This window comes from Dipodomys spectabilis, unplaced genomic scaffold (genome assembly GCF_019054845.1).
Source record: "Dipodomys spectabilis isolate Male_0828 unplaced genomic scaffold, ASM1905484v1 ptg000043l, whole genome shotgun sequence".
In the NCBI taxonomy this organism is placed as follows: Eukaryota; Metazoa; Chordata; class Mammalia; order Rodentia; family Heteromyidae; genus Dipodomys; species Dipodomys spectabilis.
This window is the reverse complement of record NW_024870720.1, coordinates 28,341,694-28,485,872: the sequence shown is the minus strand read 5'-3', so window position 1 is coordinate 28,485,872 and position 144,179 is coordinate 28,341,694. Positions and strand designations below refer to the sequence as shown.

Genomic DNA, 144,179 nt, shown 5'->3' with positions numbered 1-144,179 from the left:
TCCACAACACTTGCTGTTTTACACAGACGTCATCCATTTATTTTTATACGTTAAGTTTCATGTATGAACCTAGGACATGTAATATTTGTCTTTCTCAGCTTGGCTTGTCACACTTAGCTTGACGATCTCTAGTTCTGTCCATTTTCCTGAAAACGATATACGTCAATTCTTGCTTATGGCTGAATAATCCTCTACTATAAGGATATATACCATGATTTCTTTACCCACTCGGTTAATAAGCACCTGAGCTGATTGGGTGAATGCAAGTAGTGCTGCTGTAATCATGGGTGTGCAAGTGTCTTGACTGTATGCTGACTTACATTCCTTTTCTTTTTGAAACACCTGTAAAAGTATGGTTACACAAAAGCACTACAATATTCTGCAGCAATATAACTTTCTCACATAAGGAAATGATTAAATAAATATTGATCTAGACATATTGTAGTATATAGTACAACTAATAAAATCACATTACAGAAAAAAAAACTTAGCATGGTAAATTCTTCATAACATCTTATATGGGATATAAGTAGATTATAAAGCAACAAAATGATATCTTACCCCCTAAACAATAATTTAAAAAGAAAAGAAAAGGTAAATACATTTTGAAATAAGTGGATGTAGCAGCATTGTGGTAGATTTCCATGGAGGAAATAGTCAAAAGAAATTCACTAAATTGTTAATAATAATTACATTTGACTACTAATAGTGTGATTTGTAGTTTTTTGCACAGGTGGAATTATATACTTTTATATAATTATATACTTGTATATGTTAAAATAAAATTTCATGTTGACAAAAGGAGAATGTATTCAAAAAAGTCACTTATCTTCTAAAGGGTACCAGTTGGAGGATGATAATTAAACCCAGTAAAATGATTTCAGATAAAATGCAGTAACTGGTACTGTGATACTGATAATACACAAATGAGTCCTTCAGAGTTCAGACCCCGGGGAGTGGAGCATGGATGTGAGGAAGATTTCCTTGGGCCAAAGAGCTGTAAACAGAGTAGGTCCTGTTACTCATCATCCAAAGGTCAGTCTCAGCCAGATGCCACTCACAGAGGCTTGCCGGCCCAGTGCAGCCAAGAAGTACAAGCATTACCATAGTCTCGCCTGTGCCTAAGCAACATACAGGTGCTGATGGGGATTTAGTAAACTCTCATGTCCAAAGACAGATAAATCTCAGAGCTCCTGTTTTCAGATACCACAGGTTCCACAGACAAGTTATCTCAGCTTTTCCACATATGTAAGTCTCCTTAAAATACCCTATCTATCCAACACACAATGGGTTACTGGAGAGTCGCAGGGAGTCACTGTTAATCTGGCATTTGCACTAGCAATCAACTCTGCCTGCTTTACAGGAGTTGCAGTGTATCATGAGGAATCCCTTTGAAGTGCTCAAAAGCTTATTACTTGAAATAAGTCTTAAGAAAAAAAAAAACTTTAAGGGAACCCTACTGCATTGATGGTGGGAGTGTGAACTTGGTCAACCACTTTGGAAAGCAGTATGGAGGTTCCTCAAAAGAATCCACATAGAGCTCCCCTAAAACCCAGCAATCCCACTTTGGGGCATTTACCCAAATGAGCACAAACAAGGCTATACTAAAGCTACTACACAACTATGTTTATTGCAGCATTGGTTACCATAGCTATGATATGGAACCAACCCAGATGCTCCTCAGTAGATGAATGGATCAAGAAAATGTGATACACACACACACACACACACACACACACACACACACACAATGAAATTCTATGCCTCCATTAGAAAGAATGACATCACCCCAGTCCCATTTGTTAGGAAATGGAAAGACTTGGAAAAAATTATATTAAGTGAAGTAAGCCAAGCTCAAAGAAACATAGGTCTCATGGTTTCCCTTTTTTTAAAAAAAATTTATTTTATTTTATTTTTTTGTGAACATACTGTACAGAGGGGTTACAATTACATGGGCAGGATAATGTGTACATTTCTTATCAAGCATTGCAGCCTCCTCCTTTGTTTACCCTTCACATCCCTTCCCAGCCTCCCCTCCCAACCTTCCCCCTCCTTCCCCCCACCAACGTTGTAAAGCTCGTTTTCGACATGACAACTTGTACTTCTCATTGTTGCAACAGGTCCACCTGTATCCTTAAACGACTTTTTTTCCCCATCTCCTCCACAAGTTATACTGACATCAAATATAGTGAAAGCAGGGGTTATACTGTGGGGGAGGGACATACAAAGCAACAAAGAGATAATCTTATAAATGCGTTAGAAACAAATGCATGAAAGAAAAAAACATTAAAATACATATCTAAAGGTTCATTTTCCTAACATCTCATTATCTGACCTTTTCCGCTTGACCCATACGTATACTAGATATTGCAAATAAGGGAAACCTCCCATGGTTTCCCTTATTTGAAATAACTAGTATAAGTCGTGGACAAGCAGAAAAGGTCAAAAGCTATGTACATATGACCATATAAGATGATGTTAAGTGAAATGAACCCCAAGACAGGGACACAATTTGTGTTTTCCTTCTTGCTATTGTTTTAAATGTATCTATTGTTTTTAATGTATCTAAAATGTACTATGTGATTTTTTTTGTTTCTCTTGTATGTTCTTCCCCAGGTGTAACCCCTATTTTCACTGTAGTTGATGTAGGTGCCCTCCATCTTGTATATACATTTCTCTAATTTGGGGTGGGGAAGGGAAATAACAAGGATACAGGTTGACCCATTGTAACAATGAGATGTACAAGATACCATGTTGAAAACGAACTTTACAACTTGGGAGGGGGAGAAATGAGGAGGGAAGGGATGGTAGAGGATAAACAAAGGAGGAGGTGACAATGCTTGATAGGAAATGTACTCATTACCTTACTCATATAACTGTAACCCCTCTGTACATTATTTTTACAATAAAAAACATTTTTTTAAAGCTTTAAGTAGTGTCTTGACCTAGGAAACAGAAACTACCAATGATACTTAAAAACTCAGAGCTAAATTAAAAAGAAGCAAATAAAAAATAAATAAAAATCTTAGGTTTGCTGTACACCTGTCATCCAGTCATCTCTTTGGGTGCGCTTTTGAGAGTTGAGATACAGAAACAAGAAGAGTTCCCACATCCAACTTAATCCATTACAAAGACTTACTCATTTCTTCTACAGTCCTTTAGTACTATGATTTCCAACTGTTGGTCTCTACTAAACTATTCTGTAAAGCATACAGAAAGTATAGATGGAAATGAACTTTACAACTTGAGGGGAGACGGGAGTAGGGAGGAAGGGAGAAAATGAGGGAGGGGGGTACCACTGTTCAAAAAGAAATGTACTCGTTACTTATGTAACTGTACCCTCTCTGTATATCACCTTTACGATACAATCAAGGTACAGATGGTCAAAGAACTTAAATCCAAGTCCAACTAAACCCACCTCCCTCCCCGCAGTTAGTGAGGCCCGCCCAGGGGGGTGTGGCGCGGGCTCTGCGGGCTGCCCGCTGACTCTGGGACCCCTGGGGTTAGAACTGGCAGCTCTGTGTGTAGAAGGGAGTGGCAGGGAAATGGGGTGCCCAAAGATCAAAGAAGAGACCATGAAAACCCCAAAGTTGTGAGTTGCCAAGTTTACTCCTGGTGTTGCCCCAGAGCCTTGGAGGGCCTGGGGAGCGGGTTCAGTTCCGGGCTGAGGCCTTCCCAGGGATGTGAACTCACTCTTGGAGAAGTGTGTCAGGGAGCAGGGAGTGCACGCAATCAGAAAGAGTAACCACTCCCGACGTGCACCGAGGCGCTGGGCGGGGCTCAGGTGCCTGGCTCCGTGCGCCTGGGGTAACAAATAACAGCTTTCCTGGGGTGGCCAGCCCGGTGCGGGGGGCGCGGCCCGCAGGCGCCCGGCCCGGTGCGGGGGGGACCGCGCGCACCGGGCTCCGCCCACACTGCCCTCCGCGCGCCCCGCCCCGCGCAGGTGAGAAACTCCTGCAGTCCCCGGACAGCCGCTGGCCCAGAGCTAGCTAGCTGCCCGGCCACCACCAGCCGTCCGAACCAACCTTCCTGCAGCGAGCTCAGCCCGACCACAAGCTCCCCCGGCTCAAAGTGAAGAACAGGTGAACGCTGGGGGCTGCGGGATGGGGGCGGGGTGGGGAGGGGACCCCGTTAGGCCACCCCCAGGGCTGAGGTTGAGGGTGAGATTGGAAAGCAAAGGTCAGTGCGTGCATGAGCAGCCTGAATCCCAGACAGTGTATTTTTTTCCTTTTGAATTTCGCAGAATACCATTTCCTGGTCTAGGTAAATTGTTGAGGCCCAGGGGGGTGGGGTGGAGGGAGAGGGGGGAGAGGGAGATAGGGCGGGGAAGAGAAGGAGAAGGGCCTGGAGTAAATGTGAGTACCCACCCCTCCCCCTTCCTCAAGGGAAATGGCTCATGAGCTCTGCAGGTGCCTAGATCTAACCTTGGCCAAGACAACTGGACTCCTGGGCAATATTCCTTTTGCTCTGTGGATTCTTATGGTTAGGACTTTGGGTTGAATCATCAGATCAGAAGGGTCTCTGGAACGTGAGGGCTCCACTAAGTTTCTGTGTGTTTCCACAAATCAATAGGGAAAAAAAAAAATCACCCCTAGAGAACACTTGAAAAGAAGTTGGGATATAATGTAAGATCGCACCAAACAATGAAAGGATACTCGTAAATAATTAAATGAGGGGGAAGGACACAAACTCTGAGTCATGGGTTCTCTCCTATTTGCCAGTTCATTCAATCACAACACTGAACCCATCACAAGCAGCAGAATACTCTCTGCAATATAGGGTTGTCCTGGGAATGAAACACCAGGAAGATGTTTCATAAATGGTACCTCCTATCACCATGAAGTCACCGCAGCCCTCAAGGAGGTAGAGAACCCTGAACTGATCTCAGCTGAGCAGGCAGCTTAGGGGTACTGGCATCGAACTGGCTTCCAGATGTAGAGTGTGAGACCTAGATCAAGTGGCAGGTGCTCAAGCATCATGGCTCTGAGTAACTAGGGACCCACCTGGCCCCTGGCCACTTTTCCCCATTGTTCTATGGGGACAAATTTACCTGCTAACTCAATCATAGATTTAAACTAAATATATATATTTATATATATCCATATATAATTTTATTGTTATTACTAAGGTGTTGTACAGAGTCAATCATGTTCAACTTGGAAAATTCATGCTCATCCTTATCTATTATTTCCATAAACAAAACAAAAATTTTCAGTTAGAGGAGTATACACTCTCACATTGTGGAACCCCTGCCATCATCATGTCATAAAAGAGACTGTATTGAGTGACTTTGATAAAATGAGCCCATACAATCCATGCCTTGTATTGGTAATCAAATTGAATTGCCTGTAGTAAAATAATGCTGACTTTTCTTTGTGTTTATAAATAAGAACCAAAAGAGAAGAGTGACAATGGTTTGTCCATTTTTGCTCATAAGCTTTAAAGGCAGAAAAGTGGATTGATTTACTTTATGAAGTTTCTTCAAAAGAGTCCTTTTATGAATGTTGCTTCCTCTGGAAAGGAGGCAGTAGCTATGATCAGCATTTAGTAACAATATCTTAACAATAATATATAATATATGATAATATATTAAAATAATATATCATTTATATTTAATTAATATAAAATACTCAAATGTTTGTAATGGATCCTAAGTTAGCATTGTCATTGTTTCAACAGGCTCTTTTTTAAAATTTGAGATTGTAAGTTATAAATTCTCCATTGTACTTATATTAGGTATTGACTGGAAAAAAATGTAGATAGAATTCTAAAGGAAAACTCTTGGACTCTGCTATGTTATTGTCTTCTGGGGGTCTTACAGTAGATAGTAGTTTAGCTTACAAATTAATAGTATCAATTTAGAATAAATTAAAATATTTACTAAGCATTTTTTACCTTTATGCACACTCTATACTATTGAACTCAAATCATTTGATTTTATATTTCTTATGTTTCATAGTAGGCATCTATGTAAAGAAGAACAGACTCAGCTGTGAGGCATCTATTTACCCATATTTAATGTTAAAGCTAATTTAGCCACATCACTGGGTGTAAGTCTTCCTAGTAAAACTTGGTTTTAGTGTGTGTGTGTGTGTGTGTGTGTGTGTGTATGTACTATTATATGTACATATATATAGTAGTACATAGATATGTACTAATATTTCTAATGTATCATTTAATGACAAACTACTATATGTTTTGAATCAACATAGAAAAATAATCAGCAATGAATAAGAAAACATTCATTTCTTCAGTTATATTCAAAATAGTGTAACACTATATGACATATATATACAACATATTATTAAAACTTTTATACTTAATTTTGAATTTCTTAAAATGATGATTCCCAGCACCACAAAAATCTCCCTAAAATAAGAAGCCTTCTGTAATTTAAACTGAAATAGTTAGCTAGTGCTAATAGTACATTTACTTGTTGAGGTTCATTGATGCAAATGTATATGTTTAATTCAAGGCTTCGTATAATTTTTTTACAACATTCAAGTCTCTGAGAAAAGACTTTTTTTTTTTCATCTGTCATGGAGCTTGAACCCAGAACCTGTGCATTGTCCTTGAACTCTGTTGCTCAAGGCTAGTGCTCTACCACTTTGAGCCAGGGCACCACTTCAGTTTTCTGGTGGTTAGTTGGAGGTAAGAGTCTCATAGACTTTCCTGTCTGGGCTAATTTTGAACAGTGATCCTCAGATCTCAGCCTCCTGAATAGTAGGATTATAGGCATGAACCACCAGTGCCAGCTAACTTTTCACTTCTTATATTCCATCAACACCTTAGTTTTCTTGACCTCTCAAAGTAATATCTTCTTTCTACACATTTCCTTCTATAATTTCTTTTCCTCTCTGTCCAGTCTCTACATTCATTCTCCTCATTTTCCACCCAATGTATTTATACCTTGCCTTATACCTTTTATTTCTGCCTTTCTCAAGTTCATTTCAGTCTTTTCTCACCTTAACTCTTCAGTTACACTTATTCTTTGGTGATTAATTGGAGAGTAGTTGTATGATCAATTGGATGGTTAATTGGAGATGAGTCTCACAGACTTTCCTGCCCCAACTGGCTTTGAATATCTACCCTCAGATCTCAGCCTCCTGAGTAGCTAGGATTACAGGTGTGAGCCACCAGCGCCCTGCTAAAAAAGACTTCTGAATCTTCTCTCCTTGCACTAGGACAATTGCTAGAACAATTCTGGGAAGTAAGCAAGGTGGGTTTGTTTTGTTTTATTTTCATTTATTTATTTATTGTTAATTTGTAAAATTCTCACCACTGTGACACTTTTTGTCCAGAGGTCCTCAAGAACAAAGGGCAAAAGATTCAGATACGGTCTACACTTTCTCCCTAGCACAGTATAAAGGGGTTCAAGAAATACTTGTTGGGTACAACAAAGGAGCGAACCAAAACTTTCACTTTAAATAAGTAACTGTTTAATTCATCCATGGTTGGGCACAAGAAAGTACTTGAAGTGACTGGTACATTTGAGTTTATTTGGGCTGGCATTCACCTCCTCCCATCCTTCCACCTCATTCAAGTCTCAAAGTAACTAGGGAATCCAGACCAACCAGCATTTAAACAAGATTACAGAGCTGGTGGAAGTCAACTATTGGTATTCCATTTTTCCCCAGGTCCCAGCGTTGTCCACATTTGGGTGAGGTCTTGCTGTCTGTAAAGGCTGCAGATCCTATCTGCCTGCTCAGCGCGATCCTACCTTGCTGGGTCTCTCCTTTCCTCCCTTACTTTAGATCTGCCAGTATTTCCAGCTCTGTTTATTTCTTCAGGGCTTAATTACTGACCTGTTAAATTCCCTGCTCTTAAGCTCCATTGCATCTGGGTAAAATGGAAAAATAAATACCCCAACTTATTAAATAACTGATCTTATTTTATACATAATCTAAGTCAATAAACTCCTGCCCGGACCTCGTAGTGATCTTATGAGTCACCCGCCAAGCAGAGAAAGTGTTTGTAGCAACCATCTTCCTCCTCCAACCAGGTTCATCCATTCCACCAAAAGAGCTGAGCAACCAAAACTTCTAGACCTGTATTTTTATCCTTTCCCCCAAAGCTCTCTTCATCTCTGCCGTTCATGACCTATCAATTTAATCTTCCACTTAAGATTTTGAGAACACTAATTCAGACCATTAGACCTATCATGTCTTTATAACTTAGATAATCTTCACATACATAAAATATAACTCCTACTAAACTTAGTTTGCTATGGATCTTGGTGAATGTGAATAGGAAAAAAATTGGGAAAAGAAACAGTTTTAATCCACACATTGATGCTTCACTTTGGCAGTTAGCAACAATGTATCTTATACCAAATTATATTCACATCTTTTCGGTGTTTAAACTGTCTGAATATTTTTCCTTATTGTTCTTTGTTTCATTTTTTTCTTGTCTGAATATTTTTGTAGCCAATTTTTAAATTAGGTATGGGCAATATTATTTTCTAACCAATTATTATGTGTTGCCTGTGAACAAAGTTTTCTTTCTCTGTTCATTTTCTTCCATTAAACTCCATTCATCTGTATTCCTCCCTAAGGTCAGAGAACAAAGAAAGCTGTTTGTCATATCTGCTGCAGTCTTTTGATTGACTTTAGGGTAGGTCCCAGTTTGTGTAAAAATTATTGCTCTACCCCAGCATTGGTAGTTCACACCAGTAATCCTACTACTCAGAAGGCTCAGATCTAGCTACTCAGGAGTCTGAGATTGAGGTTCAAATCCAGCCTGGGCTTATCTCCAATTAACCACCAGAAAACTAGAAGAGGAGCTGTGGCTCAAAATGGTAGAGGGCTATCCTTGAGCAAAAGAGCTCAGGGACAGCACTCAGGTCCTTAGTTCAAGCCCCACAACCACAGAAAATGATGATGATGATGATGATGATGATGATGATGTCTTTGATTCTTATGAAACACTGCCAATTTTACTTCATAATCAGAAGAAGTTTCTATTGATGGTTTTTCAGTTCCAGATGCCTTTGGCTTTTGCTGACAACTTCCTGCTTGCTTCACAGATGGCACCTTTTAGTTGTTTCTCCCATGTTGGGAGGGGCAAGGTGACTCTCTAGGTCTTGAATTCAGTTATATATTAAAAGTGCCAGCAGTATGATTTATGTTTGGATTCAACTCTGCTTATGATGGAGGAGAAAAAAGAATCAAGATCAAGTCTTAGTTTGGGTGCCTACTTGGGTAGACAGGAAAGAGTCATAGAATTATGACAAAAATCTTAAGAAACTTAAGTTTTTAAAGCCTTTTTTAAAAACTAAGTTTTTAAGGGCCGTGTAACCACACATTCAGAACAAATGTTATGGAAGCATCACTAGAATGTGTTAGACTCCTGGAACCTTCTGCATCTGTCTCTGGCCAGTTCAACCTGCCCACATGACCACTTGTTCCCTTCTGGAACAAATCTTTCATGTTTTCTTCATGAGGCAGACCCCTACCAACAATGCAGTATCACACAGTATGACACTCCTGGGTAAAAAGAAGAGCAGGATTCTTTAAACATGCAATAGGGCAGAAAAGGAAATAAGGCTTAAATCAATAATGGCAGTAGCAGAAAGTCAAATATTTAAAGAATTTTCCCTGAGATGCAGTGGGGATGGGCGGGAAACACAGATCTGGGCCTGCAGTACTAAGAGCCTTTGGGTCAGGGTGATATGATGGTCAGAATGATAAAGGCATAAAAGCAGAGTCCACTCAAGCATCCAGTTAGAAGATGCTTGGTGAGATTATCCAAGTGCTCTTAGGAATAACAGAGGCATCAGGGATATTATGAGAATATCAAAATAGCCTTTCTGCCGTCCCCCCCTTCTGTTGTCTTATAGAATTAGAGTATGTAGTGTCTTTCACTTATCTTACCCAATTAAAAACCTTGATTTGAATGTAACTGAGCCAGGCGCCGGTGGCTCACGCCTGTAATCCTAGCTTCCCAGGAGTCTGAGATCTTAGGATCACGGTTCAAAGCCAGCCTGGGCAGGAAAGTCCATGAGACTCTTTATCTCCAATAAACCACTTGAAAACCGAAAATGGTGCTGTGGCTCAAGCAGTAGAGTGCTTGCCTTGAGCTGAAGAGCACAGGGACAGTGCCCAAGCCCAGAGTTCAAGCCCCACAACTGACCAAAGAAAGAAAGTAACCATTCTCCAACCCTTTTGATGTTGTTGTTGTTGTGGGGCGCTGTCCCTCAGCTCTTCAGCTCAAGGCTAGCACTCTACCACTTGAGCCACAACACCATTTTTAGCTTTTTCTTCTTATGTAGTGCTGAGGAATTGAACCCAGAGCCTCATGCATGCAAGGCAAGTACTCTACCACTGAGATACTTTCCCAGCCCTCTCCAACCCTTTTATCCAAGAAAATTGAACTTTTCTTTCCAGCCCACTTTTTAAAATTCTAGTTGTATTACCTACAGTTCTATAGCCTTAGAGCAATAGTAGTTAAATATTTTATTTCTGCAAAATAGAACAATGAAAAGAATTGTTACACCTAATATTTCTCATCACATCCTGATGCTACTTCTCGGAATTCATAAAGGAGGATATTATTCAGATCTGACCAAAATTTCCAGGTCCTGAAGGAGAGAGACTTGAAGAAGTTGCATCATCCTTAACAGCTTGAATTAAGCCACCTGGAATTGCAAAATTGGGTTCATGTGACTGGGACAAGGTTACATGGCTCAAGGTTGAGCTGCTGCAATAGAAGGACTGTGATTTCTTGCACAGATTCATGCAGGAGAGAATCTTTTCTAGACATGTCTCAGAAACCGATTTACCAAATTGCTTGGTCCTTCCTTACTTTGAGCTACTATACCTGTAATTTATTTTTTTACTTTACCAAATATTTTTCTTCCTTTGCTCCCAAATAAAATGTTACCTTCATGTTTCCCAGAATATTCTTATACACTGTAGACACCACAAAATATTCAATGTATGTGAATAAATCCTATGAGCAAATCATTAATATTATTCTAATGTTTTAGGGGAACCTCAGACCATCTTGTAAAGCGGTGAATGATGACTATGATGACTCACCAGTACCCTTCTTGGATCTTCATCAATGAGAGGACTTTCATAACCAGGTAACTATATACCTACACTGTCTGCTACCCTGCTAACCAATCACCTACAGAAGATACCATGCAAAGGTTTCTAAGCATGGTATATGATAAACAAGATCAAAGATATTACTACCAGAGGACACACTGGATAAGATACTGCAAAAGTATATTCTCTTTTTTTTTTTTTGGTCGGTCGTGGGGCTTGAACTCTGGGCCTGGGCGCTGTCCCTCAGCTCTTCAGCTCAAGGCGAGCGCTCTACCACTTGAGCTACAGCGCCACTTCCGGTTTTCTGGTGGTTTATTGGAGATAGGAGTCTCACGGTCTCTCCTGCCCAGGCTGGCTTTGAACTGCGATCCTCAGATCTCAGCCTCCTGAGTAGCTAGAATTACAGGCGTGAGCCACCAGCACCCGGCTCAAAAGTATATTCTTAAAGACTGCTAAACCGTACCCTATCATAGAAAATCGCTCCTAATTCATAAACAGTGGTTCAGTTTCATTAAAAGCTACACTTCTGTTTGAATAGTTGAAACAATTATGAAGAACAAGATTATGTGAAGGATCTAAGGTTCCTCATACATGACACATCCAAAGAATTAGCTCATGGGCCATTGTATGTTCTGTCTTGGCCTCTCCCTTTCTTGTTCTTCATTACACACATCATTTTCACTAGTTTCCTCTTTAACACTAGGTTATATAACGTAAAATAAACATCTATACTGTCTTATATACAAAAAATGAATCTTCTATTACTTTGAAATAATAGTATAAGGGTTTATCAATTGTAAGGAAGAGAAAGGCTAAGTGCTATGGGACATACCTTGGGATGTAGAGATGGACAGGATGGCAGTTGAACCAAACCTAGGCAAAACATTAGCAAGATTCCTTCCTTGATAAAAGAGATGCAGTACAATGCTTGTGATCTCAACTAAGCAAGAGGCATAGTTAGAAGGTTCACAGTCCAAGCCTGGTCTCAGACACAAAAGTAGAGACTGTGTCTGAAATATAGCTAAAGTAAAACATAGCTTGAGCATGGCTCAAGTGAGAGAGCATCTGCCTACCAAGTATAAGGTCCTAAGTTCAAACCCTAATACTCAAAAAAATGAAATTAATAGGTAAGAATTGAACCTGGTTACACTAGAATATTGACAGAGGAAGGGACAGATTGAATACTAAAGAATGTAATGGCACTAAAACATGACCTGAGTCTTATGGATTGAGACTGGAAATAAAGCCAACTGATAAAAAGAAACCAGGTTAGACATTAGGAACACATAGGGCAACAAACATAGTCAAACGTGAATTAAAGCCACAAGTGGAGGATCAGGATGAAATACAAGGATAGAAAGATGACACCAAAATGGGCCTTAAAGACGAATAGAAAGGTGAGTATGAACAAAGTAATTTATATATGTGTATGGAAACTCCATAATAAAATCCCCCAGTTAATACAATTAATTTTAATATGCTCTAATAAAAGTAATGATAAATGGGCTTAAAATAGAAGATTCTTTATTCCTTTTTCATACACTTCCTGTCTGTTGCTGTGCGTAGGTACTGCCTTAAAGCTTGAGCATTCAATCATGAACCCAAGAAAACTCTTCATTTCTTGGGATTACACCCCATAGCAGGGGGAAGACACATCCATATGAAAGATAAATGCTGAAAGATAAAATAGGAAGAGTAAAGATAAAAGAGGAAAGAGAGTAAATAATAGTGTAGGTAGAGAAGGAAAGGTTCCATCCAAGTTTAACATAAGATGTGTAGGGAAGGTGTTGGTGAAGAGAGCGTCATACAGGAGAACCCTGCAGTCCTGTGGCTATGAGCATTGACAGCAAGTCAACAGCCTGAGGTAGGTGCACATCTGTCTGTGTTGAGCAAGCCAGTGGAAAGGAGGAACTGAAGTGGAAAGATAAGAGGAAGAACGTGAGGTTAAGAGAAAATGGCACCAAAATATGTAGGGTTTCATCAGTCATTTTGAGACTCAGCTTTTCCTATTATATAAGATAGGGCAAAGTCATGGAAAGATATTGGACATATGAATGACAACATTAGTTGGCCACTCTCTTAGAAACATATCAAAAAGGGGACAAGAATAGAGGCATACAGTTACAATGGAACTGATGGCTTCAGTAGAAAGGATGGAGGCAGTGAGATAGAAAAAAAACAATGTATGTCCTAAATTTAGTTAATCCTCATTTCCAAGTTTACTTGATTCACGTGCTCCGCATCTGTATATTAGAAACAGGTCGAATACTAATCATATTCAGATCTTTTCCTTGATGCCATTCGCTAAGTGTTATAACTATTTTCACAATATTTACATCATATTCTGCATTATAGGTAATCTAGAGACAACACAATGTTTACTTAGCTACATGCAAATACTGTGTCACTTTTTTGGAAAGACTTGAGTGTCTGCAGACTTTGCTATCTGTATGAGTTCTGAGCCCACAGATACCAAAGAGCAGGTTATATTTAAAGGAAGAGACAATGGGATTTCTTGAAGGATTTGATGTGAGGTGGGAAAGACAAAACTAATCAAGGAAAATTCTAATGATATTGATCTAAATGAATGGAGTAAATATTTTTTTCTATTATGAAGAGTATATGAAGGATATGTTTGGGGTTTAGGAGATTGAGAATTCAGTCCTGGACATGCGATGTCTGAGAATGAACAAACTCATCAAAGAATAAGTGTAATTGAAGCGTTAAGGTGACAAAAGACAGAAATGAAATAGGGAAAGGCAGACACAAGAGGTACAAAGCAAGGTATAAATATATTGGGTGGAAAGTGAGGAGAATGGATGTGGAAACTGGACAGGAGGAAAAGAAATTATAGAAGGAAATGTGCAGATACAAAATACCACTTTGAAAGATCAAGAAAACTGAGGTGTTAATGGAATATAAGAAGTGAAAAGTTGGCTGGCACTGGTGGCTTACTTACTCAGGAGGCTACTCAGGAGGCTGAGATCTAAGGATTGCAGTTCAAAGCCAGCCCAAGCAGGAAAGCCCATAAAACTTATCTCCAACTAACTGCTAGGAAACCAGAAGTGGTTCTGTGGCTCAAAGTGGAAGATCAAAAAAGCTCAGAGACAGTGCCTAGGCTCTGAGTTCAATCCCCCTGACCAACTAAAAGAAGAAAGAGGAGGAAGAGTGGAGAAAGAAGAAGAAGAAGAAAAAGAAGAAGAAGAGGAGGAGGAAGAGGAGGAGGAGGAGGAAAGATGAGACTATGGGAAGTCAAAATGAAATACTGAGAATTTAAAAATACATTATACACAGATGAGTGATGTTGAAGGCTGGTGAAAGTAACATCCATACAAAATTAAAAGAGAGGGGCAGAAAGGAGCTGGGAAAGGTAAGAGGTGTTTTTTTTGTTTTGTTTTGTTTTGTTTTTTTTTACTACATTTGCCTCTTCTTAAAGAAGTGTCTTGAAAGATAACAGTCTACTCCGGTGTTCTCTGTCGTGTGTTCCTTTGGTACCATTAAAGTGTAACCAACCAGCAAAACACATTTAATACTCTGGGTTTGGCAAAGAGACAGTACAGCACATTACAGGGAAATGTACTGAATTGTGTGCTTACTTTTCTGTTTCTCAGCTCTGCTTGATTCATTCAGTTCAGCTCACAGATATGATTCTTGTTTTATCCATCAAGGACATTACTACACTTCATCTGGGATTGTTCGTCACAGCCCTTTCTCCTAGTCTATTTCAGCTAGGTCACAGCATTTTGTCTTCTGATTCCCAAGGAAGCCAAGGATTTCATTACTCAGTTCTTTAGACCTTTGATTGGAATCCACTCTATTCATGCACCACATATCCCCGGTGGTGATCTCTAACTACCTAGTGGGACTCAATGACATTTCCATGCAGGTTCCTCTCTCCCCTGAAAACACCGAAGACAGATGGGATGGGCAGCCTATTTGCTGTTCTTCATCCTTCTGAACTTGGGAATCTTGTTCATCTCCCTCATCCAAGTATGGATGTTCTTTACTATGTTCTAGTCACCAAAAACAAAAAGTACTCTTAGGAAAAATAATACATTGTTTAATTTTTCACATATTCCTTACCTTGCAAAGACTTCATTTTACAAAGCTGTGATCACACTGTGGCTTATGTTTACAGATATTTGTAATTACTCAAATATAATATGTTATATGTAATACATTAGAAATGTTTCTCCATCCCACTAAACAATTTTTTCTGAAATGATTTGAAGGATGCACTATCATTCTAAGCTATAGAAATGTCACTCTGTAGACATTCTTTTAACTCTAGCCTACAAGATGGTGCCAATGATTAAATACACAAGACTGGTTCACAAAAGTGGCCCTGAGTCAAAGTGCCTAGATGAATGTAATTTTATTGCTACAAATTAGTTTTCTGGAAAAGTTCAAAGACCTCCTAGCCTTTCTCCATTATTTCATACATGGATGCTCTATAATCTTGGTAGGCTCTATACCCTTTAAGGGTAATACTTAAGTCACTTTTGCATTCTGCTTCCCAAATTGGGACAATAAAATGATTTTGGTATACGTGATGATTTCACTTTTTTAAGTGACATATTGGTGATTATGTTTTTATTTGAACATTTGTGAAAAGTATTAAGAAAATAAAACTAGCACACGCAATCTTTGATATCATAAGTATTATTGCTTAGAATAAATAAAATATATTTAAATTATGTCAGCTGAAAAATTGGCAACAGATAATTCTTGTAACTGACCTAAATTATGAAAAAGGTCTGTGAATAATTACTTGAGCAACAGGGCAATGATCTTCAGTCAGAATGCATTCCTTTTCTTTAAAATTAACACCTATAATCCAGAACCTCTTTTAGACCCTGGTATCTAAGTGTTACTTAGAGCTCTAAATGATGAAGTAAAATATTATAACAGCATAATTCCACAAGCACCAGACTACAAGATAGAATTTCTCGATATGTCATTGATGGACCATCTGCTTTCCTGATCCTGAATCATAATTTTGTTAGCAGTACAGACTCTGGGCTCTAATCAGATGATTTTGAAACATATTAACTTCTGAGAACTGCCTAGAGGAAGAAAGAATTAAAGTTGTGAGAACTTGAGACTTCTTAGTAGAAACAAAATTCCTGGAACCAGGGCCAATCTTTACAAAACTGTTACCAGACATTATAACAATACCACTGGCCAAGATAATATCCAACAGACCACAAATGTGGAAAATATATCCCACTTGTTCACTTAAGTAGACTTTCAGACCCCTGCCTTCAGTAGCAGCAAAACAAACAAGACAAATAATCAATTATGAAGAGATTTTAATTTCCCTATACATAAAGTCATAAAAACAATAGAGATTCACATGAAGAGAATCTATGTAATTGATCATTTGGTTTCAGCACAGTTCATAAGAATTCATATGATCAGTACAAGAGGTGCTGATCCTAATGGCACCAGAGGATGGGAATTCTCAGAGATTAGAAACTTCCTGGCCAAAAGGTGTGGGCAAAGATTATGCTCAGATGAGTAAGGATCTAGTTTCTGGTTTATTGCCTGGAGGCATGGCTGCTCTGCTGCTTTGCATGGTAAGAATTAGTTCTGTGTGGTTGCCTTCAAAGTGCTTTCATTTTATCCTGCAGGATGAAATCAGGACACTTTAGAGGTGAGTAAGTGCCAGCCCTGTATTTAAAAAAACAAAACGCATAAAGAAGTTCAAGTTCCGTTTCAATTGCAGTTCAGATTTCACTCTCCAGAACCTATTACAAGTTTTCTGCTACTTAGGCACCTGATACAAACCTTTGCAGGCTGTGACTCCTCTAATAGCAGTCCAAAGACACATGTATATTCTTGTCTTTGGTAAATACATTTAATTGGTATGACATAATACATTTTAGCAAAAAGTGTTTATATTCCAGATAATTCCTTCCTCTGAAGTGTATTGGCCAGCACCTTCATTGAAACAAAAGAACCAGCCACTTGCACCACTAAACACAAATTAAACACAAAGAGCCAGTGTTTCAGAGTGGCCTACTACCTGATCAATAGAGCCAGGGGGCAGCGTTTATCCAGGCTCTGAGTCCAGGGTCTTCCCCTGATCAAAGGAACAAGAGCAAACACTGAGTCCTCAATTAGTCCTGAAGGTAGGTTCACACCAAGACACCATGGCTCTCCTGTAGGCAGTACAATTTGTCTTAACAAAGGATAGATAAATCTTCTCTGACATATATTCTTATGCATCAATAACTATGTGCATATGATCATAGGATATTCATCTAAATGAACTCCAAGAAATGGACGTGAGGTTTGTTTTCTCCTTTGTTGCTGTTTTAGTTTTCTGTACCTTTTGCTTGCACATTTATTTGTTTGGGGGAGGCTTAGTGGGGCACAGGAATGGCGGGACAGAGGGTGAAAATATGCAGCAGTGATATCACTTGATACTGTGTTTGGTGGCAGGAGGGTAAAACTGGTTGAAAGTGAGTGAAGGGGTGACACTGTTCAAAAAGAAATGTACTATTTACCTGACTTACGTAACTGTAATCCTTTTGTAAATCCCTTTTATAATAACTTTTTTAAAAAGAGCTTAAAGGAAGCCAGAGGGGAAGAGTTTGAAACACCTGCTTAGAACCACTTCTTTTAAGTGTTAGAACTTTTTCCTATGTTAGAGATTATTTTTCAGAAATCACATTATTTATGACTGATAGTCCAGTAAAACTAAGAGAAATTATTATAAAAAGCTGCATGACACACGTTACTATGTTACAAAAAAGTCAATGATATCACCCTCAGATATTTGAAAAAAAGGATATTTATTGGAAAATAGCCTATATTTTTCCCACAAGTATATATTATCATAATCATTTAACATATTGATATTAAAATAATCTGTTATTTCTGAAAAAATTTATTGTACAGTTTGTTACTTAAGTCAGCTTAAAAACAATAAGGCCTTTCCCCAACCTACTGAAGATATTTCCTTAGAAAGTCTAATGAATTCAAAATTCAAAGACTCCAGAAGTATACCACATGTATAGATTATTCTTGGATTTCTGGATATGTTAGCTACACTAGTGAAAGAAATATCTCTTCTACCCCTAACCCAAGAATAGATCATGATTCTACTTCCTGTATTTTAATTCCCAAATTAAGAACATGCTATGAGCCAGAAGCTATAATAGAAAAGATCTCAAATATTCAATGTTAAGCCAAATCAGGCAAGGATCCTACTCTTAGCAGAGTTTGAGTTTAAAACTCCCAATCTTAACTTTAATCCTCTAGCAGAATCACCTGGACGGTTTGTGTTTAAAGTGAAGAGCACTGGGCACATTTCTAGAGTTTCTGTGTCAGAAGGTCTGAGGAGGGGTAGGTCCTTTGCCTGTCCGTTTCCAGGTGGTGTACATGCTGCTGGCCTGTGGGTCCCACTTTTGAGAACCATGGATGCAAAGGCCTAAGACAAACTGAGGTAAATGTTCCAAAGGAAAGGAACCTACTTCCAAGAAAAGTATAGACCTAGCCTTAAAATCAGAGTCCAGGAAGGTTTCTCTAGAAATGAGATGTGAATGGGGACAAGGTTCATAGGCCAGGGTGAGAAAGCACAGTGCTGCGGGAAGATGAGGTACAGGGAAGCGTCTATTGAGAGGAAACGAAAGAGGAAGACAGGCCAGGGACCACACCAACGTTACATGCCATGATAAGGATTTGGAAGCTTTATTCCAAAGCAATGGAAAGACATTTAAAGGTGTCAAGCAAAGCAGATGATATGATTAGACATGTTCAATATTCTTTTTGTATAGTGTGGGCCACAGATGATGGGAACTGAGAATAGAACAAAGCTGCTTAATAATGTGAACATTTTTTTGTCAAAAGTAAGGCAAATCAGGGGTCACAGGCATGGTAGCATCTCAAGCAGGCTTTCAAAGCAAGAAGGACGTGAGAGACTGTGTATTGGGAAAGCTGGTCTTTAGCTCCAGCTCACACAGATGGCACTGAAACTCACTGGCCACCTGCTGTGTTTCACACCCTCCAATAATGGCATTAGTGAAAAGGTTTTTGTTTTGTTCCGGCCTCTATCAGTGAGCTGGAAGGCTATTAGTAAATAAATGAAGGAATTCATCAAGTGGAGCTTCCCCTAAGGGAACTCAAGGCATCAGCTGTGAAGGCAAGGTAGTCTTGGCCCACACGTGCAATTTCTGCTGTTCACACACAGGAATGCTGTATTGTACAGCAAATTTGTATCTGCTCCAATGACACCTGGTGATATGGGGCATACCTAAGTTTATTTTTCAACAGGTCTTTAAAAAAAATCTATACTGTTTGTCTTAGAAAAACATGATGTGTTTGAGTAAACCAGGGGTGAACAGGAAGCAAGCCTCAAGGAAGAGCTAGATAATAGCCTGATCACTGCATTCTCTCATTTCTATGTCCAACCTCACAGCACATAATCAAATCACTTCCAAACCTAGCCTGTGTGTATGTGTGTGTGTTGTGTGTTGTGTGTGTGTGTGTGTGTGTGTGTGTGTGTGTATGTGCACGCAACCACCCTCAGTACATAGGGACTTGAACTCAGAGCCTTAGCTTTTGCACTTAAAAGGCTGGTCCTCTACCACTTGAGCCACAGCTTCACTTTTGGCTTTTTTGTGTGGTTAATTGGAAATAAGTCTCACAGAATTTCCTTCCCAGGCTGACTTCAAACCATGATCCTCAGATCTCAACCTCCTGAGTAGCTAAGATGACAAGTTTGAGCTGCCGTCGCCCAGCTCCACACCTAACCACTTTTAAACATCCAGTCAGAGCTGCTGTTTTCCCCTGCCTGAACAACTATAACAACCTCCTACCAAGGCTCTGTGCTTCTGTCCCCTGCCCGTACCGTCCATTCCCCCTGAGCAGCCAGAATGGCTCTCTTGAACACAATTCCTGTCATCTAAACCCTTTGAAAGTTTTCTGTGGCACTCAGAATAAGATGCAGACACCATCCCATAATATCTAGGGTGTAAATGACTTTATAACTCATTTGGAACCACTTTTTCTTTTTCTCTCTCTCTCCTTCAAACATTCCATGCCGAGACTTGCATACATTGGATGATGTTTGCATCATCTGCCTGGAAACTCTCTTTGACTCTCTATGATTGGCACCTTCCTGTTTTTGAGGTGTCAGTTTAACATTCCAGACTCCCTGCCTACCCTCTTCCTCTTAAGTACTGTATTGCACAATCTTGTTTTATTATGTTCATAAAACTTATTCATCCATATACATTTTCTTCTTTCTTTTTTTAAAACCGTTTGTTTTGCTTCCTTACCCTATCCTGGAAAATAAGTCTCATCATGACAGAGTCTTGATGTTCCCTCTTTATCAATTATGTCCTCGGTTTGATGATAATGGCTTGATAAGGGAAGGAACAGGAATGAGTATGCCAATGACCAACCTGGAAGAACTCAGTGGAGACATTAATATGACTTCATCTATGCCATCCTGAGATACTACCTTCAAAGCAGAGGCAGGGTACTTATCTAACGGGATGGGAAAGGGCCCATGGGCTATGGCTCTTCTATGGAAGGCCCACAGAATCATTTAGTCTGATCCTGCCAAGGGCAAACACAGGCAGGACTGGAAATTCTAGGAGCTTTTTTCATGCCAACATAAACATCATACCAGCTAACATCACCAAAGAGAAGCAGTTCTAGTTAATTAAATGTATGACTAAATATGGAAGGCTGGGCTGGGAAGGTGGCTCAGTGGTAGAGCACTTGCCTTGCATGCTCGAGCCCCTGGGTTCGATTCCTCAGCACCACGTAAGCAAAAAGAAAAAAAAACCAGAAGTGGCGCTGTGGCTCAAGTGGTAGAGCGCTAGCCATGAGCTGAAGAGCTGAGGGACAGCGCCCAGGCCCAGAGTTCAGGCCCCATGACCGGACCCAAAAAAAAAAATATATATATATATATGGAAGGCTAAGTTTTAAGTTGGTAATTTTATATGGCTCTCAAATGATGTTATAAATATCCAAATGGCCCTTGGCAGAGAAAAGATCCTTAACCTTTATTGACTAAGTACTTCTCTACATTTTAATGTAACATCAAATTTTTTAGACTGAGTAATCATTGTAATTCTAATTTGAATTGGCCACATATTTCATCTCTTCTACAATACAGTAACAAAAGGCTTCTGCTCTCTTAAAAGAAAAACATCCCTTCCACTCCCAAGCCCCTTAAAATGTCACAGAGTGAATCTCAAAGCCTGGTGGGACCTAGGAAGTTGTAAATTCTCAGGACCCACCACAGACCTACTCAATAAGAAACTTAAAGGATACTACTCAACAGTGTGTGTTTCAATCATCTGTTTGGATGTTTCTGATGTTCAAGTTTGAGAACCGCTTTTCTCCACATGCATGGACAATATGCAACACATGTTTCTGGAGTTTTTCAGCAGACTTTTCTTAACTATTAAATGTTTCTCAATTTATTCCCCCTCCCCCAAAAAAATCAGTTACAATGAGAAGTCAACTTCCATTTGTTAAGAAGTTTCAAATCTCAACATTGGATTAGAATCAACACTTGAAACTGGGTGCTGGCTTGTGAACAGTGTCAAAGTTGAGAAACAGACCTGTTTCTGTGAGTCCCAGGCCAGGAGAGGAAAGGAAAGAGCTCAGTCCTTTCTTGCTTTCTTTCCTGTCTGCCAACTGCATGTGCTGCCCAGGAAGTCAGCTGCTTGCAGTGACAGAGAATGACGCCTCATATGGCAACCACTCATTATAGCTGCCAATGGAAACAACACGCTGTTTGGTTAATTTTCTTCTTTAACTTAAAAGCGAAACAGCAGGAAAAGCAATAGGTAGTACCTCCCACTTTTAAAGTTGAAGAACATGCTAGAGTCTAAAATATCAATATATTCTTATAAAGGGATCCCCAAGATGGTTAGGATCAAGTGTGGTGGCACACACTCGTAATCTTTGTAGGTAAGCAGAGCCGAGAATTGTGAGTTTGAGGCCCTTCTGGGCTATAGAGAGAGTCCCTGCTTCCAACAAACAGTAAGGCCATCTATTAGAAATGAAGCACGCTTCTGCTTTAGAAGTATTAGCACTACCCTTAATAAATAATACTCAAAAAGCTGCTAGAAAGGTTCAACGTTTTTCCTCTTTAAAAAAGGTGTCCTTTGGGGTGAGGGCCCCTCCCAAGGACTTTGAAGTCTGGACAGTTAGGCTAATTGTAGGGTTCCTTGATAATAGAAGACTAGCATTTTCACAACAGTCCAGAGAGTCCCCTGTCGCCCTCACAGATTCTCAGCTTTCAGACCTGGAAACCCAGTCCCCTCATCTGCAATGGAAATGTGAATAACCTACTTTACTAAGCTGAGGGAAGCCTCTGTGCCCAGGTTGAAAGGCATTCTTTCTTCACCATTGGAGCCAGGAGATGAGACCCAGGGCAAGAAGACTTGGCACTGTGGCAGTTTATAGAAGAGAGGCCCACTGACCTTTACAATTCTAATTCCAGGATTCAAGTGGACAATAAGTGAAGGATAAAGTGGGTTAAGAGAACTCTGCCAGTACTTGTCAGCATCAGTATTGGGGAAGGGGGTGAGGGGGAGGTCATCTTGACAAATAGAGTAACATTAAGTCTTTTTTCCCTCTTCATTATTATTATTATTATAATCTTCAAATAGTTACACAAGGGGGGTTCAATTTAACATGTTCATTTGTGCATACAAAGCATCTTGATCAGAGTCATCCCTTCCATCAGCCTCTCATCGTGTATTCTTTTCTGTCATCCTCACCGTCCCCAATTCCTCCTTTTCAAAAATCAGACAGTAATTTGTGCTGTGTTTTATGGATGCTATGGGGAAAAATATGAGCATAATCCAAATATTCTTGTACTTTGAAAAGTGCACAATCTATCCAATGAAAATAAAAACTTAATCTCAGCAAATAATTCAGCTTGTTACCTTTACAGGTTTAATGAGGTTATTTTTTTTAATACATGTATAGAAAGTTTTCAACTTTTTGAACCTAACGCATGAAGCTCTCTCACTAAAATGTAGCACAATGAACAAAATCAGTGAGGGAAAGGAAACTAAATGTGCAAGAAAACTGGTGCTTTTATTTCTCCTCTCACCTAGAGACTCTTCTCTTAAATGTCTTAGGTCCTCACTCCTCAATATGCTATAGAGCTGTCACTAATGCTGCTGTGAAGCTGTAGGCCAATGGCTGCCTGACTTGAACCATACACCTTTCCAACAAATTTCCAGGAGGCAGCAGAAACACAAGTTCAGGAAATGTGGCCACTTGTGTTACCAAGGGCCCAAGGTGCCCTTGGAGGCTGTTGGGTTTTATTCCCTTGAAGCATAGTGGTGTCACGCAGCAGTCTATGCAGTTAGTGTTCGAGTACAGCATGTGACAGTATCTGTGGTTTGCCCACATTGGGTCCAAGTTGTAAGATTAAGAATGGGACAGACTTCTTTGTTTTCCAGGGAAGGAGTTGGATTCATTTAATGATGCTAACAATTATAAAACAAAAGGGAACACTCATAACAAATATTTGACATCCATGTAGCTATAAGGCATAATTCACTTCCACCCATATCCTGTACCATGCCTATGTTCATTATGGTATTATAAAATCCAATAAAAGTGTTTTCTTTCTGGCCAGCTAAACAGCCTGATAAGGTAGAGGAACTGATTTCTTGCTAAATTCATTATCCATGGTAAAGGTCAGAATGTGAGTAATTCCCATCTGCTGAGCAGTTGCAACTCAGGCCACAAAGTACAAAGTACACCTAAGCATTTTCCTATTAACTCTGCATCTTCTATTAGTCATTAAGGCCAAGATGCGGCCTCAAACAAAAGGCACACTGGAATCTCCTCTGTATCCTCCCCAACCACAAATGCCACTGCCACCACCTCTGTTATCCAAGAGTCTTGTCCTGGTTAGCTTTCTTCAGGAGACTATGATGGAGAATTCTGAGTTTCCATCAGAAACTACCAGGACCTTCTTCATGCACTGCCAGTGTTCAGATGTCACCTTCACAGTGTATATTCAATGTTTCCTTTCCAGACGAGGAAGTATTTTACTAGGACTTTCCATCTCCTATTTCCATATTTTTCCATACTGTAAATACCTGTAGATTTTGAGACCCTTCCACATATATGTGACATGCAATCTTCTTTCTGTCAGACACTAGTCTCTGCACCTCTACCCAAGAATATTTCAATGATCTCACCCCCTGGTGCTGAAATCCATCTTTGGTTCTTTACCTACTGGGTCTTAAGAGCACCTGGTCCATAACCTGCCCATAACCTACAGAGTGAACTCAAAATTTCTCAAGCTAGTTCATGGTGCTCCTTACTCCCCTTTCCCCATTTTACATATTATAGTCCTAGAATCACAAGTCTCTTGATTTTTTTTTTCTCACAGAGCACAGAAATAGCAGCATTACCTTGGTAATGTGGTTTTTCTTCCCTGGTAAGCAGTTCACGCTTTCTTTGTTTAGTTATTAAATGCTAAGGTTTGCCATAGGTAGCATCTGTTTCTTAAAGCTCTTACCCTCCTTTCATGTATCGGTGAGGACTCATGCACACTCTGGTGTGCATGAATAAATGACCTTCCAAGCAGGCCTTTTGTAAGCAGAAATAATTTGAATTAGTCAGCAGACCCAGATGGCCAGTTGGACAATATTCCTTTAGCATCTTGTGCCTCTAATTGTCAAGCTGTCAAGTCAGGATGTTATAGGTTACCATTTTATTACCACTACTATATTAGATTGATTTTTTTCTCATTGGGTACATAAATTAATTATCTTCAAAAGATCCTGAAAGACACTTGCAGAATGCATTCACCAATGCTGTAGTTATTCACACAACTTCTAGATTTTCTGATTCTTCACTTTCTCTTACACCATTAACATTAATTTTATTTCTCTGCTTCAGTTTACTGGGCTGTACTCTTTCGTATATCAAACTCCATCAAGGTGACATAATACTCAGTCGAAAAGATCCTGTTCCTGAGAACAGAATGGAAGAGTAAAGGGGTTTCCACTTACCCTGGATGATGGAGTACAGATTGGTAGCCTTTCTCTGTTATGTGCCAGTTTTTAATATTTTAGTCTTTCTGTACCATATAGCTCTACAGTTATAGCAGGAAGACAGCCACAGATAGCAAGTAAACAACTTAATATTAGTAGATTTCAATAAAACTTTATTTACAAAAACAGGTATTCCAGGACCATAATTTACCTAACTCCCTGGATCACTTGATAACTTGTTTACAGTGAAAAAAAATTTTTTTGTTGTTCGAGTACAGAAACATTTTCCAACTAAGAGTTGTTCTGGACTAAATATGTTGAAAGTTACTTGTGCTCTATTGTGTAGTGTGATTTTATCAGAAGCTGAGGGAATAAGATTATATAAAGCTTCATTTGCTTTCAACAATTGTCACAGCCCAGCATATCAAGAGTTGTATCTCAAGTGAAACTGAAATTTCCATGTGGAGTGTTTGGCACTAAATAACAAGAGCTATACAAACGAGACCTTTTGGCATGTTGCCAGAAGTATAATTTTGATAAAGGTTTCCCACAAATAATGACGGCAAGGGAATAAGATCAGTATGCTGAATACTTTGTAGAATGTAACTATGCATTAATAATTAACCCATGTAGGAAATGGACCAGTAAAATGGAAAACTTCTATAGAATATTTTGTATGTCATTTGTATAGTAATTGGTCATTGGAAATGTACATGTTAAAAATTGCAGGTAAATGATTTAAAACATGGAAAAAAATCAAGCTAAGTGCGCCAGTGGCTCATGCTTATAATCCTAGCTACTCCAGAGGCTGGGATCTGAAGGTCACAACTCAAAACAAGACCTGGCAGAAAACTTCCTGAGACTCTTACTTCCAACAATACCAGCAAACCAGAAGTAATGCTGTGGCTTAAAGTGGTAGAGTGCTAGCCCTGAGCAAAAGTTGCTTAGAGATAGCACCCAGGCCCAGAATTCAAGGCCCAGGACTGGTACAAAAAAAAAAAAAAAAGAGGAAACAAATCACGATATATCATCTTTGCCTTTCAATATTCAGTCTTGTTTACAAGAGCATTCTATGAGCTAGTTTATGCTCTTTGCACTGAGAACCTGACTTCCTGCTCTATCCTCAGAGAGCCAATATTCTTGTGAAAAGGACACAGATAGTCGAGGGTCCGGGAAACTTTGCTATGGAAATACTTGGAACTTTCATGTCATTTATATAATGCTTATATAAAATAGTTCCAGTGGCTCACGCCTATAATCCTAACTTCTCAAGTGGTTGAGATCTGAGGATTTCAGTTCAAAGCCAGCAAGGGCAGGAAAGTCTGTAAGACCCTTATCTCTGATTAATCATCAAAAAGCTGTAAATGGAACTGTAGCTCAAAGTGATAGAGAAAAAAGCTTAGGGACAGAGCCCAGGCCCTGATTTCAAGAACCTATACCAACATACATACATACATACACACACACACACACACACACACACACACACTAATTCTTTTCCATTTTTTTTCTTTTGGTTTGTGTGGTTTGAGGGAAGAGTTTATTGGGATAATTTCATTTAGAAAATTGTTGGTCCTTATTATGTGTCAAAAACTCTACCAGACACAACCTACCAACACTCTCCCCTTAAATGAGATGGCATGAGATTTAGATTAGGAAATCATATCGAAGGTTAGACGATGTTGTAGGGGTAGGGCAAGAAAACAGGATCTGAAATATTGGGAGCATGCACTTTTAGATTCAGTGCTCAAGAAAAATTTCTTGAAACTAGGCCCACCTGGTAGCACACCCCCATAGTACCAACACACACTTTGGAGGCTGAGGCTAGAGGATTATTTGAGACCAACCTGCACTACATAGCAAGTTTCAGGCCACCTTGAGTGACATAAGAAGGCTCTAAACAAGTCAACAAAACAAACCGCGACAGCCATAATAAAAACTAAAGAAAGTCTCTGAGAAGGTGGTTTCAGTGAAATAAATGCACTGAGTCACCTAGCAGGTGATGTTGAGGGAGTGGTCAGGAAGTTCAAGGGTGAGTGTGTTCTAGGAATGTTCAAGGCATGTCATGGAGGCCAAAGGCTGAAGGTACTAAGGGAAGGACAGACATAGAGAAGGAGATGAAAGATGTGATAGAAGACCAGACCAGCCTTTGAAGTCATTGTAAGAACGTTGGATTTTATTCCAAATAATGGGAAGACATTCAAAAGTTTTGACAAACAGGAAAGTGATTTTTAAGGTTTACATTAAAAGAGTTTCTATGCTGGGCATTGGTGGCTCATGCCTGTAATCCTATCTACTCAGGAGGCTGAGATCTGAGGATCGCAGTTCAAAGCCAGCTGGGCAGGAAAGTCTGTGAGACTCTTATCTCCAATTAACCACCAGAAAACCAGAAATGGTGCTGTGGTTCAAGTGGTAGAGCATTCGCCTTAAGCTGAAGAGCTCAGGGACAGTGCCCAAGCCCAGACCTCAAGCCCCACAACTGACCAAAGAAAACAAGTTTCTAGTGTAAAGAATATACCACATATTCTTAGGACGTCTTTGTAATAATCCAGATGGGTAAAAATAACATCTTCACATGTCTGGACACAGAAGAAAAGATAGAGGTGTGGCAGGAACCAGTGCTCCTCTGCCAGAACCCACAAAGGGAAACATAGTTCAGGAGCAGCGCCATTCCCTACCGCCATTCCCTAACTGCTGGAACCCCAGTAGGAAGCACTGTTAATACAAAATAGGTGCTCCTGTCCTTTCCAAGGCTGGCACTATACCACTTGAGCCACAGCTTAACTTCTGGCTTTTTGCTGGTTAATTGGACCTATGAATCTTGGGGATTTTTCTGCTGGGGCTAGAATCACAAATCTTCGAATTACCATCTTCAGATGTCAGCCTCCCTATGTAGCTATGATTACAGGTCTGAGCCACCAGTGCCTGGAGACAAAGGCTTCATTTAGATTGGTGAAATGTGCTAAAACAAGAAAACCCAGGAACCCAAATTTGCTTAATGGCTGCCTCTTAAGACTACACTCTTACCCTGAGTTATCTTACCTTCTCTGGTTATAATTGGCGTCTTCAATATTTGTCAATGTCCTAAAAATACTTCAATTTTTAACACCCTATCATACTTTTATGAAATGAAAGCATTTTTGCCTTTTACTGTTAAAATGGCTCAGAGTGATTATAACTGGATGTGATTCTTTGCTTCTTGTTTTGGTTTTGTTTTAGGGAACAACTCAATACTTTATTGAAGACCTACAACATTTTCTATGAGAACCAGAAAAATCTGCATATTTTATATGGACAGGTAAGCTCCTGCAACAGTTTGATTCTTAGGAAAAAATTCTATAAAAATAGGAAAGAGTGAGGGCGAGTTAAAGTGTACAATTTAGTAACACATGCTTAATCTTTAACTTAATTCTGTTTTTTTTTTAATCATTAGGCAATATCAGTCCTAGAATCTTCTGTGACTTCCTAAGCACTTTTGGGATAGAAAAGCATTTTTAAATAACTTTAATGTTTCTTTCTATTTTAAAGATACAACTTTTATCTATTAATGAAAAAAATGTCTTGAACAGTAATTTCACCAGAAATCTATCATAGTACTTTCTCACGAATACTCCCTAATGTGTATAAGAACATTTTTTTGTAATGGAGAAAATGTGAACTTGATGTTAAATCTCTACCAATGAAGGATTAGTCAAACAAATTTTGTCACACCAAATTTCATTTGCTTGAAAATGAAACAAGTTAGATTCCAGTAATTGTTTTCTGTATCACAATGATAGCACATTTCAAAATGTTAAAGAACTAGTTCAGGAAAGTCCTGAAGTTGGAAAAATATTTTTAAGGGTGCAGTTGGCAATCTCCTGTCAAATTAAACTTAGATTTCCTTTCCTGATCTTGTCCTTTTCTCTGATTTTAATTGAACGTTTTTTTGCAACCTGCCCCTCCACGTAGTCTCATATTCTAATGGGCCTCACTTTACATATTTACAATAACTTTCTGGCCCCAGGAAACTTTAGGCTTTTGTCCTCTTGATTTAAATCTTCAAGTTTGAAGGCACATATGGCATTTGACCACCATGATTTAGCTTAAATCTACAATTTGGAAAGAAAAGTTACATAGCATTTTAGCCTTTACTCCAAAGCTTACTTTAGAGGTTTAGTTGAATGACTTCAGAAACTTCATAACATGCTATAGGAGCTAATTAATCTCTAGATAAAGAAATGTGCCTAATTTTAAAAACACTTAAAGCTTATCAGCCAAAGACATAATGAACAATAATGTTTCCTGAACACTTATTGGATGTCAGGTCATATGAACTAAGAATTATTGCAATGTAAGCTTATAAGAAGAGGAAGCCCAGGCTGAAAGGTGGTCAGCAACCTTCCCAAGACCACTCAGCTAGGAAGTGGAACAGCCAGATATTCAACACAAAGCAGTCTTATTCTAGAGTTTGCAGTTTTCATGTGTATTTTCAAAGAAGCAAAGGGTCAGTGTTGTCAAAGTCAGATTAATAATGGGTTTTGTGTCATTGGATGATGGTTTGTGGCTTTGCTTTGTTTTATACATATATATGTATATATATGTATGAAATCATATATAGTTATATTTAACAAAATAGTTATAGATAACAAAAGTACACTAATTTAACAATAAGTTATTTACATATATAAAAGAAAACAAGCCGGGTGCCGGTGGATCACACCTGTAATCCTAGCTACTCAGGAGGCTGAGATCTGAGGATCACAGTTCAAAGCCAGCCCAGGCAAGAAAGTCTGTGAAACTCTTATGTCCAATAAACCACCAGAAAACCGGAAGTGGTGTTGTAGCTCAGGTTGTAGAGCACTAGCCTTAAGCTGAAGAGCTGAGGGACAGTGCCCAAGCCCAGAGTTCAAGCCCCACGACTGACAAAAAAAGAAAAAAGAAAAGAAAAGAAAACCTAGATTGGAAAATAACTTCTATGGGAATATATTTATCAATATATATTTAGATACCATATTTCATTTCATTTTTTGTTGTATGATACAGTAGTTTCCTTTTTGTTATACTATTTCTAACTTAAAATGAATTCTTCAAATGCTATTGATTTTCACAAGTATCATTTATATGTTGTGCACTTTATAGTATTTCCACATGCACTCTTTCCCTTCCTTAGCATAACTTTGTGAGTTTAGAGATGAGTGAGCAGATGCTAGAGATGAGTGACCAGAGGGCAAGCAATTCAAATGTCTAATTCAGTACAATGTTTAAATCTGCTTTAATTCTGAATTAAACAGAATCAAAACATTCAAATCCCACTTAATCCCCAACCATTTTAGAAAGTAGTTTAACATATTACACTCTCTGATGGATATGCTGTTGCTATTCTGACTTACTTTGCTGTATATAGCAATCATATTTTAAAATAGAACCGTAAAAAATTGAAAATCCACACAATCCTCTCTGAAAATGTTGTGAACCCCGTTAAGATTTCTTGTGTCCTAACTTGCTCATCTTCAGTGAAAGCATTTGCCTTCTATAAATAATACAAAACAATTGTGGGAATTATTGGTTTCTTCCTTAGACTGAAGACGGGGATGTCATTGTTGAAGGAATGCTAGACATTTCTTGGGGCATCAAACGGCCCATACAGCTGAAAATACAGGATGACAAGCAAATCTCTTGTTTTACCATGTCAAAGCCACCAGATGCCTTTTCCAGCAATGGGTAAGCTATCCTTCATGATTTTAAGTTCACACGTGGTCTGTCTATCACTTTTGAGAGCTTAGGCCTCCACATAAAGCTCAGCCTCCTATGATGCTACAGTAACTCCATGAATTCAGAGTTTAGAAACCAGGGCTCTGTGAGGTAAGTTTAGGTCTGGATGTAGGATCCTTAGCTACCATGAGCGAAAACCAAACTGGACCTTCATACCATGGGCTCTGGAGTCTGTGCTTTTCAGACCTTCTGCTGTTTAGCTTTCTCCTTGAAACGTACTTTACTTCTTTAAAAAGGCAAAATGTAAAGGCGGAAGATTTGGTTAGCCCTGACCTGATTTTCAAAATGCTGGGGATAAAATTTTAACTTTTACTCTCCTTGGAACAAAGGACTCTCTCTGCTTTCTTTATGTATTTAGTCAGTACTAGGGCTTGAACTCAGGGCCAGGGTGCTCTCAGATTTTTTTGCTTAAGGTTCTACCACTTGATCATCTAAGGAGTAGCACTTAAAGGAGTGATTAAACTCAACTTAAAAAAAATACAACTGCCTAAGAATTCACAAAATTAGCTCTCATACTTCATATTACCTAAGAATTCAGGGCCAATTTCCTTTGAGAAGCCAGCTCCTTCTATTTTAGCTTTTGATTCATGGAACCTTAGTGAAGTATGGAGTCTTTCGGATATCAAGGAGATGTCAAACCATCATTATTTATCTTTTTCTGGTACTGGGACTTGATTCTTGGGACCTCTTCCTTTCATTCACTTTTTTTTCCTTTCTTTCTTTTTGCCCATGGCTGGTGCTCTGACACTTAAGACACACTTCCAGTTGATTTGTCTGCCCAAGCTGTAAGGCTGCCTTTGAACTTTGATCCTCAGGTAGCCGCCTCCTGAATAACTAGGATTATAGGTATGAACCACCAGTGCCCAATTCTCATTACTTTAATGGCTACCCCAAGATCTATTTTGATTTCTTAAATTCAAAAAATTGCCTCCAGCAATCCTGAAAATTTGTATGAGTTTCAAGACAAGATAATTTTGATGTCCCCTCATGTAGTGCAGCGGATTATAAAATAATAGCCTAATGGCACACATGGTATAGAAATGGTTTACATTTTTCATGTTTATCAAAACATTGCCAAGAAGTAAGCAATTGGAAATTAAGTAGAAAAATGACATCTGCTTCCTCCTTGTCACAGTGACAAAACTTACTAGGTTGCAAGAAGGACACTCTTGCAGTGTCTCAAGCTTTTATATGGGGAGTTAAGAATTCACAGGAAAATACCCCACTCTTCACACACTCCCACACAAGAGCAAGGTAGCATTTGGTTCTTGGTAAGAGCTAAGTGAGTATCAGGCAGGAAAGGGCACTATAATCTGGAATGGCTTTTCCTTGGCTTCTGGTTCTCTAATGGAGTACACTGCCAAACTTAGGTACTATTCTGTGTCACTCTCATTCTGCTCATCTCCCTTCAAGTGACTCAACGAAATTGTGTCAAGGGATTGACTACAGTCTAAAATCTTTCCTCAGTCTAAAATCTGTCGTATGTTTCTTTTCCTACATTGACAGCTGTGGACAGGAATTATCATCTCTGCTCTTGGGCAAGCACAGAATGTAATATCTCCAGTGGGTGAACATTCAGTGACAGATGGAGATGTTGCATACTTGTCATGCTAGTTTGTTTTAATTATGTGAGAAACTAGTCATATAGAGGAAGTAGCCGCTGAATGAGAATGATAGACACTTCAAAGTAAATCACTTCGTTTGAGTTTTGACCCCTTGTGATTTATAAAATTATTTTGCAGGTGGTAGGTACTTTGATCTCTATATTTGGCTAAGTGTTCTTGGAAATTTTTTATTAAAAAAATAATAGCTTCGTTGAGGTTATTTTTGCTTGCATTATTTCATGGTAATATCTACCAAAAATCAACATTTGCATATTTGGGGTAAGCCGAGGCAAAATGAGGTAAAGAGTTGAAACTGGACAGGTATGCATTTGAATAACATCAACCATGTTTTATTTGGCTTTGTTTTTCCTTATAGTTTGACTATGGAAATGACTGTATTCTATTTGTTTATCAAATGTCTATGTCCATTATATTTTACATCCCATTTAGAGATTAAATTTGCAAACGATCTACATCCTGAAGTTTGGTCAGAGCAACACACACAGTCCCGTGTTTGGGCAAATTAAACTTCACTGTACTAGATAGTACGGTTCCTCTCTTGAAAACTCTACATAACTGCCCTTAGACTTAGTCATTTGTATGGCTGTACAGAGTCACCCTCAACTACACAACCCAGAGTTATAATTTTCTTTAGCTGTAGATGGTAGGGAGATAAAAAGGCCAAATACTGAATTATTCAGCCATGGCTGAGCCTCAGGTTTGTGTGTTAGTACTAAACTGTAAGGTAGTGCGAGAGACAGCTGTCAAGCTTGTCACTCATCAAGATTTTATGCTGTCTATCAGTCATCTGGCATTTGTGGTAATTCTCATATTTCACCCATATGAAACATTATCAAGCCGTTTTGTCTGATTAGTTTCTGTTTTTCATTGGCCTTGTCTTTTTCTATTTCAAACCCTCTTTCTGCTAATTAAATCTGGCCTAATCTGATTACTAGTCTGCTATACATTGCAAGAAATACATCATTTTATACAAAATAAGAATTATTAGATTATTAGTTGGGATCTGAGGCATTCTGCTTTGATTTGTTATTAAATTATTTATGTTATTAAATCATTCTTTGTTTAAGTTACTACATATGTTATTGAACTATGAAATTTATTTGGCTTGCAATTCTGAATAGTAGAACTTGTTGGAAATTTTTTTAAGAAATATGTTAGATCATGTGATTTGCTTCCTTCAACTGTTGTCATTATCAAACAATAGACTAGCTATAGAAAACCTCAAAAGAATTCAAAGATTGAGAGAAAGATTGTTTACTTTCATCTTTACTTACCACTAATATTAATGCTTTTTTTCTACCAGTAATATCTGATAGGGTTAATATCAGAATTTCCCTAGAAGTAAATATTTTAGGACACAATACAATAGATTTTATGGAAGAGACACTGGGACTAAGACTATTCCCCAAAAATAATGGTGACCCTTTATCAAAGAGGTCCAAGAATGCCTTGGATCACCTGACTAATTATAAAACAAATACAGTTGAATATTGGCAATGATGATGATGATGATGAAGTTGTCAGTGACCATGATTATGATGATATTTTTGGATATATGTCAAGTACTATTTAGGGCACTGTTTCAAAAATTTATTCAAATACATTCATTTAATCCTTTCAATAATATTATTCTACCTCATATTACTGTGATTCTCCTGTTGTTGATGAGGGCAGAAAAGGTTAAGTAACTGTTTACAGACAGATTATATAAAATAAAAATGTTAGCCTGCTAAAACAATGTTTTATTCAACCTGGGAATTACAATGCTTTGAACATTAATTTATTAAAACATAAAGTCATAACTTTCTAGTAAAATGGTTTGTGCATTTTCTTCTTTTGTAAATTTTTGTCTCATAGTAGTCAAGACCTTAAAGATAGTTTTATATTTTATTACTTTAGAGCAACTTTACATAATAATACTTTACTACAGTAGATTTTCAGTATATATTGGTGGAATAAATGCTTTCTACACTCTCAGCAACTTCGTGAGATTTCTTAATAACAATGAATTATATTAATCTCTACCAATTCTATTTGCATATACTTTCACTGTGTCTGTATAACGTAGGTTGCAGAACATAACTGAATTATTTTACTAATATGCCAAATATGCTTCAATAAAAAGTATGGATGTATTTACAACACAGGGTGACCACTCTGGCAGGACTAATTTTGGTAATATCTCAAAATTTTATAAGTTTAGCTTTTTTATCTACCTATAGTGATCCACAACTTCTCAATTGCTATTGTGAATCTGAAAATGATCATAGGCCTCAGTGCAAATTGACCTCACTTGAAAGGTTCATTACTTTTTAGGAGAATGACACGCTGGGGAGAATTTGATGACCTATATCACATTAGTGAGCTGGACAAGACTCAGATTCCTGTGTCTGGAACGAAGAATTCCCTTGAAGGTCAGTATCAAACTCTTGTTAATATGGAGACTTATTTTTTTAATCAATGTGAAATATGACTACTAAATGTTTGCCTCCTATATGCAGTGATTCAAGAAACTCCTGTTGTATTTGCATACTTCCTAAAATCTTTCCAAGGAGCAGAGGAACTTAAGTCTTTACAGTGCTCGTGTAATCATTAACTATTTTACTTTGCTACTTAAAAGTATGTTGGTTTTAAGCTAGTCACTTTGCTTCATCCCATTAGATAGAGCTAATTATTTGAATAAAGTTTGGCTCATAAAATTGTCCAATATTTACCCCAGTGATCAGGAATCATGTAAGATTATCATTAGTTTCATTTGTTAAATCAAACCCTCAGACTTAATCCCACATCTTTATAGAAATTGATCATATTAGTTAATAATAACTTTTTAAAATGTAAACCTCATATGCAGAGCTCTGAGGCAAACTGCGATCTTGACATCTTGTTTTATATATAGATCTTTCCAATTATTCCTTGAGAATATCCATTTGATGCAAAGGAATTTAAATAGCTTAGCACCAAAGATAACATAAAACCCTATTTCTATGTAAATACCAGGGCAGAAAATAAAAATGAACTAGTTCCTGCCTGATGGTATTCTAATTACAGTAAGAAATCATTTTAAATTCCCAAGTGAAAACTCAGGTAGCCCCATTTATGTAAGAACAGGCTTAGTTGAGGAATTAGAGAAGATGCAAGTGGAAGTTCTGAATATTCTTCATTGTGGTAGGAATGCATGTAGCTACATCTTTTTCCATGTGGACATTCTGTGCACACAAAAGATGCCAGGACAGTCCAGCACTTTAGGATGATCGTGTAATCACACCTGACACTCTGAAAAGAACATAAAGTAGACCATCTCTAAGATACATTCCTGGTAGGCACTAGTCCAAAGCATATTACTACTTTTGCTTTTATAAAAGCTAGAAACAAGCCAGGTGCTATTGGCTCACACCTGTAATCCTGTTGACTCAGGGGACTGGGGATCATGATTCAGAGCCGGCCACGGCTAGAAAGTCCATGAGACTCTTATCTCCAAGTTACCACCAGAAAACTGGAAGTGGTGCCAAGGTTTAAAGTGATAGAGTGCTAGCCTTAAGTAAAAGAGTTCAGGGACAGCACTCAGACTCTGAGTTCAAGGCCCATGACCCCCCCAAAAGAAGTTAGAAACAAAAAATGTTAAGGCTCTATACCATGAAATGCCTTCTGAAGAGTCCTTTTATAGTTCTGTAAAGAAACAAAGGCCCAATGTTCACCTTAGGAAAGATCCAGTAAACCTGGAACCAAATGAAACAAGGATCCAGACCTGATTCTCTCACATAAGCACAACGTTAAAATCAGTTTATTACTCAGTACTTTCCCCATACCTGTATGAGATCACGTTGCTAAAATACCAAGTTACTTCCAGCTCCAACATTCTGAAACTTTATGTAACTTACTCCCCCTAGCAAATTAAAATCAAAAGAATGGTCCAATCCCTGATATGCAACCACTGTGGTCATGTCCTTTGAGACAAAATTCACTGGCAGAATTGACTGTCTGAGCAACCCCAGACAACATTTAGTAAGTAAATGTAGAGACACACCGTAGACTATAAGGTTTTAAAACCATCAGGACATAGCAATATTCATAAACTGTAGGACAACATACCAGTCTACTTAGAATGCAAGAAGAGAGGCAGCTGAATCACATGAGTTTATCATCTTTATTCTTCCTAGACTATTTATCTTGTCACAGCAGCACTTTGAAGCCATATACAGAAGAGGAACCGAGATCCCCTTTGCTATATAGAACCATGAGTGAAGCAGCCCTAGTGGGAAGAAGGGCCAGGCTTCCAATGATGGACAGAAAAGACAGACAGAACCAGAGAGCCTCCATTAACGGACACTTCTATAACCATGAAGTGAGTTACCATTCCATTCTGTGGCTTAGAGGAATGTCATCTGCTGTACTAATGATACCACTCAATTCAGCTTACAATTAAAAACAGTAATAACAACAACAACAACAACAATAATGTTACTAACAAGCCTGACATTTATCAGTGACTCCCGATACGCTCGGTAGTAAGCCATGTTTAAAATAGGTTTGTTAAATTTTTTTTCTTCTGAAAGGGATTCTTATTGTATAGTCCATACTAGCTTGAAACTTGCTATCCAGCCTAGGCTGGCTTTGAACCCATAGCCCTTCAACTCTCAGCCCCGCATGCCTTACTTTCAATGGGATTATTGGTTGCAGTACTACAGTTTGAACTCAGGATGTTATGCTTGCTGAGCAAGTACGCTATCACGGGAGCCATGACCTCAGCCCTCTCATTTACTTTTCAGACAGGGTCTTACATTTTTTGCCCAGATCACCCTCAAACTAATGATCCTCCTGCCGCTGCCTCCCATGTAACTTGGATTACGTCATGCCTAGCCCCTAGAATTTTAGTGAATGATTCCACGAATCACTACAAACTATCTATGAGTTGATTACTCATTATTTTTCTCTTTTTTAATATCTGATTTGAGGTTCATAGAAGTTTAGCAATTTTTCTCAGATCACAATGTTTTTCAGCAGTAATCCTGCACTTGAACCCAGATTTGTCTGATGCCAGAACCCAAATGATTAACAAGTGTGATGAATAAGCTCCACCCATCACTGAGCCCAGGAGTCAACTTATGCACATGAGTACCATGATTTTGGAGCCCAGCAGGAATAAATTTCCCTTCACAATTCTTTTTCCAAACTAGATTGTTTTTTTTCTAGTTGAAGAATCTCCTCTTGGATCCTGGAGGATAATATGCAGTACCATTGACAGTCCTCCTAGATATTCAGCCATCAATGAGCCTGGCTGCTGCTTGTCTTCAGAAATGATGCTCTATATCATCATTTGTGGGCTGGTTCGTTTTCAAGAAGGAAAGCACACACTGCTCCAAATGAGTGGCTCCTGAATGGATCATTGGTTCTGAGAAAGAAATTAGCCACCCAGCACTCCTGACCACCTGATTCACATTCTTGCTGAGCACAATCACAAAGTCACTCCACCTCCTACTTGACAAGGCTGTACCTGGGCTTAGAAGAAATGAGCTGAGCGAAGCACTGAACACTGATCCCAGCACATAGGCAAAAACGTCAGTTTACTTTAGCTGTCAGGTGTCAATTCAAAGCAATCAAGTGAGATTTCAGATATTCCACATTAATGTCTCCCACTGTTTTGGGGGTTTTTTTTGGTTTGTTTGTTTGTTTTGTCAGTCATGGAGCTTGTACTCTGGGCCTGGACGCTGTCCCTCAGCTCTTCAGCTCAAGGCTAGTGCTCTACCACGTGAGCCACAGCGCCACTTCCGTTTTTCTGAGTGGTTTGTTGGAGAGAAGAGTCTCATGGACTTTCTTGCCTGGGCTGGCTTTGAACCACAATCCTCAGATCTCAGCCTCCTGAGTAGCTAGGATTACAGTGATGAGCTACCGACACTTGGCTTCCCACTGTAATTTTACAGCTACAAAAACAAAACAAAAAGCAAAAATGAACACATTCTATCAGTGAGTAGTGGACATCTAAGAATTTCAGTTTATAGGTTTCTAAAGTTGATGAGCTTTATAAAATGCATTTTAATCATGAAGTACAAATATTAGCAAAATATGGATACTACCCATATTAAAGGCTCAGATTGTGATTTCTTGGGCTAAGTTTTGATCAGTGTAACTCCACCTGGGAGATATTTCTATCCACGCAGCAACTGTGATTTCATAATCATATCTGTTGTGAGTTGTGGCCAGCACAATGAATAGAACCATGTAATTTTAAATTATAATTCTGAAAACATGGTTTCAAATCCATTGCATATTGGCATTTTAGAAGTTTTCTTGACAACTCCTGGCTCTTCTCTGTTATCTAATAAATGAAGTCCAGGAAGGCTGAAGCTGCTGAGTTGATAGAGCTGTAGTCAGTTCACATTAGAATCCAGATCTTCTGAACTCTAATCTAGCGCTGCTCTTATTCTCCATGACATGTCTTTATATAAACAGCATCAAACACATGTTCAGCATACCTCACCACCTCTCAGTGCAGGATTACATAAGACTTCTCAGGGCTGCAGAAACTCATTTGGATCAGAGTAATGCATCCATGTCTAAAAGGTCAACAAATACTGTATTTTCTCACACTGACAGCTTTGTCCCAGACTCCTCTGTATGTCTTCCCAAGATACATGTTCACATATCCAGAGTTTATACCCTCACAAATGCTATGTGCATATATATCTTTATGTATGTATAGAAAGAGAGGAATTATACATATTTATAAGTGCATACATACATACCTGTGTATGTGTGCATATACATACATATAAGTATGCAATATATATGTGTGAATATGTGTAAATTGCATACATATGGGATATATAAAGAGAGAGAGAGAGAGAGAGAGAGAGAGAGAGAGATGAGCAATGCTTGTTTACTGATCTTCCTGTTCAGGATTCATCTAACATTCCAGTGAGCCACCCCAAAGCTACCCATCTCCACATCTGCACCTTTCACATTTCCATCGAGTATTGGAGCACTTGGAGATTTCATATATGAATGAAACCCAAGGAAGCAAGTCTTTCATATCCTTAAATATCCATCTTCTGGCATTCTTACTTTCTGCTACTTAAGTAATCTTTGGCCTCTTTTTTTTGCTCAGGCACATATACCATTGTTTTTTCTCCAAAATGAGTGTCATATGATATACCACTAATTAGCACCCTCTGAGTCTCCACCGGATATTGTCTCATTTTTAAAAAAATTTAAATGCATATCATTTATTTCATACGATTTAGCATTCATTTTGCTTACTTAGTATGAGAATTAAGCTAGATAATATTTATAAAGAATCTCCAGTTTTGTTTTATATATATACATATATATTAATGATTTACATTTAATGAGGATTCTTTGATTTTTTGGAATAATACATTCACTTTCAGGAATTATAAATCCTGCTGTCGTCATGTTGAAGATATTGATTATCATTCATTGAATGTAACTTTACACGCCCTTTTCTTTCTCTAGACGTCAATTTTCACCCCAGCCTTTGGATCAGAAACAAAGGTCAGGATCAACAGTAGCATGAGAACTGAAGAAGTAATAAAGCAGCTCCTACAAAAATTTAAGGTAATCTTCATCACTAAAGTGAACTATAAGTATCTTTAACGATATTTAACAGTAGCCACATGAATAAGCCCTTCTGAAAAAAGAACTAGGAGCTGATAAATCCAGCTATGCCTGAGACACCACATGGTTCCTGGGGGGGGGTGGGGGGACAAAGAAAATTTCTGTTTCTGCAAGTCAAAGGGGGAAGTGAAGACAGAGGTACGTGATTCGGGCCTGACCAGCATAGAAAACATCATCTGCAAACTAGCAATCATGTTGTTCGTTCTTTCCATTGACAGATTGAGAACAGTCCTCAAGATTTTGCTCTTTACATTATTTTTGCAACAGGAGGTAAGAAAGCTTGATCACTCTGTGTCCCTAAATCCAGTGTGTTCATTTCTGCCCACGAAGAAGACAGAAGATCCATTTACTTCATTCTGTCAAAAAAAAATGTAATTTTTTTTGTTTCTTTGTATGTTTCTCCCCCTCGGGTTAAGATCTGTTTTCACTGTATTTGATACTAGTGCCCTGCATCTTGTATATACACTTCTCTAATTCAGGGAGGGGAAGGGAAAAAACAAAATGCTTAAATGGGGATACAGGCTGACCCACTGTAACAATGAGATGTACAACACACTATGTTGAAAACAAACTTTACAACTTTGGTGGGGGTAGGAGGTTAGGGGTGTAGCTGTAGAGGTGGGAAAGGAGGGATGATGGGGGAAAACAAAGAAAGAGGCAACAATGCTCAATAGGAAATGTACTTATTACCATGTGCAGCATTTTTGCAATAAAAAACGTACAAAACATTTTAAAAAGTAGGAAGGTTAGGAGAAAGGGAAAGTTGGTTTTTGTGGGTTTTTTTAGGGGGAGTTGGGGAGAAGGCTGCTGGGTATCAAAGCCAGAATCTTCCTTCTTATTTCTCTAGGATGCAATTTCTTACGTTGTTGGTTTTCATTTATTTGTAGAGCAGAGACGGCTAAAGAAGACAGATATTCCACTCTTGCAGAGACTCCTACAAGGGCCTTCCAAAAACAATGCTCGTCTTTTCCTCATGGACAAAGATGCAGAAGAAATCAGCAGCGATGTACGGCCAGCTTCACCCTCCATCTGTCTTTGCGTTTCCCCTCATGGCTCAGCCCTTCTCACATCAATGCTCTGCTTTTCTGTTTGTTTTCTCTTCCTCAGGTGGCTCAGTACATTAACTTCCATTTTTCTCTCTTGGAATCCATTCTTCAAAGACTAAAGGAAGAAGAGAAAAGAGAGATTCAAAGGACAATTATGAAGTAAGTCGAGAGTATCTCCTTGCATAAGCAGACCTTTAATAAGTTCAATGTACAAAGCATGTCCAATGTTTAATATTTTTCCCCCTCTTATTTTCAGATTCAATACTGAAAAAGCCATTATACTGAGATGTCTACAAAGTAAACAGATAGTAAAAACAGAGACAACGGTTTAGTAGAGCAAGTCTCTAGGGCTAAAATACTTCAACAGATGCATTTGATGAACTTATCAAGTCTGTACTTGCATTGGAATATGCACTAGCCTTGAATCTAATCTGTAGGAACTGAGTGCTAGAAAAGCTGTGTCTCTCTGAAGTAAGGCGACTACCTAGCGTTCACAGCTGGACTAAAATGAGATTGGTGGACTTTCAGTAACTGAAGTAAGTAAGCTTGGATACTGTGTATTCCAAATGTCTCTTACAGTAAAATATGGGTAGCAAATCTGGTATGTAGCAATCTTGAATTCTGGTCTCATTCAGTTTTAAATTTCCTCTAAAAAGAATTTAAGATAACCAAATATCAACAGACTCATAAATGACTAGAAGGAAAACTTCTAGCTCTGAAATAAATGGGAAGCACATTCTTAAACCATCAAGCATCTTATACAGATGGTGTCTCACACCTCTTTAGACCTATTGGCATTTCCAACATAAAAATTAGAAATATGTTTAAATAGATATATGACTTTTGACTTTTGGTAATGTCTGAGCTACCTGCCCTTAAGGAGGGAAAACATTTTGGACTCTTAAGAAATCCAAATTCTAAAGTTACTGGAGCACACCAGTAACCGTAGATACTTGGGAGGTCAATCTAGACAGTACAGTTCAAAAGACCCCTTCTCCACTGAGAGCTGGGTGTGATAGGATACGTCTATTATTCTAGCTACATGAGGAAGCCTAAAATAGGGAGATCATGGCCAGGCACACAACTAGGTAGAAAGCACTATCCTATCTCAAAAATAACGCAACACCGCCGGGCGCTGGTGGCTCACGCCTTAATCCTAGCTACACAGGAGGCTGAGATCTGAGGATCGCGGTTCAAAGCCAGCCCGGGCAGGAGAGACCGTGAGACTCCTATCTCCAATAAACCACTAGAAAACCGGAAGTGGCGCTGTAGCTCAAGTGGTAGAGCGCTCGCCTTGAGCTGAAGAGCTGAGAGACAGCGCCCAGGCCCAGAGTTCAAGCCCCACGACCGACAAAAAAAAAAAAAATAACGCAACACCAGCACTAGTGACATATGCCTGTAATCCTAGCTGCTCAGGAGGCTGACATCTGAGGATCACGGTTCAAAGCCAGCCCAGGCAGCAAAGTCCCTTAGTCTCTTATCTCCAATTAACCACCAGAAAACTGGAAGTAGTACAATGGCTCAACCTGATAGAGCATTAGCCTTGAGCAAAAAGAACTCAGGGAGAGTGCCTAGGCCCTGAGTTCAATCCCAGGACTGAGAAACAACAACAACAACACACACACACACACAAATGGGCAGAGCCTGGCTCAGTGATAGAGCTGTTGCCTGGCAAGCACCAGACTCTGAATTCAAATTGAGGTACTGCAAAAAAAAACAAAAAAGGAAGAAAGAAAGGTTAGTGGAATTCATTTTCTCTATTTTTGCAAACAAATACAATGCAGAGATTCAATGCACTGCACTGGTTAAAAGCAGACTTGGTCATGGATACTTGTTTGTTGCAGAAGGATTATGGTGGATAGAACAAAGTTATTGTCACCGTGCCAAGCAGGATGTGCGGCCCTGGGTCCTCTCTGCACCCTTGTTGTTCTGCAAGGTATTCCCAAGTCTGTTAAATCCATTTGGACAAAACACTGTGCAATTGTATTTATGAACTCTATACTAAAACGGAGTTTGGTGTAACTTTCTTCCATTCCCTGTGCTGCTTCTATTTGCGTTTTTCTTCAGTTTGTATGAAGTTGTTGGATCACATGACCTGAAAGAAGGAAGGAATAACTGCAGATGTAATAAACCCAGCTAAAAGATTAGCTATCAATATTAAAAACGTGAAACATTTTTAAGATAAAAATCTTACTTCTCCATATCATGAAAAGGTGAACTTTGACCTTTGTAGTCCTCAGAGATCTCTCACTGAGTAAAACACAGACTTGCATCTTTATCCTCCTCCTACTGATGAATAAGAAAATCAGTTCATCTTATTAAAATAAGGCAAGTGTGATCATTAAAGTTCAGAGTACTTATAAAAAATTATAAGGGAGTATCAAATGTCTTCCATAAACATAACAATAGATGAATCTTACTTTGTAAGTGTGTAAGGAATGTACCAAGGCTTCACTGTGAAAAAAAGGAGAGCTGGTGTGCAAAAAATACACATTAGAGAAAATGCACATAATTTCTACGTATATGAAAGAATTGTCTCAGTAGTGGTTAATACCTTGTAACTGGCTTTATTAATTTGTGTTCCATGAGTAATCAGAAACAGTGGAGTAATTTAACGTGAGAAAGCAGTATGTGTTATATTATTAAGTTTTATTAGGACAGCAACAGTGAGATGGAAGTAGAAGCCTCCTAAAGCTAAAGGAGACCCTTAAACGCAAGAAACAAGAAATGAGGGTTTCCGAACTGCAGGGGAAGGTGAATCTGCAGCCCAATGGGTGGCAGTTCTCGGGCTACCCAGGCCACTGTGGTTCCCCATTTGTCAAACATACTCTGGAAAGTGCAAGAGGGAGGCAGGCTTTTCTACAGACGGGCACAAAGCAGAGAGGGATATAACCTTATCTTCATTCAGAGGCTGTTGGACTTGGTGCTGAAGAGGCTTCTTCTGTAAGAGTCTGTGTTTCACGTGGTCTGGGGCACATTCAGAGCTGCACAGGATTAAGGACACGGCACAGGCTTCCCTAGAAGGCCAGCATTCTGTGTGAGTGTGCAGTGAGACGAGAAAGACACGGATAGCAGCGATTTGAGCTAAAGACTGGCAGGTTCTGGGCTCTAAAACCACTGCCCAACTCGAAAGCTGAAGAGGCAAGTGGGAGAGCGAATGCTGGAAAAAGCTGCACCTGGCAGGAGCCTAGCACAGGAGAAACCAATATAGGCAAAGTAGTGGAGGAAAAACAATCCCATCCACCAGGAGCCTGCCTGGCCAACCCATAGGTAGCAGAAGGGAGACATTGACTGCATGGATGGATCTCCAGCACCCTCTACTGGCACCAAATAGCATTGTGCAGACTGCTAAAGAAACAGCAGGCAACAAACACAGTTTAGAGTTGAGACAATAAAAATTGTGTCATGTCAACACAACCAAACGTATATTAGAAATGATTAAAGCAACAAATTACAAGAAGGTACCCTAACAACTGGTAAACACAAATGGATATAATGTTTCTGCAAGATGTTAGTACTAACCTTATTTTATATGATCTTATGAAAACATATTCTGCAGCTATTTATTATACCATTATTTATTGTCACAAAAGAAAGTAAACAGCCTAAAATATTCATATAGAAGTGATTTAAAAATCTACTCACAGAATGATATATTGTTTTTAAAATTATATATGTAAGTTAATTGCAGAACTAAATTATCCTTATATATCTAAATAAAGAATATACGCATATATACTAGAACATAATTTATTGTACATTAGACATATCTGTATTATGTACTTATACATTAACACACACTCACAAACCAAAAAGGAACTTTTCTATCTTCCCTAGAAATACGGAAGGTTCAGACTTTTTAAATATCTCTATATTTAGTAAATGTTATGTAATAATATATGTTGTTTTTAAATCAGGAAATAAAAAGTTGTGATTCAAAATTACCAACAAAAAGTAGCAAGTACATGCAAGAGCAGAATTCTAGATGCAAGGGAAAACAACAACGTCATGGTTCAAATGTTCATTCACATCGCTTCTGTGAGATGTTGAATATATGTCCATAAAAATTTGGTACTTTTCCTTTCAAAATATGGCACTTAATCTCCCTCACCTTTAGATGAGCTAGACTTGAGATTCCTTTTCATTATATTAATTGAAAAGAAAGGATTACATGTTTAGGGGGTTCAGTGTGATCGATGTATACATTGTGGAACAAACAAATCAAGCTAACTAATATGTACCACCTCTCACCCTTATCATTTCTTTATGATGCACATTTAAGTCTATTCCTTTAGCAATTAGTCACCTCTACTAAATAGAAAAGGCAAAAGGGAGAGCAAGTGGATTTGGAGATCAGATCACACAAGTGCCCATGGCTTCCTCCTTGCTGTCTGCTTGGGATCACTTCATTCAGGGGAAGCTAGCCATCAAGGCCTGAGCAGTGCTGAGGAGAGGACTCAACCATGAGGTATTGAGATCTTTTGCAAAAGCTAGCCGGGAACTGCAGCCTCCTGAAAACTGCTACATGAGTGGCCATCTTGGAAGTGAATCATTTAGCCTTGGTCAAGTCTTTCATGGCCCTAATAGCTTGACTGCAGCTTTCAGAAAGATTCTGAACTTCTCCTAAACCTCAGAAAGAGAAGAAACGCTGGCTTTGCTATACTGTGCTATACTGTGTAACTTGTCCCACAGCAGTGGAGAACTAAGAACAATTTCTGAGGGGAAAAAAATGTGTTGACTTTAAAGTTCTTTTTGCATAATACAAGATCACAAACTTTCATCAGAAAAATGTCATCCTTGATTTAAATGGTTTGGATATTTCATTACACTTACACATTGCTTAAAATTAAATTCTAAATAATATGGTTAGTAATGGTAGAAAACCATCACATTCATTTATATATGTCTTGTACTTCATATTATGTCATGTGCATCTGATGTGCTCAATAAAATTAATTGGATTAAGGAATTAATGAGTTAATAAGTGTATAAGAGAATGAGTGAATAGTATACACTTAAAAACAGCACTTATTAAGTGTTAGGCTGAAGTACATACACAAAGAATATGATACAATGTAGGGAGCCCGTATCCATTTGAACCCTCAATCATGTGCAATAAAATGTCAACATTTGATCAACAATGAGCATTATAATCCCCCAAAGAAAATATTTTTTTACAGATGTGAAGATAAGCCATCACAAGGTTAGGAGACTTGCAAAGGTCCTAAATAGAAGAAACAGGTAGGATTTGAACATAGGGCTCCAATATCCATGCTCTTAACACCCCTAGCATGGATTATAGGAAATTGCTTCCAGGACCTTGTCAGACATCAAGACATCCTCTACATGCTGTGTATGCGCATGTGTGGTTGCAGCTTAAACTCAGGGCCTGGGCACTGTCCCTTAGCCTTTTTTGCCCAAGGCTGGCTAGCACTCTACCCCATGAGCGATAGCTATGCTTCTGGATTGTTGTGATTAATTGGAAACAAGAGTCACATAGACTTTCCTGCCCAGGCTAGCTTCTAACTGCAGATCGCTAGATGTCAGCCTCCTGAGTAGCTAGGATTATAGGCATGAGCTACTACTTGTTTTGTTGTACAAAAGAAACTAAAATTTTTAAATCAGTCTAAATTATACGCTCTTTGTTATTTATGGCAGATGTTTTTCTTCCTTCCCTTTTTGCTTTCTTTCCTCCTCCCTCTCTTCCTTCCCTTCATTCTTTTTCCTTCCTTCCTTCCTTCCTTCCTTCCTTCCTTCCTTCCCTCCTTCTTCTTCCTTCCTTCTTTCCTTCCTTCCTTCCTTCCTTTTTTTGTTCTATGGTTACTTGAACTCAGTGCCTATCTCTTCCGTAGCTCTTTCACTCAAGGCTGGTACTTTGCCACTTGAGTCACACTTCTCAGATTTATCAGATTTGTCTTCCCAGACTGTCTTCAAACCATGATACATGATCCTTAGATCCCAGTCTCCTGAGTAGCTAGGATTACAGGTGTGAGCCACTGGCACTTGGCATTGTGGCAGAATTTTCAAAGAAATGACCAAGCATCATTCAATGTTCAAATTAATATGAATATATTAGGCTTCTTTAGTGCCATTGTCAATATGAAAGAGTAAAGTCTGATTACATCGTCACTTTATTATTAAGCATATGCCATTAAGTTCATCAATTACCATTTCAGTAATGGTAAAGAATTCCATGTTCCTGAGTTCTTTTCCACTGTGGAAGTCCAAATGCCAGTCCAGTGAGTTGAGGTGGCCTGTTACAGGATCTGAGGCCAGGAAAGCCCTGTGGATTCATGAAGGCAAGAGCCATGAGAGTGAATTTTCTGAGCATCACACGTAGTTGGCAGAGCAGGGAAGGAGACTTGGTATAGAGGCCTGTGTTTAAATATCATAGTGAGCAGTTGAAAAATTATTTTGTTGCCCATCATTTTCAATATTAAAAATGTGTTTCATTAGTCACGACAAATAAAATGCTGATCTCAGCACATATCCTTTGCTGACATTTTCTGGGATCATTTCACCTTCCAAGAAAGACTAACACTTTTCCATCATTTTTGACCCCTAAGGAAAACAAGAAATGGCAAAAAAAATCTAAACACTGTGAGTTTTTATGTCTGAGATGTCTTTTCTTAAGCTCTTAGACTTTCCTACATGCCTGTCCCTTGGCATGAAGACTCAGTGAAGTTCAACTTCTCCCCCATCTTTAGGATCCAGCATTTGCTTTCTTCTCACAAAAATGGTGGCATTAAATGGCAGGATTAAAAAGTCAGCATCAATTTCTCATTGAATTTTTAAACTCACCTCCATGGATCCCATTACAACTGGTCAGTAATTCAAAAAACCAAACCACAAGCCCTCTATCCCCCCTCACCAAAGAACTGGCAAGGGCCTCTTCTATCAAGTCAAGCAGCATCTCCCAGTGTTCACGTCTACAAGCTTTTACTAAGTAAAAACCACGTGCGGAAGCCTAGACACATAAATAGATGTACATTCTTCTTTTACTGATACGAGAATGGATTCCTAGAACACTACTACTAAAGCAGGCACACACATGTGTGCACGCGCATGCCCAATACACAATGAGGGCACAGTGTACAAAGGCACACTGAGTGATGGCTGATTGGCCTTCCAAAGAGCCCCTGGGATTCCATGGACATTGGTTAGAAGTCTATTGATTTGGTGTTTCCTCACACCTTTGGCAGTACCACAATAAATCATTCAGGCAAATTAAAGTCTCTATTGTGTGTGTGTGTGTGTGTGTGTGTGTGTGTGTGTGTGTGTGTGTGTGTGTGAAGAAATCCTTCTGGAGTTTAAGATAAATTTACTTCGTTGGCAACCTATGACTGTGAAAATCAATTTTCATGGGAAATTGCCCCCTAAGCGTAGCATAAAACACACACATATTTAATTGCGTCCACATTCTCTGAACAAAGCAGCGATGAAAGTCCCCCATAACAATCTTTCCTGATCTCATTTAGTCATAGTTCTTTGGTAAGTTCCTAGTTTTTGTAGTAAAAATCCTGTAAAAAATGTTTCTGCAAAGAAAATATTTCTGGCTAAAGCATAGTAGGAGAAAGAGTACTAAAGAAAAAAAACAATTGAGTAAGGAAAGAAGTGAAATTGTCCAAAAAGAAATGTACTCTTTACATGACTTATGTAACTATTGACTCTGTACATCACCTTTATAATAACAATAAAAAATAAATGTTTTTAAATGTTCTTCTTTGTGGTTCTTGGGATTGAACTATGCCCTGTGCATGATTAGCAAGCTCTTTATTACCCAGTTACACTCTTAATAAAATCTTTTATATAAATGAGCATGGCCCTGAATGAATCAAGAAGAGATATAACTGCCCAGCAGGAGCTAAGTCCATGCAAAACTTCCTTATAAAAAAACATGATTCACATAGAAGGCAGAAGAGAAAGAAGAAATATCTTCCTCACCTCCCCTTTGATTTCCTAGGGTGGTTGAGGAAATGGTAATAAGCCACCCATTCTAAAATTTGGAGAAAATATTACCAGTCCACCCTCCATAGCCTTTGTGACATCATTTTAACCCTTTCTCCATTCTGTATGCTCTCTAAGCATGACAAGTTGATGATATCTTTTTAAATGTTACTTTATTGTTTTTATAAAGGTGGTGTACAGAGGGATTATAATTACGTAAGTCAGATGAACACATTTTCTTTTGTACACTCTTCCCATCCCTCACTCACTCCCAGTCCCTCTTCCCATCTCCAATCATAAATTGCATAGTTCCTTTTCATCAGTGTTCAATGAGCTCCACTGCTGTACTTTTTCACTCTTTTACCCTCAAGTTCTGTGCCCTCCCTCCAGCCCTCCCAAAGATATAGACGCAAATAAACCATACATAATAAAAGAAGACAGAATCATCTCTTGTTTTCATATCTTGGGGTGAGTTTTGATATATATATATATTATTTTATGTAAATATATAGAAGCACATAGGCATTGCAACTTTGTGTTTCTCCCCTAAGAATATCCTTTTTTGGTCTTACTGTGTGTGAGTATCTAGAATCCTGTATAATTTATCATATCCCAGTGTATTTTAGGTCTAATTTCTGCATATCAGAAAAAAACATGTATTGTTTGTCTGAGCTTGGTTTACTCACTTAACATGATTTTCTAGTTCCATTCATTTCCCTGCAAATGACATAATTTTATTTCTTCTAATGGCTATGTAAAATTTCATTGTGTATAGGTACCACATCTTTTGGATCCACTCATCTATTGTAGGACATCTGAGCTGTTTCCATGTCTTGGATATTCTATAGTGTGGATGTGCAAATGTCTTTATGGTTTCCTGATTGTGGTACTCTAGGTAGATGTCCAGGAGTGGTAGAGTTGGGTCATATCCATGTTAGTTGTTTGAGGACCCTCCAGACTGCTGTCCAAAGTGGTTGCACTAGTTTACAATCACACTAACAGTGCGATAGGGTTCCCTTTTCCCCACATCCCCATGAACATTTGTTGTTCAAATTCACAAAGTTGGTCAATCTAACTGGGTTGAGATGGAATCTCAGGGTTGTTTTGATTTGCATTTCTTTTACAGCCAGGGATGATGAGCATTTCCTCATGTGCTCTTCTGACTCAAAAGAAGAGGTAAGAATGGCAAAGAAAACACATGATGATATCCTTTTTTTTTTTTTCAAATTCTTTATTGTGATTAAGTGGTTACATACTTTCCCAAATTTCACAGTATTGTGGGATAGTGATGCTTAGTTAGAGTCACAAACACATTCTAACTTTCATGGAGCAAATTGTCTATCACGGTCTATAACATTTATGAGTTCTATGAGCTTTGCAATACAGTTATTTCTTCCACATTGGGTGATATGTACATTTCTTTTGTTTTGCATAGCATCGGCTGTTCCCTCTTTCCCACTTGTTCCCTCCCTCCCATCGCTGCCATTGAGTTGCTTAGTTCGTTTTGATCAATGTCCAGTGCAGCTGATGGGTGACACTGTTGTATGTTTTTCCCTGATTCCCTCTAGTTCTGTGTCATCCTCCTGGTTTTCCTCCGGTGTGCACATGTATACCATATCTGTGATCAGCAGCATGGGGTTATTTAGTAGTGATTCAACCAGATGAGTGGAAGTCCTTTGTTTCTTAAGCCTTATTAACTTTGTCCTATCACCTTACATTTTGGGTTTAACATCCACTTATCAGGGAGACCATGTGCTGTTTATCTTTTTGCTCTTGGCTTACCTCACTTAACATGATTTCTTCTAGCTCCTTCCATTTCCCTGCAAATGCCATTATTTTGTTCTCTCTAATGGCTGCATAATATTCCATTGTGTATAGATACCACAATTTTTGGATCCATTCATCTGTGGTGGGACATCTGGGTTGTTTCCATATCCTGGCTATTGTGAACAGCGCTGCAATAAACATGGAAGTGCATGTGTCCTTGTATACTGGTTCCTGTTGTTCAGGATAGATGCCTAGAAGTGGTATGACTGGGTCATAGGGGATATCAATATTTAGCTTTCTGAGGACCCTCCAAACTGCTTTCCAAAGTGGTTGTATAAGTGTACATTCCCACCAGCAGTGTAATAGGGTTCCTCTTTCTCCGCATCCCCTCCAGCATTTGTCGTTGGCTGACTTGAGGATGTGGGCCATTCTGACTGGGGTAAGGTGGTATCTCAGGTTGTCTTTATTTGCATTTCCTTTACAACTAGGGATGATGAATATTTCCTCATGTGTTTCTTTGCCATTTTTATTTTTTCATCTGAGAAGTCTCTCTTTAGTTCCCTTGCCCATTTACTAATTGGTTTGTTAGGTTTGGGAGGGATTCGTTTCTTGAGTTCCCTGTATACACTGGATATTAACTCCTTGTCTGATATATTGCTGGTAAATATCTTTTCCCAGTTAGTTGGTTGTCTTTCTAGCTTGGTTGCTATAAGTTTAGCTGTGCAGAAACTTTTTATTTTAAGGTAGTCCCATTTGTCGAGTTTCTCTCCAATTTGTTGTGCCCTGGGACTCTGTTCAGGAAGTTCCTTCCTGTGCCTATAAGTTCAAGTGTCTCTCCTACTCTGACCTGCAGTAGTTTCAGAGATTCAGGTTTGATGTTAAGGTCTTTAATCCATTTTGAGTTGTTGTAAGTGCATGGTGACAGGCTGAAGTCCACTTTTAGTTTTCTGCATGTGGCCGCCCAGTTTTCCCAGCACTAGTAGTTGAAGAGGCTGTGTTTCTTCCACTGTATGTCTTTGGCTCCTTTGTCAAATATCAGCTGACTGTAGGCCTGTGGTTTTATTTCTGGATCTTCTATTCTATTCCATTGGTCTTTGAGTCTGTTTTTGTGTCAGTACCATGCTGTCTTTATTATTATGGCTCTGTAGTATAGTTTGAAGTCTGGCATCGAGATCCCTCCCATGTTGTCTTTTTTTCCTAGAATTGTTTTGGCTATTCTAGGTCTTTTGTTGTTCCATATGAATTTTTGGACTGTTTTCTGTATTTCAGAAATGTACATCATTGGGATTTTAATAGGAATTGCTGATGATATCCTTTTAAAACATGTTTCTCCTCTCTTCTGAAATCACAAGATAACCTTAAACCAATACAAAAAATACAATCTTATCAATAGTTTATATATATGCAAATATATATAAACATCATCAGTATAAAAGCTGTTGGTAAATTTCTTGTGAAAAATAAGAGAACAACTGGGAATACACTAACTAATATTTCAAAATGGGGACAGGAACTCTGAATAGCACTATAAAAGATGTATTAGCCATAAAAGACCAAGAGGTCATTGATTTCTGAACTGCTTTTGTTTTATGCTGGTACTAAGCCAGGATCTTCCAACTTGCCATAGACACATGAAGCCATCACTATCATTTCAATGATTTTTCACTTAATTAAGGGAGAATTTAATTGTGTTATTGGTAATTAAAAAATCTTTCTGACATACCAGGAAAAGCACTACACAAATTTATGGACTAAATACCCCTTAAAAATGCAAAGCCCCCAAAAAAGTGTTTCTCCAAGGAAGAAATATGCACATACATTTATGTACACAGGCATAAATTGAAAATATAACCTGTTAATTTTTTTGTAATTTTAAGAGGGGACACAACATGAAATATAGTCATCCCTCACCATATCACAGTTTGCTTACTGTGCCTTCACTGTATTGCAGGGTTTTTAAAAAATAAATATGTAAATTGTGAGCCTTCACCTATCCGGGAGCTATGTTCCAGATCTCACCTGTGATAGGTGAAAACCCACAAAGTTGCAATAAGCGAACCATGATAAACCAAGGGACCACTATATAATGCTGCCGTTGGCTCTTAGAAAGACTACTTACTGGGTTAGAGTTTTCAACAATCTAAACACGATATACTACAAAGCAGGATGCATAAATCTAGACAATATGTAAGTAATGTAAATTTTGAAATGTACATTAGGAAGGGTTGCACAGAAATCAGAGGATGTGTAAACAACTTAATTAAATTTTGGAGACTCTAGGTGCTGAGTGAAGTTTTAAGGGCCAAGAAATAAAATACAACTAATAAAAGAACTAGCAATGCTTCTTTTTAAAAAATGAAGAAGAGTCTACAGGTAGACTATATTGTTCAAGAAATGACAATATTTTCAAGAGTGATATCATATTTCTTTTTTAATATTTCTTTTATTAAAGAAATGATCATCTCAGAAGAATGAAGAGTGAAATTTGAAATTTATATGAATCATGCTTGAACATGGTTCAAAGCAAGAGAACATCTCTTGGAGTTGGAAAATGTACTCTTACTTTGAACCATGTTCAAGCATGACTCATATAAATTTCAAAATTGTGTAATTTATCAAAAGAAACCACAATGATCTGACCAATACAAACTAAGGTTATGTGATTATAATGTGATTACAATTATAATCACTAATGTGATTATAATGTCCTTCAGAAATGCAGCCCATGATTTCAATTGCTTTGATAAGTGCCCCTTGAGGCTGGAGATTCATTTCAAGTACTGAGACTGTTAAAGCCAATTGTTCATTCACATGAACATATGTGAAGTCACAGTTAACAGCAATCCGATATCTGCTTTGTCATTAAATTTTCTGTTTTTTCCAACCATCATCTCAACCTGTCCCCTGTTCCTTGATGTTCATATTATTCTATCTTCATATTCTGTGGGTTGGTAGATAAATAGTTCGGGTTGTCATGATCATTCCTCTTGGAGGAATTTCTGGAAGGTGACTAGAGAATTGCCCTGTCTAAAATTTTCTTCCTGAAAGTGCAGTGCCCACTGATTGCAATTCACATTATTTCTTGTCACATGAAGTGCCTATTCTTTAGACCAACCAAATTCACCCTAGTGTCTTGATGAATAAGCTCTATACAATCTCTGAACGACCTATTCCTCTTCCTGTTTTCTCCTTACTCTTACCAACGTTCCAACATTGCCTTTGGCTCTCCTTTTTTTCCACTCCGCTGTGAGCTTAATTCTTATCTCCTATCTTGTCTAAAAAAAAAAAAAAAAAAAAAAAAAAACTTTCCATTCCCAATGTAAGGTGGGTTTCAAGCCTGCCTACTTTCTTATGTAACAGGTAGCAAGTTCACCTAAGGTTTAATTGTCTCAGAAAGGAAAGCAGAGGAAACGTCTTGAAGGTGTCCAGAGCAGTTAGTATTTCTTCGGGCTTGGAGCACCCAGGGTGCTGGCTGGCTGAGCTTTCTCCTGCTGACATGTTGGTTCCATGGAGATTTGTGGGGGCTCTGAAATATTTATTCTCACAAGCACACACACCACAGCCACATGTTCCTAATGATGACATTATTCTATTCCTTCTTTGTGAAGCCTTCTCATATACTATAAGGTGTTACGGTTCGTCAAAAGGGAAACCCACTACATGATTCATGATTGGGGGGAGAGCTAACTGCCGGGTACACAAGATGGACGCGCGTGGAGACAGAGGGGGGATGGAGAGGAAAAAGAGAAAAAGAAACTGGGACTCCAGTTGAGCTGGATTATATAGGGAAAGGTGGGAGGCGGGACCACAACGGATGCAGGATGATCTCAGAGCCTGTCCGAGGGAGGAGTGGCCAGGGTGGTTCAGGAAATAACCTCAGCGGATAGGGAGTGACCGCTGAGTCTGGGATCCTCTGCTCACAGTGAGGGGATTAACAAGTCAGTGCTTACTGGTTCCAGGCAGGTGAACAGGAAGGGGGAAGGGGCTGTTCTCCTGGGCAGACCTAACGTAAGGATAGCTTTAAGTATTCCAGTCTTGTTGCACTCACATTTAACATTCTCAGATTCTTTCATTATTTTGCTCCTTTTCAATTCTTTCGTTATTTCTGTTATCATCCTTTGCTCCAACTTCTCACCAAGAGTCAGACCTAAGGAAATAATAGGAGGAGAAGTAAGGAACAATAAATGATTGGCATCAGCTCCTAAAAGTGTGGTCTCCAAATCAGCAGCAGAAACATCACCTGGGAACTTGTTAGAAAAATTGTCAGTCACCATCCCAGACTCTCTGAACCAGAAACTCCAACACTTTCATTTCAGGTTAACAAATGTTGGGGGTGATTCTGCTACACTTTAAAATTTAAGCATCAGTGCCTGAGAATAATCACACCAAGGCAAATTTGATCAAACTTTAGAGTTGATGCATAATTATACATGTTACATCTTTTGATCTGAAAATTCTAGCTCATTTGTAATTTAGCCTAATCTTGAGATTGCTATTTTTTTCCTTTAATTTAGGAAAACATCCTAAAAGAAATGAAGGAAGGATAGGAACACTAGTTGAGCTTTAAACTATTAAGCTGAAAATTGCTGCTATTAAGAAGGTATAAGACTAAGCACACAGGAATACTGTTGATGGCATAGCTTAAGAACACAGAATTCAAACTGAGGAGCGTGCTCACTCAAGAAAATAAATGCCCTTGAAGAATCTGTAGGTCTAGTGCTTTCAGCAGAAGTGTTTATCTGAGTGGGTTGTTTACTCAGGTTGGGGACATGTGTTCTAAATGTGTTACAAAAAAAATTAAATGCTAACCCAGGTGACAACAAACACTTTCTGTAAAGAGCCAGACAGTAAATATTTGGGGCGTGGCAGTTCAAACATTCTCTGTCCCAACTCCTCACACCTGCCATTCTTCCCAGAAGCAGTCATAGACACTTCGTAATTAAGTGGGCATGTTTATGTTTTAGTTTTCTTCTGATGTCAGAACAAAATCCCTGTGGCTGGGGACTGTATGAAGGAAAAAAAAATGTTTAGTTGACTCAAAGCTATGGAGGCTAGAAGTCCAAGATCAAGCAGTGTCATGTTTGCCTTCAGCAAGGGGCTTATGGCAGGGAGCATGATACTAATAAGTGTATGAAAGACAGCAGGGTAAGACAGGACATTAGAGAGAGCCCAGCACCAGTATTACCCTTTTCCTATCAACCAAGCAGGTCCCATGAAAGTATGGTAGGTAGCATCAATGCCTACTAGGCCTGTGTTATGCCTTGGCCTCAAAACTGCCGCACAATGGGCCCAGCTTACAATGCCTAGATCTCTAGGGGACATACTCAAGCCATACTCAAAGCACAGCACTCTAGATGCACTAACACCTTAGTTACATAACTAGGAAAGAGGCTGGTTTACCCTGAAGTCTGCAGGTTGCCTTTCATTGACTAGCCTATGTAGACAGTCACCACCTTGTGATCATCTAGCTTAGGATTGTTTTTTACTTTATGATGCTAAAAAAAAAAGTTGAGCAGATTTAGTAGAAACCACCTTGATTTCTGAATTCTAGTCTTTTTCCTAGGCTAGGGAAATGCAGCCCCATATTCTCAAGATACTGAGCAGTGGCCATGAGCTACCCCAACACAGCCACACAATCATGATGGTAAATCCTGTGCTCTACACTGCACTGTGTTACTGAGCTATGATGCTTGATATGTTAGGTGTATTACATGCATTTTGACTTAGGACATTTTCAATTTATGATGGGTTCACCAGGACATAACTCTATTGTAATCAGAGGAGCACCTGTATTTAAATGATTTGCAATGTAAGTATATGTGAACTTTAGCTCAATAGGTAGAAAAGTAAGTAAGGCAATAAAAATGATTACCTTTAAAAACATTTCTCAGAGCCATTGATAAACTTAACCTCAGTCCTAACCAGCCTCTGCTGATGTTGCCAAAGCCTAGGTGAGTTTTTTTTTAGACTATACCCCATTCTCTTCTTACCCTCTATCCACTTACTATATTGCTGCTCCTGAGTCATATTGCTGGTAGAGCAGTCCATTCAGGTGCTCTTTTCTTGATTCCCCTTGGTGATTTCACATGAATTGGCTGTGCCATCTCCTACCACAATATTCTCAGTAATTTAGGTTGTGTACCATCTTATAAAAAAAATCACTTGTCAGCTACATACCATTAGACTAATTACAGAAAATAATGGTGGCGCCTTTGGTGTTCATGCATACATAAGCAATCCTCAGGTCTATGGTTCTTCCCTCTCTTTATTCTTTAACGCCTATTTTCAGGAACTTCTGCCTACTCAGAAAATGAAATCTTTTTTCACCTGGTCCCCTGCTTAAGCTCATGACCATAGCTGGTGACTTTTCCTGATTGTGGCTCTGAAATTTTAGAACAAAACTCCAGTCTTCCCCAATTGATTGTGAGTGAATTTTTTAAACTATTCTATATTTTCCCAGGATACTATCTATTTACAATTCTCTACAAAAGATCATCCATTCATCTTTCTTCTGTCCATCTCCAGCCCATCTGATGTCATAAAGCTATTACTCATCTCTCTTTATGTCGAACTCTCCTAGTTTCTCCAAATATGCATAAACATCAAAATAGCCTAAGCTAAATCCCATTACTTAAATCCACTTAGACTGTGATTTTCTTCTAATCTACTCTGTAATGGGGAAGGAGTTTTTCTTGCAGTAACCTTTCTCTATCATTTTTTTAACTTTACTAAATTCAGAGTACTAAGAGAACAAGGAAACAGGGATACTTCCGCTTGAAGACACATTTCACTTTTCTCTGCCTGGCATCTTGGCCTCCACCAGCTGCATAAAATCCACATCAAAGCACTGAAGCTGCTGCTCTGTTGTGCACGATCTCTGCTTTGCAAGCTTGCAACAGAACTTAAACTGGACATAAATAATACAATTACAAGCCCTACCCAAGCTCCACAACGCCAGCTTGCCACCTGCTGTACTAGGTCTGAGCCACACATTACCCATGCCCATTCCTGCCCTGCTCTGCAGATTAAAGACTCTGAAAATGCCCTGATAGCCTCACAGTGCTCACTATTTTCGTATTTACTAACCACATCTTTACTGCAAGCAGACCTCAATGTCATCGTTACATTAACCTTAATTGTCATTCTGTAGCTATGACTGGAATGAACTTTTTTTTCCTACTAATTGGCTGCCTATGAATGAAATAAGTCTGTCAGTAGAAGCAGGAATTATTTCTGAATCATATAGGGATTTGGGCAACTAACCCTGCAAAAGCAGTACTGAGAGCATCTTTTCATTAAAGCCCAGGTGCTGTGACTCTCTGTTCTCCCCATTTTACCACCCTACAGGAGAGTGCTTGCTTTCCTTCTGCTAGGTCGGCTACTTTTCTGCATGCAATTCCAAAGATCTACCAGTAGAGGGAGAACAAGGACGGTGACTGAGTTTCAGAAGTTCTGCCAGCATCCCTTTTTCCCAAACAAGGAAAAACACACGGCCCATTCATTATTAGAAGGTTAAGCAGAAAAAAAGTCTCCTTTACTGGAAGGTAGAGTGTCTGGGTATGAGAGTCAGGACACGAGAAGCAGGGATTCATTTTACTTCTCTTGTCAGGCCAGATATAAAGACTCCTGGTTCTCCAGTGGGGCACTCTGTGTCACAAAGGGGCTAGACCAAATCCCACACCCCTCCAGGCCCTTGTCACACGGGTCCCTCAGCTTGTTTTAGCTCCCGTGTTCCCTATCCCTGCCCCATCCAACGTCTGTCTACCAGCCTGTATTTCCTATATGGTGAGTTTGTAGGGATATATTGGTTTCTTTTATCTGGAAAAGTTATCACCAAATTGGTACAAGGAAATACATTATGAGAATAGAAAGAGAAAAGAAAAGATTCAAGGGGTTAAACTTACAGGTATTGCATTATTACTGTCTGGGCCCCTCTACTAATTACGCACAAAAAAGGCACTCCTAGAAGTGTGGTGGGCAAGAGTGGCTCATTCCTATAATCCTAGCTACTCAGGAGGCTGAGATATAAGGATCAAAGCCAGCCAGGCAGGAAAGTCCATGAGACTCTTATCTCCAGTTAAAAAACCTAGAAGTGGAGCTGTGGCTTGGAGCACTAACCTTCAGTAAAAACAAAGAATGACTCAGGAACAGTGTCCAGACCCTGAGTTCAAGCCCCAGGGCCAGCACACACACACACACACACACACACACACACACACACAAATAAGACACTCCTAGAAGTGGTAGTAGACACTATTATATACTACGAGATGATATGCATCATTGAATGAAACATTGCAAAACACCTTCCCTGAATTATATAGGTCCTGCTAAAGCTCAGGGACTCACATGATCTTTGTTAGAACATAGTAAATAGAACACTTTAATACAGGATTCTGTAGTTTCCATTTTAATAGAATGGATAATTTTCCCAGAAGAAAAAGGAAACAAACTATTCCCAAACTTATTTGACCATATACTCCTTTTGTACATAAAACATATTTAAGACCTATAGTCTAAAATTCTTTAGGAAAAAGTTATTCATGTATTTCTGTCAATATTTTCTGATCAATTTTCTTTTATTTCATTAACTCATCAAACCAAAGTAGCAGCCATTAAAGTCATTTTTGCAAAGTGCATAGTATTTTTTAAATTTTATTTTATTTCCAGCATTTTGGTGCTGTAGGTTCATTATATAGTAGTTGTATCTGCACTTAAGTGATGAAATATCTTTATACTGGTTCCCTTTTAGTGTCAAAGAACAAAATAAAGAAACATCGCATTTTTGCTTTGTCATTGGGAATTCCTCCTTTTGAGATTTATACAAATGCTCCTGAAAGCTGATGACTTGGTGACAGGATGAAGATGGAGAAATTTCAGTCCCTTCAGCTTGCAGATCATCAAAGCATGATTCCCTGAAGGCAAGAGGAGGCATGTCAGCACGGGTGGGCGTGGCCTCATCTCGTTTGCACACAGTTCCATGAATCAGCTTTGCCTTCCCTAGAAGAACATTAAAGCAAGATCCACAAGATTTACAGCTATTACTGTTTTTTACAAGCTTTTAGTTTAGGCATTCTTACATTCTAGTTTGTGCTAGTCCCACCAGGATATCACTTCTTAAGAAATGAAGGAATATCGCTATATAAAGATGATGATTAGGGTTCTTAAGACACTAAAATACAATTTCATCCTGCCTTTTAAAAAACTGAGCATCTGTAACAAACCCCAGAATTTGACACATCATGTTGTATGAATACTTGTTGAGTGACCAATGAAAGAAATCCTCAGGTTCTATGTCATTATCACCTACCTTCATTTCTTGTACACTTTAGACCTGTCACCTTGTCTTACTCCCAGCTTGGGGTCTAGGACACAAGGCTTATCTTGATGCTGCCATAATTCTGCCTGTGTATCCCTTTAATTATACTGACCACCCAAATTCCCTGTCTCTAATATAGGTGATGAGGAATTCAATCACCATCAGCAATTAATATATGAGTTTATTCATTCTAGAGGTAACCAAAGAGAATGTCACAAAGCAAGGCTTTGGGAATATATAAGTCTAAAAAAAGTTCCTAAAAGTAGCCATGGTTTGATAATAAAAATTTTCAAAATTAAAAAGGAAAGTAGAGTCCAACCTACAATGATACACCTGTATTTTATCAGAAGAAAGAGCAGGTTAGCATAGAGAATATCATCTGCCATGAACACAGAGCAGAAGAATTCAGTAGAAATGAAAACAATACTGTTTGAGAGAGACCAAGCTTCTAGATCTCAGGGACTAGAACATCTTGCTCCCTAGAAGCGCATTTGAGAGGGTCTGTTGTGAGGAACAAATGATATCCTTCACAATAGCATGGAAGAAATAGCCCTCAAGATGATGCTTGCCTTTGCTGTGACTGTCCTGTGAATACTCATATAATATAATAATCCAACCTCTCAAGTACTTGCTTCAGATAAAAAGAGTATGTGTGTTTTAACACCCAATTATTCTCGCCATCGGAAAGACATGTTTTCTTGCAAATGAACACATTTATATTGTACCTCACGAATTTAACACTTGTGATTTTTGACTAGGATTCGTCTAAAACCAGCACTGTCTTTGAAGTTGCAGGAGCGGAAAAAAAATCATGTTCTTCAATTTAAAACTCCAAACAATAGACACTGGCATATGATCCAGGGAAAAGCCTGTGAATCTAACACACCCCCAAATAGGGAGGTTCCAATCTTACCCTGCTGCTACTTAAAAACAATCAGCATGACCCAGCCTGAAAGAATTCCTCCAGACAATATATTTATTAGACTCCATTGACACTGTCCACAGAAGTGAGCCTCTTTTTAAAAGTCTCATCTTGTCTTTACAGCTGAAGCCCTCTCTACACTCATTACACTGAATATTAACTGTTTACCTCACTCACTAGGGTGAAAATTGGTACTGTATCCTCACGGGGAATTATGCTTTTATCCCTATGCATAATAGGAATAAAGATCTATAGTAGCTCATTGTCCATATATTCATCTTGAAAAATATTTAGTCTACATCTGAATTTGTAGCCACCTGCCTGGCTATCTAACCAGATTCCTGGTTAGTAGCTGAAACATGGGTGAGGGTAAAACACTGGGTGAGTTGGGACGAAATCCCAGATACATTGACTTAGCCATAAGCCATTGGAACAAGGACTAGAAGGACATTATTGAATCTACTTGAATATCTGTCATCCTTCAGTCATTGATAAAAATTAAGTATTGAAGAAAACTCTGTCGAATTGATGTCTAGGAATGTACCTATTGCCAAGAGCAATAGGTACATTGTTCTTTTACGCTCATTATCTTTTATACTAAGGAAGCTCCACAACTCTTTCCTCAAGAGCTGGTTGTGCTTGCAAAAAGTGGTGACAGTGGCTGCCACACAGTGCTGCCCACTGAGTGATAAGCGAGAGTTGGACCCCACCAGCACATCTGTCACATGATGTTTGCCTCTTCTAGAAAATTCTAATGTCCAGTTCCTAGCAGATGGCTTCATGCATGCTAGGCAAGCACTCTACTACTAAGCCACATTCCCAGCCCCCCTTTCAGGTAATTTTGATAAACTCTGGAGTCAATAGCCACAGATCTGATCTTTGCACCGTCCATTCTCAATTGAACCTCACATAAACGTGACGAGCCAAAATCCTACGTCATTGAGCCAGAATACTCTCTATAATTCATTACTTTGGACATTTACTTTAAGCTCAATAATATGAGCTATATCAAAGTGAACTCTGCTTTAATACTCTATTACCAGATAGATTATTGCAGTAAGATCATAAGAGTCCTAAAAAATAATCAGCTTCTGGTTTTGGACAGCAAATCCTTGAAATACAATAGGATTCTTCTGTGGACAAGGAGAGTTGTGTTCCTTCTGGCAAAAAAAGTAAGTTGCCCATTGATCTCTGCTTGTGCTGATGAAAGTACTAAATTTGTGTGATGAACTTGACTTGAAACTAAGAAGGGGACCTGGATTAGATTGCTGTGAGAGACTTGATCAATGTTGTGGGCAAAGCTCCAAAGTCAGATGTGAGGAAAAGGGTCCTCCTGAAAACTCAAGAGGGCAGACGGGACCTGCTCTTCTCCCTAATCTGTGTGCATTAACTGGCATCTGGAGAAATGGCCTGGAAAGCAGTTTGGAACCCCTGTCCCTCAACATCACATAGACACCTGCATTATCAAAACAAAGGATTGGTTAATTCTCAAGTGACTGTTTTCCTCTACCTATGAGATGGTGAAGGTTGGATGAAATTTTCAGAAACTCTCAGCATCAGGAATTAGCTAATGGTCAGGGACAAACACAAATCCCAACATTAGGGGCATACATGTTCTGGAAGACTATCTCCTAGTTTCTCCTGTAAACCACAGTGACATTTTACATACTCGTGGCTTACACGTACCACTCTTTGGAACATCTCCACCTGCAAAACAGAGATAATTAGTTTATTATCTGCAGTTGCAGTGATATAGTTCAAGGTCAGTTTTGAAAAGCATCTTTTCTAATAGTTGGATAGAAATATTTTTCTAAACACAAAGTTTTATTCATTTAGTGAGCTTGCAATTTATGAAACTCTTTTTTATTTTTTGTCAGTCGTGGGACGTGAACTCTGGACCTGGGCGCTGTCCCTCAGCTCTTCAGCTCAAGGCTAGCACTCTACCACTTGAGCCACAGTGCCACTTCCAGTTTTCTGGTAGTTTATTGGAGATAAGAGTTTCACGGAGAATTCTATGCCTCCATCAGAAAGAATGACATTTCCCCATTTGTTAGGAAATGGAAAGGCTTGGAAAAAATTATATTAAGTGAAGTAAGCCAGGCCCAAAGAAACATAGGTCCCATGGTTTCCCTTATTTGCAATATCTAGTATAGGTATGAGTCAAGCGGAAAAAGTCAGATAATGTGATGTTAGGAAAATGAACCCTCAAATATGTATTTTAATGTTTTTGTTTCTTTCATGCATGTGTTTCTAACGCATTTATAAGATTATTTCTTTGTTGCTTTGTATGTCCCTCCCCCACAGTGTAACCCCCGCTTTCACTATATTTGATGTCAGTATAACATGTGGAGGAGATGGGGACAAACAAGTCGTTTAAGGATTCAGGTGGACCTGTTGCAACAATGAGAAGTACAAAATGTCATGTCAAAACCAGCTTTACAATGTCGGTGTGGGGGGGGGGGAGGGGGGGTATGATTGGGTGGGGGGGAGGGGGGAGGCTGGGAAGGGAGGTGAAGGGTAAACAAAGGAGGAGGTTGCAATGCTTGGTAAGAAATATATGCATTATCCTGCCCATGTAATTGTAACCCCTCTGTATAGTATGTTCTCAAATAAAATAAAATAAAATTAAAAAAAAAAAAAAGGCAAAAAAAAAAAAAAGAGTTTCACGGACTTTTTTTTCCTGCCCAAGCTGGCTTTGAACCCTGATCCCAAATCACAGCCTCCTGAGTAGCTAGGATTAAAGGCATGAGCCACTGTGCACAGCATTTTTTTTGTGCCACTTCTGGGGCTGGCACTCAGGACCTGGGCATTGTCCCAGAAGTTCTTTTGCTTAAGGCTAAGCATTCTACCATTTGAGCCACAGTGCCACTTCCAACTTTTTCTGTTTATGTGGTACTGGGGAAGTGAACTTCATGCATGCTAGGCAAGCACTCTACCACTAAGATATATCCCCAGCCTGCAATTTATGAAACTCTTGTTTTTCTGAAAGAGACATAACCATGTACTCCACAGCAAAAATAAAGAGCAAGATTGATATTTGGCTTCCGGTGATATGAACTCATTTATGGAATTAAGTAGTATGCTTTTTAAGCATACTGCAAATCACCAATCCATGAAATGTAGAGGTAGTTACAGATCCAAGTTTGGTTGGCCAGCATGTATGCATGTATGTGTATGCATATTGCTTATTTTAATTCTTTGCATTTTTACATTATCAGTATAGGTACATAAATAGAAGATTGATGATAGAGAGATAGACAGACAGACAAATAAATAGACAGACAGATAGACAAGATAGACAAATGTAGTTATAGGTACAAATATAAATAGCTATATACAAATTAGATGCGTGTTAAGAGATGGTGGTTTATAAGAACTAGTACACCTGTTGCCAGGAGCGTGCTCAAGTGGATGGGTATATAAATGGAGAGAGGAAGGGTAGACAGAGGCAATAATAATATTCAATGTACATATTTAAGGACTAAACTAAGTAAATTGAGGGGATGTGTGGAATTGGGAGAGTTGGAGGAGAACAATGGAAGACGTGGCCATTGATCAAGATGCATTGTACTCACAAACTGACATGTTGAATTGAAACCTATTTTTTACAACTACTTAAGGATTATAAAAAAAATCAGGATAGATGGTGATCAGCCTTTTAAAAAAAGATAAATGCAAAAGTGGCTACCATGGGGGCTGGGAAGGTGGCTCAGTGGTAGAGCGCTTGCCTTGCATGCTCGAGGCCCTGGGTTCGATTCCTCAGCACCACATAAGCAAAAAGAAAAAAGCCGGAAGTGGTGCTGTGGCTCAAGTGGTAGAGCGCTAGCCTTGAGCTGAAGAGCTGAGTGACAGCGCCCAGGCCCAGAGTTCAGGCCCCACGACCGGACCCAAAAAAAAAAAAAAAGTGGCTACCATGTTGAAAATGAACTCTACAACTTGTGGGTGGGGATGGGAAGGAAAAACGGGGAGAAAGTGAGGGAAGGGGTGATATTGTCCAGAAAGAAATACACTCATTACCTGACTTGTGTGACTGTAACTCCTCTGAGCATCACCAGCATAATAACAATAAAAAAATTGTGTAAACTTGTCCTAACATACACACACAAACACATGCCTTATGTGATGCTATCTGAAGTTGAGCAAAATGTGAATATTAATGCAGTTTGAAATCCCCACTGCTGAAGACTGCGTGTAGCCAGCCTATGCAGCGTGGCAGGAACAATCTCGCTGCCCTCCTGTAGCTGTTGCAATGACCTTAAGTGGTGTCAAATGCTCTGGGACACCAACCATCCCTGGGGATATGGTCTGTCTGCTTAGCCCAGTACAAAGGGATCTCTCCAGGTTCTGTATTTTTATCAGATATGATGGGTAAGAATTTGCATGCTATCAGTAAGGCTTCTAAAAAGAAAAGAAATGTTGGTTTAATAAGACATGTGTTGGCTTTATAAGCACAGGAAAATGTGCCACCAATGAGCACTGGTGTGAATCAAATAGGATTTTCAGAGCTAAATGCAAATTCAAGGAGTTCTTGAACCATGAAAATAGATTCCAGTGAGAAAGTAATAGGGAACTTGCAGGCTTCATGCTTTGGGAGGAGCATAAATTATCATCTTAACTGGGCAGACCTAGCCTACCTTAGTGCGGTGCTTGCATCTGATTTGCGTACAGCACAGGCCTGGATTTTATTCTTAGCCCTGTCTTTACTGCTTCTGCGACATCCAGCAAACCCCTGAACCTTGTGAAATGCAGTGCTCTCTCTCATGGATAGCACGTACTTAGTGGCTCTGGCATTACCTATCTTGCTAGGCTATCACCAGGACCAAACGGGGCACTATTCCAAAGCTGCTTAGTGAACCCCAGCCATCCAAAGCTGTGCAGGTGCTATTGTTGTAGATTATTGGGAAAGTCAGGAAAGGATGCTCACCCCAAACCACCCTTACTTATTCTTCTCTCTGAAGATAGAAAGACTTAGGTGTGTCTGCATGAGCTCCATGCACTCCATCCCCAACCCTGGCTCTCTGTAAGTACAGAAACCATTGATTACAGAAACAAGAGTCATCTAGTGAAAAGGTTGTCAGGGCACAAGACTTTTCATATCCAGTGGACAACAAAAAGCTGCTATCTTTTGGCCACATCCCCTCCAGCATCTGTTGTTATTAGATTTCTTGATTTTAGCCATTCTCACTGGGGTGAGGTGGAATCTCAGTGTTGTTTTTATTTGCATGTCTTTCATGCCTACAGAAGTTGAGCGTTTCTTCATGTATCTATTGGCCATTCTTATTTCCTCTTCAGATAAGTTTCTCTTTAAGTCTTTAGTCCACTTATTAATCAGGCAGTTGTTTCTTTGAGGATTTGTTGTTTGGGGATTTAATTTTTTGAGTTCTAAGTATATTTTAGATATGAGACCCTTGTCCATAGTATGGCTAGTGAAGATCTCCCAATCCGTGGGCTTTCTATTGATCTTGCTAGCCATGTCCTTTGCCATGCAGAAGCTCTGCAATTTCATGCAATCCCATTTGTCCAACCTTTCTTTGATTTGTTGTGTTTCTGGTCTCTATTGAGAAAATTTCGGCCGGTGCCAAGAAGCCCTAGAGTTTCTCCTATTCCTTCCTGTAATGTTTTCAGTGTGTCTGCTTTGGCTTTGAGGTCTTTGATCCATTTGGAGTTGATTCTGGTTCAGGGTGATACATAAGAATCTAATTTAATTTTCTACAAGTGTTTAACCAATTCTGCCAGCACCATTGGAAGAGGCTGTCTTTCTTCCATTCTGTTGTTGGTGGGAGTGTAAACTTGTTCAACCACTTTGGAAAGCACTATGAAGTTTCCTCAAAAGACTCCACATAGAGCTCCCCTATGACCCAGCCCACTTCTGGGCATTTACCCAAATGATCATAAACAAGGCTATAATAAAGCTACCAGCACAACTTTATTTATCGCAGCATTATTTACCATAGCTAAGATATGGAACCAACCAAGATGCCCCTCAGTAGATGAACGGATCAAGAAAATATGGTGTCTGTGTGTGTGTGTGTGTGTGTGTGTGTGTGTGTATGTGTGTGTGTGTGTGTGTGTGTGTGTGTGTATAATGGAATTCTATGCCTCCATCAGAAAGAATGACATTGCCCCATTTGTTAGGAAATGGAAAGACTTGGAAAAAATTATATTAAGTGAAGTAAGCCAGGCCCAAAAAAACATAGGTCTCATGGTTTCCCTTATTTGCAATAACTAGTATATGTCTGAGACAAGCAGAAAAGGTCAGATAAGTTGATGTTAGGTGAAATGAACCCCAAGATAAGGACTCAAATGGTTTTTCTTGCTATTGTTTCTAACATATTTATAAGATATTTCTTTGTTGCTTTGTATGTCCCTCACCCACGGTATAACCCCTGCTTTCACTGTATTTGATGTTGGTATAATTTGTGAAGGGGAAGAGAAAAAACAAATCGTTTAAATAGGGATACAGGTGGACCCATTGCAACAATGAGATGTATAAGTTGTTATGTCGAAAACGAACTTTACAACTTTGTGGGGAGGAGGAATGGTGGGGGTGAGGTGGGGAGATGGGAAGGGATGGGCAGGGGAAACAAAGGAGGAGGCAACAATGCTTGATAAGAAATGTACTCATTATCTTGCCCATGAAATTGTAACCCCTCTGTACGGTATTTTCACAATAAAAAAAAAAAAGTTGCTATCTGAAAACAAAGAGATTTCTAGCCTGAAAAGGGAAATAGTAGACTTCCCACACTTTAATATCCTATGCTGTAAGCTACTGAGCAGGCAGACACCACACTCACGTTAAAAAGAACATTCCAGAAATTTCAGGAAACACTGAATTCATACAGCAGTGTCCCACTCATCACAATGGTAGGATGTGTTGGCCTTGTTTTAGAAAGTGTCATATGAAGTGTTTGCAAGTACTAAGAACATGCATAATCGCTTTACAGAAGTACCACACAGCTCACAGCATTGGAATGTTTTCTGTTTGTAATCCTTTGTGAGAAACCCATTTTTTTTAATAAAAGGAATTTAGCCCATAACAGTAGCATTCTAAAGAGTTTTCTATTGCAGCACTTCCCTAACAACACATCTTTATATATATTATCCACTCAAAATCATTGGAACTTCCAGGCCTATGTGTTTTCTTGAATATTCTCAAGGAGACCTGTGTCATATAGAATATATTAGAAAGTAAACATAAAACTCAGAGGCCATGAGTTTTCTTTCAAGGCCAGTTTTAACCATGATATTAAACTGAAGTAAATGCATTTAGCTATCTTGGGAAGCTGGCAGAGAGATTTTGTGCCTTGTTTTGAGAAATCAACAAAGTTACATGATTTTAACAAAATGACACAGTCTCACAAGAGTGAATGTGAAATGCAATTAGAATGCAAAACCTCCTGATTAATTAGCAGTTTCTTGCCATTAATTTCAATTGTCTGAGTATTAATACAAGGCTCATTTGTTTTCAAAGAAAAAAGTACTTTGAAAAAATGCATTTTTTGTTTTTTTGTTGTTGTTGTTGTTGTTTGTTTTGTTTTTAAATTTAATTTAATTTTATTTGTGAACATACTGTACAGAGGAGTTACAGTTACATGGGCAGGATAATGCGTACATTTCTTACCAAGCATTGCAGCCTCCTCCTTTGTTTACCCTTCACATCCGCATTTTTTGTTTTTTAATGACTAGGTTTGAACTCAAGATTTTCTACTTGCTAGGAACTTGCCTCCTGACTTGTTTTGTTTTCATTATTTTTCAGTTAAGGTCTCATGACTTTTGCTCAAGGCTGGCTTTGTACCAGGATCCTCTCAATCTCTTTCCCAAGTAGCTAGGATTACAGGGGTGTGTCACTATGCCTACTCTTGAGAAAGTGTTTTTGAAATCGTGTTAAGTGAAGTAAGCCAGACTCAAAGAAATATAGGCTCCACGGTTTCCCTCAGTTGTAACAATTACTGTATGCCTAGGATAGTCCTAGTAGAGAATCATGATATCTCAATAGCTAAGTACATATGATCATATAAAATGATGCTAATCGAAATGAACTCCAAGACATGGAAACAAGAGGTTTTGTTGTTGCTGTTTTTAATGTACTGTGTGAAGTTCTTTTGGCTTTTCCCCTGTTGTCATTGTTTTTTATTTTGGTACCCTATGTCTTGTATATACATTTATCTGATTTGGGGAGGGGAAGGAGAATAACAAAATGTAACAGCAATACTCACAAGACACTAGGTTGGAAATTAACTTTACAATTTGGGAAAGGGGAAGTGGGGGGGTGGGAGGGAAAGTAGGAGAAAAACAAGGGAAGGGGAAACAATATTAGAAAAAAAATGTGCTCATTACCTTACTTATGTAACTTTAACCCCTCTTTAACCCATCACCTTTACAACAAAATAAAAATTAAATTTTAAAAAAAGAAAGTGTTTTTGAGATATTGAACTAATATTTTAGCCCCCTTTTCTAAATAACCCTTCAAATGTGAGTAGTTCACACATAATCTACATGTTTATCTAGGTCATAAGAAGAAAAACAATTGGATTCTAGAATACCTTCAAAGCAATTGTAAGTTATCTTGTGCAATTGCCTGAGTTTATAGTTGGACACAAGCCTGGGAAAAACAAGCAACTTCACCTGTGTTTCATATCTTGCCCAGGGCAAAGTGCAGTTATTCTAACTCAGCAAGGACACTATGCTTGCTGACTTTTCAGTACCAAGTGCAAGTTTAGGAATTAGGTTCTGATCATGGCATTGGCTTTCATTATCTAGACTCAAATGCAATTTTTTAAACATAAGTCGAGGTCATTTTACAACTAACTTAGAGGAAACCTCAAAATCTTGTGGCTTTGGAAATATTTCAATCATGTAGTAATATTGTCTTGATATTAGATATTGAAATCAACCTGCCCTAGGCCAAATTACCATTAACTTTGAATGGGACACTAATAATGTTAATACTTTAATTCTCTAATCTTTAAATTGTGTGCCATGTGTTTGATAGTGGGCCTTAAACTAGTAAGAGCTGGCCTGGTACACCAATCTGAAACTCTTGCTTATCTCTACAAGCTTTGGAGTAAAGCTCGGAAACACTTGACTATTTTTATAATTTTTTTTTTGGGCGGGGGGGGGGGGGGGGGGGGGGAGGAGGGTCTGGTCGTGGGGCCTGAACTCTGGGCCTGGGCGCTGTCCCTTAGCTCTTCAGCTCAAGGCTAGCGCTCTACCACTTGAGCCACAGGGCCACTTCCAGCTTTTTTTTTCTGCTTATGTGGTGCTGAGGACTCGAACCCAGGGCCTCATGCATGCAAGGCAAGCACTCTACCACTGAGCCACCTTCCCAGCCCTTTTCTATGCGTTTTTAAACTCCTATAGTAGAAGTCAACATTTGAAAAATCAAAAATTTCAGGCTTCTCTCAAAATGCAGTAAACCCTATTGCCCCAAACTCACATTGCCTCATGTCAATATATCTCAGCTCAAAAGCTACTGCCAACTTTGGATTCCACACAATGCCTCCTCTTGGCCACAGTTTCCACACAGGAACCCATTTCTATCTCTGTCTGGACCCTTTTGTCATTCAAATCTGTAGCATTTCCCAAAGAATTCATAAATGAATACTCCATCGCTAAGGTTTACAAAGAGCTATATGACCTTCTCCTCTAGAAAGCTGCCTTACTTGCTAGAGAGTTGCTGGCATACCGAGGCATCTTCTGTAAACTTCTAAGAGGCAGCCATGAAAGGTCTGTTGTGCACTCCTCTGGGAAGTGCTCTGGCTGCTCACAGCACTGAGAGAACCTGATGGATGGTTAACCTGTTTATCTGATATATATGTGTGTGTGTGTGTGTGTGTGTGTGTGTGTGTGTGTGTGTGTGTGTGTGTGTGTGTGTGTGTATGTATATATACATACACACATATATATAGTATATATACATACACACACACATATATATATATGTATATATATATTTCCTCTAAGCAGTAGGGATATAGATTAAGGGCTCAGAAAAGACTAGAATGAAGGTCTAATTCTGAGAGTAACGAGTTAAAGATAAATTATAAAGAATTAAATCCATTCCTCTTTCAAAAGAATTACTAAGGAGTCTGGAGCATGGCTCAAGTGGTAGACCACTTGCCTCACAAGCATAAAGCTCTAAGTTCAAACCCTAGTGCTTTGCATACACACATACCAAAGTTTTAAGAAAAAGTGTATTGGGAGGGAAGGCATTTCTCCTCTAAGCAGTAGCTCCAGGGAGCAGGATGAAAGAAGTTGAGGTATCTTCCAACTGTGATTTCCAATATTACCCTTCATATTAGAATCCAGACAGGCATTGTAGGCAGGTGAGACCCAGAGACGACACAACTACAAATGAGTAGAACTCAGGCAAGCAACCCTACCAATCTTTAAGAAAGGCAGAAAATCGCTGGGTACTAGTGGCTTGTGCCTGTAATCCTAGCTACTCCAGAGTCTATGATCTGATGATCAGAGTTTGAAGCCAGCCTGGGCATTAAACTCTGTGATACTCTTATCTCCAATTTACTACCAAAAGCTGGAAGTGGAGCTGTGGCTTAAGTGGTAGAGCACTACTCTTGAGCAAAAGAATTCAGGGACTGAGCCTAGGCCCTGAGTTCAAACCCCAGGGATGGCACAGAGGGAGAGACAGAGAGAGAGAGAGAGAGAGAGAGAGAGAGAGAGAGAGAGAGAGAGAGAGAGAGAGGCCTGCTCTATTTACTAAACAAATAGACATCCCTGGAAGGATGTACATGGAGAAAGGAAGAAGAGGAGGAGGAAGAGGAGAAGGAGGAGGAGGAGGAGGAGGAGAAGGAGGAGGAGGAGGAGGGGAGAGAGGGAGGGAAAAGAAGGAGGGGTGGGGGAGAAGGAACCTGGAAGGGGGAGAAGGAAGGGGGGAAGGAGGAGGAAACCTAGAACACATCTATACATTTGATATTTAAAAGGTAGTAAATGAAGAAGAAAAAATAGAAGAAACTGCATGACTTTAGATCATGAATGATGAAAAAGTTTTCCCATCAGCCATTACTGAAAAATTCAGTAAAGTCCCTGCAGCTTAATGCCTAACATCTTTTGTGATCTGAAACTTCTGGAAACTTTTAGTGATTGACATGGGGTAGCCCCGTGTTTAAAGGCATCAAACATTTACTACAAAGCCACTGTGAGGTTTGGTAGATATTCCCTAAGCACCCATGAAATGACTAAGGATGATGGGAAAAGAAAATCAGTAATTAAAACCTTCCACGTTTAGAGAGAGAGAGGGTGGGAAGTGGAGAGTTCACAAGCTTAAGTGGAATTATAAATGCAGGATTGTACAGCTAGTCCCAATGAGTGTAATTTAGAAGTATTGGTGGGTGGAGAGAAGTCTCTCAAGATTATCCAGAAGTTGTTTCTAGACTAAGAAAGTGAATGCCATTGTCCTCCAAGATGCGTCTGCCTTTCAACAGTTGGGTTGGTTATTAGTCCTCAGACTAATCTCCTCAGACTAATTCTCAAAATTCATTGAAAACGTACTTATGCAATGTATGCATATATGCTCAGCAAAAGCCAATGCTGCAGTAAAGCTGACGGGATGGCTAGACAAATATATTTCCTTCTCTTGTATGCACAGGAAAACTACCTTTCCAGCCTCCCTTGCACTTAAGTTAGGAGCATGCAATTGAATTCTGACAAATAAGACATGAATGGACATGTGATGCACATCTAGTCTTGTGTTTGCACAATTCTTCTCCTTCTTTCTGTTAGAAACACGGGCCCCAGTTGGTATAGCCCAAAGGTAAAAACGTCTTAGATTCCTGAGTTACCTGTTGGGGGAAAATTGTCAGGATTTAAGCTGAGCTGTCAGACATCAAAGCAGCCAAGGAAAGGCAGGAAGCCAAGGTTCAACTTACAGTTGCATCTCTAATTATTTATCAGGGTAATAAAAGCAAGAGCCTAATGGAAGAAAGTGCCAACTCACCCACTCCAATGTTTCCCCTTGAACCAGGGGAAGGTTCAAGAGAATCAGCGCAGAAATGGGGTCTACTTACACCTGAAAGACCCCACAAAAAGCTCCTACAGTTTTATGGACCCTGAGGCAAAGAAGAAAAGGAAAAAGGCTAGGGGTGGAAAAGGCCTGCATTCTACATGAGGCTGGAGAAGAGTCTCTTCAATTCTCCCTTCATTACCTCACTCAAGTGGTTTTAACAGTGATAGCTAGGGAAGGCCCTACTGACCATCCTATATAAACTGGCCTCTTAAGGAGGCTCCTGAATGAGTAATGTTTCCATGCTTGGGATCATGGTGGTCTAAAGCTTGAGTCCTTAACTGTAGCTTCCCTGGAGACTGCAGTAAGGTGGGAAGGGATGCTTTGGGCTTACCTGTCATCTGTCATTGGGCTGTGGTTAATGGCTGCATATATAGCACTATCATAAATAAGTGGCTATGCTCATTATTTTGGTTCTCAATTATTCTCCATTAATGGCATGCATGTTGGGACCTGCCTGATACCTGGTCTATTAGTTCTTTCTCCTTAAGTACATGGGGCTATTTAATGCTCTCTTAAAGGTGTAGTTATCTCTGTTTGCAGTTTTGTCCCTGTATTGGGTAAATTCAAGGAGTTTAAGCTATGTGGTATCAAATTGCCTCTCTACTCATTCATCCCTGATGTAGGTCTGCATGTCTGCATCTGAAATTCCATCACCCCCCAATCTTGCAAATGTATCTGTTTCTTTTCCTTCATGTCCAGGCCTGACTTGAGGGGATAGCCAGAATTGCTTTCCTTGAAAGGAAGTCTGTATTTTTCTTGTCCTTTCTTGGCTCTAACCCTGACTACTTGCCAGGACCAAACTCTCAACAGACATAAGAATTATGCCAGTAGCACTCCAAATAGTAGCTTAGTAATGTATTGTTACAGTGCTTTTTTTTTCTTTTTTTTGGGGGGGGGGGTCCAGTCGTGGGGCCTGAACTCTGGGCCTGGGTGCTGTCCCTCAGCTCTTCAGTTTAAGGCTAGCACTTTACCATTTGAGCCACAGTGCCACTTCCAGCTTTTTTCTTTTTGCTTATGTGGTGCTGAGGAATCGAACCCAGGGCATAGCTAGCAAGATGAATAAAAGTCCACGGACTGGGAGAAGATTTTCACTAACCATACAACAGACAGGGGTCTCATATCTAAAATATATTTAGAACTCAAAATACTAAATCCCCCAACAACAGAACAATGGATTTTAAGGAAGTTATGTCACTGGACTTATTTTTTCAAGATTACAACCCTTGTAATCAACAAACATTTTTTGTCAATACTAATCTAAATATCTTGTTTCATAGAAATGCTTGTTGACATAGACAAAGTTCTAAAATAGCAAAAGAGAAAGTAAATATGCATTACCCCAGGTTAGATGAATGGCCAGGGAGCATGTGTCAATGCTGGGCTCATGTTCAAGTCCCTGGAGAGTTGGGCTAAGAGCACATTGGTCATTGACAGCAAGCTCAACTGAATGGGACCTGACTTATTGAGAGCTTACTGTGGATCTGGAAGGTAACTTTCAGCTGCCTGGCAATGTTATTTTTGAATGTGAAATTGAGACTTGGATTCTTATGATTTGCTCATGGATTCACAGATCGAGAGTCAGATCTATCTGACTTCAGAGCCTTTACCACCCAAAAGCTAGCTAATAAAAACTTTATTTATTGTTTTCTCTGCCTGTCACCTAGTTCTTCAGCCTTAGGCAATAAAACAGTACTTGTTGACTAAATAGCAAGTGTAGGATATATGTAACATCCATAATTTTGGGAAAAGATCAATTTAACCATTCCTAGCTTCAGTATTCTCAAGTCCAATACTTGATTCTGCTACCTACATAATCTCATTTCTGGTTGGCCAAACAACAAGCCATACACACACACACACACACACACACACACACACACACACACACACACACATGCACATAGATAAAAACATATGTATATGCCACAAATGAGAAAGGCATATTTGCCAATGTCATCAAAGGAAAAGTACCTTTGGCCAGTTTCCACGGTCTTTTTTTTTTTTTTTTTTTGAGAAGCACTAAATTGTAGTAGCTCTCAGCATCTTTTTCTTTGTTGTTTTTACTTTTATTCTTGTTTTTTGTTTTTGTTTTGTTTTGTTTTGTTTGCAATAGCCTCTCATGATGTAGCTCAGGCTAGCTTAGAACATGGGATCTTTCTGACTCAGAATTCTTTCAAACTGTGTTATAGCCATATGCTACCATATCAGGCTTAACATCTCTTAAGTCATGTATCCTCAGAGTTGTTCCCTTAAAATCTTACTCTTAGCTTCCTAAATTTATCAGAAATGAACCTGCTAATCTCATTCCTTTAGATGAATAGGCCATACTGTCACCCACCGCAAACATTATTCGCTGATCACTACACTCTGTCTCTGAGCCAAGTTTTGTTTCAGAATTATTCACACCACAAGTTTGAGGGTGGCCTCTATCAATGGACTGGAGTTGACATTGAAGAACAGTAAACCTGTTGTATATGTGCTAATCTAGTTTTTCCTTTCAAAGATGGTCACAATTAACTCTTCAGTGGAATGGTTTTCAGAGTTGTGATTACTAAAACAAGATTCTTAAAAACTAAAAAGATGTTACATCCTCCAAAAGTGACTAATTGTAAAATTTGAGATAATACGAAAGACAAGTCAGAGTGATATTTTTAAGCAAAGGCAAAATAATGTTTGGGATACCACCCAGTGGATTTCACAAATTTTGCTCTTTAAAAGAGATAATGGCAGAGATGTGGCCAAAAGGGACCCCTATTACACTATTGGTGGGAATGTAAACTCGTTCAACCACTCTGGAAAGCAATATAGAGGTTCCTCAGATAGAGGAACATGGAGCTTCCCTATCACTCAGCAGCCCTACTTTGGGCATTTATCTAATGGACCACAAACCAGGCCACACTAAAGCTACGAGTGCAACCATTCATTGCAGCATTGTTCACCATAGCCAAGATATAGAATCAGCCCAGATGCCCCTCAGTGGACGAATGGATCAAGAAAATGTGGTATATATGCCCAATAGAATTCTACCCCTCCATCAGAAAGAATGACATTGCACCATTCATAAGGAAATGGAAATACTTGGGAAGAAATCATATTAAGTGAAGTAAGCCAGATTCAGAGAAACATAGATTGCACAGTTTTCCTTATTTGTGATAACTATAACATGCCTATAAATCTACAACTAAACACACTGAATGGTAAAAGAAACAAAGTACATGATAAAGGGCACAGGTCTCTAGGCATCATATACAATGAGACCAAAATAGGATATTCTTAGGAGAGGAACACAAAAATGCAGTACCTATGTGTATAGATCACATAAAATAACATTTATCAAAATAAACTGCAGGAAATAGAAAGGAGGTTTTCCCCTTTGTTCCTGTTTTAGTTTTCTTTTCTTTTTGCCTTGGTTGTTCATTTATCTGTCTTTGAGAGGGTAAGGGGGCACAGAAATGAAGGAACAAAAAGGTGAACAAATAGAGTAATGGTACTCACTAGATACTATGTTGAAAATGAACTATACAACTCGTAGGTGGAAATGGGAGGGAAACACTGGGAGATAGCAAGGGGAGCGGTGACATTGTTCAAAAAGAAATGTATTTTTACCTGACTTATGTAACTGTAGTCCCTCTGTACATCATCTTTATAATAACAGTTTAAAAACCTCTTCAGGCTGGCCTTTAAGATAAGAAATAAGAAAGTCCCTAAGTATGAGAGAGAATGATGATTTTTAATAAATACAATTCACACAGAAAACCTAATTCTTGCCTGTCATAGAAACTGAGTTCAATAGAACCTTAGAAAAGACCTGAACTGGACCTCTGGGTCCTATTAGAAATGTGGGCATTGACTGCTCACATGGTTACAGTCTTAGCATTCACTATTACACCAGCAGGCTTACCACCTTCACAAGCTTCTGTTGTGTTATAGAATTCTTCTTGCTCAACTCCCAATATGTTCTTTGGTTTGAAGTCTTTGTAATACAATATAAATTTGACTTGTCCTCACTCCAAATCTTCTCTTATCTAGGCAAAATACAACTTTTGAAGTGAGCATTCTTCTCCCTCCCCTCCTCACGAGGTTCTGGTTAACTGGTTGGTTTGGTGTTTCTCCTGGCATGGTGGAGGAGAGAGTGGATGACCACTTTCTCCCTGGTACGAAAGTCTACATGTTGTCAGTAGCTTCCCAGATCTCAACTTTCACATCTCAATGTTAGCATCAGGAGCAGAAAACTGAATGTGAAGCAGAATCCAGTCCATAAGAGTGAAATTGCATTAGTTAATCGTGCTATTTCACTTCTATTTATTAAATCTATTGTGTGTTATTTAAATAAAGCTATTTTATTTGTTCTCATTGATAAATGAGGGTGTTCAGAGAAAATGGACAAGACACAATAGCTTCACGATTTTAACATTACTATCTTTGGGCCGATGTGAAAGCACCCATCCCAGAAGACCATGCGGACACAGTCACATAGAGCAGAGGGAGTTTATTGCCTTGGCTGACAGGCCAGTGTCTCACAGGAGAGGGAGAAACAGAGCCTGTCCTTTATTCAGGGTGTTTTTAGACAGTCAGGGACAAGAGGAAGGTGAATTTTATTAAGGGCAGGGAGTATTCTGTGTGTGCAGCTGAATGCTAAAGATGGCACATAGCCGGGGTGGGGTTTTCTGATTCCAACAGTTCCCGTTAGGCAGCATTCTGCTGATGCATCTGGAGGCTAGAGATGTGCGTACTTCCAGGAATGGGGTGGAGCTGAAGGCCTACGATGGAGATTGTCAAGACCAAAATGGAGGAGTTAGTGTGTTCTACTAACATTATGTAACTATTTACTTCGCTTCTCTGATGTCTTTGTGATGCGATTATTATTATCCCATCTTACACAAAGAAATGCAGGTCCTTGATTCTAAAGGAACCTGCCTGAGGCCCTATGGCAAGTTAGCAGCAATAGGGATTTGAAGCCCACATCTGAACCCCGTCTTCAGCTTAGAGCAAGTGTCTGAGCAGTGCACATTATAGTGCACATCATTTCTGCAACATAGTTAACACAGCATAGGTAACCACTTGCTGCTGTCTTCCTCCTCACGCAGCAGGACACAGAAAACCATGTCTATCTGGTTTGTATTCATGATGTATATCACACATAGCAATGCCCATGTAATTGTAACCCCTCTGTACAGTATTTTCACAATAAAAAACCACATAACAAGATTCTAAGAAATACCTGTTGAATAAGTGAATAAGAATCCAAGAAACCATATTCTAAATGCTATGTCAAAAGAACTCTGTGGATATGTGTCCTATTAAAGTATCATCATCTTCAACTGTAAGTATCGAAACACACACACACACACACACACACACACACACACACCACACCTTGTAGTTACAGGTAATAGGCCGGACAACAAGGCCATGAGCTCAGAGCAATCTTTATTCCCTGGGTCCTCCTTTCTGCTGAAGTCACGATGAGGTATTTACAGCTCACACATTAGGAGGACTTCAGTCTGGGATGGATGGAGATCCATGGTTCCTGCTGGCTTGAACACTCCTCTCTCTGTCTACATATCAGATTTTATACAGTGTACCACATGGCCATATTTGCAAGGTAGCGAGGAATATTGTTCTTAAATTATGGCATGCAAACTCAAACCTTAGCTCGCTACTTGAAAAATAAGAATGAAAAATTATAGCTGCTCACAGAATGGTTAGGACTAAATGAGATGATGTATATAATGTACCTAGAACAATGTTTGTACTGAAAATGCTCAATAAGGGCCATCATGATTGGCAGCAGTAGCTGTGGTAGCTTGCAAGCATGCCACTACTCCAGTCATAATGAGAGCAAGATCTAGGAGTACAAGTCCACACAGAGGCTGTTGAACATTCAGACTCCCACAGAACAGGACAGGTGCAGCCAGTTTGCAAAAGATGTTGGCAGAATAAATGTATCAGGATTGCTTGTGTGTGTGTGTGTGTGTGTGTGTATACACTGACACAAAGCATGCATAGTCTTGGGGCCTGGGCTCTGTCCCTGAGCTTTTATGCTCAAGGCTAGTGCTCTACCACTTGAGCAACAGCTCCATTCCAGCTTTTTTGGTGCTTAATTGGAAATAAAAGTCTCTCAGACTTTCCTTCCCCAGCCTGGCTTTGAACCACCATCCTCAGATCTCAGCTTCCTCAGTAGCTAGGATTACAGGCATGAGCCACTGTTGCCCAGCCAAGATTGCTTAATCTTATCATCAGATTAATAGATGACATCAGTCTGAGAAATAGCAATAACTTTGTTTTATTACTTGATGCCATCACAAGATTTCAAGTAAAGATTACACACGAATTCTTTTTACATCATTCTTCTTAGGAAAATGAAATCAGTAGAAAGCCCATATGTCTGTCTTTGCTGTAAAGAAAAAAAAGTATTTTATATTTCAAAAGAATATAATGCCAGGTGCTTGTAGTTCACAGCTGAAATCCTAGCTACTCAGGAGGCTGAGATCTGAGGATCCTGGCTAGAAGCCAGTTTGAGCAGACAAATTCTAGAAACTCTCATCTCCAATTAGCCAGTAAAAAGCCAGAAGTAAAACTGTAGCTCAAGTAGAAGAGTGCCAGACTGGAACCAAAAAAAAAAAAGAAAAGAAAAGAAGAGGAAAAAAAAAAAAAGAAAAGAAAAGCCAAGCCAGAGTGCTAGGCCCTGATTCCAAGCCCCAGTATTGGCACCAAAAAAAAGACCAAAATACTGTAATTTGAACACTAATTGTATATTTAATGGTCAGTGGTAGTTATGCATTGCCTCTGTTATTGTAAACATACTCTCTGTTAGAGTTCAAGTCTCTGTTTCCTGACACTGTACATTATAATCTAGGCAACATTTGTTCCTAAACTTTGTGTTGAGTAGTAACTTCAGGAGAAAAGGGCAATCTTTCTAAATCTCTTGAAAATACAAACATTTTTTTTTGGGGGGGGTCCGGTTGTGGGGCCTGAACTCTGGGCCTGGGCGCTGTCCCTCAGCTCTTCAGCTCAAGGCGAGCACTCTACCACTTGAGCCACAGCGCCACTTTCGGCTTTTTTCTTTTTGCTTATGTGATACTGAGGAATCGAACTCAGGGCCTCAGGCATGCAAGGCAAGCACTCTACCACTAAGCCACCATCCCAGACCCATATTTTTCTTTTTTTTATGCAAATACTTGGCAAGACTTTTGATTTACAGGTCAATTATGTCTTGGTAAAATGATTTTACTGAGACTCACAAAAGACTCTTGGAAGAGTGTTATAGAGACCTGTCTTTCTAGTTCAACCTGAGGGTTTAAACTCTCTTTGTGTCAACAATGGAAAATTCAATTACCATTTTTTCATATCTGGAGAACTGAATGAATAGCAGGTCAGAGGAGCAGGTACCATTTGGCTACTCAGAAAACTGCCTTGAAAGTACTGGGCCATATACAGTATTGCCACCCTATCAAGAGCACTGACCTCCAGATGAATAGAACAGGACCAGTATGAGAGACTTTACAATCCCAAAGCCCATGGGATGGACTCAGAACAGACATGGAAGCAACAGAAGGAAAAATCCAGGGAGACCAAGTTAACTGCAAGTAACTGAAAACATGATTAAGATAGAATGGAGAAGGCTGAGGGGAGGGACATTGATCGTGATGCATGGTATTCATAAGCTTCTTTGTTAAATAGCAACTCTTTATACAACTACCTAAAGATAATTAAGATATATATAATATATATATTAAAAAGAAGGAATTACCTCTGGTGCATCTTACTTTGTTTCTCAAGCAGCTTGGATTTAATTGGATCCTGAGAGAGGGAAAGAGAAATTAAAGTACATACAGAAAACTTTGAGATATTAATATTTACAGTTAGAAAAGAACATTTCCCCGAAAGTAGTGAAAATACAAATTACTTCCATAGAGAGAGACATGGAACATTCTTCCTTAAGGTAAATTTGAAAACAGACATTTTATGAACTGCAAATCAATTCATCCCTCTTGTTACTATTCCTATTACATATGCCTGGGTGATTTTTATTAGAGGGTATTAATTCATATTGTTCAATAAAATTAAAAATAATCTTGAAACTAGTCAATTTTTCCAAAAAGGTATCCCCAGACTAAGTAATCATTCAGAAAAGCGGAGGACTCTCAGCCAGAATAAAAGGTGTGTGTGATGGGTGCATGTGAGTGTGCACTGAAACGTCTGAGTGGAAGTACATGAATGTGCATAAAGTGTGTGACTGAAGACGTGTGCATGGGATAGATGAGCGTGCATGAAGCACATGAGTTTGCACGAGTGGTGAGTGAGTTTTAGAGTGGAACGTGCGTTGCTCGGAAAGAGACAATGAGAAAGGAAATTGCAAAACAGTTTCTGCTCCTCCCTCAGGGCCCTGTGTTGGGGCTGATATATACAGGCCGTAGGTTTACCGCACAGGAAGTTGCTATAGCCCCCACAGCCATTGGGGGGCAGGGGGGAGCAAGCAGAAGACATATTCTCCCTCTTCTCTTCTTTACCTTCTACTTCCTCCTGGATCCTCAATGGAGGGAAGCTGGGAAGGCCTAGGAAAGTAGGACGCCACCTCTGAAGGACTTCCTTTCCTAACACCCTTGCACTTTCCCTTGGAGCTGGCTTTGAGAGTCACTTTGACTCTGTTTCATTAGGACCATAAGTCATTAAAAACACAAGGATAAGGACCAATAGTATGATTCAACGTGACTCATCCATCCTTATTTCCAGATGATTCAGTTTAAGTTACATGGCAAGGCTGCAGGGATGAGAACCTAGTGTTTCCATACAGCCCTGTTACCATGGTGGAGATGGTACCCAATTCATCACTGGTATGTCTGCCTCTCACTTGTGTAGCCATTGTGCTCTCAAACACAGGAGGCAGGCAGGTTCCCAAGGGGGTACTTTTGACTAGGAGCACCAGTTGAATTTCAGTGGACATATCATCCCTCTTTACTGAAACAGGCTTTGGGATCTTGTGTCTCCACTGTGTTAATGAAGGTCATAAACAAAGACCTCAGCTTCTCCTGGGTGAGTGCAGGCTTCCGCTTCACTAAGTCAATAAGAAACCTAAGGCTCGGAGATACCAAATATAGTTAGTGAATGGTTTCTTTGTGAAAGTGCTCTTCTCCAAAATGCTTGTTATAGAAACATTTCTTAAGGTCTAGTGGAGGCACATACATTTTATCAGCTTTTAAACCCTCAAAACAGTGCCTTCGAAAGGCAAAGTAGTCCATTTATTCCCCAACCCCCTTTTAGAGTAGCTGAATGCTGCTTCTACTGCACTTGTTATAGCCATATCTAAACCCAAAAATGAAAGTCTCCTTTCTTGACATTAAAGTATTCCTTGAAAAAAAAAAACCTAAAATTTCCATCCTTATACACCTTTCCATTTCTGAAATAATGGGATACTCGGGACAAACATCCATTCTATTCTCTCAAGAAAATCCATTGTGGGGCTGGGAAGGTAGCTCAGTGGTAGAGAGCTTGCCTTCCATGCAAGAGGGCCTGGGTTCGATTCCTCAGCACCACATAAGCAAAAAGAAAAAGAAAGCCGGAAGTGGCATTGTGGCTCAAGTGGTAGAGCACTAGCCTTGAGCTGAAGAGCTGAGGGACAGCACCCAGGCCCAGAGGTCAGGCCCCATGACAAGACCCAAAAAGAAAAAAAAAAAAAAAAAGAAAGAAAAAGAAAATCGAATGTGTTTTGACTCTGTCCAGGAGCCTTTTTGTTTGATGGCCTAACTCACCTTTTTAAATCAGTCTGACTGGGCACTACAAGTAGACTTGCCTTTAGCCTGGCAAAGACAAGGTGTGCTTTTTTTTATGAACAACAATATATATGCAATTATGATTTTGTGAATAGGGCAGCAGACAATTTGATGGAAGGAACAGGATCAGGACAACAAAACACCAATCTGCAATAACAGGCCTTCCTTCTCTTGATGCATTTTATGCCTTCAGGTTGAAGAAAGGAAGGAGAGGAAGAAACTATTCATACCTGTTTTTCATGCTCTGAAGTTCCTCATTCTGAGTCATACACCACTCATCATGGAAAGCAAATGAATCTTCAGAGACTAGTGGAGGCACATACATTTTATCAGCTTTTAAACCCTCAAAACAGTGCCTTCGAAAGGCAAAGTTTGCTTTACAACAGTGGTCCAGAGCTGGATTGATGGTTTGGTTTTCATTTATCCCACATAGTTCTCCAAGGACTGAGTCTGCCTATACCAATGAGAAACAGAACTCAGATGAATTGTTTTTTACTTAGGTTTTTGAAAAGTATTAGATGGATAGTTAGATTGTCCTAAGATGTACTCACAGTACTGCACAATGTACAAAGAAATAAAAGGGCAAGGTCCTAAAACGGAAGTACAACATAATTTAACCTACAGAAATTTGAAGGGCTAGAGAATTATTTCTGGGTATCCAGTACACAAAATTATAATTGTGAGCAGAGAGCTGCAAATATCCAACTCAAGTAGCCAACAAACACCTTGGTCTTAAGGTACATTTCTCTCCTAGGACTCTCTACCAACTTCTCCCCTCCTTAAAAAAAAAACACTACACTGGGAATCACAATTCTCTTACTGAGTTTCCACTCTTAGGGAAAGAAGGAAATTTTATAACACTTTAACATACTTAAGAGTATGGTGCCACTTATAATGCACAAAAATTACCACAAAATACACAGAAAGGTTTCCATTCTCATTCTGAAAAATGACCATGATTTCTAAGTCATTTCCATAACAAATCAATTCTAACGTAGAGAAGACATAAAAAAAGATAACTTAGAGAATCCTTAAAAATATTTAGGACATTCTCTTTTGCTTCTTAGTATTTTTATACCACAAGCCAAAAGGCAAACCACACTCCTGGTTTGACAATACTGAAAGCAATGATGAGAGAAAGGCAGATAATCACTGTAAGTCTATGAGTTGTCAGGTCTGTGATCCATACTCACCCAATTAGCAACATAGGCAAATGCTTAGTGTGCAGCAGGTAGTCTACCTTGCAAGGTAGACCAGTTGCTCACTTGGGAGCTGGGGAGCTATCTTTGTGAGTCTGATAATGGGGCTGGAAAAACAAAAAGGCTTCTGTTTGCTTCTAACAAAAGTAGACACTCATTTTCCCCTGAAACCAGAACCTTTCAAGGCTAGGGAGTGTTGACTTAAGTACAGATGTGAACCTTGGCTCTCATAAAACAGTAGAGAAATGCCTCTTTATTTTCCTGTATCCTATCTCTTATAGCTGTATAGTTTCATTTTGTTTTAATGCATAGTGACTCTCATAAGCTCTTAGGTTTGCCTGTCTTGTCTTATCATGAGTATAGAAACTCCTCAGCAACACACATCTTGACGACGCAAGTAAAATTCTACTTGGCTGATATCTTTTATGTAGATGGTACATAATTTAAAGAGACAACTTAATAGATGTATGTTGCAAATGAGGTGAAATGACAAGATCATAAATGGATTAAAATGAGGTTGAATTCTCAGCTAACCATAGGTTGCAGAAATAGTGAAATGTGTTTTTAAACTGTGTATTATTTTGATTTTAAAAATATTTAATTCAACAAATATTACTGCAGGATGACAATTAAGAAAATCTAAATTAATTGCATCTTATTAATGATGCTCATAAGAACTCTAAAATAATAAATAGTACAGGTAAGCAAATTCCAAGTTATTTCTATTAAATCAGCTAATATGGACCAAAATCCAGGTAGAACATCTCTTTCCTTGGAAACAATAACAACTTGTTACAATACTTCCAAAAGAGAGCAGAACCCAGAAGTCTTGGCTTAGCAGAAAGCCACATTCAAAAGAAAACTAACACTTTACAGAATTGATTTGTCCATTACTTGGTATTTCTTTCATTTCTAGCTTTATTTCTGTTGAAGGATTCATGTAACATCTGAATAGTCATGAATCTTGACTTTTGGGTCTTTATTCCTTTGCAGAGCTAATGAATTATCTGCAACTAAAAGAATTTTTAAATCTTTGAGCAATTATGTTATACTGGTCACAAATGTTAACTAGATTGTGCATTCAACCTACTGGCATTTCAAGCCTTCCTCCCCCAAATTCCAGAAAAGTTCACATTCTTCATGTACCATCTTGAGGCTTTTTTTTCAGTTTCCTTATGGAATTTGTCTTTCTGAAAATTAACAACAACCATTGTTACAAATTATTTACCTAAAATTTAGTCACAAGCTTTATATCAAATTGTCAAACAACTTTTTTTGCCAGTCCTGGGGCTTGAACTCAGGGCCTGGGCACTGTCCCAGTGCTTCTTTTGCTCAAGGCTAGCACTCTACCACTTGAGCCACGGCACCACTTTCAGCTTTTTCTGTTTATGTGGTGCTGAGGAATCGAACCCAGGGCCTCAGGCATGGTAAGCAAGCACTCTACCAGTAAGCCACATTCCCGGCCCTCAAACAACTTTTTTTTTATAGAGTGTTTCAAATTCTTGTTATAATATATATTACTCACTATATTGAGAGCACTATTATATATGTATCAAGGTTTGGAGTTCTCCATTAACAAATACCTTGTACACTTTTTTAGAACCTTAAGAATTACAAGATATAATTCAAGTTTTATGTTGATATTGACTCAATTGGTCAAAGTGGTTGTTAGCTCCATTTTTAAGTAAAAATTGGACCTTGTGAAATTAATTGATTTTTCTAGAATGATCCAACTAATAAGTATTAATACAGAACATTTTAAATCATGTTTTCTTAGTTTTATATATTTTAGATTTGGAACTGAAAATTCTCCAGTAGTTATTTTCAAGTATTTGATGGATTTTCCACCATGGAATAATGTTAACCATCTCCTGAATTATCACCACAGAATTTTAAACCAATAAATAGATGCCGTGAGACAAATTGTGTCTCCTTATAAAAAGAGCATTTTCTAGAACAAGGTTAGTTAAATATGAGAAACAGACAGTTTTCTAAGGGAGAATGACAGAGAAAGTATGAAAAACCCATCTAATTTCATTGCTTGAATTTGAAAGAGTACAAACTGGCTTTTATAGCAAGTTGAAGAAAGATTAAAAATAAATAAAAACTAGCACATAACAAGGGCATGAGAAATAAATTTAAAATACTTGTCTATAAATATGAGTACGTGAGTTGGGATAAAAAACAATTTCAACAGGAAAATAAGTAACAAACATGAACACATTTCTCATAGGAAGTTTACATTTATAACATTTTTTTACAAATTTATAAATCATATGAGAAAAACTAATGCAGTCTTTTAAATCAAATCTGCATTTACTTAACACAGCCATCATTATTACATATAAATGTAACAAAGCTAATTTCCATGTACAGAGTTGACAAAGATGAGTAGAAATGAGTATGCTTGAGCAGTTATGGAGTGGACACTGGCAAAGCCTTTCTGTAATGTGACTTGAAAATTTGTGTCAAATGATGTTTTAAATGTTCTTATATTTTGTGTCTTTGTTTTTGTTTTTGTTTCATTTTGTCAGTCATAGGGCTTAGACTCAAGACCTGAGCACTGGCTCTGAGCTTTTTTGCTCAAGCCTGGTGCACTAACACTTTGAGCCACGGTGCTACTTCCAGTTTTCTGGTGGTTCACTGGAGATAAGAGTCTCATGGACTTTCCTGCCTGGGCTGACTTTGAACCTCAATCCTCAGATCTCAGCCTCCAGAGCAGTTAGGATTACAAGTGTGAGCCACTTGCACCAGCTAAATGTCCTTGTAGTTTAGCTCAATGATTGCACTTCTGGTAATTATCTTAAAAGAGTATTTATAAATATTAATAAAAATATGTAGAAGGAAAAACTCATCTCCAAGACATTTATAAAATAACATTTTAAGCAAACATAGTTGGAGGGCAGTTAGCAAAATTACTTTATAATGATGCATAACCATTCACTAAAATGAAATATATTTTGAAGTTTCTTTTATAACATGGAAAGTTTTCTAGGAGAGCCAAAGAGGAGATTCTCTCTAGAACTTCCACAACCCTTCTAGCACCTTGCAGTTAGGCTCATAAGACTCATTTCAGACTTCAGGCCTCCTGGGAAAGAATGTCTTTCTGTTGGTTTATGCTCCTGTGTCCATGTAGGGAACTGATATAGCACCATTATAACAAACATAATGGGTTTTCTAGTATTTTAAATTTTAAAAAGCAGGCTTAAGCATTTTCTAAGAAGTATTATTCCAATCTTAACTTTACGTGTGTGTGTGTGTGTGTGTGTGTGTGTGTGTGTGTGTGTATGTGTATGTGTGTGTGTGTGTGTGTGTGTGCTGGTATTGGGACTTAAACTCAATGCCTCAGCTATGCCTTAGCTTTTTTACTCAAGGCTGGTGCTCTACCACTTGAGTCATGTCTCTACTTCCAGTTTTTTGCTGATCAGTTAATTGGCAATTTGGCTGTCCAGGCTTGCTTTGAACCTCAACCTCCTGAATAGCAAGGCCAATTTTGTTTTAAAACATACACGTGTAAATGTTTCTTTTTAATAAAATCAAAATTTCCTTCTGTGGTTTTCTTTGCAACTTTTGGTACTTTCCTAATCATTTACAATAATCATTTATCACTTTTGCAGTCATACCAAGTTCCAATAAGGACCCAAAAAATGAAGTACAGAGACACTGATCAAAGGTGGAAAATGTTTCATGGGAAGAGGTTTTCCAATTAACCCATTGGGTCGGTAGTTCAAAACATGACACATTAAGCCATGGGTAGTTCAGACATTACACATAAGCCAAACTGGCCAGGTTGGCCTTCCCCAATGAGCATCTCCCACTGAGTCATCTAAAGTAGACTCAGGTTGGTTGAGCACATTTTCTACGCTTTTGACTAGAGGAAAACTTCACTAGCGATTCTTCGGTGGTGTATTATTGTTGCTCTTTTTCTATTTCCCAAATCTACAATGATGGAACCTACCACATCATGAACACAATCTGGAGGGCTTTCTCTGTTGTAGCAGTCTCCCAAGGTATCCTTATACATTCCAGTGATCTGTAGAAGCGTTGATGCAGACAGGTCTGGATGTCTCTTTGAGTGTTTATAAATCAACCTGAGATCAGTAAAATATTTAGTAATTTAGAACTTCGAAAAAGAGCAAAACATTTGGCCCCACTTAACCTCTCTTGGCTTATTTCATCACATATAAAATGGAAATGATAGAAGTATACTAACTTCAGAAGGTTGTTTGGTAAATCCAATTTGTTAGTAGAGGAGAACTTAAAATTTAGTGAGTATACCCTAGGTGCTGGTGGATCATGCCTGTAATCCTAGCTACTCAGGAGGCTGAGATCTGAGGATGGCATTTTGAAGCCTGCCCAGGCCAAAAAAAGAAAAAAAAAGTGTGTGAGACTCTTATCTCCAATAAACTACCAAAATCCAGAAGTGGAGCTGTGGCTTAAGTGGTAGGACACTAGCCTAGCCTTGAGCAAAAGAAGCACAGAGACAGTATCCAGATACCAAGTTCAAGCCCCAGAACTGATGGGCCTGAGTTCAATCCCCAGGACCAACACACACACACACACACACACACACACACAATTAATAAGCATTCAATAAACAGCTATTATTACATCTTCCATTTTCAAGGCGGACCTCCTTTCAGAATTCCATGTTCACATAATCTGAATGTTAACCCAAGAGTTCCCAATTGTTTTCTGAAAGTCTCAATTACGCTATGGGCATCTGAAACCATTGTGCTCAGATGCTAAACATACTATCTTTCTCACAAATCCTATTTCTTCACCTGTATTTTCCAACTCTTTGATGGGGGAAACCACCTAGTTTATCACCCAAGACCGACTGAGATACGTTCTACTTAAAGTACCTTAAAACATGAGTGACTTCCCTTTCTTATTCTTCAGTGAAATTCTTCAGTGGAATTTCATTACTTGCCTCACCTCTCACTTCCTTCACCCTCCACTGAAGATCCCCTGCTCGAGCTATGTACACACCAACAACTTTTATACTTTGGTCCATTCTGTATGCTCTATGTCTATATATATTGCCCATATTTCTTCAACTGCTTTCAACTACCAAAATGTCTTCACCTCTCTGTTGAGCCAGAGTCTCCAGATACAACTGTTCATAGTCTTCCCCTCTCCTCACATCCCTGAGCACCTAGTGCCATCACAATTAAAAGGACAATTCCACTTTGCATTTATTCAATTATAAGTCTCCCTTTCCCCATGGCATTCCCTATAGAGAAAGGCTTTCTGGAAATAGAAACACAGGAAAGCTCTTGGATTGTTTCCTTACCCATAACTTTGAATAAATGTTCTTCTATTAATTTTAGACATGATAAAATAAAGCACAAAAAGTGCAACGTCCCAGTGCATGCACCAGGACTCCAATTTAGTTCTTGTTCCCAGTCTACTCATCTTTCTCTTAACAGATGGGATGTAGCATAGCAGGGCAATTTCATTAGGTCTGACATCCTGAGAGCAAAACTTTACCCTGTCATATTTTACCTGTGAATCTTTGTCAGGCCATTTAACTTATCTGTATCTCTGTTTGCTCATCTGGTAAAGTAGGAGAAAGTGTACTTGCTTTGTATGATTGAGTTTGTGTGTGTGTGTGTGTGTGTGTGTGTGTGTGTGTGCGCGCGTGTGCTGGTAATAGGGCTTGAACTCAGTGCCTGGGTTCTGTCCCACAGCTTTTCTTGTTCTGTTCAAGGTGATTACTCTTCTATTTGAGGCACAATGTCACATCTTCAATTCATTTACAATAACTTACAATTTAATTTAAAATTCAACTAATATAGTTAAAATAATAATTTATAAAATACTTTTATTTTTACTTTTTCAGTTGTGGGGCTTGAACTTGGGGTCTGGGTGCAGTCTCTGAGTTCTTTTGCCCAAAGCTATTACTCTGCCACTTTGAGCCATAGATCTACATTCAGTTTTCAGGTGGTTAGTTGGAGATGTGATTCTCAAGAAATTTCCTACCTGAGCTGGCTTCAAAACTTGATCCTCAGATCTCAGCCTCCTGAGTAGCTAGGATTACAGCATGAGCCACCAGCACCTGACTTAATCTATAAAATATTTAACTAGTTATCTGTCACAAATCAAGTACTCCAATAAAAGATAGCCATTACAGTAACACAGATACTTTTCTCTTAAAATCATATCAAAACTCTGTAGTTAACAGCCACTTACCCAGGTGAATTAAATCATTCATTTTCTTATTACCCAAAAGTGTCAAAATAGAGTAAATCTAATAGATTTTTTTCCCACTAATTGCCTTGTATATATCAACAAAGAGTTACATTACTCAGCAAAGAAGCTGTCTGGGTCAGTATCTTTTTCTTGGCACACATTTTCACTGCCAGTGTATTTTGATTTTCCAAGAGATAAATACTCTGGTATATCATCTTTGTTGGAATTAATTATACATTCTTCACACTCCAGTATATTCTTTTCACAGCATTCTCTGATTTTACTGGAGATGGAATCTTGTTTTGAACATATATAACTATAAACCTGGTTCTGTATCAAATAAGAATAAGAAATTATTTTCAAATTTCCTTAAGAATTTACCTTCATAAAGAAATGGGTTCATAAAAAAGCAATCATGAGTATACACATGAAATTTCATATTGATGTAAGCTTTTTACCCATGAGGATTTAAGGTAATATAATCATTAAAAATAGACTTGATTATAGCCCAGGCTCATCTGTGCATAAAGTGGAACCTTATCTAGAAAATAACCAGTATAAAATGGTGCTGGGGGCATGGCTCAAGTGGTAGAACTCTTGCCTAGTAAGTACAGAGCTTTGAATGTAATCCACAGTAGTGTAAAAAATAACTAACTGAATAGTAATAATGATAATAATAATAAAAATGCTGATAAGAATATAGAGGAAAGAGAATTCTTTTAAACTACTATAGGAAATATAATTTAGTATAACTTTTATGAACAACAAAATAAAGATTTCTCAAAATATATAATGCAGATATATTTCATCTGGGATATACCCAAATGAAAGGAAATTAACAAATCCAAGAGATGCTTGAATTCCCATAATTGTTGCGACACTATTCACAAAAAGCTAAGATCAGACTCAATCTGTCAGTTAATAAATACATGACTAGATAAAGAAAATATATACTTACATACATGTAGGTATTACGCACAGTGGAATATAATTCAGCCATAAAACAATAGAATCCCATCATTTATGTCCAAATAGCTTAAACTACAGGGTATTGTGTTAAAAGTGAAATAAGCCAGGCACTTAAAAACAAATAATACATATTTTCCTCTCATCTATAGAAGTTTAAAACATTGATTTTAAAGTAGAAGTGTAAAGAATAGTGTTAGAGACTAGGAAGGGGCAGGAAATAGAAGTAGGTAAAAATAAGTCCTAGAATTCCATAGCTCAGTAGAGAAACTTTAGTTCTTAATAGATTATATATTTTATAAATTGTTAAAAGAGAAATACTCAATATAGGTGTCCATGCACAGAGAAATAATAAGGGCTTGGAGATGCTCATTATCCTAATTTGATCAGGACACATTGTGTTCTTGATTAAGATAATAATCATAAGTTAAGAATTCATTATATATGCCACAAAATTAAGAAAAATAAGGGCAGGGGTGGGTCAAAGCGGGGTGACATTGATCAAGATACATTGTATTCATTAACTGCTTTGTTGAATGGCATCTCCTTTATACAACTACCTAAAGATAGCAAAATAAATTTTAAACAATTATAATGAATCTCATTAATGTGTGCAATTTTTACATATCAATTCGAAATAAAACTTTACAAATAAGTGTCGAAAATCATGAGGTTTTTGTTTTTGCTTGATTTTAAAGACTATTACCTGGGCATGGATGCAGTTCACAAAATCCCCCAAACAGCATCCATCATACATAGAAGGAACATCTTTTAAGAGGGAAGTAAGTTCATGAAATTTCCTCTTGGGAAATTTTCTACCCAAAACAACAATGTTTCTGGAAAGAGAATTGATAAACCACTAAAATAATTTGAACATCAAGTGAAACATGAAGGAGTTCCTTACTAACAAAAAATGAATAGCTCTAAAACCACTGGTTTCCACAGATACTGCACAGATGTCTCATTAAATAAGGGATGGTAAAGTGCACTCCTATGATCACTTCGGAAGTACTAGGCTGACATTCTGCCTGTCCATTCTCTGTCCTTGTCCCAAATACAAAGAAATATTTGCACCATTCTATCTTATTGTAACACAACACGTTGTGAGGAGTATACAAGTATACTGTTGTGAGAGAATGGCGGGCATAAATAATCCAGCACAGAGTTCCCACGATATATCTTAGGAGGAATTACTTTTCTTTTGGGGGTCACCCCACCTCCCAATTTTTTATCCATACTGTCCTAACAACCAGATAACTGTGAACAGCCCATGTGAACCTACCTGCCTCCAAATCCCCAGGGAATTAGAAGGAACCTAAATAAAAAGCCATCAACTGTTCAACAAAAACGGGACAGAGACGAGAAAATACTATTGGAGACAAGAGACAAGTATAAAACTCACACAATGTAAGACTTTGAATCCAAACTTCCTCAGAGCCTCACAGACTTTGTTTTGATGGGAAAATAATGCTTTCCAATAGTGTATGATGAATGAAGCCTGAAAGAGAAAAAATCTTATTGAAAATAGCAAAAATTCCACTTATTTTTTAATTTTTTAAACTACCGAAGTTTATCGGAAGCAAGTTGTCCGTAGAATTTTATTTTAGTCATTTTACCTATTGAGAGAAATATACATTTGTAGTTCATTATAAGGGTGAAGTCAGTATCCTTCCTTGATGGAATACTTGATAGGAAATGGAATGGGGAAGTATTCTGTGAACATGGCTGTCTCTTTTAAGATAGTACCTATTTTGTGGACAGTGTCAAAGGAGGGCTTGTGAAGGACAGAAGATAAATATTGTCTTCCATCCTGGACATTCATTCATTCATTCTCTTACAGTTTGCAAGGAAAACAAAGAAGAGAAATCCTGGAAATGTCAACTGGTTCATAAGGTCTCAGAGAAAGAGAACATTTATAACAGCAGTGGCTGGTGACCAGTGGGTAGAAAAAGCAGTGAATGTGGTAAGACAGTAACAGATGTTGTAATTTAAAAAATCTTTTCCTGCAATTTCAAGTGGAACCTAGAGCTGCGACACTGGTGATTCCTTATTCTTTTCATGAAGCAAATGAAACACATACCCACGTTTGTTTGAAAACAGTTGTCTTTTTGTTGTTCTCCACAACATCTCTTGGCCAGCTCTTCAAAACGAGCAGCAGCCATTAGAAGTGTAGAGGCAAAGCCAAAGGGGTTTCTTCTAGCAAGTTCGTGACTGTAGCTATGAAATGCTTTTTAGATTAAGGAGAGGGAAAGGGAAGGGGAAGACACAGGGGAAAAAAATAAGGGACAAGAGCACATAAGGAAAGGACAAGGGGGGGGGGACCAAGATGGCGACGGGGCAGTAGGGAAACGCCACAGCTCTCTCCAACCAAAAAGAGAGTTCGAGTTCCAACGTTTAATCTCCCCAAGAGACCGACAACAACAAAAAGACGAACACTCAGAGAAAAACCAGAGGTGGAAAATAACAAAAAAAGAAAGAGAGGAAAAGAAGAATTTCAGAACAGAGAAGAGCGAAGACCCCTCCCCCAACCTTTACTGGCAGTGCGCCAAGCCGCCGGCCAGCCGGCCCGGCGGGGGCTGCCGGAGCCACAGAGACACAGGGGGCTGCTTGCAGATCACCAGGTACCGGATTGCAGAACAGCGGATCGCCAGGAACAGAGAAACCTACCAGCCGGGACTCTCCACGAGGATCCCACCCCCACCCATCACTCTCCACCGGAGTGGAGAGGCTCCATCCCGCCAAAGCCGCCCGGCACCAGCAGCACGACAAAGGGACCTGTCCGCAGAACACCCGCCCAATCGTGATCGCAACTACCCCGCGGGGGCCGCCCAACCCAGCCCGCAACCACCCCAACTGAACTTGGATTGCAACAACAACTGACGACCTACAGGGTGAGTACCCAACAGGGGACAGTGAATCCCTCAAGGGAGACCAGAGCTGGAGGGAATCCCCAGACCCTGACCTAGACTCCCTACCCCAACACCCGGACCACAGGACCCACTAAAACTGGGAACTGTTCGAGAGCTCCACCAACCGGTGGAGCACACTCTGCTGGCCAGGCCAGAGCAAGAGCGCCCCTGGAAGGGAGCTTAAATGCCCAAGCCAGGAACAGCGCCCCTGGGTCAAGACTACCAACAGTAGAAGAAATTTGAACTGTGTCCTCCAGGCTGCATAACCTAGGTGGTATACACATTAGCACAGGCCCAACGAGCGCGCTCCAGGCTGGGGCCGGAACCAGGCCTGGGGACCGGCGCCTGAACAAAGCAAAAAGGGTCAGAAGTGGGGCTGTGACTCAAATGGTAGGGTGCCAGCCTTGAGCTGAAGAGCTGAGGGACAGCACCCAAACCTAGAGTTCAAGCCCACAACCAGCCCAAAACAAACAAACAAAAACACATCAGGAGCCCATAGCAGACTCCAGTATTTGGGAGAGTGCATCCAGAGCATCTGATCTTCCCAAGAGCACCCGCAGGAGCAAACACAAGCAGTCTAGGCTGCTCAACCCTTCCAAAGGCGGGAATTGCTACAGCAGAGAGCTGAGAATCCTAAGTAAGTCAGAATAGCAGCTGGAAATAGGCTCCCAACAGAATCCAGATCAGGCACAGACTCTCTCTACCAATACAGAATCAGCAACCAAGCAAAGACAGACACACCAAAACAAGATTGAAGAGCAGTCTCCTGAACCCCCATGCAAAAATCACAGAGAAAAATCACAAGGTTTACCACTACCCAGGACAGCAAGCTCACCTCAAAAGCCAGCAGTCACGCAGGGGAGAGCCCCAGTGGGAGCAAAGCAGGAATGGAAGACAAAAACTACATCCAAGGGTTGCTGGAGGCAATGACTCAAGAAATAAAGCGAGAAATGGATCAGAAATTGAAAGAGCACAAGGATGAACTATCAAAAGATATACAGGACATCAAACAAAAGTTGGATGCAAAAATAGAAGCGGCACAAACCTCAGTAAGAAGTGAGATAAACGCCAAATTAGAGGTAATGCATACTGATCTCACCTCATTGAGAGGTGAGATCAGTACTCTGAGAACCAACATTGAATCCATAAAGGGATCCATTTCCACCATGCAAACCACAATAGAAGCCACGGTCAACAGAGTGAATGAAATGGAAGGTAGAGTGTCAGATACAGAAGACAGAATACACCAACTGGACCAAAAAGTGACAGATATGGAAAAATCACTCAAATTAAACCAAAGGGAAATTCAAGAGCAAGCAGATAATGCTAAAAAATTTAACCTTCGCATAATCGGAGTGGACGAAGGTGAGGAATTCCAGAGCAAGGGAATGCAACACCTATTTAACAAGATAGTCAATGAAAATTTTCCCCACCTCAAAAACGACCATCTTAACTACATCACAAAAGCATATCGAACACCCAACAAGCAAGATCCCAGGAGAAACACTTCTAGGCACATCATAGTAAAAATGATGGATCTGAATAATAAGGAAACAATCCTGCATGCAGCAAAAATAAAGAAGGAGCTATACTACAACGGGAAAAAAATTAGAATCACTGCAGATCTCTCCACACAAACAATGAATGCAAGAAAAGCCTGGGAAAGCACCATACGAGCCCTGAGAGCCAATAACTGCCAACCCAGACTGATATACCCGGCAAAGCTAGCATTCACATTCGATGGAGAACTGAAAACTTTTAATAGCAAAGAAAAACTAAATGAATACATAAACATTAAGCCAGCATTACAAAGAATTCTAAGAGGGGGGACACAACCTGAAGAAAGCAACCAGGAACTGGGACCTGCCCCAAACAGGCATTACTCAAAGTCTAACTGAGCAAGCACAGGAGGAAAGGAAAGAAGAAAAACTTAGGAAAACGGAATGGCAGGGACAACAATGCATCTCTCTATACTTTCTCTTAATATAAATGGGCTGAATTCGCCAATTAAAAGAAAACGAACTGAGGACTGGATCAGAAAACAAGACCCATCCATCTGTTGCCTTCAGGAGACCCACCTCTCAGCCAAACATACAAACAAACTCAGAGTGAAGGGGTGGAAAAGGATCTACCAATCAAATTCCCCCAATAAGAAAACAGGTGTAGCTATCCTGATATCTGACAAAATAAACTTTTCATTAAAATCAGTACAGAAAGACAAGGACGGACACTACATATTAATAAAGGGAACAATCCAAGAGGAGGATATAACCATCATCAACTTATATGCCCCAAATATCGGTGCACCCAGATATGTTAAACAAATGCTCTCAAACTTACAGAATAAAATAGATCCCAATACGATAATACTAGGAGACTTTAACACGCCACTCTCACCAAAGGACAGGTCTACCAACCAGAGGATTGGCAAAGAAGCTACCGAATTAAGTGAGGCCATACTTCAAGCGGAATTAACTGACATCTACCGAGTATTTCACCCTAAAACAACACAGTACACATTCTTCTCAGCAGCTCATGGAACTTTCTCCAAAATAGACCATATCATAGTTCATGCAAGGAACTTAAGCAAATACAAAGGGATCGACATAATCCCCTGTATCCTATCTGACCACAGTGGAATCAAGCTAGCTCTCAATAACAAATCATACCGCAGAAATTTCTCTAATACATGGAAATTGAACAGCACACTCCTTAACAAGGCCTGGGTAACAGAAGAGATCAGAGAAGAAATAAAGCATTTCCTACAACTCAATGAAAATGAAAACACCTCACAAAGAAACTTGTGGGACACAGCAAAAGCAGTCCTGAGGGGCAAATTTATTGCCCTCAGTGCCCACATCAAGAGAATGGAGACAGACCAAGTAAATAATCTCATGTTGCAACTAAAACAGCTAGAAAAACAAGAAAAAATGGGACCTAAAGCTACTAGACGAAGCCAGATAACCAAATTGAGAGCAGAGATTAACCAATTAGAAAATCAGAAAACCATAACCAAAATAAACCAAACAAAAAGCTGGTTCTTTGAAAAATAAACAAAATTGATGGCCCGTTGGCAAGATTAATTAAAAAAAGAAGAGAGGAAACCCATATTAATAGGATTAGGGATGCCACGGGAAACATCACAACACGTACCCAAGATATCCAAACAATTCTAACAGACTACTTTCAAAAGCTATACTCTCTAAAGGAAGAAAATCTGGCGGAAATGGATGCATTTTTAGAGAAATACAAGTTACCCAAACTGAGCAAAGAAGAAGTTAACCAATTAAATAAGCCAATATCCTATAATGAGATACAGGAAGCTATCAAAAGTCTTCCAACAAAAAAAAGCCCAGGACCAGATGGATTCACAGCAGAATTCTATAAGACCTTTAAAGAAGAACTAATACCCATACTCCTCAAGCTCTTCAGAGAAACAGAGAAGGAGGGAGCTATCCCAAACTCATTCTACGAAGCCAATATCACACTCATCCCCAAACCAGGCAAAGACCCAACCAAAAAGGAGAATTACAGGCCAATCTCCTTGATGAACACAGATGCAAAGATCCTTAACAAGATTCTAGCTAACAGAATCCAGAAACACATTAAAAAAATAATACACTATGATCAGGTAGGCTTCATCCCAGAGACACAGGGATGGTTTAACATACATAAGTCAATAAATGTAATCCAGCATATCAACAGAGCCAAGGTCAAGAATCACATGATTATCGCCACAGATGCAGAAAAGGCCTTTGATAAAATTCAACATTCATTCATGCTAAAAGCTCTGGAGAAAATAGGAATAGAAGGAACATTTCTAAAAACAATAAAAGCCATTTATGACAGACCAATAGCCAATATTATACTTAATGGGGAAAAGCTACAACCAATCCTCCTAAAAACAGGAACAAGGCAAGGATGTCCACTGTCTCCACTCCTCTTCAACATAGTCCTAGAACCCTTAGCCAGGGCAATAAGGCAAGAAAAAGACATTAAAGGGATCCGCATAGGGAAAGAAGAAGTGAAACTATCCCTTTTTGCAGACGACATGATACTATACCTCCACGATCCCAAAAACTCCATCCCCAAACTTTTAGAAATCATAAGTCACTTCGGCAAAATAGCAGGATACAAAATAAACCCACAAAAATCAGTTGCCTTCCTATACACTGATAATGCACAGGAAGAGAGGGAAGTAAAGGTAGCAACCCCATTCACAATAACCTCCCAAAAAATAAAATATTTAGGAATTAACCTAACCAAAGATGTAAAAGAACTATTTAATGAGAACTATAAAAAGTTAAAGAAAGAAATTGCAGAAGACACTAGGAAATGGAAAGACCTCCCATGCTCCTGGATAGGCCGACTTAATATAGTAAAGATGGTGATACTTCCAAAACTAATATACAAATTCAATGCAATTCCTATTAAAATCCCAATGACGTACATCACTGAAATACAGAAAACAGTCCAAAAATTTATATGGAACAACAAAAGACCTAGAATAGCCAAAACAATTCTAGGGGATAAAGACAATATGGGAGGGCTATCCATGCCGAACTTCAAACTCTACTACAGAGCTATAATCACAAAGACAGCATGGTACTGGCACAAAAACAGACCCGAAGACCAATGGAACAGAATAGAAGATCCAGAAATAAATCCACAGGCCTACAGCCAGCTGATATTAGACAAAGGAGCCAAAGACATACAATGGAAGAAACACAGCCTCTTCAACCGCTGGTGCTGGGAAAACTGGGCAGCCACATGCAGAAAAGTAAAAGTGGACCCCAGCCTATCACCATGCACCAACATCAACTCAAAATGGATTAAAGACCTTAACATTAAACCTGAATCTCTGAAACTACTACAGGACAGAGTAGGAGAGACACTTGAACTAATAGGCACAGGAAGGAACTTCCTGAACAGAGTCCCAGGGTCACAACAAGTTGGAGAGAGACTCGACAAATGGGACTACCTTAAAATAAAAAGCTTCTGCACAGCTAAATCTATCGCAACTAAGCTAGAAAAACAACCAACTAATTGGGAAAAAATATTTACCAGCAATATATCAGACAAGGGGTTAACATCCTGTATATACAGGGAACTCAAGAAACTAATCCCTCCCAAACCTAACAAACCAATTACTAAATGGGCAAGGGAACTAAAGAGGGACTTCTCAAATGAAGAAATAAAAATGGCAAAGAAACACATGAGGAAATGTTCATCATCCCTGGTGGTGAAGGAAATGCAAATAAAGACAACCCTGAGATACCACCTTACCCCAGTCAGAATGTCCCACATCCACAAATCAGCCAACGACAAATGCTGGAGGGGATGTGGAGAAAGAGGAACCCTATTACACTGCTGGTGGGAATGTACACTTATACAACCACTTTGGAAAGCAGTCTGGAGGGTCCTTAGAAAGCTAAAGATTGACCTCCCTTACGACCCAGTCATACCACTTCTAGGCATCTACCCTGAACAACAGGAACCAATATACAAGGACACGTGCACCTCCATGTTTATTGCAGCACTGTTCGCAATAGCTAGGATATGGAAACAACCTAGGTGCCCCACCACAGATGAATGGATCCAAAAATTGTGGTATCTATACACAATGGAATATTATGCAGCCATTAGAAATGACAAAATAATGGCATTTGCAGGGAAATGGATGGAGCTAGAAGGAATCATGTTGAGCGAGGTAAGCCAAGAACGAAGAGACAAACGGTACATGGTCTCCCTGATAAGTGGATGCTAAATCCAAAAGGTTAGGTGAAACGACAAAACTAACAGGACTTAAGAAACAAAGAACTCCCGCTCATCTGGTTGAACCACTACTAAATATCCCCATGCTGCTGATCACAAATATGGTATATAACATGTGAACACTGTTATATATTACAGACTGTGGTAGACAATTTGCTCCAGGGAAGTTAGAATGAACTTGTGATTTTGAAATTATGTAATCATTTAATCACAATCAAAAAAAAAAAAAGAACCTCGGGGAAGGGAGGGAGGGAGGGGATGGTATGGGGAAAACAATGGAGGGGGTAACAATGTTCAAGAGGAAGTGTACTCATAACCTCACTCATGTAACTGTAACCCTCTGTATAGTAGCTTTACAATAAAAAATAAATAAATAAATAAATAAAAGGAAAGGACAAGGGAAATCAATAAGAGGACAGAAGGGTAAGTTAAAATGAAGATTAAAAAAGAAGAAAAGGTTTCCCATTATAGAAAAATCAAATACAAGACAACATTGTCCAGTCCCCAGGAAGAATTCTTTCAAGCCCTATTACGGGAGTTCCTAACTTCAAATAAGGAAAAGGATTGCAGTTCTAATCCGCAACACTGAGCTATGAATGTACTGTCTCCTTCTTTCCTCTTAATGCTACGTGGACAAATCTCCCTTCCACATTCAAAGAGAGATTTTCATATACATATCATTCGCTATGCATGTTCAAAAACTTTTTATAAGTTTTTTATTGTGAAAATACCATACAGAGGGGTTACAGTTACATGAGCAAGGTGATAAGCACATTTCTTATCATTGTTGCCTCTCTTTGTTTTTTCCCCTACCATCCCTTCCCTCCCACCTCCACAACTACACTCACCCCATTCCCTCCCCCTTGTTCAAAACCTCTTGTGATGGGTTTCCATGCACATCAGCTCTCCAAGAGAAAAAATAAAGGCATGAAAGAAACCGTCTCTGCTTTGTTATTGCTGTTGTACTGAAAATGTTTTCTCAAAGTAAAACCTATGGTTTTCCATTGGGAAGCAAATATTGTTTCCACCACTGCTTCCTCCAAGTGTAACACTGGGAACACACCTCTATCTTAGGGTTTATCATATTAGAAGATACACCTGACTAATGTAAAGGTCTTGAAAGAGGGGTTCATATCCCATTCCTAATTACATCCTCAATACTGAAGGCAGAACCAGACACATGGTGCATGCCAGATGATAGATGATATAATGAATGCATGCAGTCAATGAATCCCACCATGTTCCTTTCAGGTAAGTATTAGAATTAGCCTAAGAATAATTCTTCAGTAAAATCATTTTTGTACTATACAAAACATACCAGTTTATAAAAGATTCTCTGTCGGGGCTGGGAAGGTGGCTCAGTGGTAGAGCGCTTGCCTTGCATGCCTGAGGCCCTGGGTTCGATTCCTCAGCACCACATAAGCAAAAATAAAAAAGCCGGAAGTGGTGCTGTGACTCAAGTGGTAGAGCGCTAGCCTTGAGCTGAAGAGCTGAGGGACAGCACCCAGGCCCAGAGTTCAGGCCCCACAACCGGACCCAAAAAAAAAAAAAAAAAAAGATTCTCTGTCATTTTTATAAGCCTGGCATTTCTCCTCAGGATCCAAAGTAGGAAATGGAGGCAAAAATCCCACAATGCTTTTCTTTTTGTATAAGAAACAGAGTCTTCTTTCAACATCAACTTTACTACAACATTGTGAAAAATTATACTTCTGAGGTGACCCTTCCTGAGCACACAAAATCTCCTGTAAAAGTCTCCTGGACAAGAGAGGGGAATGGGGACATTTTTAGTGAGGACAAAGTTGTTTGAATGATCAGTGTTACCTTTGGGAAAAAGATGACTTTATTGCAGTAGAATATCTTTACCATACCATTGACCGCCATCTTACACTTTGAGAAATGTTCTGTATCCTGCCACAAGAGCATGTGACCTGTCACTCTCTGTTAGTGACTTTCCATTAAGGCTTTTTCTTTCTCATATCCTAAGGTAACAAGGTCATTGTGGGTTTAATAATGGTGTTTACTAGTTTTAGAGATGCCACTGGTAACTCTTTGGAGAAAGCCCACAAAAGAATGTATGATAAGAGCGTATAGGCTACAACAAGCATTTACTGCATTTTCAGAATACTAACTGCATTCTCTCACTAGATAGATAGATAGATAGATAGATCAATAGATAGATAATATATGGAATGGTATGTACTTAAGTTGCGTGTATGTTTATTGAAAGTATATAGCCAACTCCTCTTGTACATCCTATACAGAATTGCATTTCTCTTGAGCAAAGCACTTTATTCTAAGTATGAAAAATAGGCAAAATTGGTAACTGTAATCCCTCTGTTTAGTATTTTCACAATAAAAAACTTATAAAAAAAAAGAAAAATAGGCAAAATAAAAAATGGTATGTATAGATTATCTTTCTTAAGTCTTGTGTTTATAATAATTGAAAGTGGTTTACTTACAGCAATCTTTGAACATTCTAGAAGTCTCAGATTAGTCAGGCATCTTTCCTTCTAATCTATCACGGTTTTCACTAGCATTTCCAACTCATCAAAGGTCGCTTCCTGAACATACTGAGCAAATGTGATGATAACCCTGCAATAGTCCATGTGGTCCATTATGAACATCTGCAGAATTTCCAATTATATCTAACAAATCTTATAGGAACAGTCCCTTGCTGAGCAGCCCAGAAATCATCTGAATACACAGCCTGCATATTTTCCTGCCCCTCAACAATTCAACTGCTTTCCTAATATTTCATAATTAATGTTGTGTTTGTTTTTCATGGCTTTGATTTAATTAAATTGTTGTTGGTAAACTAACATTTCTAGAATGTTTCAGATAAATAGCAAACAACTTTCATATTAAGAGGAATCTAGCCCACATATGATGATGCTAAGCGAAATGAGCTCCAACCCATTGAAATAAGAGGTTTTACTTCGTTGTTGTTATATTTAATGTACTATGTGATTTCTGTGTGTGTGTGTGTGTGTGTGTGTGTGTGTGTGTGTGTGTGTGTGTGTTTCCTGTAGTTTGTCCTCTGTGTCACTGTATTTGATTTTGGTACCCTGGTATTGTATATACATTTATCTGAATTAGGGAAGGGAAGGGGAACAACAAAATGGTTGCATTGGGTGCAACGGCAGTACTCACAAGACAATATGTTGGAAATAAACTGTATAACTTGGTGGGAGGGGGGGGGTAAGGAGGTAAAGTGGGAGAAAAATGAGGGAGGGGGTAACAAGTTTGACAAGAAATGTACTTACTTGGGCTGGGAAGGTAGATCAGTGGTAGAACGCTTGCCTGGCATACATGAGGCCCTGGGTTCAATTCCTCAGCACCACATAAGCAAAAAGAAAAAAGCTGGAAGTGGCGCTGTGGCTCAAGTGGTAGAGCGCTAGCCTTGAGCTGAAGAGCTGAGGGATAGCGCCTAGGCCCAGAGTTCAGGCCCCACGACCGGACCCCCCCACCCCAAAAAAGAAAAGAAATGTACTATCTTATGTAACTGTAACCCCTCTGTACATCACCTTGATAATAAAATTAAATTTTAATAAAAGGGGTGTCTAGAACCACTGGCAAGGATCCAATGTTCTCTTGTATAAATTTCTGTGTAGTGCTGAAGTCATCTACAAAGCAAGAATTTTAGGTTACTATATGTATTAACATTTTAACATTTCTCCAAAATTTTAATATTTTAACATTTCTCCAAAAAGCTATACATGATGCCTACTGTACAAAATACAAAATAAAATACCTAGGGTATGAAATAATTTCATACATTTAATGTAGAAGAGGAAATTCATGAAAATCAACATCAGATACTAATCATCATGATTTTGTGCTCAGGAAATAGTCACACTAAATTGAATTGATTTGAATTAATATCAAACAGACTAGATTTCTTTTACTTCTTTTTTTATTGTCAAGGTGAGATGCAGAGAGCTTACAGTGACATAAGTAAAAAGTACATTTCTTGTAGAGCTTGTTATCCCCTCCCTCATTTTTTCCTACTTCCCCTCTCTCCCAACCCCCTGCAAGTTGTACACATCATTTCCAACATACTGTCCTTTGAGTATCTCTCTTACATTGGTTTCCCCTTGTCCTTTGTCTCACCATTCTGCTGTTCCCCGCCCCTCCCCTAATTCAGATAAACATATATACAATACAAGGTACCAAAGACAAATACAGTGACAACAAGAGAAAAACCATAGGGGGAAAAACACACAAAAGAAACAACAAACCACCTGGTACACTAAAAACAACGACGGCAATGAAAAGCCTTTTGTGTCCATGTTTTGGAGTTCATTTTGCTTAACATCATCTTATATAGTCACATGTACATAGCTGCTGAGTTATTCTGTTCATCTTCTAAGACCAACCTAGAAGTATACTAATTATTGCAAATAAGGGAAACCATGGGACCTATGTTTCTTTGGGTCTGGCTTACATCACTTAGTATGATTTTTTTCCAAAAACTGACTAGATTTTAGATTGGCAGCTGATGACTCTCCTGCTACAAATCTTAAATGTAAGCATCATTCCTACCCTTTAATGCTAGAGAAGTAATAGGGAAATTAATAAGTGATGTAATTCCAGGACAGGGCCTGACAGGAGATGCTCTAACATATTGATACTTGATGTCATTATAATGCCAGTCACACACATATTCAACTGATATCCAGACTCATTTAAAGTCACAATTTCTCTCCCAATGCACATAAATGAATTGAAAAACATTTCTGTGTGACCACAGAGATTACATTTATATTATGTATTGTTTACAAAGTATTGTGCTGATCATTATGAAGCATATTGATCAAGAAAGATATCTCCCATAGACTCCGGGTCCCCGAGCACACACAGCAGAGGGGGGCACGTGACTATAATCCAATTTACAATGGTTAAGCATTTGTCAAGAATCCTTTATGTTTCCTTTGTTTCCCAAACAAGGAACCAGAAAAAAGGCCATTGGAGAGTATCATGTTAGCTGAGTCAGAACAAATCTTTAAAAAAAAGAAAAAGGTTGGCTAGGAAGGTAGCTCAGTGGTAGAGTGCTTGCCTTGCATGCATGAAGCCCTGGGTTGTATTCCTCAGCACCACATAAGCAGGAAAAGCCGGAAGTGGCACTGCGGCTCAAGTGGTAGAGTGCTAGCCTTGAGCTAAAGAGCTGAGGGATAGCTCCCAGGCCCAGAGTTCAGGCCTCACGAGCAATCAATCAATCAATCAATAAAAGTTCTCCTGGGAGAAAAATAAGGACTACTGACTTTCTGTGTAGGAGAATGGTGTAAAGAGTATATAAGGCAAGAAATCTTGAAATATAGTTTAAAAAAGATGATCCATTTTGATGAGAAAGTGAGTCCTTCAAAGAAATAACAGGACATAGTTCAGATAGAAATGGCCCAGGTTCAAATCATGAGTGTCCTATAAAGCTGAGGAGTTTGGGCTGAAGAGTTTGGAAATCACAGGAAGTCATTGATTAGGCTTATAGAATAGGTTTATGACCATTTCTATACTCTAAGTATCTTTCAAGTTAATCGTATACCTTGTATACTTAAGCCCTCCCACAGAGCATAACAAACACAAAGGGGTGAGAACTGTTTATCAAATGTGTGAATGGAAGAATGGACAGATGAGGAAAAGATGGTCAGTAAGGAATTTTTCCAATTATCCTGCTGAAAAATAGGCAGAACCTTAATTTTAGTAATAGTAATAAAAATGGAAAGGAAAACATAGGTATAAAAGTTATTAAATAAACCAAAAGGATTATGAAGTTGTTACCAGGAGAATGGAGAAGGAGAATTCAAGAATGATTGTTTTAACCAGGTGCCAGGCTCACGCCTGTAATCTTAGCTACTTCATGAGGCTGAGATCTGAGGATCATTGTTCCAAGCCAGCCTGGGAAGAAAAGGCCCCATGAGCCTTTTATTTCCAATTAACCACTCAAAAAAAAGTGGAGCTGTGGTTCAAAGTGGTAGAGCACTAGCCTTGAGCAAAAAGTGCCCAGGGACATTGCCCAAGCCCTGAATTCAAGCTCCATGACCCTCCCATCCCCCAAAAAAGAATGGTTTTCTCATCAAGCCCTGTGGCTGGTCACATTAGCAAGCAAGTTGAAGAGTTGTCAGATAGAGTAAAACACTCCACAACTTCAGAACCACTGTGCTTTGAAGGGCACTTTGGTGAAAGTTACAGAAAGATGGCATTCCCAGGCCAAAGAGAATGCAGAAAGATCCTCCTCTGAACACAGAACTTCAAAGGTTTCTACCTTTGGATATAAGAAACACCAAATCTGTCCCTCCCTCCAAGCTTATGCTGATTTCAGTAGTCTTGGGGAAGTGTACAAAATGAACAGTTGAAGTAAAAGTTTTTACCATCTAATTGGAAGATACAATGGACAACCAAAGATTCTAAACAAAAATCTGAACTAATATCTGTTGTTCTACTGTTAGCATGAACGATAAATACTTGGAAGGAGTAGTAAGATTTTGAAGTCTAAATTCTGTGACTAAGCAACAATTTCCTATCTGTCATAGATTGGTGGCCATTTCCTGAGTATAAAAACTCTATCTGTCTGTAGATTGGGAAACATTCCTGCCACAGTGAAAATCTGGAGAAGGAAGTTTGGGGTAACTAATCTAAAGAGGGAGAAAGAACTTAGTGAAGAATGAAATTGGAAAGAAAAAAAGAGGCTAATTACCCTAATACCTTCTTGATATACAGATTCCTTACCTATATCCCAAAGATTTGTAGGTAGCGATAGGGATTCAGTCCAAAAGAACAAGGAAAAAATAAAAGCTGTAAGTTTGAACTGCTTTATTTTTTTTAAAGAAATTGCATTCATAAATGGATATAGATAAGGAAAATCAACTTTTATACTGCTCCTGAACACTATTAGTTAAAAAAAATAACCTGCTTAACCTACTTCTGAAATATCACACCTTGCACTTGCTCCCATTGCATAATTTTTGATAATTATTACTTGGAAAATGTCTATTGAGAAAATGAGTCCACAAAGTATGCATAATGCCCTATTAAGTAACCCAAAATCTTGACATTTTCAAGTTAAATGAACTAGGACTAGGATAATTTGCCAAAGAGAAAATACAACTTTGATATTTCACTATGATCAGGTGAAATTATGCTTAAAACAATAAACTTTATTGCCACGCCACTTCCTGCGGAGTCTGCGTGAGAGATCATGCTTCAAGGAAGCATGCCTGCAGGAAGGGGATGTTGGTTCAAGGCTTCCCATACACTTGGCTGCACCTTTATAGTCTCTACCTTTATTCTTACCATATTCCTCTTGGCTGTACATTCGTTGCCTTTATTCTCGTTTTGGCTATTTTTCTATTGATCCGCGAACAGAGCATGATGTTTCTTTCCAGTCCAATAGAGACAGCTCCTCTGAATAATAAAGACTAGGACCATAGATTAAATGTGGGCAATGCCCCAATCAATCTATCATCTGATGTGACGCTGCCTCCAGAAACTTCTACAACTTCACAAGCAGTTTTGCGGCTCACGCATAGGAAATATAGAAACTTAAAATTTCCAGATATGTTACAACAGGCAGAATTAATGAATTAAACTAAGCTAGAAGGAGTTATGCCAGAAGCTCAGAAAGTTCTAGAAAAAGGGACCCTGATAATAAAAGGAAAAGAAAGATTCCCCCAACAGTTATGATTAAGTTTAGTCCAGCTTATGTTATAGGGAATAGATGTTGGTTTCCCACAAAATATAAAGTTAGTGACATCACATTTCCTGAACTGACCGATGAACCATTTCCTTATACAGGAGCTTATAAAGATGAAAATAGATGGATTAATGTAAAAGGAAAAAGGGTATTTTGGAACTCATTAGATTTTATGCAAAGATTAGGTAGATCTAGACCATTATGGTGTTTATTATCAAAACAACAATAAGATAGTTTAAAATAACAATTAGAAATTTATGTGAACAAATATTGGGATTAAAATTATAGAAAACAGAGAATGCCTGACTCAACCTGGAAGTGGTTTTTAGGATGGTTTCAAAGGGATTTGAAAATATATGGAAAAAATAAAAGAGTACAATATAAGTACAGCCCTGTCTTAGGTTTGTTAATTATTAAACATAAAAAGGCTGAATAGATGACATATTCTATTAAACAATATGCTAGACTTGTTTCACACCACTTAGCTTAAACAGTTGGTGGGATAGTCATCAATTTTCATGTAATTCATCATTGCTTTGCTTTTCTTAAAAATTGATTACGTGCTTAAATAAACAAAGAATCTATGTCACAATCACACACTGTACAAAATGTTAATTCTCCTCAGTAATGATACACTGAGATGCAACTCTTTTGAGTCTGTGTCTGTCACTTCGCCGACTCCTTTGCCCACCTATCCCGAGATCCCTGTCCCGTCGGTCCCAGTGCTCTGGCAGAGCTGGTCCGTCGCACTTTATGTGGTAGGAACAGAGCAAAACAGTAAAAACAAACAGATTGGTGGTCTTTAAAATATTCTCATGAATTGAATCAACCACTAAATTCTGGGAATCTATACTAATAATATGATTCTGTATATGGAAATATTTTTAATACTTGGTGTTAGCTATAAATATGTCATCTCTGACTTTTGCTATGTTTTTTCTAAGCCTATTTGCTGAAAGTTTTGATCATGAATGAATGTCAAATTCTGTGAAAATACTTTCTATAGGTAGAGATACTGTATGGATTTTGTCCATGGTTCTAAAATGTAGTGGACCTCATAATTATTGATTTGCTTTTATTGAACCATTTCTTCCTTCCTAGAGTAAATTCAACTTGATAATAATGAATGATGCATCTCATATGCTGTTGATTCAATTTACTGAAGAATTTTTGAATAATTTTTTACATCTTTGGTCATCTGGAATATTAAACTATAAATTTTTATATCACATTGTTGTTTATTATGTGAATTTTTATAGTACAAACAAAAATACAAAAAGGCAATATATGGATAAATCTAAATGCAGATCTTTTCAAGAGGCTATGGTTCCCATTTCTAGTAAAATAAAGAGACTGCATAAGTTAGAAACAGATTTGCCATTTGCTTTACAATTTGCCTAGAAATGGCCTAAAACTTCATTACTTCCCTGCTATTTACCATAAAGTGTACAAAGGAGTTAAAGGAAAGTTTTTCTGTTACTCCTAACATATGAAAGATGCGTATACATATATATTAAATGTTATTGCAAAAATGAAGCCATAATTAGACTTTGGCTCACAGAGACACTAAGTGAAAATGACATATATGTAAAAAAATCCAAAACAAACCTAAAAATGGTTGCTATTAAAAGCTCTAGATGTACTGTAAGTATATATCCTCTTTTTTTCATGTGTGTTTTCAAACAATGAAAGTGTCTAAAACAAGGTTAACTGTGTTAGACGAAATTACATGATAGGATGCACTGAATAGAACCTTTGTATTAAAATTATTATAGAGAAGTATAGCCTGCAACATAGTAGGACAATGTATCCTCAGTGAACACCTGCCAGATTCCTTTATTTTGAAATGTTCTATAACCAAACCACCAAAACATGACATCACAACAGTAAAATGTTCTCTTGCATTAAATTGAAGACATCTGTTGAATAATAATAAAAGAGAAAATGTAGAAAGGAACTTAGATCTGTTACTTTGTAAGTTCAAAACACCCTATTTCCTTGTTCTCTATCAAGAACAAAAAATAGTATTTGTCATGCAGTGAACCTATCATTATAGATAAAACTGGTGCAAACTGGTCCAACAGATCTAACAAACACTGATGTTCAAGCTAGGGATTAATATTTAAATAGTGGTCAATAGAGAGTTTACAAGATTTTCCATTTCTTCTTGTTTTTTTTCCCCTAGCATTGTTGAAGATTTCTGTTGTTCTAAAGTGTGCTTCTGAGCTTTCCAGTTGCCTTTCTCCTCCCCAGATGGACTCTATTTTTCCTCTCATTCTTTGGGCTTCCAAATTATTTGTCATCTGCTCATGGCCCCATGGAAGCTCAGCCTTGGAGTCTTTCCATTGCTAGAGAGCCTTTTATTGACCATCATCTCAAACACCTGCTCCATCTTTTCACATCATCTTCTTCATCTGCGCTATAAAAGCTTCCTTCTTTCTTTCTCTATTTGTGCCAGAGGGCTTTTAGTAAGCCATCCTTAATTCTTGTTATTACCAACTCCATTAAGTCCCAGGTCCCAGTTTTCTGTTTCCATACTTCTTATAGTATCCTTAGTGACATCCTTTAAAGCCTGAATGTGTTCTTAGCAACATATTCCTTAGAATTGTAGTTACAATTTTAAACTTCAGCCACACCCCAATGATACTGCCTTCTTCTGACCCTCTTGCCTTTAACTTCAATGATAGCATTACAATCTACCACAACAAGAAGTAAAAGATCCTTCATCTTTTTAACCAGCTTATTTTGTTCTTCATCATCTGTTTCTGGAAATTCATATATTTTAATTTTATGTTCTTGGATTTCTTTCACTATCTAGTTTTTTGGGGGCGGCTGGGGTTGAACTGTTGGCATTCATCTGGTGTGAGCATGTCTGCTTTGGCAATTGGGATAATATTCACTTTTTATGCAAACCTCTTATAAATTCAATATCGAATGGTTTAAGTCCATGTCCTGGAGGAGCAGTGAATTATTAACAGCACTGCACACTGTTTTCAGACATCCAACATTTGTTTACTCAAGATTCTGCATTTAGGAAATTCTGAATTTAGTATTAATGGATCAGGTTGCTAGCAATTACTATTATTATCCACATAGCCTCCCAAACCTGGGAGCTATTGTGAGCAGCAATTGAACACCACCTTTTTTTTTTTTTTTTTTTTTTTTTTTCTTTTGTCGGTCGTGGGGCTTGAACTCTGGGCCTGGGCGCTGTCCCTCAGCTCTTCAGCTCAAGGCAAGCGCTCTACCACTTGAGCTACAGCGCCACTTCCAACACCACCTTTTTTTAAACTGTGGATTGATCCACCTGCACAGTCTTATTTCTGTGAGGAACAATGACCTGATTAATGTTGATTCTCCCAGTCCACATTCACCTAATATAAATGGGAATTTAAACCCTGTCTTCATTGATTTTCTGTAGACCTTGAGAGATGGGCAAATTCTACATGGTTTTCTTCTGCTGAGCTACCATGGAACTGTGCTTGACGATTCTCTCCTAAGCAGCAGCAGATCTAACACTTGTAGATTATAATTATTATCTTTTTTTCTGGTTGTGGGGCTTGAACTCAGGACCTAAGCACTGGCCCTAAGCCTCTGTGTGCTCAAGGCTAGTGCTCTACCACTTGAGCCACAACACCACTTCCGGTTTTGTTTTGTTTTGTTTTGAGAGGTTAATTGGAGATACGAGTCTCACGGGGACTTTTCTGGGCTGCCTTCAAACCATGATCCTCAGATCTCAGCCTCCTCAGTAGCTAGGATTACAAGCGTGAGCCACCAGCAACCGGCTATAATTTTTATCTTACAATGTCTTCATCTAGCTTTATTATCAGCTTAATGCTGGACTCATAAAACAAGTTGGGAAATAGGCTCTGGGCATTTTTTTTTGGTAGTTCTTATACTTGGGAAATTTCAGCTATAAAACTATCCAACAGAAGATTTGTATTTTGTGGTGTGGAATATTCTGTATATATTTGTTAGGATCACTGGTCTAAAGCATAAGCAAAATCTACATTTTCTTTGCTTATTTTCTGACTAAATAATCTGCATTGTCGAAAGCAGAAAATCAAAGTGCCCTTCTAATATTGTATTGCAGTTTGTCTCTCCTTTCAGATTTATTAATTTTGCTTTATATATTTCCATGCTTTCATTGAGGTGAAATATATATATGTGTGTGTGTATGTACATATACATATATACATATATATAGCATCTTCTTGCTTATTGTCCCTTTATTTTTACTAATTTCTTTTGTCTCTTTTAACAGTCTTTTACTTAAAGTTTAACTGATACAAGTATAGCAAACACTGCTCTTTTGGTTTTTATTTGCAAAGAATATTGTTTTCCATCTCTTTACTTTCTAAGTACAGTCTTAAAAGTGAAGTACATCATAGTTGTGTCTTTTTTAAAAAATCCAGTCAGTCAATGTTTATAGAATGAATTTAATCCATTTATATTTGAAACAACAATTTGAGAGCTAAGACCTTTTACTACTGTATTTTGTTCATTACTCTCTGGTGATTTTTGCTCCAGTCTTCCTTCTATTTTACTCTATTTGAAAGGTTTCTGAAGTTAAAGGCTTTGAATCTTTTCCTTTCATTTTTTTGTGTATCAACTAAATGTTTTCTTGTTTTGTGATTACTGTGAAGCTTTTATAAAACAGTAAGTTCTATACTTTTGTAGTTGTCTTTTCTTCAGCTTAAAGAAGTTGCGTAGCATTTCCTATGTTTGTTAGCCACTATTTGTCAGAGAAAAGTCTTTATTTCTTCTTCATTTTGGAAGGACTTTGATTCTGAATAAAGTACTCTTGGATGATAGGATTATTTTTTTTCCTCTTAGCACTTGATAATCTCCCAGCCCATAAAGTTTCTGCAGGGAAATCTACTAACCTAATTAATAATATTCCATTGTATGTGACTAAGCCATAAACTTTTTATATTTACCCACTCATATCCACTGTATCTTTTTATTAACATGCATATTTCCTTTTCTTAATGATAAATAACTAATAATGGGATGCCTGTGGCTATATTATGGATGTATGATAAAAAATCAATGAGAATTTTTCAAATTCATTTAAACCATTTTTCTTTCCAGGATCAATGGGAATCAATCAATCTATCTATCTATCTATCTATCTACACATGTATTTATTGTAGTGAGACTTGAACTCAGGGCCTGGGCACTATCCCTGAGCCTCTTTATGCTCAAGGCTAGTGCTCTACCACTTGAACCACAGCACCATTTTGAGTGGTTAATTGTAGGTAAGGGTCTCAGGGACTTTTCTGCTTGGGCTGGCTTCTTTCTGCTTGGGCTGACTTCGAACCACAATCCTCAGATCTCAGCTTCCTGAGTAGCGAGGATTTACAGACATGAGACACCAGTACCCAGCAATATTTTTAATTATAGCCATTCTATTACTTAGGTACAGGCATCTCATTTCATTTTAATAAATAACATTCAACATGTTTCCATGTTCTTATGTCTCATCTGTACTTATTTGAGATATTTTTGGGAAAATGTTTGCTCAAATCTTTCTCTTTTTGGAAGATAAGACCTACTGAAGTTTGGACTCAGAACCTTGTTGCTGTTACCAAGTTGGTAATCTACCCTTTGAGCCACATCTCTATCCTTACTTTTTGCTGCTTATTTTAGAGATAGGGTCTCATGAATGTTTCTGGTACTTGGTTGGTTTTAAACTTCAACCCTACTCTAACTTTCAACCTCTGTTAACTAGGAAAACAATTACAAGCCACTGGTGCCTGTTCTTTTTCCATTTTTATTGTGTTATTTGCTTTATCCTGGTTCAGTCTGGAAAGCCTTGAAAATGCAGTCTGTAGATTCTATTAAATTTACCATTTGGAAAAATTTCTTCCCAATCTTTGATTCATCTTTTTTGCTAATGATGCCTTCTAGAGCAGAAGGGTTTTTTTGGTGGTAGTGGTCATTGCTGTTTAAGCCTAATTTATCAGTTTAGTTCTTTATGGTCCATAGTATGTTGGCATCATATTTACTTCCTCAGTGACCACACCCAGAACAAGACTTTAAAAAATCATCTCAGTCAATCAAAACAACTGCAATCCAGTTCACACATGTGTTAAAAGTGTCTATGAGTAGACAGCTGAACAAGATGGAAGGAAAAAACACATTTTCAATTTTCATGGATCCAAGACAAGCATAATAATTTCATTTCTCCTCACCAGATGATCTGTTAGAATACTTATATGGTCATAGAAGGGACAATTTGTCCCTGGCAGGTCCAAAGAATGCTCAACTTGGGACTGTTTCCTGGGGTGGTCTAAATCCGCCTTTGGTGGCCCTTGTCTCCTATAATAACCACTATGCAATGATTTATTAAAATAGGCGTTTCAATAAAAAAAATAAAATAAAATAGGCGTTTCTCCAGACATTGGTACATAAAACTATTTAAGAAAGTTATGTCTTTCACAAATAAGAAGATGGGGGAAAAAGAGACATTTAGAAATGCTTTATTTCTATGGCTTTCCAACCAAAGTCTTAATCATATCATTTCCGTGTGGTCAGTTATACTTAAACAGAAGAGTTCACCAAGCCACAGACACTGATCTAGTCTTTTCTTCTCCCTGCAAAATAAGGGAAATTCTGTATTAAGTACTACTCAAATAAATATGTGAAGGGGTAATAGGCCTATTACTTTATATCAGAAAAATGTGAGATAAATCAAGAAATCTTTGAATTCACCTAAAGTTTTGTTCCAGTATTTTAAATATAAAACTTCTTTATTCTGTCACTTTATTTTTTAGGAAAATTAATAGTACTTTTTAGGATCAATATTTGTGAAGACTCAACATTGTATTTAACTTTGTCTGAATTTTCTTGTTACCTGAAGTAATTTAAACTCCCAAAGCAGCACGAGTTTTTGAAATCAGTTTTGGACCCTGGAAATTAAGAACAAACAAACATAATCAGACAAAGGATGATTGTGTTAGATCTATAGGCAATTCCCCACCATCTGAGGTGAACTCAAATAGATAAATTAAAACTAAATGAATTCCAGAAATCTATCCCTCCTATCAACATTCCAGGATAATGGGAACCAGAAAGGAAATTTAAATCTACTCAGATGAACAGATTTTATTTCTATATCAATCATCAAATCGGTATCTGCCCTCATCTACCTCTCCCTGCCTCTCCAGTCATAAGTCATTAGGAATTAAAAGTCAGAGAAAGCACTACCACTATCCACTAATGTTTTCTAGATCTCAGTGTCTCTTCAAATCAGAGAATGTGCATCTTTTTATATCATATTTATCAGAAATATATTAAAATATGTTTTATTTTATTCAGTTGTCTGTCTGTGGCTGGCTCCCATTTTACCCCACCCAAACCACACTCGTACTGATAAGTAAACCTACCCCAAAAGACCTAATTATATCATTTACAGGAAAAAAATATAATCTGGTTTTAGTTTGCATAAAACAAAGCATACAAACTTTAACATCATGATAAATTTAAATAAAATTGACAAGAAAGTTGAGTTCATAGAGTATCTTTTAAAAACAAAGAGATGTTATACTCAGTGTACTTAGGTTTGATTCCTCAGCACCACATAAGAAGTAAAAGCCAGAAGTAGCGCCGTGGCTCAAGTCGTAGAGCGCTAGCCTTGAGCTGAAGAGCTGAGAGACAGTGCCCAGCCCAGAGTTCAAGCCCCACAAACGCCCAAAAAAAAAAAAAAATACAACATTCAGGTAATTAGATTGATTATGGTAATAATTTTACAACCTGTACATATTTAAAGTATGTTGTATACTTAAATAGAGGCAATTTTTAATTTTCAAAAAGGCCTCACACTCTGGCTTTCACTCAGCTTTCTGGTTCATGGTTAGCGCTTAACCATTTTAACCATGCCTCCAGCCTGGCTTTTTGCTCATTAAATTGTAGACAGAGTCTCACAGGCTTTTCTGTCCAGGCTGGCTCTGAATCAGGATCCTACAGACCTCAGACTCCTGAGTAGCTAGGATTCCAGGTGTGAGCTACTGAAACATGGCAACCTCACATATTTTGAACTTGAACATGGGCTATCCTCACCTCTTCTGCGAAGCAGACTTCCTGCTCCTGGCCTCGGCAACACTTCTCCAGAAGGCCCGAGAAATCTGCAGTGACGGCCTCATGCTGCTCCTCTGTCATTTGGGGCTTTTGCCTCACAAGGCTAATGAGAAGCCTATGTTTTAAAAACAAAACAACACACAAGAGAAGTCCATTATATATTTTTTCAGAACCTTTTGAATAGAGAATTTTCAGAGCACTGGCACTCTATACCCTAAAGCATCACTCACTGCACCAGGCTTAGCACATCCTGCTGGTCTAAAGAACTTCCAGCAGCAAGACTGAGGCAGGGAAACAGGCCAAGTCTCCACTGGCCTACCTGGACTCCTGCAGATTATAGATGAAGCACTGGCATGCTCCCACAGCCTTCCCTTACTTGTCTAGAAGAGCTTGTCCCATTCATTCTCCAAGGCCCAGATTTCCACGCCACCATTATCACACCTTTATCTAGAAATGGCAGCACCAACTGCCTACACTACTCTTATGGGAGGAGATAAAGGAGTGGGGAAGCGGGAGCACCAATCCAGGACTTCGCACATGCCAGACAAGTACACTACCACAGAGCGACAGCCCCATCTCCTGCCCTATTCATTCAGCTTTCATGTTGACTTAATGTTGACAGGCCAGTAAGGGAAGCATACCTGAGAAGGCAGCATTCCCATTACACCTGGAACCATACCTCAGATTGGGATGGAGAAAATGTGGAGGAACAAGTTTTCCAATGAAGGGAGTCCACTTACCAAGCAAGTGGGGATGGAGATGCATGGGTGTTTGGAAAACCCCATCAACTTGTATTACCATGGCCATTGTATAATGGTGTCTACTACCATTGTATAATGAAATGTGTATGTCATTGTACATTGACTTGAAATGTGTATTTCATGTCTTGACGCCCAGGCTGCATGGTTGGATCAAATATGATTATTCTCTTTATAGCACAGTGTTTAAATAAAAGGACTTAATGTGGTCCCTATGTTTGCAATGGAAGCAACCAGATTCACTGAAAAGAAATGCCCTAATACTCCAGATCAAGATTGTCAATTTTCCCTCAATCCCAAATACATTATAACGATAAACACCATAGGATAACTTTTTGTTTTAGGTCGGTTATGGGACTTGAATTACGGGCCTGAACACTGTCCCTAAGCTCTTCAGCTCAAGGTTTATGCTCTACCACTTGAGCCATGGCACCACTTCCTGTTTTCTGGTGATTAATTAGAGATAAGAGTCTCACGGACTTTCCTGCCCGGGCTGGCTTTGAACCGTGGTCCTCAGATCTCAGCCTCCTAAGTAGCTAGGATTACAGGCGTGAGCCACCAGCCCCCAGCAAGATAACTTTTATAAACAGGAAGTTGTCTGCCCTCACAAATGTTTCCAGACATACTTTCCAATAAGGCTGTGAGAACACTTAAACAGAACTATTTTTTTTTTTTTGTTGGTCGTGGGGCTTGAACTCTGGGCCTGGGCACTGTCCCTCAGCTCTTCAGCTCAAGGTGAGTGCTCAATCACAGAACTATTTTTAAAAGAAACCTTTTTTTTTGGTGGTGGTGGTGGTGGCTAATTAGAGATATGACTCTCCCAGACTTTCCTGTCCAACCTGGCTTCGAACCAAGATCCTCAGATCTCAGCTTCCTAAGTAGCTAGGATCACCAGTATAAGCCACCAATGCCTGTCTTTTAAGACATCTTAAGTGTTTGGAGGACAATATTCTAATAGTCCCAAAGTGTTAGATGTGTAAGACAGACAGCTGCTCCTTGATACTGTTCTTGTCGGATTTCTCCCTGCTAGAAAATAACAGTACTTACTCTTGCTTCATTGTTTGCAGTGCTCTGCCCTGAGCTTGGCACAGATCCTTGTGGAAGATGAATTTGTCATCCGAGAATGGTGGAGGAACGTAAGTGTCATCCACTGTCAGGCTGGAGAAGCAGGGCCTCCTGTTCGCATATGAAGAATCACAGCATCTGCCAACACCAGGGTTCAGGGGAGTTGCTGCATGTCTGATACATAACTGTCCAATAATGAGGTCAGCCTAGAGAGGAGGAGAAGAAAGCAAGCAGGGTTCTCATCAGCCACAAGATGATTCCAGTTTCCAGAAGATAATGTGCAGTCATTTTCAATATCCAGCAACTTATATTACAGGGAAATGAGCTAATTGTGTGTTGCCATAGTATAGATGGCAGAACTTCCCCCTTTGTTAGAGATAAACCTTAGCATGCTAACGTCGCCCATGCTGCCCTTAGAATGTTAAGTGGATCCTATAGCTTTGAAATGCTATAGCTATTGTGTCAGCTATTTGAAACATCCTTCCAAATTTGGGGGGGGGGGGAGGGGAGTAATGTCTCAGCCCTGGCCCATGAAGATAAATTAATGGCTTGTTAGAAAACAAGCCATAAATAGTTAAAGCGGTATAACTATTTAAAATTTACTATTTAAAATGTACTTTTGAGATACAGAGACTTATTTTCTAAAAGTAAGATTAGCGTAAGTCTAAATGCATAATATCATTTTACTATTTAGAGCCTGGAGCTTACCTTATTCTGTACTCTGTACAGAGAAATACAAATTGCCCCTAAAATTGTCACAATAAGGTTATACTACAACATCCACGTTAATTTGTAATTGTAATTTATCAATAGTGAAGCTATATCTATTTTAATGTTTTTAAAAATTCCATGGTTTAAAAAAGAAAAACCAAAATACTGAGTGCGAATGAGTATCTTATATACAGCTCATAGGAAAGAAACAGGGTGAGTGTGTTAGGTATGTATGACTGTATGTGTTTTCAAGGTTTTTCTAAAGTAGAATGTTCTACCTTCTACACTTCATAATAACTTTTAATAAGTGTTAACATATTTGTGCATACTTTCAGGCTAATGCAGTTCAGCACAATTTTTCTATGATAACAGTACAATTTTTATTATCAAATGTCAGGTGAGAAAAGTTCAAATTCCACGGCAGTATCTTTTCCAATGAGACATGAATAGTAAGTGGTGAAAGCAGGTTCTAGAATGTAGTCTCCAGAACCTACACTGGCAATCATTCGCCATCTGCATCCCTGAGGCCTAGCTAAGTGGGAAAAAAATCCAATCAATAATAAAAATAATATGAGGCCCAAGGAACTTAATCTTTGGAGAAAAATTCCAAGACAAGTAGACAAAATGAAAAATAATCCAATCTGTAATTCTACCTACATGAGCAACTAGGCAGGAACATTAATTCACTGAAAGTCATTTTACTATTCAGAGCCTGGAGCTTACCCTATTCTGTACTCCAAACAGAGAAATATAAATTGTCCCTAATATTGTCACAATCAGGTTATACGAAAACATCCATGCTAATTTGCCATTGTAATGTATCAATAACGGAGCTATTTCTATTTTAATATTTTTTTAAATAGTGGTTTAAAAATAAAACCAAAATACTGAGTTGGCATAATGGCCAGTCTCTTTCCCCTGCCTGAAGCTTTCCTATTCTTGGAGAAACTGGCTGCATGTCCATCAGCCATTCTTAAAGGACAGGAAGACTGGCCACAGGCCAACCACTGTGAGCTGTTTTTCCACACCATTTTCAATTATTATGGACTGGCCATTCCTAATGAAAGGCATTGCCATCTTGGTGTCTACCATTTCTGCTGGATGGAGATGGTGCGGCTACTTCAAGTCAAACAAAGCAAAATTAAAGACAGACGCCACTCACGGCTCCCTCGCCACAGGCCAACCGCTTGTCCTCAGGGAGTGGGCAGCACATGGCTGCTATGGCCACCATCTTCCTGGTGAGGTCGATCAGCTCAGCTGAGCTCAGCTGAGGGGCTTTTCTCGTGTACGAAATGAGGATCCTGAAAGAAGCATGACCCACTGAGTCAGTCATGAGATTTTTAGACTCCTGGCTCCTTCCCAAAGACCCTGTCTAGTGCCAGAAGACATAAAGCATTTGGACCCGTGTTTGTGGACTGTATTTATCATGACAGTACTCTCTACACACCTATCTTCCCTCATCAACTCTGAAAGGCAAATGCTGCAGAAGGCCAATTTTTCTTTTTTTCTTTTTCTTTTTTTTGCTTATGTGGTGCTGAGGAATAGAACCCAGGGCCTCAGGCATGCAAGGCAAGTGCTCTACCACTGAGCCACCTTCCCAGCCCCAGAAGGCCAATTTCTCTTTCCGATCTGTAGCTCTTTGCTGTTCTGACTTGGACAAGCTCTGGCAGAATAGATAATGTGACTGTGAAATTTTTCAGGGCTAGGGACTCTGAAGCCAGTTCTAAGGCACAAATTTTACAGGCCGTTATTCTTGCCTACACTGAGAGAAATGGTAAAGGCCCCTTCTCTTGGGGGATCTGGGTAATGTGGTTTATTTATACTGACTTTGTTGCAAAATTGGCGGTGAGGTTGGAGTTAAGGATCACTAATTTAGGTTCACATTCTTTCATGTGTTCGTCATTTTAAATCACTGAAAATGTCACACACAGAAAAGAACATACTCATTTTGAAAGTAATAGTCTCCAAGTTTCTGGAAGAGGCCACAGCTTTGTTTTGCCAATGCTTGAGTCTCCTGTACATATTTCTGCAATTCTTCTTCCTGAAAGTACAAGCATTATGATGGATTGTTTTTCTCTCTTCCAAGACATGTTCACTTTGTTTATAACATTATCCAGGCTTTTATTGTATTATGAAACACAACTTTAGCAGTTTTTAAATATTAAGATGGAAAAGTTGAATTTCAAGATTAAGATGAATGAACTATGGGGAGAGGTGAGTGAAAACATCATGAATCACAAATCATTGAGAGCAGGATTCAGTCTTCAGATAAAGGATGATAGTTCTTTCTGTATGAAATTCTTACCTTTCTGGAGATAACCAGAAGTAATTTGTATCTTTATTTTGAGAATCAAACAAATTTGGCTTATATTTTATATCCTAAGGAAGTTATTTATTTCTGACTACTAGCTAATTAGTATTTAATAACTAGAATACAGGCTCTTATATAAATAGCTAGTTACTAATTTATAACTAGATACTGTGTGTGTGTGTGTGTGTGTGTGTGTGTGTGTGTGTGTGTGTACCGTCCTTGGGCTTAAACTTGGGGTCTGGGTGTTGTCCCTGAGCTTTCTTTTTTTTCCGCAAGGCTAACACATTACCACTTGAGACTTGAGCCACAGCTCCACTTCTGACTTTCTGGTGGTTAATCAAATATGAGTCTCATGGACTTTCCTGCCCAGGATGGCTTCAAACTGCGATCCTCAGATCTCACCCTCCTGAGCTGCTAGGATTACAGACAAATGCCACAGATACCTGGCTAACTAGATGCTATTAAGCACACAGTATATTTAATATATCTTATCAATCCAGTCTTTTTTTGGCAGTACTAAGACCCAGGTCTCCCAAGTAGCTGCTCTACCACTAGAACCACACTCCAATCCTCTGTCAGTTTTTGAGATTCTGTCTAAAATTCTAGAAGAACTTACTCCCTTGTCCTGACATTCAAGAGGGTTTTCAGACTGGAAACACTTCTCTACCACTTCCTTGTATCCTGTAGCAACTCTTAGAATTACTGGAACAGGAAGATTGGTATGTCTTCGTGAATATTCATGAAGAAAGCTAAAATATGGAGATAAAATATCATAGGTTATTGTAATTAAGACACAATGAAACCATTTCTTCCACAATCATTCTTCTATAGTAAACATAAGTAAAATATAAGTAAACAAAGCTGGAAATCAAACACAATTCAAATTCTATGAGTGACAAAACTATTCATTCAAACAACAATCCCTCAAATTGTCCTATAAACTGGTGGTTTATTTTTTTTTGCATCTCACTTTGGATTTTTCATTATGGGATTCAACAAATGTGTTTTTCATCTTTGCCTATTTTCTCTCTGATTATTGTAAGCAAGAAGAAGCCATTATTGTAGCAGATACAATGCCTGCCCAGTCACAAGTATGTTACAGGGAACAAGAAACAAGTAAACAAGAAAACAATCATCACTGTCATCTAGTGATAAATTAATGAAGAGAAGTCAAGAAGGATGGAAGAGAGAAAAAGAAGGGATACCCGAAGTGAATGGGCCACTAATTTACCACATAGTCAAGAAAAGCTTCTCTGGCAGCCAATGCAAGACAGAGAGCTGAATAAAGCAAAGTACAAGTATTTGGGAAAGATCATTCTCAGCTGAGAAAATTCCCCCTGCAAATATCCTTTGCAATTTAAGAACTGCTTCTGTTGAGCAAATACTCAACTTAGATGTTTTTGTATGTATAAACTAAGGACAACCCTTACATTTACATACCAGGTTATACATCAGTCACGTCAAAGTGTCATGAGGGGTTTCTTAAATCTGATCTGTGTTCTAGTTTGCATAATTTCATTTAGCAGGCAAATAATGTGTTCATGTCTAATTTTAACACAACAAGAGTATTATCTCCAGGGGATATTAGAAAGATAATGGAATCATTATTATCCTTGCTGCATTAGAATAAGACTTAAATTTAGAAAGATCCTTAGAAATTGTAAGCATAATGCCTTAAGAGCATACAAGTCCCTGTAGACACATACAATAAAGAAAAATGCACTAACTTGACTGCTTACTTTCCAAAAGGCAAATAGAATGAGAACATGCTCATCAACTATATTACAATACATCGATATTTTATAAATGTCTCTAAACGGGTTTAGAATTTCTTAAGAAAACATTCATTGAACAAATAACAAACTGTTCTAATAAAAGGCCTGTTGAGCATTATCTGTTGAATTATGTTTTGGGGAAACTTTTTAAATATACAAAGTAATCCTCGGCACCTTTTATTAGAAAAATAACCACATCTTAACTGAAAGTGCAATAGTGGCCTTCATACAAGCAATTCATTCAGAATGATAATGTGTCTCTTTCCACAAAAAGGTATATAAAATAAAATAGGGCTTCATAAGCAAGCCTTTAGTAACAGTAATGGTAAGAGCCTTGAACCTTATGAGATAGATCCGACTCCCTATTGCCTAGTTAGCTGCTTGCACTTATTTTTGGCTCAGAAGATCTTGCCTCGTATCCTCAGATAGTAAGCCATCACTCTGCATTTCAACAAAGCAAAGCTGTCAGCTACATAAAACCTTTTCTTGTGTGAACATACATTTACAGGCTGTGTTACCTTGCCAAAAACATGTTTTTCTCCTCTGAAGAAAATTGGCTGAAATCTCTATCTCCTAAAAATCTGTTTAGATTTGAAGATAGATCTTCAGGCTTGTCATCGTTTTCTGCATGAATTATGCAATGACCAAGTTCAAGCATGGGTAACTTGCAGCACTCTGCTATTTTGTTTGATAGAATATCTTCTTGGGAACATAAATATGACATAATTTTTTCCTGTAACAGGAGAAAACAGAAGTCTTAATAGGTTTGAAGCTTGTCACAACTGGTTTCAGGAAAGAAAGAAGCAAAGCAGAAAGGGAAGGAGAGAGAGGAAAAGGAAAGAATAAAGAAGACATTTTACTTTGCCTCTCATGTTTTCGTCTCCTTTTTACTAAAACCTAGTCTTTATTGAAATAAGAAGGCTTCAAGACAAAAGAAAAATGTATTACATTTCTAATCCAAAGGGTCTTTTCTCTATCAATGTTCAAATTTGCCCCTGGGTAACATGTGACTCTAGAGAACAAACTGGTGCCATCTTAATCATAACAACCTGCAGTGCTCTAGTGTGCCCACTAGAGGGTAGTCAGGGAGAAGCAGAGTTTTCATAACCTCTCGGGAATTCATTTCTGGGCATTGTCAGCAAGATAATGAGAATTCACTATTCCACTGCTAAAGCCAAGTACATAGAACATATTGAAATCATTTTTGTCCATTTTAAATGAAAAACAGTGACCTCAAACTCCAAAATTCTTAAACACATCCATTTCTTGCAGACTACATCAGCCAAGTCCCCATGACAGTGATCGAAGTGAACATTTTATCTTTCTGGTCAGTCTCCTGGAAACCACATTCCAGCTCAGGCTTTCCAGCAATCTGATCATCTAAGAGCAATGAATTTAAGTCTCCTTGGAGATGAGGAAGGATTATGAGTAGGGAGGGAGTAACTTGGGGTAGTCAAGCTTCTTGTATAATATGTAGGAAGACTGGTTCAGAATAACCATACCACCTCCATCACCACTGACTATGATGCACTCAAGATATCTAGGGTTTTTTAGTTTTGTTAACTCTTATAGTTCCCTTTATTCACGCTTTCCTTTAGTGTACCTCGTTTGCTAACTCCTGTGTTTTCTCTGTTGCATTCATTGATTCAGCAAAGTGTAAGAGAAAGTCTTCCACGTGCCAGGCCTGATCCTATTAGAGATAAGAGTAAACAAAAGACAACCCCCAACTCCAACAAGGCCATTGTCATATTCTCATCAGACTTGAAATCAGCTTATACCTTTATAAAGCAATGCCCATTACTACTACAACCAATCAATAAAACATCCCCAAAATGTGTTTGTCCAATGAAGAAATAAATGGATGAGAAAACAAATATAGTAAAAGTAAAAAAAAAAAAAAAAAAACCTGTCTTAGAAAACCATCTGTAAAGCCTCCTGAGAGGTTCCACCTTGTTTTAGAAAGAAATGGATGTGATCCTGCCTTATGCTTAAACATAACCATCAAGGTGAAAATCAGCATCAAAATAAGAGTGTAAGTTCTACTCTCAAGAAGTCTGTAAGCTCATTTGATCACCTAATTACTTTTGACAAGTCAAGCCCAAATGACTTTTCCTCTAGAATGAGATAAAGAAAGAGGAATTAAAGTAGAGATCTCTTTTAGGAAGGACGACTCCTCACCCCATCCTGCAGACACTCCAACACGTCTCCTCTGCAACATTCCCCGTGTATGTGAGCCACGTCCAGGACCAATTTCTGAATTTCAGTAAAATTTGCTTTGGGAAATTTTTGACTCAGCTTAATAGTAATGCTGTGGGGACAAGAGAGGAAAGAATTTAAAAATTGAACTTGGCTGGTCTATCAAAATCAAATAGTAGTGGCTCAGCCCTGTAATCTTAGCTACCCAGGAGGCTGAGATCTGAGGAAAACAGTTCAAAACCAGCCCAGCCAGGAAAGTTCGTGAGACTTATACCTCCAATTAACCACCAGAAAACTAGAAGTGGAGCAGAGCACTAGCCTTGAGCTGAAGAGCTCAGGGACAGTGTCCAGGCACAGAGTTCAAGTCCCACAACATACAAAAAAATCAAATAGTACATAAAATATCATTACAGTTAAAGCTCCAAAGAGAAAGAACTGAAATACATTGTTATCTAAAAAGAAAAGGACCCAGGGTTTCATTTTGTCAACCTCAGTTCAATTTTACAAGCCAGTAGCTCTGCAAATTGTGATTTGCCTCACTAAAAGAAAATTGGTTTGGAGGTAATTTATCTTTTCCTAAAACCTTTCTTAGGAACCAGAATGAACTTCATCTTTGTTATTCAACCCTGATGCTGAACATTTGAGATCACTGTAGTAAATGGGCAGGAATAGAAGAATTAAGAAATGGAAATTTCCATAAGAGAGGATACATGTTTTTCATGAGAGAGAGAGAGAGAGAGAGTTTTCTGAGAAAACAAATTACAAATTAATGGAGTGATTTGGCTGAACACTGAAGACAAATCCTTGGCCAAATCCATGCAGTATGGCCAAGAATGGAAGTAAAAAATAAAAATGCTGAGAGTTTTTGCATATTTCATTCCGTTTTAAGAAATATCTGGGTAAAAATACTGTTCTCTTAGGCAAAAGATGATGTTGCTGCTCCTGATGAAGAATGGATTTTCTTTATCAATGTACAGCACTCACCTAACCTTCCAGATCAATTATAAAGTCACTATAATCACATGTTAATATCCTTTATTTCTAAGACAAGTCTCAATAGAGCAATATGTGACTCAGTCTTTAAATGTCTAATAGAATTGAATGGATCTGAGAGGAACAATCTGACCTCTTTGGAAAAGCCATTTTAGTCTTTGGAACTAACTCTACCACTAAAAATTATCATCTAGGTGTTTCCTGCGTCCAATACTCTGTGATATGTCATTTAAAAAAAGTCAAGACTTGTTTTCTATTCAACTAGGAGCTCGGATGTTTTGCTATACTAAAAATATTTCATTTAAATTGAGTTAAAGAGTACTTTACTTTCTTGCTATTTGGTATGATGCTAGCTGTAGGGTTTGGCATAAACAGCCTTTATTATCTGAGAAATATTTCCTCTGTTCCTAGCTTCTCCAGAGCTTTTATCATAAAAGGATGTTGGATTTTGTCAAAGGCTTTTTCTGCATCTATTAATATGATCATGTGATACTTGACTTTGGCTCTGTTAATGTGCTGTATTGCATTTTATTGATTTGTGTACGTTGAGCCAGCCTCTCTGGGATAAATCTGGATTGGTATTGAGTTGGGAAGGATATGAGAGAAAAATGAAAGGGGTGACATTAATTGATACGTGTTGTCCTTACAGGATCTGTTGAATGGTAATTCCTTTGTACAAGTAAAGTTAATAAAATACAATTTTTTAAGAGATTATCTTAAACCAGTTATGAAATTAAAGTTTTCCTTTTCACCTAACATCGGATTCCAATATTATGACCTCAAGGGAATGATTGAAAAGAAAGCACCAACATAATTAATATTTCTTGTTAAGTCACAAATTTCAATAATTATAGGGAAATATTGTTCTGCTTTGTAGAGGAGCCAGGAAAACGTAAGTCTACCGAGGAGATACGATTTGGTTATAGGTACTTAGGTGTCTGGGAGAATTGGCAATTGTTACAAATCTTAAAATTCTCCTATAACTATTATGTCAGTGAGATTTGCATGGGTTTTGGCCGTACTGAGTTTTGAACTAAAGCCCTCAAGGTGTCTAGGCAGGTGCTTTACCATGTAAGCCATGCCCACAGCCACAGCTAGTTATCCCAAGTGCTACCTTCACAGTTCTTTCTTCTCATCCTGAGTTTTCATGACTCTAATCACAAGCATCCTCTTCAAAAGTGTCTTCATTTACAGCAGCAACAATAAGAAAAACAAACTTGAAGTGCAAAATAGAAACTCTACACATCCCCAGTGTCTCTCCAGACAGAGCCTAAACTTACATTTCTTGGAGGGTTTGGGGTCCGTCATGTTTCATGACTGCACATATGTGCTGATTTAACAAGCTGCTTTCTCTTAATTCTTTGTTAATGGATGCAGTCTAGATGAGGAAGAAAAGATGTTATAGGAAGGCTTTACTTTCTTTTGTCAGCTCCAGTCACTAGAAAAACAGGTATAGGACATGAAATTCTAAAAGATATTGTTAACTAAAATAGTTAGAAATGCCATACATTTTTACACATCTACTCAATTACTTGTTTAGTTTCTATGTATCCATGCTAGAGAATTATTAAAAGCTGCTCAACACAGAAACATTCTAATTTTGATATTGGGGAGTCACAAAAGAACAATCAGGCTTTTATGCAGCTGTAAAGAGATGCAATTTTCTAGATTCTGCTCAGTTACAAACAAGCAAACAAATATACAAGCTTGAACCCTCTCCAGGCGCTGAGAAGGTACAATCCTTAGGAAATTCCTAGGAACTTTGGTGGCAGAAAGGTTAGTTGTAGATATTATTCTGTCTCTGCAAACCTTAGAATGATGTTGTCTTGTTTGTAAAATTACAATAATGCACCTCAAATTTATTCTACGGACAAAAGGCATAATGAATATAAAACTTGCTTCACAATCTCCTACAGTATAACCCCTGATTTCACTGTGTTTGATGTCGGTATAATTTGTGGAGAGGAAGGGGAAAAACAAATCGTTTAAATAGGAATACAGGTGGACCCTTTGCAACAATGAGATGTACAAGTTGTTATGTCAAAAGGAACTTTACAACTTGGCGGGGGAGAAGGTGGGGGAGAGCTGGGAGGATTGGGTGGGGGGGCGGGAGGAGGATGGGAAAGGGAAACAAAGGAGGAGGCTACAATGCTTGATAAGAAATGTACTCATTATCTTGCCCATGTAATTGTAACCCCTCTGTATTTTCACAATTAAAAAAAAAAACAAAACTTGCTTCACAACTCTCATTTGCTTTTCTCTCTGCTCCTTCTTGCTCCCATTTTCTTTCTCCTCTTCCCTCTCTCTCCTCCTTCATCACATTATCATCTCTTCATCTATCTATATTTCTTCATCTCAACAAATTTCACTTCCTTAATAGTATTTCTGACTGGCTGGATAGATGGATGAATAACAACAAATCTATGTTTCACACACCTAGCGCTATGCCAGAGACAGATACCTGTTCATAGGAAGCCCATTTCCCCCCTTTTTTTTTTTTTTAAATTTAATTTAATTTTATTTGTGAACATACTGTACAGAGGAGTTACAGTTACATGGGCAGGATAATGCGTACATTTCTTACCAAACATTGCAGCCTCCTCCTTTGTTTACCCTTCACATCCCTTCCCAGCCTCCCCCCTCCCCCCCTAATCCCAATCATTCCCCCCCCCCCCAACGTTGTAAAGCTCGTTTTGGACATGACAACTTGTACTTCTCATTGTTGCAACAGGTCCACCTGTATCCTTAAACAACTGGTTTTTCCCCATCTCCTCTACAAGTTATACTGACATCAAATATAGTGAAAGCAGGGGTTATACTGTGGGGGGAGGGACATACAAAGCAACAAAGAGATAATCTTATAAATGTGTTAGAAACATATGCATGAAAGAAAAAAACATTAAAATACACATCTAAGGGTTCATTTTCCTGACATCACATTATCTGACCTTTTCCGCTTGACTCATACATATACTAGATATTACAAATAAGGGAAACCATGGGACCTACGTTTCTTTGGGCCTGGCTTACTTCACTTAATATAATTTTTTCCAAGTTTTTCCATTTCCTAACAAATGGGGCAATGTCATTCTTTCTAATGGAGGCATAGAATTCCATTGTGTATATATACCACATTTTCTTGATCCATTCATCTACTGAGGGGCATCTGGGTTGGTTCCATATCTTAGCTATGGTAAATAATGCTGCAATAAACATAGTTGTGCTGGTAGCTTTAGTGTAGTCTTGTTCCATTTCCCCCTTTTAACTCTTGGTTTTCACACACCATCGTAGCACTACACATTAATTCAGAGATTCTCACATAGACATTACCTTTGTTTGAAAGCACTCGGCTGCGTTTTCGGCTTTGCAGCACAGGGGCATTATTTTGGCATAGCGAGCAGCTGAAGAAAGAACTGTAGGAGCGTACAGGAAGGGGTGACTTCTGGAGACATCATAGATGTACCTGTAAAATTAACAGAACCCGAAGATTTACAAAAGCACAAAAAAGCAGGACTAGTGGGGCTGGGAAGGTGGCTCAGTGGTAGAGCACTTGCCTTGCATGCATGAGGCCCTGGGTTCGATTCCCCAGCACCACATAAGCAAAAAGAAAAAAGCCGGAAGTGGCGCTATGGCTCAAGTGGTAGAGCACTGGCCTTGAGCTCAAGAACTGAGGGACAGCGCCCAGGCCCAGAGTTCAGGCCCCACGACCAGACTCCCACCTCCCCCCAAAAAAAGGATTAGTGTTATTGAACTGATGCTGGAATTGGCTAAAAGACTCACGTTTATGGCAACAGTCACACTTGGCACTGGTGGCTCATGCTTCCTTACTTACTACTCAGGAGGCTGGGATCAGAGGATCACAGTAAAATGCGAGCCCAGGCAGAAAGTCTTTGAGACTCTTATTTCCAAGTAGCCAGAAAAAAAAAAAAAAAAGCCAGAAATGGAAGTGTGGCTCAAATGATCAAAAGCCAGACTGGAGCTAAAAAGCCAAAAAATAAAAACCAAAAAACTTTTTTTCAATTAAAAAAAATTAAACACACTAGCAACCAAATGCATTGAGCTGTGCTTCAAGAAGAAAACTGTCATTTTTCTTTTCAGATACTGTCAAAAATGTTTTCTCATTCAGATGCTCAGAGAAAGAAAAGACTTAACGGGTAATACCAAATTCTACTACAAAAACAGATACCAGATCCTATTACAAAAACAAATAGGTAGAAATGCTATAAAATAAATCTTAAGAAAGTCCTGGGGCTTGAAATCAAGACCTAGGCACTGTCCCTGAGCTTATTTTTTGTTGTTGTTGTTCATTCTCCCACTTTCTCATTGTGTATTATGCGTGTTAACTGAAACTTGGATCTCTGTTTATTTGTTTAATTACAGCCAATTTGAGCTGCAGCTCAACGTTTAGTTTTTTTGGCCGGTTGATTGGAGGTAAGAGTCTCAAGGACTTTCCTGCCCAGGCTGGCTTCAACTATCAATCCTCAGATCTCGGCCCCAGATCTAGCTAGGATTACAGACGTGAGCCATCAGCGCCTGGTTCTTAATAAAATCTTTGAATAAGACTTTTGGCTAAGTTTACTCAGACATGTATGAAGAATAAACAAAGGGAGATCTCTGCCAAGTAAGGCAGGAAATTTGGCACCTTGGAAGTCTCCACAGCAGGGAGATGGGCACATTTTCTCTGTGTCAGGCAGTAACTTGGAATTTCGACACAAAATGAAACCAACTTCCCAACAATGGGCTCAAATGTAAGCAACGTGCCCTTAACCCACCATCTTAACTTGCTACACTGTAACTCCCTCATCATCAAAACAGGCAAAGGATCAAGAATGAAGGAGAGAAAAGCATTGAGGCTGTGGACAATAACCATTCCCGTATTAACTCTAACTTGGATCTTTTGTTTGTTTAGTTACAGGCAATTTGGTAAATATGGTACAGGAATAGTTGACTGGAAGGAGTCTGTGTAATAGTAGTATAGTCCTAGACAAGACAGAATTGAGATTTACCGGAGGGGGGGGGGGGGAGGAAGAGGGGACAGATCTAGAGCTATGATTCTAACAGAGCACTGGGAAGGGATTTCCTTAATACCTTGTACACTTCTCAATGCGTTCCCCTATAGTCAATCCTACTTCACACAGTGAAATATACCTGTGTGGATTGCAGAAATCGCAGCTTCTGCGTGGTACCGTCCCTCTGTGTGTTTCCCTTACCTGTTTATGAACGTCTCTTTGTTTTCTTCATATGCTTGGCAAATCCTCTTGGGGTCTGGACCCGGGAAGGGTGTAATGGACGCTGGAGCAGCCCTTTTGTGCGCCAGTAAACATTTATGTCTTTCCTCTCCACTTTGCTTGCAGCAGTCCGAAAGCCCAGACTTTTCAGAAATTTCCTCCTCGTGGCAAATTTCATCCATAAAGGCAAACAGCTGTAAGAAAGATTTTTCTTTTTAATGAAAGGCAACTAACTTCATCAAAAAGTTCCATGAAACTCAAGGAAACGCTTCCCCAAATAGCCAATCAGAACCACAGATTAAAAGAAAATTCCGCATACAAATTCCAATATAGTTTCTATCTAATGAGATCTTTCTTTACTATCTTCTGGGAAATGGAAATTTAATTTCCAAACTTCAGTAAAACACATGGCTAATAGACGAAATCATTTTATTTTAAAAACCAATGGACCGTGGAATATGTTTGCCTCATCCCCTGAATTTTAAATTATATTTCCTTTTTCTCTTTTCTGTAATTAATAGTTTAGTCCCAGAATATATATGGTGTTCCTTTTATAGAATCGTGTTTCAGAAATTGATATTTATTCCATGTGGTCTTCTTATGACTGGGCAGTGATCTAAAAATCAGATATTATTTTCAGTTAAAAGTTAGTTCAAAGCAGAATTCAAATAGAAGCATTAGTCATAACTACAGATTTAGCTGGAGTGTTCTGTAGAGCACATGCTTTCTGCTCTGGTGTGTTCATTTTACCAAAGTCAGATGACATGACCTGTCTACAGAAGAAAGCCTCTGAGAAAACTACTCCAGTGATCTCAGGAAACATTTAATTTAGCTCTTATAACTACTAATATTTAAAGAATCTTGTAAAATTTTTTTTTTTTTTTTAGTTTTTGTCGGTTATAGGGCTTGAACTCTGGGCCTGAGTGCTGTCCCTGAGCTCTTCAGCTTAACATGAGCTTGAAACCATAATTAAATATGAAGTTGTAATAGGAAGAACATTTTGGATCATTTGTACACACAGGTTTTTGTTTGTTTTTTGTTGGTTGTGGGGCTTGAACTCTGAGCCTGGGTGCTGTTTCTGCACTCTTCAGCTCAAGTTGAGTGCTCTACCGCTTGAGACACAGCGCCACTTCCAGTTTTCTGATGGTGTATTGGAGATAAGAGTCTCATGGACTTTCCTGTCCCAGCTTGCTTTGAACCACAATCCTTAGATCCCAGCCTCTTGAGTAGCTAGGATTATAGGCATGAGCCACCAGCGCCAGCATTACATACAGTTTTTACACGATTATCAAGACAAACCAAAAATAGAGATTGCAGAACAGAGTGTCTGATGAATTCCTAAGTAATAATTATTTCTCAGAATTGTGAAGTAATTTGTACATTTGAAGGGTATCTCCCACACAATGCTCCTGCTATACTGCCTGTTAACCCTTTCAAACCAGCCATGACACAGGATTCTTTAGGCATATTGTCCCATGCTTGGATATATCTAATCAAATCAAAGTTTATTTCTACATTGAGAAAGAATAAAGAGATCTACTTAACTTCTACATGGGGTAACTTAATACTATATAAAAGTCATCAAAAATAAACTGAATCAGGAGGGAAAAAACTGGGAGAGAATGAGGGAGGGAGGTGACACTGTTCAAAAGGAAATGTATTCATTACCTGACTTAACTGTAACCATCTGTACATCACCTTTACAATAATATTTTTTAACTCGATTGAGTCTTATATTTGGATGTCGTTGTTAGCCTGCTAAATCTGGCAATACTAATTTTTTGCTGTGGACCTCATATATACTATTGTACAGTATATAATATGATAAATCTACCAAAGGATGTTAGTGCTGGAGCCAGGTGGCCTAATTTAAATCCTGGCTCTGGCATTTTGTGAGTTTTTTCAAGGAATTTACTAAATTACTCTGTACCTCAGCTTCTTTGACTGGAAAATTATCATCAGTCTCCTAGGATTATTATAAAAGTTTAATAAATTACTCTTTGAAGACAAAGATGATATGTTACAAATAAGCTTCAGCCATTCTCTTGGCTCATTGAATAACTATTCTGAGCCATCCACACTTTCATATAAGATATTTTGATTATTAATATGTTTATAGCACTCCCCAGATTAAGGTGAACGATATTGTGTGCATAATAAAAATTACCCACTATTCTTTTTTATTTTTATTTTTTCCTACTATTCTTATAAATTAATCTTCATGACAACTGTGAATTGGGCCCAGTATTGTCCCTTATGTTGTAAATAAGAAACCAAAAGCTCAAAGAAGATAAATAATATGCCTATGGTCACTCAGATTGCATAACCTAGCCTCTATTTTTATATAGCTTCTTTACAATACTCACTCATGTATTGATCCTTACACCAAATCCATCCAAACCTTTTCCATGACAGGCTTGTGTTATAAGGCTTTGTGTTATTCACTTACCGGGCTTTCTAAACACCCCTCAGGCTGCTCACTGTCAGTGGGTTTCTTAATTACGGTCAATACATCAGTTACCATTTTACTGACTTCTTCATAAGTGGCTTTTTGGACAAACTGGGCCAAAAATATGGTAGCTCTGAAAAAAGCATGCAAATGATTAAGAAATAGTTCCATATAAATCTTATTTTCTCAAGTACCAAATTCTTTGGGAGGGAGCTGTTTGTTTGCTTTGACTATATTTTCTGTTTATGACCTGATCTATTTGGAAGATGATCATATATATTTCTAGTCATCAAAAAGAAATGTTAAGGTTTTGTTTATTTATTTGTCATCTTCTCCACAAATAGACACAGAGTTATTTGAAAGGCAAAATAACTGCAATTTCCATAAGTGTGTCTTTTATGATCACCCACTCATTATGTGCATCTGTAATTGAGGGAAGCTACGTTCTTTTCAGTTTTCCTTGTTGAAGAAAAATACAGTCTTTAGATCTCTGCTTACATCTGGTCCCAGAATATCCAAAGTCTGTTTCAAAACCCTGTTTTCAAGCAGAGAAATTTCAGAAGTGTGGAATGGAGAGATAACATTCAAGAGGATAATGTATTTTCCACAAAGAACAAAACATGGGATATTTTACCTCCTATGATTTATGACTAAAATTTAAATAGTATGCAAAGAAAGAACTTCATAACATCATCCTAATGGAATAATTCCTGAACTCACACATAGTTGTTACTAAACAAAATCTAATGTTTAGAGCTAAAACTCTTATTTGGGTGACATGGTTCAAAAAGAAATGTACTTATTAGCTGACTTATGTAACTGCAACCCCTCTGTACATCACTTCTACAATAACAATAAAATGTATTTTTTAATCTGATTTGATTTGCTTCATGGAATTCCAAGTAATGTAAATATTAATACCCACAGCATTTGTTAATGCTCATCTCTTCAGCATCAATTTGGTATTCAGAAGAGATAACTTTCCTTGGAATTGTCTAATTTGCTTCTGTAATTTAATAAATCATAGGGACATTCAATTTTGTTTAATTATTTAACTAAAATCTTTGCTTTGCATATTTAATGTGCATATATAACAAGCAAAACTTACAGGTTAACTAAATTCTTCTTTGAAGAACACTGAGAAGAATCTAATGTGGAATCTGGAAAACAAAAAGACCTAATGAGAAGTGATGCATTCAATTGCAGCCTAAAGAGTCATCTTCATCTCTTTCGTATTTAAATCAAATTTTTAGAACTGAGAGACTATTTACTTGAGAAAACTAGGAAACAAGGAATAATTTGCAGTAGGCCTAAAATTCTGTACTGTAATGCTGTCATTGGCTTATTTCAGTCATCTTTTGAACATCATTACATCATAGATTGCTCATTTATGAAGCAAACACTACTGCTTCTTCAGATAGCAAACAATGAGCTCCTTTCTGAATTAAGAATAAATAAATATGTCATCATTTACTTTACTAGTTTAGAGAAGGAGCCAGGATATATATAAATATATATGTAAATTGCATGTAAATTAATATGCATAAATTAATACAGCAAACCCAATTTTTGTTATATTAAGCTCTGCTACAATTTTCTGAACCTCTTATAAAATTGCATCTTTCATTTAAATATGTTCATAAGTTAATTCTTTTTCCTCTATGTGGAACACTAAATATAAAATAGGTATCAAGATAAATAAAGAAAAGCCAAATAAAGAATTATAATGCACAGAATTTTTAAAAAGAAAATACCAAAGTGTCTCACCTTTTCCATAAGCATTTCTATGCAGTGTTTTGGATTCACTCAAACTGAGTAGGAAAATCAAAAGGATTGGTATCGCGCACTTCATGGTGGCTAGTTCTTTCATTGGTGGTGGTGGCAGTGGAGATGCTGAAAGTTAGACTGAACTTCTTTTATACTCTTCACAAGCAATGGCGTTATCTAGTAACTTTTTGTTGGCATATGTATTACTTTATTCCATATGTTGAAACTAGGACAGTTTGCCAATAATTAACAGCACAGGGATTACTTTTATTTTGTGCTCAAGGCCACAGATCTGTTCAGGTTGGAAAAGGTTAAAAAAAAAACCCTTATGAATTTATTCTAGTTTGCAAATGAATATTCTTCTCAAACCACAAAATATTCAAACATGAGTGTTCCCCTACATAGCAAAATAATTCCATTCCAATGGAAAAAAATCAATATGACTGTAGAGAAGAAAAGCTCAGACAATATGAAATTCAACAACATACATGAACTTTAAAACTATTAATTCAATCTTTTCCTATGTCAGATATTGAGTACATTGTTTGCCCAATTCAGACTTTCTAAAAATACATTTCTTCATCCTCATGTCATTACTGTACTGTACAACAAAGTATACTTTAAAGTATTTACTACAGTATACTGTTCAACAAAAAATTTGGAGCAGAACCCTGATGAACCAAGTCCTGTAATAATTTTATTGCTGATTAGTGATTGTGTGTGTGTGTCAGAGGTCAGGGGCTCAGCATCACTGTGCACTGAGCATCTCTAGATAATTATGTTGCTACTATAGAGCACATTGATACATTCTTGATTATAGGGCTGGTTTATCTCATAACATCCCTCCCTGTAGAGGTGCTCAATCTTAGCTACACATTAGAATTATTGGGGGAAATTATCAAATTCCTGTTGCCTAAACTGAAATCCAGACCAATTAATTAAATCAGACTTAGTGGAGTCGAGTCTCAGGTGTCATGTCAATACTTTTTAATAGCTTTACAGGTGAGTCATTATTCTAAAAGAAAGATTATAACGCCGAACGACCTATAAAACATATATGGAAATAAATATGTTGTTTTCATCCAACTACAGTGACAGACAGACAGTCATCTAAAAATTGGGGGGAATAATATTTAATGAGATGAAAAGATCTTTGTAACATACCAGAATAAGGGGTCCTCATTACTAGACCAATAAAATGCCTGTTTATAATTTGTAGTTTTTGTTCATTTTCTGCTAGGTGTGCTAGTCTGAAGCACAGCAAGCTCCCTCATTATCCCTGCAGGCGAATATTACTCAAGTTCATGAAAACAAGCATATTAGTTATAAAGAAATAACTAAAAGTCAAAAGGCAACTAATTTTGCAGTTTCAGTTATGAAACAAGCTATATGCAATTTGGATAAGCACAGGAAATAATAAGCCAAAGCCTTGAAAGGATTGTAACTTTAAAATTCTGTTTCATTTTTCCTGATAGTCAATGCATAATCTACAAGGCTGGATAATCTCATTTCATCATGTTTAAAAAAAAAAAATTCAAAGGAAGCCAGGCAACGGTGGCATATGCCTATAATCCTAGCTACTTGGGAAGTTGAGATCTGACGATTGCAGTTCAAACCCAGCCCTGGCTGGGTCCATGAGACACATATCTTCAATTAACTAACAAAAAAGCCAAAGTGGAGCTGTGGCTCAAGTAGTAGAGCACTAGCCTTGTGCAAAGAAAGAAAGAAAGTAAGAAAGAAAGAGGAAAAGAAGAAGAAAAAGAAAATAAAGCGACCTCAGGGGTAACATCCAAACCCTGAGGTCAAGTCCCAGGACTGCACCCCTCCCTGAAAAACATTTCAAAGAAACCATCTACAATAATGCCTGCAAACAGAAAGTTTCTACATAATTGTGATTATTTAGATGTCATTAACACAAGTAAGCATACATAACTACAAATAACATGCACACATCAATACAACTCTGTTGTGTCTATCACTAATCCATTGGAATCTGATAACACAAAACCAGAAGAAGCAGCCTTCCAGTCAGCCCAGATCCTCGTCCGATCTTTTCTCTGATATGGCACTAGATTTACGTCATCTTTAGTCTCTTTCCACATCCTCTCTTAGAGATCTCCGCTGTTCCAATCATATGACCAGAGAGGTAGGGCAGTGTCACAGTGAAACATGTGGCTTTGAGGACTAGGTTGGAATTTTTGCCCTGTCACTTACTTGCTGCATGGCTTTGGTTGAGTGATTTAATACCAACTGCAAACAATCCTAAATCCAAAATCCTTCTGTGTCATTACTCAACAGTTAATCCTAAATATAGAGCTTGCCCCATACTCTTGTCCACTGTTCTGAATCTGTTTGCGTTTTTGATTAACACATAGAACTGCTCAGAAGCAACTTGGCATAGCAAACTGGATTTTGCTAGAACCAGAAAAGGTCTTCATTTTGGCTTCACTAATTTAGCAATATGACATTGACGCAAATGGTTTAATCTGGGTTTTGTTTTTATAATGTAGAAAATAATAAGAGTACCTACTCCATGATTGAGAATTAAATAAATTATCTGTTGTAAATGGCTCAGAACAGAGATGGCACAGAGTAAAATTCAATTGATGAGGGTGTTTTTGGTTATTTGCTTAAAAAAATGTTAGCTCTGCTTGGAGCACTGTTCTTTGATTGGAATAAATTATCTGTTGTAAATGGCTCAGAACAGAGATGGCACAGAGTAAAATTCAATTGATGAGGGTGTTTTTGGTTATTTGCTTAAAAAAATGTTAGCTCTGCTTGGAGCACTGTTCTTTGATTGGGAATGTTGGCAGCAAGATACAGGCAGCACCCTCGCTCTCTGAGCCTGCATCTGACAGGTGAGACAGACCGTTGCATCAGCAAGGATACACATGATGCAAAGGAGCCTATGGTTAGTGGAGTGAAAAGCACAGCACTTGATGTCTTTGGAGGGTCGTGAAAGGCTTCTTGGAGGAGGTAACCCTTAAGGAGAGACTAGATAAAATGGATGTAGGCTAAATAAAGTAAGAGGGAAGTATACCTGAGTTTTGTAGAAGTCAGTGCAAGGCCCAGTGGTATGGGAGAGCAAGCCAGACTTAAGAAATGGGGTGTCAATAAATGGCAAAATTTAAGAATGGTGGAAGTTGCTATATGGAGAGAATTGATGGTGTATGGTTGTCAGGGACCACATTTCAAGGACCTTTTAAATCAAGCTGATACCACATCCTAGGACAATGATGGACCCCCCCAATAGCAATTATTTGCAAATTCAAAATTTGCATTTTGAAACTATTTCTGTTGTCATAGAGAAAATCAGGACGGACTATGACAAGGAGACCAATTAGGAAGCTGTTACAATCATGTGATCTGGTCAGCAGCCTGGACAATAGTAACACTAGTGGAAAATGAGAGATGTAAGTGAAATTCAGTAGTAAGAATGAAACAAAAGCAAAAGGCATTAGTAGCCAGGCAACAGTGGCTCACGCCTGTAATTCTAACTACCCAGGAGGCTGAGATCTGAGGATTGTGATTCAAAGCCATTCCAGACAGAAAAGTTCTCATGAGACTCATCTCCAATTAACCACTCAAAAACCGGAAGTGGTGCTATAGCTCAAGGGGTAGAGCACTAGCCTTGAACAAAAAAAAAAAAAAGGCTCAGGGACAGCACCCAAACCCTGAGTTCAAGCCTCACAACAGACAAAAAAGGGCAAGGGAGAGCATCAGTAAACCAAGTGCATGTCTAATTTCGAGTATATTCAATTTAAGTGTAACAAGTTTTTCCAAACAGTCTTGGTTTGTGCCTACTGACAGTGTAAGCCACACTCCCTTCCCACTCCCAGAAATATTCTAGGCCCAGCACCTTGGGTTTGCATTTTGAGGTATCCTTTCCCATTCACGGATAGTTGCGTTCTTGTCTCTGGAACCAGATGGAGAAGGCAGGGGTTTTGAAATTCTCAGCTGATACAAGGAGGAAGCCGATGAGAGATAGTGATGAAACAGGAACCTGGAGACACATCAAATGTTACAGGAGGAGATAAAGGGAAGCTCTGAACTGGACCTAGGATGCTAACTGCAAACAATCCTAAATCCATGTGTGTCATTGCTCAAGGCTGAGTCCTAAGTCCAGAAGACTAATACACACATCTTAAGTCCTAAATACATTTCCATTGCTTTTTCATAAATCCATGGAACTGCTCAGAAGCAATAAGGTCTGGCAAACTGGATTTTGCTGGAATCAAGTACTTTTTTTTACTTTTTTTTTTTTGGGGGTCCGGTCGTGGGGCCTGAACTCTGGGCCTCGGTGCTGTCCCTCAGCTCTTCAGCTCAAGGCTAGCGCTCTACCACTTGAGTCACAGCGCCACTTCCGGCTTTTTTTCTTTTTGTTTATGTGGTGCTGAGGAATCGAACCCAGGGCCTCATGCAAGCAAGGCAAGCGCTCTACCACTGAGCCACCTTCCCAGCCCCAAGTAATTTTTTTTTAAGTGTATGTTTTGTATCTGAATTCCTCTTTCCCATAAATGCTCTTCAAAGCTGTACTCTACCTTTAAGATCTATTGAACAATTCCTCAGTCCCCAGGGCTATTAAATTCTTCTTTCCTCTGCTTTCCATGCTTTCTTAAGAACCTGTACACCAATCACTTTTTCAAGAACCACACACATAAATTTATATTAAGTAACTAGAATTCAATCATGAATGGACCTACTTAGCTTCTGCTAACTGTCAGACTTCCCGGTCCAGCCCTGACCAATCTCCTTTCTTCCTGGTTTCCTTTGTAAATCTCTTCCTCTCCTCTTTCACATTCCTCCTTTTAACTGGCTTTACACAGAAAACACTCTGGCTCTCTTTTGTTAAATCTGTGCTCATCTAGATTATAATCTAGAAAAAAGAGGTCCTACATTTCACATGTGTTGTCCAAATTTTTTTTCTTAAAAGAAAAAAACAGAAAAATAAAGCTTTCTTTCATCCAGGAGATTTTGTGTTTGGTGTTTAGAGGGAGGGAACTTTTTAATCTCTGTAGATCAGGAGCAAACTAAGAAGACTCAAAACAGATTAGGCAACAAATCTGTGCATCAAACATAAAAGGAGAAAAACATCTCAATGTGAATAAGGTAAACACAGTAACAAAATGGGTCAAGCAGAGATACAGCCCCAATCAGTGAAGGGCCAATTGGAAATCAATTCTTCAAAAATATGTGTATGTTAACAGTATTTGCCTTTGTGTGTGTTAGCTGATAATGAAATCTGGGCGTGGGTCCTTAAAACACCTGAACTGGTTCACATACTCAAATCAATTGTAACTGTCTGAAGAAACAGCATACCTAAAATCCCTAAAATAAGAACATGCCCATTCTAAGTATTAGTGATGAATTTTTTGACATGGAATCCATCCCTTTCCGGCTTCTATAGCAATGTCAAAGTACAAGAAATAATAAAACAAATGAACCAAATTCATATGTCAGGACCTAATAAAATTATGTGACATGGAGGACATTCAGGAGCGTGATTAATCCGTGAGAACTGTGCTTTCATGAATGGCTTAGCGCACTGGCCTTGAGCTGTCATCCGTATAATGATTAATTATTTCTTTTCCTCCACATCTTGCTTAGAACTACTGTGACAAAGTAACTGAGACTAAGAAATAAACCATGCAGATGTTCTTGATCGACTCTGGAATTAGGATGTTCAAGAATAAAGTGCCAAGAGATCAGCTATCAGGTGAAGAAGCATTCCACATGGTGGGGGCCATCCTGTGTTTCCACCAAGTGCAGGCCAGGTAAAAGCAAAGGGGACAAGCACACTGCCTTCAATCCCTTTGGTAACAGTCCCAGTCCTTTGAATCATGAAGGCACAGCCCTTATAACATCACCATTTCTGTACGTCCCACCTGTTATACCCCATTGGTGTTAGGTCACTGTACATTCATTTTAAAGCAACACAGACAGTCAAACTTTAGCAGAATTGAATGCTGGTCAGCTGTTAAATGAAATTTAGAAACTCTAAGTTTCACAATACAAAAATTTCACAGTGTGTTATGGACTAGAGGTTTAGATCTCTTCAAATTTCTTATATGGAATTCTTAAGTCCCTAAAGCATATTTGGACACGATGCTTTGGGGAAAAGTAATGGTTAGGTCATCTGGGTGAATGCAGTGTCACTCTCCAAAGTACCTGCTCACTCTCTCTCCTTCTGCTGTGAAAGACAGAGCAAGAAGGAGGTTATATCTAGGTAAGCCAGGAAGAAATTGAACTTTACCACAACCTCAATCTTAACCTCTCCAGCCTACAAAATGAGAAAGTAGATTTCTATTATTTAGGACATTGAGGCCATGGTGTTTGGCTGCTACAGCTTGAGCAGACTAAGATACACACGCACACACAGCCACAGAATCGTACACTATTCTTGTAGTAAATATTCTATTTTAAAAGCTAGAATCACTGCCTGTATTAATAAGCAAATTGTAACACATCCAAGAAGCCATCTGTATTTGCAAATTTATCTGAAGAAAAAAATAAGTTTCTTTGGTATTTTGTAGGAGGGAAGAAATTTGTGAGATTTTTGTTATGGCCTCTTAATTTCATTACAAAAGAAATAATAAAAGGGGCCAGAACACATTTCTGCTCATGTCATCAGCACTTCATTCTCATCCTGACAGTAAATTTTGACTCAAGAAATGCATCTGTCATCCATCTTCAATAAAAAGGGAGGGAGAAGTCTTCACTGGAGAGGAAATAAGAATGGCCAATAGACAAATGGAGAAATGCTCCACATTGCTGGCCATAAAAGAAATGCAAATCAAAACCACATTGAGATTCCACCTCACCCCAGTTAGAATGGCCATTATCAAGAAAACAAATAACAGATGCTGGAAGGTATGTGGCCAAAAAGGAACACTTCTACACTGTTGGCAGGAATGTAAACTTGTTCAACCACTCTAGGAAGCAGAATGGAGGTTACTCAAAAGACTAAACCTAAAACTCCCTTATGACCCAGCAATCACATTCCTGAATAAGCAAGGCCACAAGCAAGTGATCACAAGTAAGGCCACACTAACGCTTCCAGCACAACTATGTTCATTACAGCATTATTTACCATAGTTAAGATATGGAACTAACCCAGATGCCCCTCAATAGATGAATGGATCAAGAAAATGTACTATATGTACACTGGAATTCTATGCTTCCATCAGACATAATGGCATCATCCCATTCGTAAAGAAATACAGATGGGACTCAAGTAGTTGAGGCTTTACATAGAAAGACAGGTCCTGAATTCACACCCAAGTATTCAAAAAAAAAAAAGTTAGGCTAGCTCTCTGATCCAAGATGCGTTTAAAGAAAGAGGATAAAAGTGGTGGAGCTAATATCTAGTAAAAATCAAAGGAAATGGTTCAAGTTGTAGTGTGCTAGACTTGAGCACAAAAACTCAGAGGCAGTGCCCAAGCCCTGAGTTCAAGCCCATGCCTGACACCAAAAAACGCGCATAAATATTCAAAACGGGAGTGCACTAATTATGCCAGGCACCAGTTGCTCACACCTCTAATCCTAGCTACTCAGGAGGCTGAGATCTAAGGATTATGGTTCAAAGCCAGTTCAAGTAGAAAAATCTGGGAGACTCTTGTCTTCAATAAACTACTCAGGAAAAGCCAGAAGTGGCGCTGTGGCACAAGGGGTAGAGTGCTAGCCTTGAGCTGAAGAGCTGAGGGACAGCGCCCAGACCCTGAGCTCAAGCCCTAGGACTTGGGTCAAGGGTTCATCTTTCCCACAGAACAGGGGTGTCTTAAATGTTACACATATTCTTCTTGACAGCCATTGGGACTACACTCTACAGCTTATTCCTTGAAGCCTCTGCTTTGCCACACCAAAGACTAGACTCACCTTACCTGAAGCACAGCTGAAACTGAATGTGGAGCTGCTGGGCTCATGTTCTTTGGGTCACTTGCAGAAGTTTGTAGCTCCTGTCACTCAACTTGGTGACTCTTCAAGTCCCCAGTCAAAGTGCTCTAGTTAAGGTGGGAAAGACCTCTCCCAGCCAAGTAGGACAGACTTCTTTTTCTCTGTTACTTTTCTGTTACTTTCTGTTACAGGCAGATAGTTCCTTATTCCCCAGTGACACTGTTTCTTAATTCTATTCTCTTGAGATTTCAAGGCCAACTTTTTATGGAACTACTCCCTGGCATCTAGATATCAACGAAGTAAATGATAACGAAATTTGAAATTTAAAAAATCCTGTTACCTGAGTGAAGATAAAGAATAAATAAATAAATACATAAGTTATTGCTCAGGTAACTGAAAAAAGAAACAGAAAAAATATCCATGTGTCTCCATAGGTATGGCATATATATCTATGTAGGTGTGTGTACATATATAAATTTATATATACATATAAATAATATGTGCCTACATTTATATACATATATATATACATACATTTCTTAACTTTTATCCTGACGAGGTCTAGACGTCTTGAAACCATTGGCAATGAATACCATCAGTGCTCAAATCTTTGTAATACCTCTAATGAAAGGAACCAGGCCTGCTTAAAGAAATGGATGTTCTAAGGGTTGAGGAAAGGAAGATGAGCCAGTGTCATCTGGTACTGCCAGCGAGTAATACCTATTCAAAAAGAGACAGGAGGCAACCTAAAAGAAACCCCAACATCCAACACTGGAATCATTGGAGCAACAGAATATATAACAATAAATAAATTACAGGCCACAGTATTAGCCCAAAAATGTATGTGAGTTGACATTGATATGAATTAAACAATTAAACAAATACATAATGAATGAAAACTTTTAGAAGAATTCTAAATAAAACATGTAGATACTTTCCCTTCCAGAAGCTTACTTGTACTAATCCTCCATTTTCTTTCTCTAATGGTTATTATAAGGGTGATCTACAGAGGGGTTACAGTTACATAAATCAGGTTAAAAAGTACATTTCTTTTTTGGACATTGTTACCTCTTCCTTCCCTCTCTCCCAGTTTTTCCCTCCCATCCCCATCCACAGGTGTATAGTTTATTTTCCACAGAGTGTTTTGTGAGTACCACTGCTATATTTGTTCACTATTTGTCCCTCCATTTCTATGCTGCTCTTATGCTCCTCAAAACAAATGAATGAATTTTCTCCCTCTTTGTCAATGTAAGTTAAATTTAATGACTCATTTCTGTAAAAAAAAAAAACCTGGTGATTCTACCTCAGTCAAGTTATCAATCTAATGTCACGCTGATAAGTCATGTTTGTGCCATGTCCTATCCCCCT

General features: G+C 38.6%; 3 protein-coding genes and 1 pseudogene across 3 annotated transcripts; 1 reads left to right on the top strand and 3 right to left on the bottom strand.

Moving 5' to 3' along the window:
• The first annotated feature begins 3,971 nt into the window (after positions 1–3,971).
• On the top strand, positions 3,972–46,079 carry Rassf6 (Ras association domain family member 6). The gene is made up of 12 exons (XM_042678468.1): positions 3,972–4,082; positions 10,988–11,086; positions 28,268–28,346; positions 30,609–30,751; positions 34,744–34,841; positions 36,585–36,769; positions 39,898–39,999; positions 40,278–40,329; positions 40,947–41,065; positions 41,167–41,264; positions 41,362–41,641; positions 42,950–46,079. Exons 2-11 carry the CDS (start codon positions 11,019–11,021, stop codon positions 41,435–41,437), a joined length of 1,020 nt encoding a protein of 339 aa, XP_042534402.1. The 5' UTR covers positions 3,972–4,082; positions 10,988–11,018; the 3' UTR covers positions 41,438–41,641; positions 42,950–46,079.
• Positions 46,080–82,030: 35,951 nt separating this feature from the next.
• Positions 82,031–106,734, bottom strand: Afm (afamin). The gene is given in 15 exon segments (XM_042678385.1): positions 82,031–82,157; positions 83,086–83,309; positions 84,049–84,070; positions 84,072–84,161; positions 85,145–85,215; positions 85,218–85,244; positions 88,013–88,145; positions 90,365–90,579; positions 91,922–92,074; positions 92,618–92,713; positions 93,300–93,432; positions 101,436–101,641; positions 102,359–102,491; positions 103,474–103,522; positions 106,623–106,734. Coding segments are annotated over 15 exon segments (1,791 nt in total).
• A 2,997-nt stretch (positions 106,735–109,731) lies between these two features.
• On the bottom strand, positions 109,732–112,531 carry LOC122106860 (annotated as a pseudogene).
• Positions 112,532–114,452: 1,921 nt separating this feature from the next.
• LOC122106798 (alpha fetoprotein) lies at positions 114,453–135,021 on the bottom strand. Its single transcript, XM_042678344.1, has 14 exons — positions 134,919–135,021; positions 134,260–134,311; positions 133,152–133,284; positions 130,685–130,896; positions 128,805–128,937; positions 126,755–126,852; positions 124,464–124,593; positions 122,804–123,018; positions 121,127–121,259; positions 120,143–120,240; positions 119,362–119,500; positions 117,471–117,694; positions 115,648–115,780; positions 114,453–114,497 (listed from the first exon to the last, which is right to left on the bottom strand). Exons 1-14 carry the CDS (start codon positions 135,019–135,021, stop codon positions 114,453–114,455), a joined length of 1,848 nt encoding a protein of 615 aa, XP_042534278.1.
• Positions 135,022–144,179: the final 9,158 nt, after the last annotated feature.

Excerpts from the sequence above, each read along its gene's own strand:
- Rassf6 (XM_042678468.1), top strand. The coding sequence starts at position 11,019 with ATGATGACTATGATGACTCACCAGTACCCTTCTTGGATCTTCATCAAT. Across the intron at positions 28,347-30,608 it reads TGCATATTTTATATGGACAG|ACTGAAGACGGGGATGTCAT; the intron begins GTAAGCTCCTGC and ends TTTCTTCCTTAG. Across the intron at positions 34,842-36,584 it reads AACGAAGAATTCCCTTGAAG|ACTATTTATCTTGTCACAGC; the intron begins GTCAGTATCAAA and ends TATTCTTCCTAG.
- LOC122106798 (XM_042678344.1), bottom strand. The coding sequence starts at position 135,021 with ATGAAAGAACTAGCCACCATGAAGTGCGCGATACCAATCCTTTTGATT. Across the intron at positions 130,897-133,151 it reads AGGGGTGTTTAGAAAGCCCG|CTGTTTGCCTTTATGGATGA; the intron begins GTAAGTGAATAA and ends TCTTTCTTACAG. Across the intron at positions 126,853-128,804 it reads CCGAGTGCTTTCAAACAAAG|ACTGCATCCATTAACAAAGA; the intron begins GTAATGTCTATG and ends TTCCTCATCTAG.